This window comes from Oxyura jamaicensis, chromosome 11 (assembly GCF_011077185.1).
Source record: "Oxyura jamaicensis isolate SHBP4307 breed ruddy duck chromosome 11, BPBGC_Ojam_1.0, whole genome shotgun sequence".
Classification (NCBI taxonomy): domain Eukaryota; kingdom Metazoa; phylum Chordata; class Aves; order Anseriformes; family Anatidae; genus Oxyura; species Oxyura jamaicensis.
The window spans coordinates 349,167-488,826 of record NC_048903.1 but is presented as its reverse complement, the minus strand read 5'-3'; the positions used below and the strand labels follow the sequence as shown (position 1 = coordinate 488,826).

The following is a 139,660-nucleotide window of genomic DNA, read 5'->3' as shown; positions in this document are numbered from 1 at the left end:
AGGAAGAGAAAGAAACTCAGCATTTCTGAATTTGAGAGAGCAGCAGACAAGCGACTTCCTCAGAACCAAGGTAAGGCCACAGTATGAAATCACCTTGCTTTCTGCTGCGTTTGCCGTCAGCTCATCTGCTGCAGTGTAGCTCTTAGTAACTTCTCAGTTGAGTGGTTGGATGTTTGGAAGCAAGACTGCAGTATTACGTGCAAAGGGGTTAGCAGAGAAGGTAACACAGTTCTTTTTTTAGCTAAGTCATCGGCTCTTCTCTAGTTGTATGTGACTTCTTGATCGTTTTTCCACTTTGGTGCTCTTTGAGTTTTGAAGCATCTCCAAGGGAAGAAGTCACTGTCTTCCCCCCCTCCAGAAAATCAAAAATAGAAGATACTACACAGGTTTTGTTGCATTTTTGTCAAATAAGTTACTCAGTCTGTGTCTGACGAAAAAGTGTATTGGAATTTTATAAAAAGAAATATTTTATATTGGAAAAAGTTTTCCCTTAATACAAAGTTAGTAAATATGGTGAATATAACTTTCATTTTAGTTGCAGTTTAACAGAGACAGAAAGGCAAAACACATCACTTAAGTTTCTAGTTGCACCTGCCAACAGAATATGTAATAGAAATGAAAGGTGAGATTCGGCTCCGATTTACAGACCCCTAAATCATTGTGCCTGCATGTACACTGGGTAACTAAAGTGCTCTTAAACTTTAAGTGAGCTCTAGTCAGTGGAGTGTGGAGAGTGATTGAGCCCAGCCCAGACAGCTACGTTTGATTAATTGTGTTCGTCTATAATGGGAACACAGACAACTGTGTTTGGATGTTTTAATCCGGAGCCAATTAGAATTCTAATGAGCAATTCAGGAATGCAGACAAGAAATTGTAAAGTGAACCTATTGTCTCATTCTGTTCTCATTGAAATGTAGCTTTTGAGAATTATGTCATAACTGTTTCTAGAAAGAGGAAGATCTGTTGTATTATTTCTGTAGAGCATTGTGTAGAGAGTTTCTCAAATAATGTGTTACCAACTTTGTTTTAGCCCATTCAGCGCTGGACAGCACTTTGGCTCGGTGAGTTTAAAACAAAATGTCTTAACTTCTGGCTGTCCTAACTACAGCTGCCTTGATTCATCACCTCTGTAGCTGTGAACTACATGATAGATTACTGGCTTTGTAATAAAGAGCTTTGTTAGTAATGATGCAATCATCTCCCACGCTGGTAATGAAACTTGAAGGAAGTACATGACGTGCCCTGTGATTTTCTGAAACCGTGGCTCTGTACTGCTTGCCCAGCTTGGCCTAGCCTGTATTGCTGCTGTTGCTCCTGCCTTCCTGTGAATGTGTCGCCTTTCCTCTTTTCACTGACTAGGATCATGCCTTTTTTTTCCTTCTATTCCTCGTGTTTCTAACAGTAAGTCAGTGCATAATATACCTTAGAATGGTATCTGTACCTGTTAGTTGACTTACCGCATCAGTTGCATTGATGCGGTCTTTAGTCCAAACTCCCTGGACTTCAAAAGGCTTGTTGGCAAGCCAAGAATTTCTTCTCTGTTGCACTTGTACAGTGCTAACTATCCCAGCCATGGCTAGCAAATTTTCATGCTGCTTCTCACTGCAGCCTTTGCTTGTGGTCCCATGCAAGGTGTTTCATAAGGTGTTTTCATGCTGTACTTGCTGTCTTTTAATCCTCTCTATCCTGAACCCTCTTTTTGATTGGGCTGCCTAGGAAGAGGGACAAGAGATAGTTAAGCTGGCCAATCTGTTTAAGGTACAAAATGTGTGCATTCGGATGTGTTCTTTCCCATGCTTTTTATGCTATCTTAGTTCCCATATCAAAAGTTGATACTGTGTTATTAGTGGTAGTTTGTGAGTACTGGTACTCAGCAGCTTTTTAGACTTGCACTCAATTCTTTTACCTCCCTGCTCTTATCTTGAGGACATCTTTACTCTTAAACATGTTTGCCTTTTTAATTATTTGATCGTTAAAGATTCCTGAGCCTTTTGTCAGATATATTGTTGCGGTCCACTCTAGGTAGGAGGCTGTAAAACCAGTCTGTTTCCTGATTTCTGTAATACATATGCTGATGTTAGGTGATATGAGATTGGAATATCTGCTTAAAGTAGGCTGGCATGTAGTCTCCAGGGCTCTGGGAGGAAATTCTCCCTAGTTAAGGGGTTTGTGAAATGTCTCACTGGTAGTGGCCTTATGTCTGTGATCTGAGGGCAAAAGGGGAGCGTGCAGGTTTTGAAAATGATTTCTCCCCTCCCCTTTTTACAGATCTCTTCACATGTCGCTTGGTTCCGTGCTTGCACCAGACAGTGTTGAAAAGAAAGGCTTACTCCGGAGGCCAAAGAATCGCAAACCTATTGACATTGCAGCTTTTGAAGGTGGAGTGGAACAGAACTTGCTGCAGAGAAAAGGTTTCTATTGTGCTGTTACTTCTGTTTTGGGAGGGAGGGTATTATATATGGTGACTTCTAGAAGCGGTTACTGCAGTGTGATCTGTATTTTAGGATTTAAAGGCTGTTAACATATTCACGGAAATCCAATGTAATTTGGGAGGCAAGATATAGAACAAGGCTCTGCACCTGTAGCTTCTTCTAATATGTGCTCCGCTCAGCTTGGTAATACCACCACACAAATGGTTTCCTGTGTGGGCTGGTGTTTGTGACCGTGGGTACTGGGGAGATGGTTTGGTAGAGGAAGTTATCATCACTCGTCAGTGGCCCTATAGTTTCTGTTGAGGATGACTGAAAATCTGTTAAGTAACTGAGGTTTTGAATTATGGAAGTCCTGATGCTAAATGTGTGTCCCTAGGATCTTGAACAGTTTTTTTTTCACATTAAAACTTGTTTTAAAACTTTCTAAACAGCACAGAACTATCTTGTGGACTTGCAAACGGCATCCACCATTGAAGCAGCCACACTGACAAGCGATGCAGAAATCATGCTGAATAACACAGAGCTCTTTGTTCAACCTCAGCCTGGTGAACAGAACCAAAAGAAACCTCCTGCTCTTGAACCACAGCTGTCAGAATCAAAAACCCCAGCGCAGAGAAGCAAGATTTCTAATGCGACTCAGGAGGAAGGAAAGCTTGTGGGCCGGGTATCCAGTGTGGGCACAGATGAGGGAAGGACCCAAAGATACTCCGAGGAAGAGTTAATAAATGGTTATGATCACGTGGACAGCGTGACTCACGTATCTCAGAAAACATCTGCGAACCAGGGAGAAGATGAGCAAGGTCATTCCCGGCAGAGTGAGCCAATGGAACAGCTTTCTGATTCAGAAGAGGTGTCTGGCAGTGAGTACTATGCGTTACGACCTGGGGGTAGCAGGTATTATCTGAAATTGCAGAATCACAGCGTGGTTGAGGCTGGTGGGGACCTCTGGAGGTCATCTGGTGCCAACCCTGCTCCAGCAGGTTTGCCCAGTGACCACATTCAGGTGGCTGTTGAACCTCTCCAAGGAGGGAGACTCCACAACCTCTGGACAACACGTGCCAGTGCTTGGTTCCCTTCACAGCACAGAAGTTTGCTGATGTTTAGAAGGAATCTCCTGTACTCACACACTTTGTGCCCACTGCCTCTTGTCCTGGCACTGGGTGCCATTGAAAATTGCCTGGCTCTGTCCTCTCTGCTCCTCCCTTCAGGTATTTACAGACACCGAGATCTCCTCAGGCTGCCTCTTCTCCAGGTTGAGCAGTCCCAGCTCTCTCAGCCCCTCCTCATATGAGAGATTCAGTGTTCACTTAATTGTCTTAATTGCCCTTTGCTGAGCTGTCTTTTGACTGTGTAAATGGGAGTGCATTTTCCTCATTCTGCATAGGGCAGACCCCGAGGTGTGGTTGAAACCGTTACATTTTCTGCTCCGTGACCCTGGTACAGGTAGCGAGGACAGGGTCTGCTGTAATGAATAGCTTTGCGCAGTTCATGGAAATCAGAAGTCTTGATTTAAGTGCAGATAGCTAATGTTTCTTCTTCATTGTTTTTAAGATTCTTTGTCAAAAGGGCCACTGAAGGGATGAAAGACACGGGCTCCTGATGGCTCTTGAACAGAAGGCTTTTATTGCCATTTTTCTTGACTACATATACCTTCCCTGTAACCCCACGCACTGTCCACGTGCCCGAATTGGTCATACAATTGGTTACAGACCCTCAGACATGTGCCTTGAGCCAGCCAGCAATTGGCCACTGCCCAAAGCTCTTCTTTCACACTGTAGCCAAGTTAATTTTTCTCGACCTTACTCAAATTTTTCTTTCTATCGCTTATTTCCTCATTATCTCTAATTCAGGGACATGTGAAACAGCGCAAAGCCACCTGCGAATTCCTTTCCCACAGGCCACATGAGCAGCATTTAAAGAATGGTTGGTGTACTTGGTATTGCTTGAGCCAGGAGTGGAGGTCTTGCCATGGGAAGCTTAGGGATTAATTAGTGCCTGGTGTCCTGGTGGATTATTGCTCCATACTTTGCTTCTGGAGGGTTGCCTGTGGCAAGCTTGGTGGGAAAAGTTGTTTTGAAAGAACAAGGGAAGAAAGGAACAGAAAAAGGCTAATTGCTCTGAAGGGTCCAGTGGTAGGAACTTTTAGGACAAGTGGATAGATAACACAAAGGCAAGTGGGGAGAACATGGAACAGAGGACTCGATTAAAGGAGAGGAAAAGGAAGGAGAATGAGAGCCTGTCTCAAAGCTGCTGGAGTTGGTAAGCCATTAATGTCAAAGGTTAATGATTATGTATTTCTCTTGTTTTACCAAAGGTAGCTAATGTCATCTTGCTCCTCAGTATGACCTGAAAATATATCTGCAAGGGCTTTTCCAGCTGATTCCTAAGACACTGCAGATTCTCAAAACTGTTTTGAGGAAAGCAAGAGCAGTTTCTTGTGTGTATTCTTCCCTCTGCGTGGTTTTCTTATTTACCAAAAATGAAAGTGTAAGAAAATACTAGGGGCAGCTTTAATGCTCTCAATTTCTAGCTGTTAATAGGTGGAGCTCCTCCTTGCCATCCAGAAGTAGATGCCCAGTCATTCTAAAGCCTAGGAGATCTTTCAGCATGTCTTTGAGAGAAGTTGTGTCCCATATAATTGAAGAACTAGATGTAAGCGATAAAGAAGAAGAGCTGGCTAATGCAGTGAATGAAGTAGAACAGGAAGAGATTTCCAGAGAGGGTAAGAATTGCTTCCAGTGTTGCAAAGTAATGGAGTACTTCAGTCTGATTAGAGACAAGTGGTTTTCAGTGACTTGGCGAGTGAAATAAGACTTTATTTTGCAGTAGATCCTAGAGATAATTTAATTCAAATCATATCAGAGACACTGTGAGCATTTCCAGACAAGCTTTCTAAAAGCAGGCTGTCTCACTCATCTGCTCCTTTGTCAGCGTTTGCTTTGTTCACAGCAACTGCAAATGGAATAAATTTGTGTTCTTGTGTAGTTCCATGGTACTGCTCATCTTCCTGTAGGAAGGGAGGAAGGGTGATTAGCTCTTTCTTGGCAAGGGATATGCCCAGCTAATCACTTTTTTTGCTTGCCCACATTTTAATGTTTGCTGTATTTATTTAAGCCACGTTGGCCTTTACTTTCCTCCAGTACCTACCGACATGTTTTTCTCTTAAAGGGCTTCAAGGTTGCCCTGCCTTAAGGAACAGTGACTGTCAGAAAGATGTTGGGCCTTAAACTGACCTTTTTGTTTCTGGAAGAGAGCAAATCATGGAATGGTTTGGGTTGGAAGGGACCTTAAAGATCATTTAAGTCCAACCCCCCTGCCATGGGCTGGGATGCCACCCACTAGATCAGGTTGGCCAAGGCCCCATCCAACCCGACCTTGAGCACTTCCAGGGATGGGGCATCCACAAATCATGCAAGTTGTTTGGTTCCACAAGCACGTTCTCTGTTTTCTTTGAAATCCTTCTGCCATAGAAAAAGTCAGTAAAAACTTGGCAGCCATGCTGAGGTTCATTAAGGCAGCAGTTCCTCTGCATTTCTAAAATAATGGTTGCATGAAATTGGCAGTCTGTAGTCTTTCTTGATTCTTTTGTCCTTTTATAGTTTTACTTGGGTGCATCTCTGAAGTGTGAAGTTTCAGTGGGATGTGACTCTTGAGATTGATGAAAGTCACCTCAGCATTGTTAAAGTTCTGTGAACGGCAGCATAAAGGTTAGAATATGGTCAGAAAAGCAAATAACGTAAAAATGATGAAAGGAAGAGATGACAAAGCAGTAGGCATCACTGTGTCACTCTGGAAACAATTGTCATGCTCTCCTTTTGAACACCATGTGCAGTTCTAACCTCTACGTTTCAAAACAGATTTAACAGAACTAGAGAAGGAGCAGAGAAAAACAGTTGCCGATAACGATAATTGTATGGAGCAGTTTCTATACATTGAATGACAAAATACAAGGACTTCTCCGCCTCGAAAAAAGACAATCGCTCTGGGAGTGAAATAGAAGTTTAAAAGGAAAACCCTTGAGCAAGCGTGGAGGAGGTGATTGAACAGACAAATAGAAACAAATAGCTCCATGATCAGTCAGTGCAGAAACTAGAGAAGAGCAAAGAGCACTGACAGCTGGCAGGTTGCACCAAACTGAAGGAGGTATTGCTACTAGCCACAGCTGATCAAGTCAGTAAAAACTAGACTTGAGTATATCAATAGCAACTGGTACTCCCCCATTACAGCGCTGTATCCCTGCAGTAGTCTGGTCGTGTAGGAGTATCGCTGATGCCTATGTGCCCCAGGCAGTCTTCATGTTCAGTTGACCTTCTGCGTTTTCCCCACAAAGCTAGGTAACTTTAGGCAAGGTTTTTCCCTCCACTGCTGTAGTGAGCCTAGTGTTCTGGTGAATAAGATTGCCGTTAGTGAGTTTTGCTCCGCCTTTGGCCAAGTTTCCTTGTCCTTTTCACCAGGGCTCGGGGCTCTTGAGGTCTTGGCACTTGTACTTTTGAGCATGAAACCTCCCATTCACTAGACAGGATGGTAAAAATCCACTTTTATGGCTTCTGGCTCTACCCTTTAGCTTAGCTGAACTTTCCAAATCCTTCAGCGAGTGGCACTGCTATGAGAGTTCCTAGTAAGATTTTTCTAAGTAATGACTTGTGTGTATTTCTGCTGGAATTGAGCTACGGGGTAATAGATGTGGACGACAGTTTAAGTATGTAGGGTAAAGGAGCACTTCAGCAGCTGAGGTTTTTAAGGACATGCAAGTCATGTGTCCTTTTATTTCTCTTCACCCTGCCTTCTAGAAGATTGTCAAGGATGGTCAAAACACTAAGTGCTCTCTTCTTTGTAGTGTGATGTATCTCTCCCAACATTGTTTATTCAGAAAAACTGGGCGTGTGGTTAGCCATCTGTACCCAGGAGCTGAAAATGGGGAGGAGAATGTGGGCACAAACACTAGGTATTGCTAGACTTAATGGGGAAAAAAATCACAATCACCAAAAGTGAGAGTACACAGAGAATAGATCTTGAGGAGCTCTGGTTATGGTTAAGTAAATTTCCTTCCTCCGTCGGAATCTAGTGTGTACCCTAAATAGGTGGCAAGCTCAGGAAAAGCTGTGCATTGGGAGTTTTTGGAAGGGAACTGCATCTGCCTCCCTGTTTTATACCTTATGGCTATCGATGAGTTTACTTAGCAAGTAAATTTTGGTGATTGTTACAATCAACCACCAGCGGTCCGTTTGTTTGTTTTTTGGTTGGTGAGACTGATGATGGTATTTCCTATTTTAGCTACGGAACATCATACAGATGCTGGATATTCTGAACATTTAGAGAAGAAACTGACAAAAAAATCGGAATCACAGATAACTGTGACCCCAGAAGAAGGGGGAGTAGCAGAAGGCAGTGTTAAACACCAGGGGTCTCCCGAAGCTGGTGAGAACAATCAAATTACCTCTAAAGCTGCATTATTGGAATCAGTGTTAGGACAAAGACTTGTTAACTCTCTGCATTCTGCAGTCTGGGCTAAATGCTGGCAAAATACCCAACTAATTTTGACATTTCAGTTGAAAGACAGTCTTACTGCTCATGTGGAAGCCAAAATTTTATTGGGAAGAGTGTTTAGAAATACATAGTTACAGAAAGCTTCTTTGATTATAACTTACTTGTGGGAGTCAAGGAAAGATTGGTAAAACGTGGAGCCCCTCTGAATGTGTTGGCAAACCAAGATCTCCCGAGTTACTTTTCATATATTACAAGGGTCTTCTGTCTTCAGCATGCTGCCCAAAGACTTTGGTCCTGCTTATCCTGAGGGGAGATCCATCTTTCCTTATACTACAGCTGCTATGTTGTTCCTTTTATTAGAAGTTGACTTAGAAGGAGCTCAGATAACAACTTCACTCAAGTCTCCTGGGCTTCTCTACACTACCAAATGCTGTTTTTTACATGATCTCTGCTCACCTACATGTAGCAAAGAGAAAAGCCAAGGATTTATCAGTGCTTATCTTACCTAGCTTAATACATTGGCGTCCTAATCTTTGAAGATAGGAATATAAAAGGTGGCAACTTTGTCAGGAATGGGAAGATGGGTTTCATATCTATGAGTGCCCTGAAATTTTGGATGTGATACTTGTTACAGTGATGCATTCTTTCTGTTTTGAAAATCCAGAACAAGAGATGGCCAGAAGCGCTAGAGCCAGCAGCTTGAGCAGGCATTCTCGTGCTTTTTCCTCCTTTGAAAAATCTGGGACAAAGCCATTAAAAGAAGCTGTTGAGCAAGCAGATGAACCAGAAGACAGAGCTGTCATGGGAGAACTGGATGGTCCCGAAGAAGAATCTACTGAGGATGAAGCTGAAACAGAAGGCCAGGAGAGTAAAGGTAGGAAAACTGTTGCAGCAGTAGCAGAAGGCAACTAAGATATTTTTTTTCCTCTGATATCTGCCAACAAGTTGAAGGAATAATAACACGATCAACTGTTTAGTCCATCAGATAGTCCAGGGGAAGCTGTTGGCTGGTATTTGAGGGCCAGAGGGAAGTGCAGATTGTTACTGGCTTGTTGGGTGCTCTGTTGGAAATCATGTACTTCTGAGATAATGGTAGTGGAAATGTTCACCATGTACGAGAATGAGTGCAGAATGGTCTCGTACAGGGACAGAGAGATATCTTCCACTTTATTCTTCTTTCCTGACTCCTATCTTCGTGCTGTGCTAAAAGCTTCTTAGCATTGCACTGCTCTTTTCAGAGCCGTTTATGGTACTGTGGATTTGAAAGCTAGTTTAGAACCCCATTCTGTTGGTGTAGTTGGATATTTCCTTTCCAGTTAACCAGAAGAGTAGACTGATTTTTCCACAAAGCTGAGAGCAATTATGTTTCCTAGAAGTTCTTTAGACAGTATCAAGTCTGCTTCAGTGCCCCAGGAGTGTTTGTGCTAAGGACGTGTAGTTCAATTAAGGCCACATCTGAGAATGCTCAGAATGTGTCGGTGGCTTGGGGTTGGTTTTAGTCTTACTAAGTATAATAAACCCTGAAATGATAAATTTAACTAAGGGCATCCTAAAAGAACCTAATGAGGTTCAACAAGTCCAAGGGCAAGGTGCTGCACCTGGGCTGGGGCAATTCCAGACGTGAATACAGACTGGGACAACAACTCATTGAGAGCAGTGTGAGTATGGGAGATGCTTATAGACCCTTGTAATGTGATTTTATTGCTCTGCTCATCCTTGTGTTCAGGGGAATTTGATGCTGATTTAAGAAGATGACAGTGAGGTAATTTTCAGACTTTGAAATTTTATCTGGGAAAAAAGGCTGCAGCTTCTCGGCAGATTAAGTCGGTCTAGTCCCTGCTGCGTGTCCCTGTTGTGCTTTTTTACACCCTGCCCAGTCTACTGGTCCAGCCCAACCTGATGGGCAGGAGGTGGCGTGAGGGAAGCCACCGAAGGAGATGGAGTGGATGGAATTGCAGCGGCCAGCAGTCACACTGGTTTAGGGTACCGTGGAGCCACAGCCTGGGTGTGGGCTGTGGCACTGGAGCAGATGTGGAAAGCTGGCTAGAATTCTGTCTGCTTCAGTGGTGTTTCCTGCAGGAACACTGAAAATAGATATCAGTTCCTCAAGTAACTGGTACTTCTTTTTTCTCCTTAGAGGGTTCCATGAAGACACCCATGTTTGTTCGTGCTGCAGCCTACAGTCCACTTCCCTTGCTGTCAACTCCACGTCCTGCAAAACCTGCTGCTCCTGAGTAAGTATAAGCAACCTTCAGCAGCGGCCCAGTAGAAGTTTATCTGGGGGTGCAAGTAGCAGGAGAGAGCCCAATGATCTGCATTCCTGACAACCGTCCTACACGGAGAACCCAGCTTTGTTAGTTGTTTTGTCCCTCATCAGCTGTATCAGGGACTAAGCAGTCGCAAATTCTTTAGTTCATCCATGGCTTTAGTGATTTGGATAAAGAATTCTATCAGGTAAATGTGAGCGCTCTCCCAGAGCAGATCTCAAAGCTTTCCGATGAATGGATAATTTAATGCTTCTTTGAGCTGAGTACCAGAACCTTTTCCTAGCAGTTCTTTCACTGCTAGGCTAGCTTGGAGCACTAGGAAGTAGGAGGCGTAGGCTAGCCCCTACAATAGGGGATGCAGAAACCCTTGCAGGAGAGGGAGAATTCTAGATTACATTACAATGATCACATTAAATGACATATTTGTATTGACTTCTGAAACTTAAAGCTGTATGTACTTGCCCTGTGATAAAATGAAAGTTTGCTTTGAGGCAGAAAGTGAACCTGTTGCCTTCATTACCCTAAAATAGTTAGAACTTTGCCAGCCTTTTAACTAGAAATTTGGTGAAGCCATCTGGAGAACCAGTAACAGTAGATCCTAGGGAACAGAAGAAATTTTCTAGCCCATGTCTCTGTCAATTTATTGAAGCAATAAAAAATAAAACAAGATTCTTTTGTTTTACGCTGTTGTGAACAGAGATGAATGATGCTTGTAGAAGATGCTGAATTATTGCTCTAATCAAAAACAGTATTTTATTTATATATATATATAGATAGATAGAGAGAAAAGAAATAGGAGTCTTTGCGGATGCTCTCTGATGCAAAGCTATGTTATAACTGAATAAATGTAGATTTGCTTTGGGATTCTGCACTGAGACATGCTCTTTTTATATACAAGAAATGTCTGAATGCTAATTGTTCTGTATAGTGTGCTAGTCCTCATGTGCCAAAAAAAAGTCTGGTTTTAGATGCATATTCTTTATAGGAATTTCTGGACATTTATAGATTGACAGCTTTTCAGGCTCTCAAGCTGTGCTAACAAATGCTCGTAACTGTAGGTTCAGATGCTAGATGACAAAAAGTTGTTGCACAAAAAGTACCGAGTACCTGGGCAAGCTAGAAAAGTAGGCTGACATGAACCTAATGAGGCTCAACAAGTCCAAGTGCAAGGTGCAGCACCTGGGCCGGGGCAATCCCAGACATGAGGACAGGCTGGGAGAAGAACTCATTGAGAGCAGCCCTGCAGAGAAGGACTTGGGGCTTCTGGTGGGCAAAAAGCTTGATGTGAGGCAGCACTGTGCTCTCGCAGCCCAGAAGGCCAACTGCATCCTGGGCTGCATCACCAGAGGAGTGGTCAGCGGGGGGAGAGGGAGGTGATTGTCCCCTTCTGCTCTGCCCTTGTGAGGCCCTACCTGGAGTACTGTGTCCAGGTCTGGAGCCCCCAGCACAGGGAGGTGGGGCTGTTAGAGCAGGTCCAGAGGAGGACCATGAAGATGACCAGAGAGGGCTGGAGCAGCTCTCCTGCAAAGAAAGGCTGAGAGAGCTGGGGATGTTCAACCTGGAGAAGAGAAGGCTCTGGAGAAACCTTGTTGTGGCCTTTCAGTACTTAAAGGGAGTTTATAAAAAAAAGATGGAGAGCAGCTCTTTGCTCAGTCTCATAATGACAGGACGAGGGGGAATGGTTTTAAACTGAAAGAGGGGAGATTTAGAGTAGAGGTTAGGAGGAAATTCTTCTGGTGGTGAGCCACTGGAACAGGTTGCCCAGAGAAGCTATGGATGCCCCATCCCTGGAGGTGTTCGTGGCCAGGTTACAAAAGGCCCTGAGCAACCTGATCTAGTGGGTGGCATCCCTGCCTGTGGCATTGGGGTTGGAACTGGGTGGTCTTTAAGGTGCTTTCCAATCCAAGCTGTTCTGCAATTCTACGATACCAAATTTGTTTGCACTTTATGTACTGAAGTCTGGCTCCAGGTTGGTGTGTTTACTTCCCAGGGCATCACTACATAGGCTAAATGCCTGAGGAATACTCTAGGTTATGAAGTGAAGTGGTGACTATGTGAGAGCCTTGGTTAAGGCACTCTGCTATAAAATGATCTATTTTTACTGGTACAGTTCTACGGTGATCAGTTGTACAGATTAGGGCCATAGTACTTTCATTTAGAAGCAATAAATCTTCTACAGTCTACAATAATCAGTTTTGCCCTGTTCCTTGGAACCAAACGTTTGCACATTCCAATTCCCCACAAATGGGCAAACTGAGGCACAGGAAAGATGACTTAGATCCTGACTTCTGTTATTACTAGACGTACTTTGTCACTGGGGCTGATCTCTTCCCCGTCTCCAAGATTCTGTCAGAAAAACGTGTTAGTAGGCTGGGGAGAGAATCAAATGATGCATGCATTGTGTGGGTGGGTTTTCTATGCGTTAGTCTGAGATTCAAGGTCTTTTCAGTTGTTTCTCACTTGCCTACTGAATGAAGCTGGGATTTTACTTCCCCTTTTTTATTACAATTTTTCATTTTTAGACAGGAAAGCAGTAGTAGTTTCATTTGGGACTTGGTCAGAAAACAGTTGCATAAGGGAAAGAATACAGAAGAGGCTAAACAAAATGTTCCCATTTGTGTAAAAGTTGTGCACTTCCCATTTTATGGAAGGAAACTGTATCAAAGGAAGAGCTTGTGTTGAGTCTTGTCAACCAACAAGAATTGTTGAGTATGCCCTGCAGACCAGAATCTCCCTTCCGCATCCACAGGCCACCTCTGTATCTGCATCAAACTTTGTGTTGTCCTGGAGAGTGAAAAATTCAGGGAGCTGTAGTACTGTTGCACTTATGTATTGGAGAGAACTGTAGCTTGCTGGCTATTTGTTATGACAGCATGCTCATCTCAGGAAGACTTGAACCTGAATTGCTTCTCCCAAGGCTGTAACGTTATGTGAACTGTTTGCAAAGGCTGTGCTTTGTGAGTCTGAGGGTTTTGAGGGTTTGGGAGGGAGAAAGAATTAAGAGCTTGTGGTAGTTCTTTTAACCCCTTCAAATTCAGCATGAGGTTTGCCCAAACTCAGCTCGGAGTTCTCTGCCTGTACCCAGTGCCCTGTGTTTGTTCATCTGATGTGTGAATTTTCAATTTCCATCAAAGGTCTCCCCTGCAGCCACGGCGGGCTAAGCCTGTTCCAAAGAGCTCAGGAACGTCACAAGAGAAAAAGCGTGAGCCTGCACTAGCAAGCAGTTACATAAAGCAGATATTTAGGCATTATGCAAAAATGCCAGTGGCCAGAGATGCCTACAAAATTGTTGAAAAATGGTAAGCAGCAGCAAGCTCTTCTTCCTACTACTCTTCTTGATCCTCTTTTCCTTCCTTTTCTCTTCTTAAATAACAAACTCATCCAGAAACCTGATGGTAAGTTGTCAGCTCTTCCTCAACCCTTTGCTACTCTCCTGGTGGGAAATCCACAGGGGGTGTGATTAAAACGAGGACAGAAATGTGCTAGGTGCTTTTGGCTGCTGTGTGGGTATCAGTGAACAGTGCTGCCTTCTAGGAGCTCCCAAACTGGTACCAATGCACAATTCACTATCTTCTCTACCTAACAGCACACTAATATCATTAGCGGTCTCAGTGAGCCGGATGGCTCAGGATAATGGTCGCTGTGTCAGGCTGGGCAAGGTGAAGCTGTTCCAGCTGTGCACTATTACATTGGCATCCAGGGTTTCTCAGCTTTTCGAATCCTCGGAGCATGTTACCTTCCTGAGAAAAATCTGGGGATTGTTCCAACACTCACCGTAAGAACCTAACAGTGTCATCTTTAACTTTGAGTTGTCAGCTGTGTTTACTCCTGCTCTAGCATGTGAGAATTCTGGGCAAGGTTCCGGTTGTCAAATACGTAGCTGTTTCACAGCTACCTTGCCATCTTCAGTTACCAGTGGTCCAGAAAGCCCAGGCTGAGAAGCTGTACTTCATTCCCTGGGCTGGAGTGGTTCTTCTCCCCCATTTTTCCCCTGGCGGGCTGTGACCTGCAGTAAGTTGCTGCAGTTTAACTTGCCCTACGGAGGTGAGTGGCTGCTGTTTGTACCCTCCACAGCCTGGTTTTATTTCTGTCCTCAATTCTCTTTCAGTTGTGAGAAATACTTCAAGCATCTAAGCAATGATCTGGAAGCTTACGCCCACCACGCAGGGAGGAAGACAGTGGAGATGGCTGACCTGGAACTCCTTATGAGAAGGTAAAGGAGGAATGTCACTGACCCATGCTGGTGTTCTGTGGTGACAGCAGTAAGCCCAGTAAGGCTGGCGTTGCCTGGCTGTGCGCTAGCAGTATTTCTACAGTAAGCGCGGTGTTCTGTGGTTTGCTCTGCATGATGCAGCCTGGCTTTTTGTGCCAGAAAGGGCATTTATGGACTTGGGATGTTATACTCCAAGCTGAAGGGGGTGGGAGGGCAAGAGAAAATAGTGGTTGGAAGTGCAGGAGTCTGAGAAACAGCAAGAGGAAGGGGATGTGTGCTAGGGTCAAGCAGTTATGGCTGGGAAGTGTGTGCTATAGGTAGAAAAAGCAGGAGAATAACAACAGTTAAGTGAAAGGCTGGGCTGCACTGCACTGTTTGCATCCCTGAGGGATTGCTTTGCTAAAGCACCTGCAACTGAAATCACGAGCATTTGCACCTGCCCTGCTGTTTGACTTCCACCTCCGAACAAAATCCTACTCGTTCTGTTTCTGCAGAATCTAATAGTTAGGCTTCAAACCGATAGGTCCTCATCAGGGCAGGAAAAGGGCCCTCCGGCCTGGCTTCTAACACTGGTGTTTCCCTTCTTACTGCCACTTCAGGACCCCTGGAGGGGTGGAGTGGCCAGCAGCCTGCATGGGTTGTTCTCAGAACCTCTTCCCATGGGCTCCCTCAGCTTCCCCATCTAACAACTGGACTTACTTTGTCTTGTGACAAAAACATGAGGGATTTGTTCTGTTGGGGAGCTCTCCGTAAAACTCTCAGGCCTGAATCAGTTCACACTCCTCATTTCAAGTCATCTAAGTCGGTATTCCCAGTCTCCACTGGAAGAATTTCTTTCAGATGCTACTTTAAAGACATTTGAGGGATTTTGTAGGATGTTCCTGATTAAAGACAATGGTTTTGCCTGAGTTTGTGCAGCTGGAGCTGGTGCTGCTGCATAAGAATAATAATCTGTTGCTGTCCAAATCCAGAGATTTTATTTTCACGCTTGACAGGTGTTTGAAATCAGTATGAACAGGCTGAGAGGAGTGATGAGTTAGTTGGCCAGGTCTGAGGATTCTATTCTCTTGTTATTCTGCCTTTCTCACTTTCTTGTCTTTCTGCTGCATCATTAAGAGATCAAGGACTGTTTCCAGTTCATGAATAAGAACAGTATTTCTGTTCCTTCCAGAAAGAAAGCGTGGATAAAGGCTACTTTTTGTTCTGTGAAGCTAGGAGATACTGATTTTTTGGGGGGGCAGTCAGCTAAATGGTGTACTAGAAAACTACACAATTGGAAAACGCCAACCACCTCTGAATTGTGAATAGCCTATAAAAAATCTGCTGGATAATGGGATATTTGCTTCTGTTGCATCATTCTGTGCATGTCCTTAAATAGTAAAATTTATCACGTGCCAGGTGGATTGTGAATTTAAAAAGTAATGAACTGCTATAGATCCGTGTGCTGACTTCCACTGTGGAAAACACCTCTGGGGAGCTGCTCTGCAGTGACTCTTCTGGTCCGCTTCATATGTAAACAAGTCTGGCCTTGGCACCGCATGCAGGACCTAACATGTCACCTGAGATGGCTGTGTGCAAGTAGAAGTCTATAGCTCTTCTGTCACAAGCAGCCATAGCCTGTGTGTTTCAGAGGTTAAATGTCAAAATGTCAATGCAAGAAAACTTCAAAAACTTTATTCTGACGTTGGGTTGGGAACAATTCTCTTCTCTGCTTTTTTTTTCTTTTTGAACAAAGACAAGGGCTGGTGACAGACAAGATGCCGTTGCATGTGCTGATAGAGCGCTACCTCCCTCTGGAGTACAGGAAGCTGCTGATTCCGGTTGCTGTGAGTGGAAATAAAGTGATCCCCAGCAAATCAACGTGCCTCTCTGGCAGGTGGTGAGCCCTGTGGGTGGGAACACGACCTACTGGAAGAACATAGCTTTAGGTTGTTCCATGTAACTGCTCCATGGGATGGTTTTCCACAAGGAACTACTGGGGCAATAAACAGCTGACGTTGTCTTGAACTTACTGACATCGTGCTGTGGCTATCATGCCAGCCACTGGATGTCACCAATTACTATTACAAGTAATTTGACTATCCTTTAGTTTTATATCTTATGTTTGAGTAGTAAATAAATAAAATGTGGTATGTATTCTGCGTGATACAAATGTTACTTATTCCAGTGAAATGAAAGCTTACCTCATGTCTGCTGTGTTTTCACTACGTTCCTAATAGATGCTTACTTGTATTGGTGCTCTTCATGCTAATTGTTCAAACGAGAAGCTATGGACTGCCTTATGAAAAGATGATCCTTCTTACAGCTGTATGTGCATACATAAATATATTTACAACAGGGGCTTTCGAACTTAAGGTCTTATCCCACTTGGGAAGTCTAGCCTGTGTCAAGAATAGTTTCCACAGTTCATCTATGGAAACAGCTGTTTACTGATGAAAATTGAAATGGGAAAACATACTACATATATAAACCTCATGGGGAGTTAGCAAGCAATCATTTAAGTCCATTTGAGAGGTAACATCTTCTTGTTCACGTGTGGTAGGTGAAGAACTGGGAGAGAGTGTGGGGGAGTTGGAGTGAATCTTTAAGGTCCCTTCCAACCCAGAGGATTCGGAGATAAACCCAATATACACAACTAAGTCAAGGTTTTGGTAGTGGGGGTGCTGCAGAGGTGGCCTCTGTGTAGAGGTCAGGAGCTGCCCTGTGTTAGAGCCAGTTCTGGCCAGCTCCAGAACAGACTCATTGCTGGCCAAAACTGAGTCCATCAGCAATGCTGGTGGCATGTCTGTCTTAACATATTTAAGAAAGAATAAAAATGCTGTACAGCCTCTGTGAGAGGGAGGACTGAGAGAAGAGAGAAGCAGCCCTGCAGCTGCCAAGGTCAGCGCAGCAGGAGGGCAGGAGGTGCTCCAGGCATGGAGCAGCAGTTCCCCTGTAGCAGGACCCTGGTGGAGCAGCCTGTGGGGTATGGTGGTGGAGCAGATCTCCACGCTGCAGCACCTGGAAGAGCCCATGGTGGATGTGGCCTGTAAGAGGCCGAGGCCTGTGGAGAGCCCCCATAGGAGCAGGCTCCTGGCAGTAACTGCAGCCTGTCAGAGGAGCTGAAGCAGGAGCAGGCTTTCTAGCAGGAACTGCAGTTGGTGCGGGGCCCACGCTGGAGCAGTAAGTGCAGCTGGTGGGAAGGACGTGTGTTGGAGCAGTTCGTGAAGGTCTGTATCCTGTGGGAGGGACCCCATATCAGACAGTGTGGGGAGGAAGGAGCAGCAGAGATGAAATGTTACGGGCTGACTGCAGCCCCCATTCCTCATCCCCCTGTGCTGCTTGGAGAGGGGAGAAAGTAGAAGAGTTGGAGTGAATTTGAGCCTTGGAAGAAGGGAGTAGGGGGAAGGTGTTTGTAGTTTTGTCTATTTCTCAATGTCCTATTTTAATTAGCAATAAATTAATTTAATCTTCCCCAAACAGAGTCTGTTTTGCCCATGATGGCAATTGCTAAATGATCTCCCTGTCATTATCTTTGCCCAGGTCTTGTCCTGTTGAAGAAGTGAGCAAGCAGCTGGGTGGCTGTCAGCCAGCTATGGCTCAGCCAGCACACCATGTATTTGGGCACTTGTTTGTTTCAAACACATGCTCAGAGCTGAAGGCTGCGCTTCTGCGGGTGTTTTCCGATGCCAGCCTTGGTGCTGTCCTCAAACTTCATGTTTCTTGCAGCACGGAATTCTTCCAGCAGCCAAAAATAATCAGTCACCTCTCTTCTCTAAGAGTTAGCTCAATGTTGTAATTGCTGGAACCCTGCTGGAACGGTGGCACTCCAACCCTCAAGGTTTAAACTGAATTTATGTACGGAAATGCATCTGGGAAGTCGCTGCTCTGGTCCCAGGCATGGTGGAGGCAGGCAGCGCCAGAGCCTGGTGTGTGAAGCAAAGCCCAGCTCTCTGAGCTGCAGCTGCAGTTTGCGGTCAGCCTGTTGGTGTGCTCTCCCACGTCACCATCCAAAGCAGCAAGATCCAAGCAGTGGCTTTATTAAATAACTAACAAGTGCAAATGTATCTCCGCGTGCTTGACGCACCCATGTGGTTTGTGCTGTTTTACTCGCGGGGTGAGCCAATGCCACCTGGCTTTACCAGTGGTTTTGCAGTTTGTTGATTGCTACACAGAGCAGCTGATCAGTGCTGCTCGGTAGTGAATGTTGCCAAACATGTAGGAAGACGATAGAAATGAAATCCTTGCATATGATTTTACTGCTTACTGTGAACCTAAACCACAGCAGGAATGAGGTCAGCCACATCAGAGGATTTTTAAGGTGCAAAGAATGATGGCTTTCTAAAAACAATTCACAAGCTGGGAAAGAATGACCCTTGTTGTGCATTCAATTTTCAGAGGAATAAACATCATTTTTCGTGTTTTACATACTAATATGCCTTACGTTTATTTAGCTAGTCTGCAATTCCCAAGGTAAGATGCTTAAAGTGCTTATTTATTTTCAGAGAAAAAAAATGATAGTTTTTCCCCTTAATTATTAGCTGCTCTGTCTTGGACTTGGAAACTTGAGCTTGTAAATAGTTTAATTTGACTTAAAAACTTGAGTATTTAAATTGATTAATGTTTAGTTGTCTGTGAGGAAGGGTAATGCTTTGCAGTATCCTTAAGTTGGATGGAGTGGAGCTGAGCAGTCAGCACTGCCAGCTGGGGTCAGTCAAACATTGTCCCACTGGTCTCTCTCCAATATGCTGAGTATGTCTAGACTGAAGAAGTGGAGTGGAGTAACAGCCTTTGTGTTTTTTTTTTCCCTCTGCTTTCCTTGTGTTGTAGAAATGTTCTAGAATTACTAGGAACTGTTTTCCCTCTTATTAGATCCATGAAGAGGACTTACTTCCTGAAAAGTGCAGAGTAGCTTCCCAGGTGTCTGAAACTGGAGATCCAAACGGTACCATTAATAGGGCTCCTGGAAATCCAACCCAGCTCTTGGCAGCAGCGTTTGCAAGTTCGACAAGCTTTGCACAACACTAAAGGAAATGAAGGCCCATTATAGTTCCTGTCTTTTTTTGACAGGCAGTACTGACACAAAGGTCAGTCATTTTCAAGTTGTTTTATTTGTATAAAGTAATTCCATTAACATAGCGAAGGTGGGGATTTTTTTCACTAGTCACAAGGAAACAGCTTTGTCTTAACTGACATATTACAAAATTAGTACCTTTTAAAATTCATTTTCTGCCATTATGTGACTTTTCTAGTGTGTGCTGGGGGTTTGCATGCCAGAGTTTGAACATTTTGATCTGAAATATTAATGAAGTTTCCAGCTTCTTTTTTCTCTGTTGCTGAAACATGCAAGAACCCTGTTGTCCTAAGAGCAATTAAGGAGAGAATAGAGAGAACCTCCCAGGAAGCTGCTGGTTCCTGTGGTAAAAAGAAGAGGTAAGATTCCCTATCTGTTCTCTCTCTTCTGCTGAGAAGCGTTCTGTTGTTCTAGTTAACTAAACTCAAGACTTCTAGGGATGGATTGCCATCTTTCATGTGCTAACAACGTAACTGGAAGGACAAAAGAAAGAACTGCTGGTTACAGGACCACCTATTTAACTTTTTGGAATCTAAAGTCCTTGGGTAAAGCAAAACAAGCGATTCTTGCTCTCTGTAGCCCAGTGCTTTCTCTGCCTCCCTATTAGCTGCTTTCTTGAGGAACTTTGCAAATTTGATGTTCATCTACCAAACTTATCTTCTGTGTTTAAATTCCCTGCTCTTTTTAGATGCACTGAATTTTTTCATGTTACAGCAACTCTTTTAAGTATACTCCTAGAGACGTGCAGTTAGGGCATTTGATTTCCAGCTAGATGACGCATTTCCCTTTTCAGTACTTCTATAGTTCTGTTTTGGGTATTTTGCAGTTTGGGTTGGAAGTACATAGCACCAAATTCAGTATTCAAGGCAGAAATCCCAGGGACGTGATAGACCCAGTGGTACTTACTTTGTCATGCAGGCTGTGATACCTTTCCAGTTTACAAATGCCATCGGTATTTGCAGGAATCCCTTTGCAAATGCTCATGAAACTAGCACTTTGTTAGGAAGGCATTTTCTGAATTCAGCTTTACCCTTTCTTACTTTTCAAATTATGAGAATAATGGGCTTGAGTTTGTTTGCTCCACTTATTCAGCAATTTAGGTAGCAGAGCTCTTTCCAACGGGGTTTTAGTTTCAAGAACCTGTATTATTCCCCTCACTGGAGAGGGAGGGCACTAATGAACAGGAAAGATTAATTGATGTCAGTGGTTGGAAAGACAGTTACCAAAATTCATGTGGTATCTTCCTTGAAGGAAGCAGCAGATTTCAATGTTTCCGTACTGGGATTATTTTTTCAGCTCAGAGTTGATTAAACCTACTCTTGAGGCATCACTTGAACTTCTTTCAAAGTGACTTCATCCAGGAGAACAGCAGCTACATCAGGATAAAAATCTGCTTGGGGAAAGATATCACAGCAAACCTGGTTGGGTTGAACTTGCCTCTCACTTGCCCAGGGATTGTGTTGATGGCACCTTACTCTGCAAATGTATCTTTGAAACCCTTCTCTGAGCCAAAGAACCAACCATAAGGCCTATCTTGCAAAAACCCTGAAGCAGCCACGTTGTAGCCTTGAGTTTGATAGAAGGTCACAGGTTCAAGTAATGACTGTTGGAGCGCAGTCACTGCATCATCAACAAAAGAGCCCAACACCCAGCGGTGCCCCAGCGCCCTGAGGATGTCAGTTCTGTGTGGGGATCAGGCTGCTTCTACCCGTGAGTCTTGCTGGGCTGAAATGACTGCATAGGCTGAGAAACTGTACTGGAGGGCTTTGCTGCTTAAGCTGAAAGTGCATCTGATAGTTCAAACTATCTTATCTCTAATCTCAGCTGTCTGTTATTAGGTGTCTCTCTACATACACAGGAAGAGGTATTTAATGCAGTAACTTTGACACTCAGCTTTGTATCAAAAACTGAAGGTCAAACAGGCTATTTATTTATACTGGAAGTCTCCTTACTCTTCTACCCAGTCTGTCTTGCTTTCTTCCCTGGCTGCAGGCCCTACTCGTCTCACATCTCCAGCGAGTAGTCTCTCCAGTGCAGTGTCCACGGGCACAACTTCTTGGTCAGTCTGTTCTCTTCCAACTTGATAAGCCAGGCCAACGTAGGTATTTAGCGTCTGATCGTCAATATCGGGATCAATCGTGCAGAAGGCTGCCTTCAGATCTTCTGCATTCACCTCTCTGTTCAAAGAACAATTTGGTCATTTGCCATGCTGTGGCATGTGAAAGGAATATTTATGTATTTGTGCCACAGTGAGAATCCACTTTGCTTGAAATGCAGAGCAGAGAGACCTTTTGATATTATCTCTGCTTCCACTAGTAGTTTTTTAATATGCATGTAATAAAGTTAAGTACTAAATATCAAACTGAAAAGAAGTTAGGAAAAGTTAGATTTCTGATAACCTGGGAAGAATTTAATTCTGTTCTGTTGTGCTTTATGATGCCCTTTGTTACATAGCTACATTTTCCCTTGCTAATCCAGTGCCCACCTTTGTGAGTACCTAACTTCCTGGGCATCTGACTTGCTTTCAGTGTTATCCTCTGATTGGTGCCTGGCACAAGACTTCTCTAAGCAGAAACTACATGTTGCTTGTCTTGTTTTCAGGTGGAATTATTTATCCAATTTTCACCTTCAAGTCTGCAGCTGTCAGTCCTGCTTGTTTTTCTCATTCCTCAGAAGCAGTCTCTGAGGACATACAGGATTTTACTGCAGTTTTTGGAGAGCTGAAGAATGCCAGCAGACAGACTTCAATTACTGAAGCAATCTTCTCAGTCTGCCATATTCCTTACAGGCTGTGTCTGTCCTGCCTCTTTGCCTTGTGCTCTCCTCTTGCTGCTCCCAGTGAGCCTGGTCACTCTCACCTTGTTAGGTTTCTCACCCTTAGTCACCCTCCGCATCTTCAGGTGGAGGCAGGGAACAAGCCCTAGTAGGGGACTTACCTAGGCTGAAGCAAGCTGGGAGTGCTACTTAGTTCAGCAATGCAGTAACCTCCTGAAAAGTATTCTGGCTGAGCAGGGGTCCCAGTCTGATTCCATTGCCTACATCCGCTTACCTTGCTCACCCCATCCAATCGGGCAATGAACTGTGAGTCCTCTGGGTCACAGACTGACACTGTGCAGCATTTTCTGCAGCATGTCTTAGCCAGGTTTTCACATCTACCACAGTATTTACAACTGGGACCTTATAATAGCCCCTGGAGTAGCCACACACTTGTGTCCACTGGGGGGTTCCCTTTGCACATGCTGTCCTGATCTATTGTCCCCATCAGCCGGTTCCCTTTATACTTACATTAAATCTCCTAGGTTGTTCCTCAGCTCTCTCAGATACTCCTGCTTCTCACGGAGCTTCTCACGGACGTACTGACTCCTGATCTTTGCAACAAAAGGTTCAGGGTTCCCCTCTTCATCCTGAAGGAAGTTACAGGCATGTTAGTACTAAAAATGCGTTCTTCCCAGTCTGGGTAGGAGCCATTCCCCATCGTATGCTAAAATAACTCAGCTTTCCTAGAAATGGAATTTTCATGTGAAAAGTATAAAGAGAAAATATGGAAAAACTCCTATCACAGGAAAGGCACAAACTTGCACTGCAGATACCTGCAGTTGTCTGCAGCTGGCTTTAAGGTGTTACAGCCTGTGGTGAGCACTGCAGGCTATGGTAGTCTGATAAACCTAGTTAGCCTGACAGATCTGATTTTAAGTTCCCTGTTTAAATCTGACTCAAAAGGAAAACATAGATAACATCAGCTTACTTCTTTGAATAAGGATTTGTAGTCAATGAGTTCTTCAGTGCAGTCTAGCTTGTACCTGCTTGCATCAATGAGTTCTTGGATTGAATCTTGTCTTTTCAGGGGAAAAGCTTCCCTCATAGCCATCCTGTATGGAGACAGGCAACACCATATGCTGTTACAGTATGAGCAGTTAACGAGTGCCAGTATGGCTGGCAGTGTTTTAGGCTACAAGAGTATACTGTATTTGATGGGCCAAATCTTCAAAAATTAATTGCTTTGAAGAGGACACACATTTCCTGAAGTATATGCACCTTCAGGTAACAAAACAAGGGCATAGTTTTCATCAGAGCTTAGGCTGCAGGTGAACGTTGGATGCTCAGCCATTGGGGAAACTATGAACGCAATGGAGCGTCAGTTAGCTGGTAGCTAGCGTGTCTGTACTGGAGCTGTGTTCCCAGCTGAAGTGCTGGAAATGGCTGCTGCTGCTTTTCTGTGCCATAGCCCAAAGAAATGCTTTTGCTTAAAAATGCTATTGCCTAAAAAAGCACATGACTGATCAACCGAGAGAAGACTGACACATCCTGCACCTGTAGCAATATTCACAGAAATGCTCTGTGACCTGTCCTGGGAGCTCATGGCAGCGTGGTGTAGGGTTCTGAAACTTCTCAAACAGCTCCCCAGGGAGCCTCGCAGGGGGCAGGTGCTACCAGCCTGTCTTTCTGCATGTGTAAAGTGCCCCACATCTATTCTCAGGTATCTCCAGATTCGCTATTCCAAACCTGCGGTGTTCACGTTATTCTAAACCTACCACAGAAGTTAACAAGTACAGACTTGCTACAGCTGTCCTCACAAGAATTTTAAAGAGAAAAACTGCTTCCCTGGCTGTACTGACAGATAAACAAAGCAGACACACTCAGCATATCACAACATCCAGCGTGCACCACATATTGGGCAGAGCTCAGTGGGCAATGGTCATCCTCTTGCCTGAACTGCTCGCTGGTCAGGGATCCACTGTTTGAGCTGTCGCAGGCAGCCAGCTCCTTTTGCAGGTTTGAAATCAGCTGATTCTGGATATGGTATTGTTCTTCACCTACCTGTGAAACAGGGAAGGTTCACAGATCAGTGACTGCCTTATCTGTTGTCCCTTGGACTACTTTCAAGAGGGAAGCAAAACTGCAAAAGGACTGCACTCGCTTCTAAAAAATTCTACCTGAGGAGCGTTTAGTGATTTGTAAATAATTAAGCAAGCAACACTGTGGCTTGCAGGTCGCTGTTCGCAAGGGCTCCTTGTTGAACAACTTGCCCCAAAGCAGTTCGAATACAGTCATGTGCAGGAGCTCTGAGGGCGAAGGGTGAGAATGGTTCTGATGATGGGGGCCCAAGGCCGAGGCTTACCCCAGCACACCTCACAGCAGCTGCTAAACCTGCAGATGCACAGCCTGGTTTCCCAGAATGGCTGCTGTTTCCCTGCTTTGGTGGTTGCACATTGTCCCAGCCACTTTTCCATTTCCAAGAAAAACATAAGTAGGGCCACCATAAGATTTCCCCAGGGTGGGAGGAGCAGCTGCAGCACCTGAAGAGGACTTGGGGGAGCTACATGTCTTCATGATACAGGAGCTGGACAGTCAAGGCCTGTGTGGCTAGAGCTCTCCAGTACTGATGCAGTGCTGGGAAGCAGTAGCAATGTTGCCAGGGCTTGCGTGATGCTGCAGTTTAGTGACTGTCGTGATCTTCACAAAAGTGCATAGGGACAGATCGTGAGTTCTTTCAGAAAAGGCCTATGGAGAAAAATGTGTATGTAAGTTGCAAACAGGAGCCCCTCATCAGAGAGTAGTTATGCTGTGACTAAAGCATTTGGAAGAAATGGGGTTTTCTAGAGCTCAGTTGAGAGTAACAATAGCCTGCCACGTTTCACACAGAATTCCCATCTGTAATGTTTTAGTGTTGAGTTTTGTTGTCATGAGGAAGTGCAGCTTCCTGGGGTGTGAGTGGGTGGTGAAGCTGCTTTGCAGAGGAATACTTCCCCTGTCTGTCACAGCAGGATGTCTGGGCAGAGGTGCAGCACTGGGCTGCAGGTTGCCTACCTTCCCCGTGAGTATGTCGTAGAATGAGCTCATGACGTGGTTTGATGGACAGAGTCGCATGTTCTCATACAGGGTGTAAGACCATTCCATGGCAGAGGTGTCTCCATACTTCTTCTGGAGGTAGCTGAGAAAGAACTCGGGAAGAACAGGTCTCTTCCCTGTCTGTGGATAACAAGCAAGCAACTCCCATAAGCAACAGAGCTAAATCAAATTTGCCAGTTTGATTCCAGCTGTTTGCATGTAGTTGTGTCTTTTGTGGACCTCTGCTAACAGGGCTAGTGCTGGCTGGAGTCTTCCCCAATATTAGGTCATTCAGAACATTTCTGCTAGGTTTGTTCTCTACAGCCTGAACATAGAAGTTACAGTGAAGCTCTTCTGTTGCTGAGAATACTGATGAAGTCTCTTTTCTCCTGCCTATTGTTGTGAATTACGTAGGAACTTGCTATAGAGTTAGCTGTCAGATTTAGCTGAGCTTGGCTTGTGGGTTCAGACCTGGAGTGGTTGTTGAAGAGAAGTAAAGCCAGACAGTGATTGCAACATCCCTATTTCCCCAGGAAACCAAGCTGAAAGTAAAAAGACAGCTGCTATAGAAAACATTAAACAGAGATATTTTTAGGCTTCTGGCTCAAGAGAAGGAACCTGTTAAGTGGCTCTGCCTCTCAAGGTTGCTCTCATATAACTGAGGCACAGTAATAGGGTTTGTCCGATATCTGGGGAGAGGGTATTATACTTGTTCCTAACACAGAAAGAACTTAAACAGCTACTTTGCTTCTGTTGCTGAGTCTTGATCTCTCCAGGCAGGCAGCCAAATGTCTGTCTTGGCTGAGAACACACCTCACCTCGCTGGCCTCCACCTGCACTCCTAACCCACCCTGGCCAAAGAAGAGGGAAGTATTTGTGTGTGTGTAACAAAACCAAAGCACTTTCATAGTCATTTGTTTAATGATAAAAGTGATTTCTCAGTCCTTTCTTCCTCATTTTTTTTTCTGGCAGCGCCACTTGTTCTCTGGCATGGGCACAAAACCCTATAGATCTTAATAATGGTTTGGCATGGGTTAGAATCAACTACCTCTCCCCACCCATACAAAACAAAACAAAACAAAAAAAACCTGGCCATGCTTTGGCTGCACAGATTTTACTAATGCGTCCATTACCTAAGAACAGAACACTGCATGGTCACGGTGCTCTCTAGCCCAGGATGCTATCATCACATCCCAGAATAGCAGCAGTTGGTAGACCAACTGATAAGGTTTCAGACTCAAAAGCATGGCTGATTTAGCTCAGGGTGGCTGCAGTGCTTCCTCCCCTGGGCACCCTGCCTTGTGGCTTCTTCAGGGACACCTCAGCTGCTCTTGCAACAGCTGTTGGGCCACTGTAGTTTTCAGCCCTGTACATCAAAGCAACCGGTGCTGACTTTTGGTCTCCTGAATGTTTCTGAATTTCAGTGGTGACTAGGCATGAGCTACACCACAAGTACTCAGCTGTCCCTGGAGCAGGAACTGCAGAAGAAGCCTTTTAGGCATAGGATGGAGCTGGTCCAGCTATCCATGTGACAATGTCATAATTAATGAGTCAGATCCGTGAGGAGGCCTGTCAGGCCGCAGGGTTATTACCAGCTGAGGCTGTTCTTAAAATGCTTTATGCAGATGAAACCCTAGGCAGGACATGGGTAAGACCCTGGCTTCCCAAAATCTTCCAATTGGGCTGTCACAGCAAATGCTGTTTACAAAGAAAGAACATCTGACAAACCTGTTGTTCTAGTGCAATTTTCTCTTTCCAGATGTCTTTCAGGATGTTCACCACATCCTTCTTAGTCAGCTTTTTGTTCTTGACTTCACCTTCATGTCTGAGGTATACAGGAACCTTGTCGCCTTTGCCCTAAGTAATGGAAAAGAAACAGAGAGATAAGGCATTCCCCGCACTGGCAGCCAGAGCCATGTTCTTAGTGTCTAAAGCCATTAAAAAGAGCCATTTGTGTGGCTCTCATTCCCAGTACTATACGACAGCATCTCTGCAGCGTGTCTCAACTGCTCCAGGGTGGACCTGCTTAATGTGGGGCCTGCACTAGCCACATTGCCTGTTCCCCAGTTACACTACTTAGAACTTAGTTCACGAGTGATTTTTGATTTACACAACTGGACAGAACATTGACATGTTGTGTCCAGGCAGCTTTGAGTATACCTGATCACTACTGTAACGTATTTGCAGACGGTGAGATGTTAATTTGATTCAGCTACATAGTAGAGAATTACTAAGGGGCTCTAGCCCACTAGTAGTACCTGAATGTCTGATGATTCATGTAGCACTGCTGCAATGTGTGGCTACTTCAGCTGTCTTCAACATGCTCACTCTCAAGTTCAGCTTTTCTATTGTAAGTGAGTTTCCCCAGCTTTAAATTTTTCTATGGTTACACTAATGGGAAGGTGAGCATTGAAGGCACTAAGTCCAGCCACAAAAGCAATTCTGCCACTTTCCTAAAGGATATGTATTACTAATTAATCTCAGTGGAAACAAGCAGAGGAGAAAGCTTGCACATACCCATCCAGGGAAGACATTAATCTCTTTTAGCAGTCTTGTTCCTATTTCTTCCAGAAGCACATCCACTAGCTGATCGCTGGTCTTCCCCTCAGCCAGACAGCCCCACCGGTCAGCTCCACCAGGAATCACTTCTGCAAGAGCAAAAAGACCCTGAGCTGCTACAAGAGGAGAAAGTATGCATAGGCACAGGTCTTGTGTGAATCCATGAGGAGCATTACAATAGATACAGATCTCTAGACATCCAGTTTGTCTCCTACGATATCTAAGGCAAAATGGAATACCCTACAAGCTCCTCTCTCTCCCTCTCTCTCAGGCTGCTTCACTAAAAGCCTAGGAGAAAATGGGATGTTGCAGGTAAGAAATATACCATAGCAAAGAGGTTAAAGATGAGCTGAATACAGGTGGCACCTGAACACTTTGCCCAGCTTGGCCGGGGTGTGCAACTGCGCTGAGCTTGCTGGAGTTCAGTGAAGAAGTTGTCTCGCTCTTCTGCGGTCTCTCTCTGAATTTCCAGCAGTGTTTGATATTCCTTGTGGAGCTGACCAAAATCCTTCTTTAGAGTCTCCATCTAAAGCACACAGAAAGAAGGATTTTAACAAACTCACCACAGCAACAGGATTTTTCTGTGATCAGACAGATCAGGTGAACAGTCAGCGTAGTCCACGGATTTATGGAGAGCAATCCCTGGCTAATTGCTTCTAGATGGGATGAAAAATTATTATATTTTCTTGCTACCATTTCCAAAAACTTCTGCCACTGCAGGGTTGGAAGCAGACCCTATCCTAGTCACTGGTGTTGCCATATCCCTTTGCTGTCCAACATAGCATTGCTTATGTGGAGGTGCAAGATGTGTAAGCTAAGCAGTCAAACCTTTATTCTGAAAAGGCAGCAAACAGATGCAACATGAGGAACCTCACACACTTCTATCACAGCTGGAAATTGCATTGATCAGCTCTGTGGTGGGGTTGATGACCCTCGCATTGCAGTAGGGTAAAGAAACCATTTAATACTATTGGGAAAGGCAAAAACCCAGCTAGATAAATATTCATTCATAGGCCAGCTCAGTGGTAGTTTCACTTAGCTGTGGTTTGGACAAAACTGTGCCATGTATGTGAAATGAACCTAGTTAATTTATGTATATATATGATGATTTCAAACAGTATTTCCCAAGCTGTGATCTGCAGGCTTTTGGTGGTCTTTTGGCTGTTACTGCTTTTATGGTGTTAATTCAGTTAAAACTGGTGTTAAGTCTTTGTGACTGTGTACTGATTTTGAGTGTTCAGATAGTCTGTGGTACCAAAAGACTGTGAGCTTTAGGGGATTAGAAAACAGTGGCTTTTTATGTATTTAATGTACAAGCCACAAAGATGTGCCTATACGGGAGCTCTGGGTTTATGGAATCCCTATCCCAACCTGAATCCTTAAGCATCAATATGTTTGCGTTCGTATGGTACAGTTTGAAAATTAGGAGCTTATGCTCACCTCCTGTTGTAAATCAGAGTATTTTTTCTCCAGTGATTCAAACTCTCTCCGGGGGACAACATCTCCATAGTCTGCTATCATTGCATTCAGCTTCACCTGGGCTTTTGTGAGGTCCTGCCGAGCTATCTTTAATGCCAAAGTTAACTTCACCACATCTTCACCCTTGACATCTTTGAACAACAGCCATTGATGAAAACTCATGGCAGTAAAATTGCAGTCATAGTTTTCTATATCATCTACTGAGCCCCTAGATCACACAACCTTACAAAGTGACCACAAAAGCTGAATTAGAGAACCTTTGCACTGGGCAGCTCCTGCCTTCAGTTTACCCGTTATGCTAAGCAAGAGCATACAAGTATACAAGTAACAGCTAATTGAATCAGGTCAGACTATTAGGAGGTACATCCCTGCCTACATGTTTATGGGTACTTTGTCTATGAATCTGTCTAGCTTACTGTAAGAATCAAAGCATATCTGATGATATTGCAGAGAAACGCAACGCTGTAACCATGGGTATGCACCTGGGTCTCTGGGCAGGACAGGTTCTTATGGAGATCCACTTTCCCTACCTTGGGTTTGGTGCTGCTTCACGTTCAGCTGTTCGTTATGCATATCATTCAGTTTTGCTAGAAGCAGTTTGCGGGCACCATACTCATTGAGGTACCGAGTATATTCCTCAGCTACGCTTGTCTGCAGATGCTCCACCTGCAGGAAACAGAGGCTTGAGCTGATCAGGAGCACAGAACAGAACCGAAGGAGCAGAGAGTGGCATGAGGGATGCAAAGTGGGGAAAAAAATGGAGCAGGGGAGTGGGCAAGAGATAACACTATAGAAAAGGATGACCTGATGGAAATATGACAGAATTCAAACTCTGAAGAAGTGTGTAGAAGAGTGCTCCATCTATGTTTAGCCTTCTATAAAGTGAATTACATACGTTTCATGCTCTGGGTTACACCATTTCTCTGTTGTAAACCTTTATCTAGAAAAACCTCCCAGTAACATATTCTGTTGCTGGTCACATGGGGAAAAAAAAAGCTGCTACTCTTCCCAAAGGCAGAACTACCAGAAATCTCTAACTCTGGACTGGGATTATGTGTAAAATTATAGTTAATTCCCATGATGTGCATTTCATTACAAGATCACATCCTGCCACTGCTGATGCCTACCTTATGTGCTACATAGGGAATGAATGAATTGACATGGTCTTTTACTTTCCCCCCACCCATGGCTGGATCCTGGGGTTAACTGCCTCATCTGGAACTGTTGATGAAGACTTAGCAGCCCCCTGCTCAGGTGCTCTGAGACTGCCCTGGTGGGTCGTGGCTCTGACTACACTGAAAATCATGCTCAGCTCCTGGCTCATCCTTCCTCGTGGAGCAGTCCTGCTCGTGTTGCTCTCTAGCAGTAGTATTATTTCAACCTCTGTGCCTGAAACTGTTTGAGACCTGCGTAAACCAACAATTTAAATTGGAAAGACTTCAATAATCTTGTCAACAGATGCCAATGTAACTCACTGGTAGTAAGATGAAAGTTTAAAGATGCTAAAGGTACAATGTTGTAAGAGTACCTGTACTTTTACGTGAGAACTTAAAATGCTAGTACTATAATTTTCTTCCCCATTTTAAATGTGACTCTGTAAGAACCAGATGGGACAACAGATACAAGTGAAGACTTCTGACAGCAGCAGAACAGCCTATCCCAAGGGAACAGGATGTTCTCTGGAGCTGGCTGAGATCCAGTATCACTATCATACCAGATCCAGTATGCCAGATGCTCAGTGCCTGCTCCAGAACTACTGCTGACATGAAAGGATGAGAGGCTGGGAGACAAAAGATCAGATGTATAAAATACATCTAATTGAAGCTGGGAAATGTTTGACTAATAGTCTGATTTACCTGAGTCTGAAGAGAACTCTTCTCTTCCTTCATGTTGTCAATAAACTTTAACAAATGTTGTTTCTCTTGCTTTAACACATTTATTTCAACTTTCTCCTTTTCCTGCAGTGCCCATATTTGCTGGGAGCACTCCTCAGACACAGTTGCGACCATAGCCTTCAGGGGTTCTAGGGCACGAATTGTCTCCTTCTGATGAGCTAAAGAAAGCAGAAGTGGGTTCTCACAATGAGCAACAAAGCCTGAGTTTTACTTAGCTGGGATGGTATGTTCAACCCCAAAACAGTACGTGTTGGAAGTGGCAGAGAACATAGAGCTTTTACTACCTGTCCTGGTAAGCCCCTAAGGAATGGGAGTAGTGTAGTTTGAGATCATATTCTGTCATTTTTCTAGCTGTGCGTATGAACTTCATAAGTATTGTTATGTAAGGATTTCTGATTTCAGTTAATGTTTATCCTGGTTTGGAAAACAAAGGATGAACAGTATTCTATTTTGTTTTCTTGAGTATTTACAATTTTGATGAAATATAATAAGCACAGGTGACTTCACATTTCACTAGGTGGGATGTTGTCATTGTTTAAGCACAGGCAGCACATGGAGCTAAAGACAGCTAGTAATTAGTAGCTTACCATCTTTTGTGAAGGCACATTCTTCATAAACTTTGATCTGCTTTCTTGTCTCCAAATTCACGGTCTTGTGCAACCTTTTGTTTACAAACATATCTGCACATTCTCCTCTCTATTCAGGAATGCACTGACTTCTTTTGCATTTCTCATCAGTACATGTAGTAAAGAACTTATGGGCATACTGGCTTTCTCTGCTGTAATTTGTACTTTTCACTTGCAGCTATTTCCCCTTTGACTTGAAAATTTTCCTTAAGATACGCATCCGGTGAGACTAGTGATGGTACTTGACTTGGGTCCCAATTCCCAGTTACTGTTACACGGTAGAATTCCATCTGACACCATCTCCTTGGTGTGGAGGCTTGTTTTTATGACTAGATGGAAGTCCACCAGGAGAATAAAATGATTAAAGACAGGATATGGTGTGAGTCAAATGAGGCTGTGGCAAAGGTTCTGATTGCTGAATAAGGCACACACAGCAATACCCTCTTCTGAACAGGATGGTGGATGCGCAATAATCTGATTTGCAGATTTTTTCCTCCTTGATAAAACCCAATATTAGTATTCATGTATAAATACCATGCAACAAACCTTGTATTTTAAAACTTACAATGCATACATAAATCTAAGAACAGGAACTACTTTTCTTATTATACTTGGGTGTGAGTTTCCTTCCTGCACTATAACTGTACCAAAGGTTTTTCAAAACTCTTTCACTTGTCCTAGGACAGCTCCCCAAGAGATAGCAAAAATTAGAGCATTAGCATGGGGATTCTGCCACTGTACTATTTGGGTACTCAGCGTGAGCTAAGAACACCATGTTAAAACATCAGCAAACTTGTTTTGGGGTGTAATCTGAATGTTTCACAAGTGGCTCCTGACCACAAGCAAACCCCTTTAAGCGCAACAGTATGCTTAATTGTAGCTGCCTAGTATGTCAGAAGTTAGACTGAGCACAACCAGTTGACTGCCAAAGTGATTATTTTGTAGCGGGGATCCTGGCCAGTGCCATTTAAGAACATTAGCGCTCTGATGACCTCTCATAACTCATGCCAAGAAAGGAAAGACATTCTCCCACTTGGAAAGAATTCAGGCTGTGGTACAGCTCATTGCACGTCTAGGATTGTTGAATGTACCCGGATGTCTTACCAGCACAGAGGAGCAGATGCGAAGCCTTTGTGGACACAGCAACCTCAGTATAATTTTAATCAAGAAATGGATGCAGCTGTGGATAACGTTGTGAAGACCTACCCCATCTCTCCGTTTCCTCTTAAAGGAGCTCCCAAAACAGAATCTTTATCTCAGATTAAGCTAACAGCTGTAGGGATTTGATAGCTCTCCTTCACAGTGCTACTTCTCAAATACTGCTCAAAATCTTCACATTCGTGTGGATTTACTCCAGAAACAATGCCAATAACGCCTCAGTGCTGTCTCAGCACAACTTTAACAACCAAAAGAGCTACAGCTGCAGTCATACGTCCAGTTCTGGCAGAAGACAAATAATTGCAAGCAGCCAGTACAGGCTGCACATCCCTGTTCCCATCAGAGGCTGCTGCTTTCTCTGGTCTGTGTGCCCAGCTATGCTACTCCAGACTTTGTGCTGCCAAAATGATGCAGCTAAATATACTGTGTAAGCAGTACACTATTAGGAGAACAATTAAGTAATAAGATTTTATTTTTTATTTCTTTAAAAACAGATTATTCTGACTGAACTGGGAATGTGCAGTAATGCTAGCAGATTTACAGGGAGAACCCCACCAGCAGTGGATGAATTGTTGAGCACCTTCGATGTCATACAGTCTAAGCTAGCATGGAATATGACTGGCAGAAAAAAGAGCAAGATAAAGCTGTTAAAACACTCAGACAAAAAGATAATAGTTGGCTGAGAAAAATAATGCTGTGTTATAGAGGGGGTTTAGGTTCTGCTTGAAAAGGAGCTGAAACGCTGTAGATACAGCATGCTTGCTAGGTGGAGTGATGAGACATCTCTTTAAGCAATCTCTCATTCATCAGCTCCAAAGCTTCACCTTAAGTATGTAAGCACTGTACTGAGGTATTACATATAGAATATAAACTTCTGATGTTAGAAGCCCTCAGAAGAGACACCTTGCATAGATTTTTAGAAAGTTGTTTTTGTTAAGCAGTCATACATCACTTAAGAATAAAGATAAATAGTTAGGAGAACAGTTCTACAATTAGTCAATTTCCTTCCTTTTCTCTTTTGTGCTTTCTGCTCTTAAGACACTTGCTTTTGTCTCTTTCAAAAAATAAAGTTATCATAAAGGATACATTTTACTGCATCTCCAGAGACTTCAAAGAATAAAAGGGAGAAATATCACATCCAAGCAATATGGAGGAGTCAAAAAAATCCCACTTAAATACAAAAGATAGTTAAATATCTTAAAAAAAAAGCTTCAGAAAGCAGTGCAATATAGGCTGCAGCACAGACAAAAGTAATCTTTCTGGGATCTGAGCCAAATAAATGTTTGGTAAAGAGTTCTGGAAGGAAGCTGATAGTTAAAAAAAATGTTTTTATGTAGTGATTAATACTGACTCATTTACCTGACTGAAGTGTACTGTGCAAGGAAAGATTTTTGCCTACAATGAGTAATTAGGTAGCCCAGGTAACAGGTACTGGGATAAATAGTATATGTCCTTTAAGTGACTGTCCTGGTAGAAAACTGTTGACATTTGACAGCTGCTCAGTGCCTAATGTGAAATGAGCTCTTGGTTACAGTCTATTTCTAGCCCTCTGATTGTTTACGAAGTACTGGTATCACTGTGGCATCTTAACACCAAGAGAAGTTTAAAGCACACTAAGAATGGACAGGGAACAGCCAGTTCAGTTCTCTGCCCTGCCTTGCTTCGGGAGTAATTCAAGCTTCAAGTTACCGGTACAAGTGCATCCAAATATATTAGCATGATGCACTCCACTGTAACATGATTGTTCCAGAAAAACCTTGAGACATTGCTGTTGCCTGAGCTATCTATGTAGTGGAGATTAAAAAAGAAATAAGATAAATAAAAATCTTAAATCTACATCTAAAAATTTGATAAATTACAGAAAAAGAAACAACTATGTTATGTATGAAGGAAATAGACTCCCATGTCATATCTGGCCATGGGAAGACTCCACTAATGGGCCAGAAAGATAGTTTCACCAGTTGACATATATGTAGATCCCTTCCACTGAACTATTTTCTCTCTATATATTTTTAGATTGTTTATTCTCTCTATATATTCAACAGAACTTATCAGCTGTGTAAGACATCTCCATTAGTGTTCCCCCCCCAAGTTAAATCTCAAGAGCTTACCCAGTGTAGCTTCATATTCATTCTTTATAGCTGACAGCAAGGGCTTGTAGGTCTTGAAGTTGTCTATGAAGAATTCAAAGATCTCTCTGTAGGGCTGAGAGAAGGAAGAGAGCAAATAGTGGCACATTTTTCAGAATTCAGAATGTTGTTGTCTTACACAAACGGCGTGACAGTGAGAATAAGCATAAAAATGCTGCTACTGCATGGTATTCTGGCTCTCCATCTTTGGTCCACAGTCCCAAATTGGTCATGCAGAGGTGGAGTTACTTCCAATGCTGATAGACACCACAGCATGATAGAGAGAAGAGATTTTAGTGCCGAAGAAAAGCTTTAATCAAGTCTGTCAAGAGCTCCAAAACGAAAATGCTGCTCTTCAGATAAAACTGACTAGAACCCAAGTTACAACATGGACAATTATAAAGATACGTAACAAGATCATATTGCTGATTTGGTTGCCTATTTTGTCTACTTAAATGATAAGCTCTTCAAGGCAGAGAGTCACTCGCTGTGCATATGCCGTCCTTCTCACCAGAGTAAATCTTGTTCAGAGAGGACAGTCAGACTCTCATGTTGTGTCTGGGTCTTGGGAAGACTTCACTAGCGATAGGTAACATTCTCACTGAGTGTACCTCACTATTAAGCATAATTAAACATGTCTTGTAAGACAAGTCAAAAATATTTTCAAAGCATAAGCACATTTACGAAACCTCTGTTTTCTCTTGCCATTAGTCACTATTCCTCTCCATTCTCTTCCATATACCACCTTCTTTCCTCATAGCTACAGGATTCCCTTGGGAATGAGAATTTGAATTAATTCATGCAGAGAAAATCCAATTCAAACTTCCCACACTGCGTAAATGCTCTAATTGCAGGATATTACAGAAACAGCAGAACTCCTACTCTGTGTTTTGAATTGAAGTGGTGGTTTTCAATAGGTATGTTCTCAAACACAACAAGCCCCCAGGATCAGACACAGTAGAAACTACTAATCTGGAGGATCCTGATTATGCTTAGGCAAGAGCTGGATGAGAGAGTCCATAATTGTCACTTGCAGAAACCTAACTTCAGGAATGAGAATTTTACAATGAAAATTTCGAAACCTACACACTTTATGGGTTTGGGCAGGAGTCTTCAGGAGTTCAGTGAGTAAATTGTTTCAGACCCACTTTAGATTACTATCTTTATGACTACTTGGCCTTTGATTTGAAAATGGAACAGTTACAGAAAATGTGAAGTACGCTACTCAACAACATGTAAACCCAATATATAAACCACAACATGAGATATAAACTGTTTTCAGAGCAAGTTCTCTAATGTGAGCTGCAAACCCACTTGTTCAACGCTACTCAGAGGTGCGTACTCTTCCTGTCCATTTTCCTTTGGATGACCAGTTTAAATAACCAATCTCAGAATGTTGTTTCAAGTCAACAGAATCTTGTATCAGACCTGTAACCTCAGTTCCTGGGAGTTCCGTTTAGTCAGGTCCAGATATTGCAGTTCTTTCCTTAAGTAAGACTCCAGCTGCTCCAAGTAGCGTGGCTTTGGAATGGTAAAGGCCTGTTTATTTCTGCAGAGACACAGGAAAAGAAAGGACACGTAGTCTTGTGACATGTACATAGGATTGGACTCAATAAATCAGCTCGAGGACCTTGGTTGTCTTCCTACTGTGCAATGCTTCACAGAATAACTTCTATTTTTATTTATTTATTTTTTCCCTGTAGTACTTACTATATTCTCTCATGTAGCACTTGATCACAGGTTACCCAGCTGTGCCATATCAGGACTTGTTTTGAGCCCAGGCACCCCAATGTCTGGGACTGGACAAGAGCTTGTGGAGCCTGCTGGGTCAGTCAGGGCCCTGATGGGATCCTATGAAATGTAGGTCAGTGAATCATTAAATGATAGCATTTCTTGGTACGTTTACACTAAGCATGACTGCTATTACATAAATATTTGACTTCTATAGAGCTACCAGTCAGAACCAACAATATTTTTGTTATGCACAAGCTTTGTGGAATATCCCAACCTCACTGTTCTCACTAGTGCTGGAAGAGACCCTACTCTGTAAATTCTTGGTTTTCAAGAACTGCTTCCAGCTATCCTGTGAATTAGCTGTGCTTACCTAGACGTTTTCTCTTCTGGGGCACAGCAGGGTTTATGATTCTTTAGGACTGTCTGCCCTGATGCAAATGCAGGCCATGTGGACCAATGGCCTCTAGCAGAAAGCTGAAAAGACTGAAAAGAGAGAAAGGATTAGGCTCTAAGAGCACTACAAAGACAACAAAGAGCCAAAATGAGGTTGAAATACCCCTAATGATGCCTCACAGTCAATACAACTGCCTAAGAGTATGGTGGAACAGAAAGAAGAGGGGCATACCGAAACGCTCCTCAGCCAGGAGTGAGCACACCTGAAAACCAAGTAAACTTTTTGTTCTTTGAAGTAATCGTCTTCCCACACTAGTACAATTTTTAAACACCTCTGCACATCTCACGGTGGCTATGCTGCCTAGACTACATGATTGTGGGAAAGTGTTCATCTCTTTGGGTAAAAAATGGTTTCATGATCTGCACTAGGAAATTAAAGCATCACACAAATCAGAACCTTGCATTAATCTAGGTGAAACCAAAATAACAGGTTTGACTTAGGTCTTGTTTCCACTAGGGAGCTTTGCAGTGGAGTATGTGTCCCATAGTGAGGGCGTCTTGAGCAATGTTGACTCGTGTGGATTGTGAGTTTTAAGTGCAGGTTGGTGACCCTACACAAACAGCTGAATTTCTATCAGTGTAGAACTTAATGAAGACAAGGTCTTCAGATTCAACTCTGATGGACAGTAAAAAGTGATAAATGAAATTTCTTTCAGAAGCTAATTTCTGCCCTTAGTGGCACTAAGGGACACGATCTACTGATGGGATTCAGGACAGGTTGGTGGTCTTGAAGGTCTTTTCCAGCCCACGTGATTCTATGATTCTTCTGAAAGCAAAATCTTGTTAACCTTAGGAGTCTGTTAATTAATTTTTCTCTTTGAATTACCTCAGTATTTCTTTTTGGGAAAAAAAGACATCTATGCTGGATTGCTCTATTTTATTAGGACAACCAAATAATTAGTATCATGTTGTCCAATATAAATACTTTCCTATTCTGTCTGTAAGCTTTAAAAGAAAATTAATCATGTGCCAACAGAAGACTGAGGCCAGAGATTTCACTGTCAAAACCTAAACTTCAGACTGACTAAGCCTTGGAACAGTTAAATGTAAAGGCTCAGAAGCTTAAATGCCTGATATCCACTGCAAGAAGCATTAAGATTATATTGAAGAAACAGTAGGATTCCAATCTATTGAGATTTGATTTTTTTTTTTTGTCCAATGGGGAAAATGCTTAGAGAATGTCCCAGCTCTAGGGAAAGAGTAATGCTTAAAGTTCTTGTATTAACTGTAGCACATACAGCTTGTCACAGAAGTGGCACATTCCTGAAATACAACCAAAATGCTAATGAGAAAAACCAACAACTCCAAAATAAAAATGAGTGACTTTTACAGACCTTAACCTCTTATTGCTGTGTTGGTGTACGTGTTTCTGGGATCTACTTTTTCATAATTTGGATATACTTTTTCTCCATGCTAGTTTATTTTATTTACTAAGACTGATGCATACTATGGAACAGATGTTCCTGTTGGCTCTAAGATGCTTTTAGCCTGCAATTAAACAACCTGTGGTTTATTTCTTGCCTTAGTTTAAACTAGATGGGTCAAATTCTGGCTGCACTATTTGGCATGTACGTCCACACAAGTTGTTGCAGCCAAGAACAACATTTATATTCCTCTCCCCTCTCCTCCACCCTTAAAGATCCTGTAATTAATTCACAAGGATAACACCTGAATCTGAAATACAGGAGTTTGCATCACCACACAGCTTCTGCCCTTCCCTGCCCCCCTTCACTCTCAGTTAAACAGAATATAAAAATAATTTAAATTTGCTTGACTTCCTCATAGCTTTGGATGATCCCTGGGCTTCCAGCAAGATTCCAAAGTTCACTGTTAGGCAAGGGCTGGGTGTTTCGCTGGAATTCTTGAACTCACCGGAGTCTTCTGTTTCTTTGGCAGGATGGATTTCACGCTGTTCATATGCATTTGGCAATTTGCAATCTCACGGGAAGATTCGAGAGAGGTCCTGTGCAACAGCAGGGAAGAACACAGAACACCTTCAAAACACACAGAATTAACTAAATATACAGTTGAAGACTGAGAATCTGGCTGATGTATACCTAAAGCAAGCAGCCAATTATGCAGTGCCTGACAGATGGGAATATGCAGCAGATTTATGTACACAGAGGGATGGATGGAAAGATCTGTGGTACAGCTGAACTCCAGGACTGGCTATTTGAAAACCGCCACAACATTTGGTACTTTCCTCGCTGTCCCAGTGATAGCAGCCAAGCTGAACCCTGCAGCTGGACAAGCCTGAGTAAATTGGTTGTCTCAAGAGGTGAGATTAGAAACAGCTAGAGAAAATGATACTCATGGGTCAGGAGCTGGGACTTGGGGTCCCAAAAGTGCCTACAAAGCCGGTTCTCTGGGCTGGCAGGGGTGCTACAGAGTATCCCGAGTTGGAAGGGACCCACAAGGATCTCCGAGTCCCACTCCTGGCCCCACACAGGTCTACCCCAAAGTTCAGAGCGTGTGGCTGAGAGCACAGCCTGAATGCCTCTTCAATTCAGACAGGCTTGGTGCCGTGACCATGTCCCTGGGGAGCCTGCTGCAGTGTGCGACCACCCTCTCACCCTCTCACGGCTTTCCTGGCTTAGAAATGAGGTGCGCGCCGGCCTTGCAGGTGCACGCGCGTTTTGGGGAAAATCAGCGTCACCACAAGGCGGTGAGGCAATCCAAAGGGATCGCGGTGAGTCTGGTGGTCGCTGTGCGGGCAGAACGCGGTCAGACACCCGGCTCCATATCCAGGTATCGGCAGCGGTGTTTGGAGGGCTGTAGCACGGCCCGCGGTGCCCGGGGGCTCCCCCGCTCGGCTCCCCCCGCCACCGGCCCCGTCCCTCACCGGCCCCGGCCGCCTGTTTACAGCCGTCGCCATGGCGACGCCCGCCGCCCCCCCGCCCCTCAGGCCCCCCGCCTGCCGCTATAGGTGCCCAGGCAGCGCCTGCTGCCGCTCGCCAGCCGCAGCGGCAACGCCGCGGCCCGGCCCCGGCCCCGCGGGACGTGGGCTCTGCGGAGCGGCCGGGAGCGGGGCGAGGCCGGCGGAACGGCGCCCCCCGAGCTTCCCGCCGGGCGGCCGGAGCCGGCCCTGCGCGGAGGCAGGGGTGGGACGCCGGCAGAGGAGCGGCGGCCTCTCGGCACGGCGCCGCCGCGGGGCACGCTGGGAGAGCGAGTCCGACGCGCCGCTGCGCTCCGCAGAGCCCAGCGGAGCGGGGACACGTTTCCCAGCGTGCAGCGCGCCGGGCAGAGAGGCGGGGCCTCGAGCGCGGTGGCTTTCGGGACTCGTAGTCCCTTTGAAAGCGGGAGGCGGCGGCGCGGGAGCGAGCTGGACTCCGCTTCCCGTCGGGCGGCGCGGCCCCATTGTGGCCACGCTCGCGCCCCATTGGCTGGCGCCGGGAGCCGGGCCTCGCTCCCCGCCCGGTGACACAAAGCGGATCCAAGATGGCGGAGGCGGGCGCGGGGAGCCTGCACGGGGGGGACACGGCGGCGGCGCCGGGCCCGGCCGAGGAGCAGGAGCTGAGCCGGCGCCTCCGCCGCCTGTACCCCGCCGTCAACCAGGACGAGACGCCGCTGCCGCGCTCCTGGAGCCCCAAGGACAAGTACAACTACATCGGCCTCTCGCAGGGCAACCTCCGCGTCCACTACAAAGGTGCCGGGGCTGGGGCGGGGGCGCCGGGGTGGGCCCGGAGCGCGGCCCCCGGCAGGGCCGGGCAGGGCCGGGCAGCCCCCCTCCGGGTCCGGCAGCCCCCGGGGATTGGGCTCTCCGGCCGCGGGACGAGGCGCTGGGGCCGGGCTCCGGTCCCGGGCGGCTTCCCCGGGCTCGGGAGCCCCGTGCGGGTGCCTTATGTAACGCTGCGCAGCGCCGCGGGGCCCTGCGGGCCGCCCGTTCCCCTCAGAGCCCGGCTGGAGTCTGGGGGGGGCCTTCACGCTGCCCCACCGGGGCCGCCGGCCCTCGGCTTAACGCGAAATAGGCGCTGGTAGGGCTCGGGGCTTGCTGTTTTTTTTTCTGCTTTGTCGCTCCTGGAGGCCGTTGCGCCCACCTCCCCGCGGAGAGCCGGTCGTACCCTTTGCCGCCTGGTTGGTAAATACTGATGTCATTCCCCTCTTGCGTAACGGAGCTGCCTCCTGGCTGTGTGCGCCCGTCCCCGAGCTGCGTGCGGGGAGGTGGAGAGGTAGCACTGCGCCTCGCTCAGCGGGGAAAACAAAGGGAAAACTACAGCGCTGGCGGTGAGGGGGAAGGAGGTGGTGGCAGTGCAGGATCGCACATCCCGCCGCTCTGAAAAGTGCGCTTGGAAGGTGTGGAGAAACAGGTCCCTGCCAGGCTCAGCCAGCAGAGCTTTAGAACGCCACGCGAGAGGGTTCAAGTCCCACAGGTACTGAAATCTTTGTTCTTTCCTAGGTCATGGTAAAAACCACAAAGATGCTGCCTCAGTCAGGGCTACGCATCCCATACCCGCAGCTTGTGGCATTTATTACTTTGAGGTGAAGATCGTCAGCAAAGGTAGAGATGGGTGAGTACCTCAGTCCAGTCTGGTGGTTGGTGGCGCGTGTGTAACAGCCCTGCGGTGCTCAGACCTTCCCCTCGCGAAGGGTTAGAGGTCAGACCTGGGGTTAATAGGCGAACACGTGGCAAGAACGCTCTGGAGGCAGAGGCACTTGCACAGCTTCTTTCTTAATGCGCAGTTCGATGCGGACAGTTATGCGAATGGAAGAAATTCTGGGTGCCTGGTACAACTTGGATTATAATCCTCTCTTGTTAGCTAGGTCTGGTCACTGAGACACCTGGCAGTAAAACAAGTACTGAGGTATCACAGAGATGCCCTGGGGACCTAGGTCAGACAGGTGGAACTCACCATAGGCAGAAGAATTGCACTTTGCTACTTTTCTTCTTCAGTACGGGGGTGAACAATCTTTCTTGGAGACGTTCCTGTTGAAATGTGGATAGGCTTCAAATTTTGCGCTTGTGTTGACAGGAGGGAACAAGGGCCGCTGATCCCTGAGAACTGCCCTGCCCAAACTCCCAATCAGGTGATGGCACCCAGCTGTTTCCATTAGGCTGAGAAATGTGGAGATCAGGATCTAACTACTGAGTGCAGGGTTCGAGGTGTTTGCACGGGGAAGAGGGGTAACAGTGCTACAAGAGTGCTGGGAGGAGAACTTCTGGGGCTGTCTTTAAATGTCCTGTATACGTGATGAAGGAAAAGATCTTGGGGAGGGTGTGGGGGGGAGGCAGTGAGGTGTGTGTGCCTGTAAGCTGGAATCTGTGAAATTCACATCATTTCTGGTGTAGGTCCTGAGTTTGGACTTGAGTTGTGTTCTCAGGACAGATTGCATCGTGACAGATCACGACTGTGGAGGCTTGGGAGACTGCTGGAACCAGGATGCTAAATATAAGAATGTTTTTCCTGACCAAATATATATACACACACAGTGGTAATATTTAACACTGTAGACTGTTGTTGGGACTCTATTTGCCATATCAGTCTATACTATTTTGAGTGGAAGAACTGCAAAAGCAGCAAATCCTACATGAGAAGCAGCTGTACCTTACTAAGCCATACCTCAGTGACCTGACCTGGCAGCGAGTTCTGGATCTCATCCAGTCTTGTGGTCACTGTGTTGGGCATTATTTCCACCCAAAATGTGGCTGGATCAGGAGGGAATTCTCTTATGGAATTCCTTTAAAAGCATACTCAGGATCTTGGGAAATGTGGGAATGCACTAAGGGGGCATTTCTAACGGGGTTTGGGCTTCTGCTGGTAGCGTGGATTAGTTTTTAATCATTGTAAAGGCATCAGCGTGCTTTGTGTGCATGTTTTTGTTTTTTTCCATTGCTAAAGGCTAAATGTCACAGCTACAGCCATCCAGAAGGTAAAGCGGACCAGGAGGAGTTTTGGAGTGGGATTAATTAATCCAGTCCTGCAAGAAGAACATTTGAACTGTGGCCTGTTTACAGGTCTTAGGGAAGGGCAGCAATCACTCCCACTAGAAGCCCAATTAGTCCTAATTTCTTACTGTTGCTGTCACTGCTGAATTGAGGAGTGAGTGACCTGCTTGGAAGGGGACTTGCAAAGGATCTTCAGTGGCGTTGCATTTGTTGCAATAATTGCAGTAATTACCAACTGTAAAGGTTAGCTGAACAGCTGCGAGTGCTGGGCTGAATGCTTTACGAATGCTGGGCAAAGACCTTCTCTGTTCTTTCAGTTCACTGACTTGGTGTTGAACTGCTTGTCTTTTGAAACCGTGCACCTGATTAGTTTATGTGGCTGCTAAAATGAAAACTATGCGGTGTGCATCGCGACAGCTTTCCGAGGAAATCACCTTACGGAAGGTCACCGAGCAGCACTTACTCCTTGTTGCGTTCCAGATCAGAGTTCTGTCTTTTGTTGTTGTGGTCTGTAATCCCGGTTACTTGCAGGAACGCTTTGCACAGTGTGGAGCCGTGTGTATTAACGTTACAGCCATGTGAAGATGAAATGTTGGTAGCTATGGTCCGACGTCAGTGCAGCGGTGAGCCAGAAGCTTGACGTGTCGGCCACTCTTGTGCCTTGCTTTTATTTTGCTGGTGGCGAGTGCTCCAATTTTTATCTTAGGCGTTGGGGTTTGGGGCACTTGTAATTGTGACTCTATCGCTGCTGCCTGTCCCTTGAAGCTTACTCTGGTATGTCTCATTTTTAACAGTTTGAAGCCCACCGGGGCCCTGCATGTTCTAATGCCAAAGTGTGCCAGCAACATCTCTGCTCTTAGGAAGCTCTCCGGTGTTCATTACACCGTGGTGGCTTCAGCTTAAAGGGATAAAAGGCCAGAAATCTAAAGAAGGGATTGGAGGGAATGAAAGGAAGTTTCCAAGTGGTGTAAGTGGTAAGGCCTGTCCCTAGGAACTTCGCTGGAAGCCCCTGAGCAAGGGGAGAGCAAGAGGAATCTTTCTGAGCTCGTTTTCAGAAGGGGCGTTTCAGGCGTAAAGTCTCTGCTTGGTATCCTGTCGTTTATTTGTGCTGCTTGGAGCAGTGAGGTGAAGGTTACGTGACGTTACCCGTGGTGTCTCTGCTGCTGGAGCTTGTGAAAGCTCTTCAAGTTTCGGTTGAAAATCTGAGCAATCAGGTTGCTAAACGAGACTTAACTCAAATACTTTGGTGGAACGAGTTTCAGAAAATGTGCTTTGAGGAGTTACAATTGATTTTCCTTGAGGGCTTTTGCTCGGTAGCTCAAAGCTTTCTTTCAGTGCTAATAAATCTGTTAGTCTAGCGCTGTGTGCCCTGCTTAGGTGCTGGCAGTTGTTAATGCACAACAGAAACCGAAGTCGCAGTTAAGAAATAGGATGGAATTGACATTGACTGGCGGTGTAAGGATCCTGAAGCTCAGCAGATGATTTGTTTTCCTGACGAGATGTTGCCTCTCTAGGGTATCTTCTGGTATAGCAAGGGCTCTTGAACTGACATCAGACCTGGGGAGTTCTGCACAGGTGGTGTCGCTGAGGTACGGAGAAAACTGAGAAACTTCTCCCATCAGTTGTTTTCATGGGGCGAGGGTGATCTAAGCCAAGTGTGCTGTGGTTCCTTCCCTCGTTTCCTCCCCACCTCGTTGCATCCTTGCTGCAAAATAAAAGCCCCCCCAGCCGTGCTGTTTTTCAGGCAGATTATTTACCTGCTGGGTTTTGCAAAGCCCAGCCCCAGCACAAGGGAAGAGGGAAGGGACTGCAGCAGCACGGACACCGGTTGCTTCAGACTGCCATGGCTCTGCAGCCGTGGCTGGCAAAAAAAAGCTGCTGCTTTTGCATTCCTTCTCCCCTGCCCTGTAAGGCACCTGCTTTGTGAAGGTGCTTTCATTAATGAAGCAAATGGAAGTGTTTACGACAACTTGCCCTTTACCATCTCTAGATTTTTCTGCCTCGGCACTGCTAAAATCTAGCTTAGTTTCCTGGCTGATCTTTCGAGGCAAATTAACAGCATGCGAAAAGTCCGCTCGGTGTGCTTAAACTTTGAAGATTTATTAGCTTTTCTTAGCTTTGTGTTTTCCACTGCTCACGCTGAGCTACAGCCACCGTCTTTTGAGTTAAAGAAAGATGGTCGAGACTCACCTTTAGCTGAGCAGTGGTCACTTCTCATCCTGCTGGTTTTTAGCCTTTACCGATGAGGCATCACCTTTTTTTTCTGTTTTCTTTTCCTGGGAGAGGGGAAGCTGCCAGACTGCCACTGAAAAAATTGTCCTGTCCTTCATGTGAAAAATCAGATCTGCCAGTAGATCGGTCTGTTGTTAGTGATACTGTCTGGGGAGATGGTTCTTATCCTCGGAGAGTAGAGCTGAGTTCAGCTCACACTCCCTTCGATTAGCTGCAGCCCTCTTCTCTCCTCCTTGTCTGCAGTGAGCACGCGGGGAGTGGTTCCACCAGGCTTTACGATGATACAAGCGAAGACCCTGGGGTTCTGCCCTGCCACTTGCCTTGTTGCCATACCTTCCCTCATGCTCGCAATCTGTTACCCAGTTTTGTGGTGAGCTGGTTCAAGGAGATAACTGGCTGAAAACTGGCCGCGTCAAAATAATTAGAGTGATTTAACCTGCTGACATCAGTGCCAGAAGTTGTTGTTTTTTTTCGAGTAGTTCAGTTCAACCTCTCGCTGGACGGTTTTCTCTTAAGGCTTGCTGGGGATTGAATTCCCTGAGCCGTCGTGTTTGTTGCTCAAGTGGTGTCGACTGGATCGACAGGACAAGAGGCAGTGGTCACAAGGTGTGGCAAGCTAAACGCCAGCTGGGCACGAGAGAATTTTCCCTGTGAAAATGGTTAAGCGCTGGGATGTGGTACGTCCAGAGAGGCTGTGGCATCTCCATCTCCACGTCTGCCCGGGCAGACCCCAGGCTGCTGGGTACGCAGAGTTCCCTGTGCTGTCGGCAGGGGGATGGAGGAGGAGGGTCCCACGGTCCTTTCTGCTCCAGACCTCTCGGTGGCTCCGCCGATGGCTTGCTTCCAGCATTCCTCGGCTGAACAGACTGGCAGAAACGGACGTGACCCTTCTGTTCCTGAGCTGCCACAAATAACTCGTGCTTTTATCACGGTGGTGTTCGTAACAGTTCAACCTCAGCTATATTTGAAGTAGTGGGCTTTCACGCTCCCTCTGAGCAGCGTGTCTGCGCTGCTGGTTCGTCAGCACACCTCGCGGCCCCTTTCCCCATTAGATGATCCCCCCTTGGTAAACAGGAACGGTGTCTGTAAGACTCATCGGGGTAGGGCAGCCAGCCCGTGACTGGGAGGCTTTTGTGACTCAGAAGGACAATTCGGCTCTGTTACCCTCTGTATTCAGGGCAAGGTGAATCGTCTCCTGGGCGGCCGTGCCTGTTCCCGACTGATGTGTCCTTTTCGCGACCAGTTTTAGCTCCCTGCCGTGGGGTGGGCTCCCCAGGGGCAGGGTCTGAGTGTGCCCAGGTTCCTGGCCTCAATCGCCTGTCCTGCAGCCTTTCCTCTGGTCCTGAGCTTGCGGGTTGCCTTTGCGGTGGCGCTTTGCTACTGACAGCTGCCTTCCCTGGCCGTTGTCTGGTTTGGGACAGCAGCTTGGTTGCGGGTGCCTTGGTGTGCTGGAGTTGTGCGATGAGTCTCATCTCAATGGGGCTCTTTCGTCCGCTGGACTCTGGAAGGCTGCCGAAAGACCTGCTCTAGCTTTTCCTGTTGCCATGATTTCTTCTTTAATTTCCCCTTTTCTTCCTGCCAGCACTAAGGTCTGTGCAGCGAGTTGGATCGCGTTAACCGTCCTTTTGCTGGGTTGGTTTTCGGCTGGATCAGTTCCTTGGAGCAGTGCTTTCCTTAAACGGGGGGGAGGAGGCCCAGAAGGGGGGCAGAAGAGGGAGGGTGGGAGGCCGTGGGCAGCAGCGAGCGCTGGGATCTCTCTTCCAGCCCCACGTCGAGCTGCGTTACACAGCTGCTGTAGGCTGTCCGGAGATGCTGGCCAGTGCTGCTTCCATCTCGGGCGTTTTTCTTCAGAGAGGGAGGAAGGAGTACTTCGAGGAGAGAGGCGCAAGAGCTAATCTAGCTTAGGCCACAACAGTTTATTCAAAATCTTTCTTTAGCTTTCTTACACAAGTGTGCCATATCCCAGCCTTAAAAATAGCTTGGCTTCACCCTGACTGAGACAGAAAAATAAAGGTCACATGTTTGGGTTGTTCAGCAGTCTTTACATGAGTAACGAGTAATCCGCCCGTCTTCCTTGCTTACATTTCTCCCTGCCAACTTTCCATTTCTCTTCAGCATATGGGGAGTGCGATTGCTCTCTGAGAAGCCTTAGGCTAGTGTGCCCTAATGGTTTCCAGATGCTGATAGAGGCCTGTCCACGTCGCGCCCTGACGTCGGGGCCTCTTTGTTCATCCCTCAGCTGCCTGCGCCGCGGCCACCTCCGAACACAGCGTGGCTGCGGGTGGCTGTAACGAGGGCTGAGGAATATTCTGTAGCAACCGAGGGTTTCTGGTGTCTGCACATGCTGAGTGTTCCCTTCTTTATATCTGATAAGCTTGTAAATAATTGATTTCCTCCTCTTTTTTATTTTCCGCCCTCGTTTCCAAGAATCCAGAACTGGCACCAAGAGAGGGGGTGGTTCTGTTTGCAGGTATGTCTGCTTGTTTAAATTTACGCTGTTCTTCAGACATTCGTTTAAACAAACCAACAGATAAATACCCCCAACTAGATTCAGTTAACAGTTCTCACCTTGTTCACGTTTACAGCCTTGTCCAAGCACATCTTGCTTGCTCAGCTACTGACTGGCCGAGCAGTATTCTGCTAAAGCTTTGGTGCTCTGAAGTGTGGAGACACTTCCATTTTTGCGGGAGGTTTCGCATTGATTCATGGTATCTCAGGTCACCTCTTAGCTTATGTCGCTCTGCTAGACTCTTGTAGAAGGGAGTAATCTCGAGAGCAGCTTCTCAGATGTAAAGCGAGTTGTGAGACTGAAATACGCGATGTGCAGTTGATAGCTTTCATTGCATTAAAAAGCAACAACGATGAAGTAGAAACTGAAACGTGGTGCTTTATAGAAGTGTCATGGGCTTTACCACTGTAATGGTAAAACACCAATTCCTCATTAAAACAGCTTATGAAGTAGGGAGACAAAGTGGAAGGAGGGATGGCGAAACGTGACTTGTTCCACTTGTGATGTGCGCGTTTAGGTCTGAAGTCTTGGATCTTTTGTATATTTTATGCTGTGATAATTCCCTTCTTTCTGTTTTTTGTGTGTGTCCAGCTACAATTGTGAAATTTTGCGCAGTGAAGAAGAAGAGTTTGAGGAAAAGTTTTTTGTTTTTTATTTTTTCCTCCCCTCTCGCCCTCTGCTGTTTCTGAATGTCTGTTGTAAAACAGGTAGAGCTATGGCAAAAGCAAATTCTAACAAAATAAGCTAGATACCTTTAGGATATGTGTAAAACGTGATGCTTCAATTTTTTGGTATCTGTTTACACCTAATAAGTCAAATTATAGAATAATGGGAACTGGTTGATCAAATGCTCTAGGATTACACATCTAGGCAATTCTCTGATTAATAATTAGATTGTACAAGATGCTTAACTTTAATAGAGGGGAGCTTTTTTTTTTCCCCACCATTTATGAAGCTATCGGGTGATGAACCAGTAAAGAACTTATCATCTCCTTTGAAGCTTGACTGTTTCTTCAGCTCTGTTACTGGCTCTGTAAAGTAGGCTTGTGTTAACGACGTTATAGCGACTACGGCCAAATTAGTTTTCCTAATTGCTTTTCTTGCAGTGGGCTTTACAGTGTACTTGTGGTGTAAGACGAGATCTCAGTTTGCATGCTATAGTTGCAGTGCTAGAGATAGATCTTCCTTCTTGTTTTATGGGTTCTTAGTATTGACGCTTTCCACTTTGAGACTTTTGTTCCTTGTGGTGGAATTGTCATCAGCGTACAAAGGTCTGTGAATTCAGCGTGTGTTGCTCTTCTGGTGCTCTGCCTGACCACCTGTGTTTTTGTTTTTTCCCCCACTGTTTCAAGGAGTAAGTATTCTTATTTCATAAGTGCATATGTCAAAACTCGGTGGGTTACTTTTTACGTAATACATTTACTTAAGAACTGTATTTTAGTTCTGTGGAAAATGTTGCAGGCTTGTCATTTCTGGGGATTTTGTGAAAGCTTGTGTTAGCAAGTAAATACTCCTTTCGTAAGAATTGCTCCTGTCCCTTTTCTGGTCGAAGCCTGAGATGGATAAAATCAGTGTATGGGGATGACGGAATACCTCTAAAGAGAAGCAGCTACTTGGCAGCTGAATGTGTTCTGATTCGGGTATTGCTTTTACATTGTTCCCGCTGTCTTAGTGGGGATCACGGGAATTGAAGCTGCTGTTTGGAGCTGACTTTCTGTTATGATGGACTGAAATGCAAGATGAGTTTCCACCGTGGAAGTTGTAGCCTTTCTGTGGCTTGTCCTGTTTTGGGTGCCTTTCTGTTAGGTATTTGTGGTATCTCTAGTGCCTGTCTCTACTATTTTCTAGACTTTGTTCATGCCAGGAAGAAGTGGTGTGTTGCTTAGACTGGCAGTCAAACACTCGTAAGTCCATTTAATCACAGAAACATGTTTAACTTCTCCAATATGTTGTTAAAAATTGTCAGCAACGCAGATCAATGTGCTTGGAAGTGAGCTTTGTTAATCAGCAGGGCAAACTGAACAAAAATCTTTCTTACTCTGTTGGGTTTAACCAGAATAAATAATCGGGGAATTATTATCAGTAACGCTATGTACTGCTCCCAGACCAAATGCAGCATTTGCCATTTGATGTGGCTTGTGTGAACTTTGAGTGGCAGCTGTTTTAGGGAACAAGTCAGCTGTCAAGAGTGGAAGTCTAAAGTTGAACAACTGATTTGGTGGGACACCCTAGCTTCAGATGCAGTTGGTTTCAGCCACTTTATGTTGCAGGATTTGGAGTCCTTCTGGATGTGACAGTGCTTGTGCTGGCAAGTGGAGGTTATTCTGGGCAGATCCTAACAGTGGTTTCAGCCTGGGAAGGCTGGTATTAAGCCTCGTCCTTCTCAAATGAAGCTCAAGTCAAGTCTTCGTCTCTGATCTTTAGTTTCTGTCTTTGAGTATTCCTGCGTACACTGCTCATCTACATCATCCCCTTCCTGATGGTAACTCACAGAAAAGGGGTCAGTTTGGCCTTTCCTACAGCTGACATACCAGTTGAGCATGATACTGAAATTGGAAGGGAGCTCACAATCTGATACTTTGGTCTAGTTTTTTTTTTTTTTAAAAAAAGTTTTCGTCCTTTCTCTGTCAGTGTTTACTCATAAATGGACTGAAAAGATGATACACTATTGGATTGCTGACTCTCCTTCTGTTCACTCACCTTCTCTTCATTGTACATTGGATTTTACAGCTTCTCTGCCTTTTGAGAGGGTGATGTGCCGTGGACTCTTCCAGCCTCAGGATACTTGTGGCTGTTTTTACAAATTTTATTTTCTTGATTCTACCTACTTCTTTTCAGCCTTGCATTATTGGTGTTTACTGACCTCTGCTTGGGGAATTGGGATTCTTTCGGGAGCCAGTCAGGGCTATTTCTGAAGCACTGCCACAGAGCTGTACAATATCCACAAATAAAACAAGAGCCGCTTCCACTTTCAAGATTCATTATGGTGCAGTTCCAAAATATTTATTGTTAGACCTTGGAATCCAATATTTTTGTTTGTCATTGCCTTAGAATAACGTGCTTCTTAGCCCCATCACAACGGGGACAATGTGAAGTTTCAGATGGAAATCGGTACGGGTTATCATTTCTTTCCGCTATTCAAATCTCTTGTGAATTCAGAGCCCACCTCGGACAAAAAGAACAGCAGTTCAAAGTCTCTGAAATGCCATCAGTGTGATGAGGTGTTATTCATCTCTAATTTAGTAATCTAACTTGGTTATTTTAGGCTTAACTACATGTGTGCTGAAAGAGTGGGCTACAGGAGAGCTGGGCAGGATTCCTACTAGGTAGTTGTGGTTATTATTTATGAAAGAATAGAAGAGACGGCAGGATGCAGTAAACCCTTGAATCATACTCATCTCTGAATGAGAGGAACATCCCTTGTTTAACCCGGGGCTCAGCTGGGTTGCTCCAGGGTGATTCACGTAATAAAACACCAGTCCCAGGAATTTCTGCCACGTGACAGCAGTGTTGTTACTTCACTAACTGACTGGGAACTACCACTTTGCTAAAAGTCATGGCCTACCAAACAATTCAGGCGGGTCAAAACCAGACATTACCTGAAGTTTGGGCTTTGGTGTACCTCAGCACCTATACTAAAGCATGCTCTCAGGAGGGACTGCCGTGTCCGTGCACTGTTGGCACAGTAAGCAGGTTCTAGGCCCCTCTTTTTCCACCTTTGTCTCCCCACTTTCAGGTGGTGTAAATCTCATTTGCCTTGTAGGTAGGCTTCACAGGCACCTGGAAGAGGAGTGGCTGGGATTGTTTCACCATCCTGACTTGGTACCATTCAAGAGACTAAGAAATAAATAAAGAGGAAGCGTAGCATCTTTCTTTTCAGGGAAGAGTCAGAACTAGCATTTGAGATGAGTAGTGCTTTCATGTTTCTTGGAGAAAGTCTTGCTGCTTTCTGAGGAAAGAAACACCTCCTTCTCTGGATAAAGTATACTGCCTAGTCCAGTTGCAGCCATGCACTGATTGCTTTCTTCCTCCTTTTGACTCACCCTTACTTATTTTGCATGTAGGAATGCCTCCTAAGTGCTGCGTGCTTTCCAAGCGTTCAAGGGAGATGTTCTTTGCTCCTGGGATTCTTTAAAACTGAAAAATACCGAGTAGGGGTATGCGTGAATTCTGCTGCTGTTGCTGTGTTTCTCTTCTAACTACCTAGTGAGTTCTCCATTCCAGCACTTGAGAAGCCGAACAGATTGAAGTGCTGGAATTTCAGCATCAGTTACTTGCTGTCAAAGAACAGGTCTGTTCTTAGCTCTTTTGCTGGGCTCACAAGCATTTTTGTGGGTTGCTTGCACAAAGCAGCTTTAGACTAGCCAAAAAAACTTTTCTTATATCAGCCGTTTGGCAGGTTGTCTCAGTATCAGGCTTATTCTAGAGAAACATCTTTTGGCTCAAGGAATTGCTTGTTACAGGATCATAGGTTGGTTTGGGTTGGAAGGGACCTTAAAGACCATCCACTTCCATCCCCCCTGCCACAGGCAGGGATGCCACCCACTAGATCAGGTTGCTCAGGGCAGAGGGGCACAATCACCTCCCTCCCCTGCTGCCCACCCCTCTAGTGATGTAGCCCAGGACACAGTTGGCCTTCTGGGCTGCGAGCACACAGTGCCGGCTCACGTCGAGCTTTTCGTCCAGCAGAACCCCCAGGTCCTTCTCCGCAGGGCTGCTCTCAGTGAGTTTTTCTCCCCGCCCGTCCTCATGTCTGGGACTGCCCCAGCCCAGGTGCAGCACCTTGCACTTGGACTTGTTGAGCCTTATTAGGTTCTCGTGGGCCGAATTCTTCAGCTTGTCCAGGTCCCTCTGGATGGCCTCCCTTCCTGCTGGTGTATCAACTGCACCACTCAGCTTGGTGTCATCTGCAAATTTACTGAGGGTGCACTCGATCGCACTGTCTATGTCACTGATAAAGCTATTAAGCAGTACCAGTCCTAGGACAGACCCCTGAGGGATGCCACTCGTCACAGGCCTCCACTTGGACATGGAGCCATTGACCACCACTCTCTGGGTGTGGCCTTCAGGCCAACTCCTCGTCCACTGAATGGTCCACCCATCAAATCCATCTATTTTATTCTGCTTCTGGGGACTGTCTTCGTTTGGCTTCTTGAGAAGCCAAATATACGAGACGGAGATCTTTAAGACAGGCTTGTCTTCAAGATGGTATTCAGAATTGAGATTCTGCTCTTGCTATCTCTACCTTGGATGAGTATTTCAAAACACAGTGGTGGGAAAGGGAAAATGCATTCTTATCGATGTATGCGTACCTTAAAAATAAAGATTAAAAATATCTAATGCTTGCTCAATCCAAACTGCAACTGGTTACAAGGACCGTATCTTTTGAGGACCTCTGGCAGCAAACATCACAGCATGCAAAGTCCTTGCATCGCAGCCATATTCCAAGTGTAGCTTGGCAGGGTCTGTATTTCTCAGCTCACTCTGATTGCCTTTTATCTCGTGTCAGATGAGCAGGGTGGGTGGTGTGACTGGAAGAGGTGTGATGCCGTATGCAGCCTGGATCTGTGCTTTCTTGGGGGATGCCTCTTGAGTGCAAAGCTGTAGAAGAGGTTGTCACCTCCTTACCATCTTGAGGCCCACATGGCAGGCACCGTTGCTCACTGAATCCGTGCTTCACTTGGCTGGTATCTGGCATGTGAAATTCTGGAGCGAGGAAGAATGGTCCTGCTACAGGTAAGAGAAGTTGAAGTGGCAGATCCTGATTCTGCCTCAGCCTTCTCCATCTTCTGCCCACTGGCTGGTGTGGAATCAGGACAAGCAGAAGCAGACAGGTAGGCTGCTGGGTGTGCAGCAGGCATGGATGGGTGCAGGTTCTGTGATCGGGATGCAAATCAGGGTTACACAGTAAAGGCAGTTAACTTCTGGCCGAGGGAAATAAAGGTTTGAAGTCGGAGGTATGGAAAAGAATAGTTCTGTTGGAGGGAGCCTTTGAAGATGATCGACTCCAGCTGCCTGACCACTTCAGGGCTAACCAGAAGTCAAAGCATATTAATAAGAGCGTTATCCAGTGCCTCTTGAACACTGACAGGCATGGGGCAGGACTTAGGGTAGGGGTTATTAAACTGGGATTTAGGTCTGGGTAAATTACAGCCATTTGAATGTTTTTGCAGTCTGTCCTTAGGGATGTAGAAACTACCATCCTGTGTGTTGGAGCTTTCACAGTGTTATCATAACATGTCTGTACCTGACTAAGAGCAACCAGATAAATTGTCACCTACTGTGTAGCTATTAATGTGTGAATTGATTAGGCAGTAGTCAGAGAAGTGATGCTGAAATGCTGTTATGGTGGGTCAGTATGCTAACTTGGCTTTATATTGATGGAATAAATGAAAATTATGTTCTTGGTCTTTTGCCCCTTCGGACGTTTATCTGTATCGTACGGGTTCAGTGTGCTTATGTTGAATTGTGAGAGGTCACCCTTGTGTTATGCAGCTTGAACTTCAGTTACGGTGTTTGTGTAAGCCTTTATGTGCCTTTTCTGGTGCTGCAGGATTTGGTGTAAATCTCAGTGCATCATTTTAAGGTGCCTAGGGGTTGCAGCTGTGGGTGCTGCATCTATCAGCAGGAATCCTCCAGTGATGCCCGGCCACTGGCCATTGATCACATGTCAGATGAAGGCTTGTCAGTGTGGTGTGTTTGTGCAGGAGGACACAGATGGACAATTTGCATCCAGAGAGCGCGTACAGTTGGCTGAAAAGTTAACTTTTGGTCTGTCAGACTTAACAATGTAGAGCAAAACTCAGGGTTTAGGGAAATACTCAAGTTACTCATTATTACGATGTATCAGTCCGTGATAACCCAAAGTCTACGTGTCAGAAAGTTAAAACCTTGTCATTTAAATCATTTTAGAAAATTAATGAAAATTATATGGTATGATCACTGCTAAAATTCTTAATTGAATCAGCTGATGCCGTAACAGTGGAGTGTGTGGCTCATCCAGCCTATTTGAATTTTAAAAAGCAGCTCGTATCCACTGGGCAGGGCTGAGGTGCAGTAGAATTTGGAAAGAATTCGGTGCTATGGTAACTGCCTAGGTTGCTGATAAGGGGAAACAAAACTGTTCTTCTGATTGAATCACAGGCATGTGTCTGCGGTTATTTTTGTCTGTCTTTCTGCTCTATTTGGAATTGATCTGCTGATTAAGTATTGCAGCATTTTTGATGCTTCTGACTGGTGTGGGGGGGAGTTCCAGGTATTGAGTGCTCACCACTGAGAAGATGGTTTTAGGATCTCTCTTTTTGCCTGGCTTTTTTGCTATAGCTAAGGTAGATTTCTCATTTGGGATCAGTAACAGATTTAAATGTATCATTCCCCCCAGACTTCCCATAAAGTATTTTTTCCTGTTTGAAAGTCGGTGCTGTTGTTTCCTTACATTTCGCCTTTACCACTGTATCAGTGCTTCACTAGCTGTGCATCCCCTTCTAAGAGACTCTTTTGGACCCTCAAAAACAGATTGCAGTTGATGAATATCCCATATGGAGTCTGTCTGCACCTGAAACCTCCCAAACTGGTGGTGATGTAGAAGGGCAAGCCTCTGTGGAGATTTATATTGTTATTTATGTTATACAGAATGCTATAATACTGAATGCTACAACTTACAAAAACAAAGGACCAGCAGAGCCATGCTGTATATGATACTGAAACTAAAGAAATGACACCATCACATGGCAAAGCTGCATTAGAAGAGACACAGCGAGCAGTTTTATGCTGCTTCACCTTCAGCTCAGCCAAATAAATCAGGACGTAAGGCACGTTCTGTATACCAAGAGGCATGCCCTGCCCATTGAACAGAATTTGGAAGTCGCCCGCAAATACAAGAAATCTTGGGCTTGCTGATGTGAGCAGGTGAAGGCAGGGAGAATTGTTCTGCTGACGTAACTGAGCTGCCTGCTTCTCAACAGGTTTTTGCTAAGTGTTTCCAGGCCTGCCAGGGGCAGGGCTAAGCACTTTGTTATTAATGGTCCAGGCTTAGGTGGTGCCTTTACTATGTGTTCAAACAATTTGGGACCTTGAACTCTGAATCACAGCTCATCTGAAGCTTGAACAATTGGCAAAGGTGGCACTTCGCGCTGCGCTCTGAGGCAACGTAACGCTGGAATGTAATTTTAGCCATGGACTGTGGTCCTCACTTCGAGCACGCAGTCGAAGATATCAAAACAGCAAAACCCACTATGCAGCAAGGAAAATGTGGTAGTAGCAGAGGTTTCCAGACTCAGCAGGAGCAAGAAAATTGAAATGCTAACAAACATGCTGTCTTATCTGCCAATGCTCTAAGAAGGTGGGCGAGGAAAAGCTAGAGAGCACCTTGCAGATATAAGGAGAAATCTTCCATATTGTGCCTGGCAGGCTGTAAACACATCTTTAAAATTTATTTATTTTTCTCTGTATAGATCATGTGTATGTCACGTAGGGGTGTGAGACTAAATTTTTAGATGCTATAAATGACTGATTCAGAGAGGTTAGTCAGGGAACTCATGGGAGAGGATGTAACTTCTGACTCATGCTCTAAGCAGTGCAGAATTTTTTATTTTTTTAAACTGTTTATAAATTCCTCTGCAGCATTGACCATAAATACTCATGGTTAGTGTCCTTTGAGAAGTACTGTAAAAAGGCCCCCGAACCCTAACACTTCAGAGTTCCTCCAAAAAAAAAAAAAAACACAGCCAAAAAATGCTATATAAATTAAGGAAGCTTGTTTAAGAAAAGGCAATCAAAAGATGGAATCAGAAAAGTAAAATGCTTTCAGATGGTAGAGAGACTGTTTAATTAGACGTCATACTGGAGGATGGGTAGGGACTGTTGGAGAGATTCAAAATGACGTGACCACTGACATAATCAGACACAAGGGTGAGAGAGGGTAGGGATACACCCTCCAAAATTTGAAGTTCTATTAGATGAGAAAAATGGAAAGAACAAACTTTAAGTGTAAAAACACAGTAAGGCTCGATGGATGTCTGACTCAAGGTCTGGAATATTAAATAATGTTTTTCCCTCCCCAAACATCCGATACAGGAAGCAATCAGAGACCCTGTAAGACCAACAGATGATTCAGGAGAATTTTTTATGAAGGGTTCTGAGAAGGTAGGGTCATGACAGAAAACCAAATTGTTTTGCAGATGTGTTCATTGTGGAGGAATGTTTAGAGGCTTCCAAATGCCATTCTTTGCTTTTAAAGGATTATCTGGCCCGGTCAAAGAGTTAATATAACTGCAGTGTTATTTGTCAATAAAAGACAGGAAGAAGTCAGTAGCAGGTATCTGGTCTTCATTTGAGGGTTCTAAAGAATGAAATAGCTAAGCCATTAGCCGCGGAGCCTGATGTTTAAAAAGTCTTGATGCCAGAGGAGCAAGAAATCTGTACTTTTTAATAGGGCTCCTGAGGAATGACATCGCATAGTGCTTTCTTTTAAAGTCTCTTCTATCCTTGAGATCAGAGCAGAACCTTCCTTGTTGCTTTTCTTCAAGTGAGCACTAGTTTCAGTCAGCCAAAGAGCTAAAGGGCCTGTGGCAATGTGCCAGGCAGGAATCATTGTGGTATTTTTTGTTTGTGAGTTTGGGGTTGTTTCTTAGATTCTTCAGGAACCAGTTTTTCCTGGGTGATCCATTCCCTTTGATGACTAGGGAGGAAGCTGGGGTCAGTTGGTGTAATCAGACCAGGACTTGGCTTGTGGTGTACATGTGTGCCACAGAAAGTTCTGTCGTGTCTCAGCTTACTTGATATCGTGCATTATGCTCTTCTAGCCAGCAGTTTGCTGCCTGTCAGCAAAGCTGTCTTGAAGTCAAAGTATTATTGAGTAATTTAGTTGGAAGGGGTCTCTGTAGGTCTTTTAGGTCAGCTCCCTACTCAAAGCAGAGCCAGCTTTGATGGAAGATCAGGTTCTTCAGGACAATATGCCGTGGAGCTTTTGATCCTCTCTGAGGGTGGACATTCAGTAGCTTTTATTGGCCCTTCTTCCAGTGTCTGATCACACTCATGGTTAAAATCGTTGTAGTAATATCTAATGGGAGTTTTCTTTATGACTCGTGTCTGTTGTTCTCATAATTTTGGGGTGTGTTTGGGAGAAGTCTGGTTCCACCTTCCTTGTGACTTGCCATTAGGTAGCTGTAGACAGCAGTAAGATCTTGCCTTCGTCTTTTGTTCTTAAGACTGAACAAACACATTTGTAAGTTGTGTGGCTTGAGCCCCATGTCTTGGTCATCTCTACTGCGCTCCCTCCAGTTTGTCACCGTCTTTCTTGTACTGGGGAGCCCAAAGCCGAACATGATACTGACAGGTACTAAGGGGAGCAGATCCCTCCCAGTGACTCACAGGCTGCACTCACAGTGATGCAGCCTGGGATGTGGTCGGCTGGAGTACTTCTTTATCATACAATTCAATCACGTTGGTCCTCTGCCACTTCCTGTCCCTCACCACTCGTTCTTGGCTTCCCTGACTCTCTCTGTCAGGTCACAGGGATTTGCTCAGAGCCTGTAATATGACATCTTTACCTCATGGCTATGTTCCTGCAAGCATTTTTCTTACCCTCAGTCTTTGATCTGTTAGGTTAGTTGCCTGTGAGGTGATTTTCTTTTTATACCAAATTAATTTCTTTAAGATCTTCTGGTGAAGGACCTGATCAAAACATCTCTGGGTTCCAGCAGTGTTTTTTTTGCCTACAGTGCTACAAAGTTTTTCCATGTCCTTTCCATGGTAGTGCTTGGCACGCCAGGGTCCCCTTCACACCTTGTGTAGGGGTGTTTTGCAGGTCATATTTTCTATCAAAACAGGGGAATGGACACCAGCAGCTGATCTTAATACATAAAAAGCTGAACGCTTTTGCTGGTACATGAGATCAGGACAGTAACTAACTGCTGCTGTCTGAGGTGATAATTGCCCCAGTGCTGTCCTTCACATCTCTGTGCAAGTGCCTTTCAAAGGGCCTGCCCAGAGGTCATAGGCCAGAGTCCAAACAGTGTCTTCCCATTTGGACTCTGTGCACAAAGGTGCAAGCAGTTGTGGCATCCCTCTTCAGGTGAAACTTTTTTTTTTTTTCTTTCTCTGTTTATACTGAGTTGCTGAGGAGTAGATAGTCTAGAGAATAGGTTCTTCCATCCTTATGGTTCTTTGCAAATTTAGCTTTTGGGATGAATGCCCAAAGGTCTTGCCTTGTCGCTGCCCAGTTCACGTGTGTTTTGAAGCAGTGATGATATTTACCATTGAGCTTTCTACTTCAGGACATTTTCAGACTGTGCAGGACTTAATTTTTGTATAAATCCTTCCCACTTCACTCTTCCGTGGTATCTTGTCTTGCCTCTCTGGAGTGTGGCAGTGTAAACCTTTGGGAAGTCTTTTTTGCTAGGCTGTATCTTGGCACCCCGTAATCCTTTCTTGGAGGTAGTGCATGCCCAGGCAGACGCCAGCTGACCTTTGGATGCCGTTTCCCTTAGCGCAGGTGAAATATTTCCTGTTTGAGCTGGCAGAGCTTGTTAGTCTGTGGTACGGAAACGGATGCCCTTGAGCTCCTTCCATCGTGACCAAGCACGATGAGGATTATCTTGGGGGTGCAGCTACTCAGATCTAAAAGCTCAGGGCTGCTCTCTAGCTGTTCTACCTGTACAGAGACTTGGAGCAGTGCAAAATACACATACAGCCTTTGTCTGTTTCTACAGGCACTGTGTCCAAGCTGTATTGCATTAGTGATCAGTGTTCTGTCTCAATGAGCAGAGTGCTTTGAGCTCTTCTTTTTGTAGACAGGCTCAAGGCTTTTAGCACTTCTGCAGAGAATATCAGATTTGCTACGTGATTATGTATACCCTAGATATTTTGGAAACCCGCACAAATCTCTTTTTATCCCTATAAATGAGAAATACAAGATTCAGCCAAATGTCCTGGATTCTGTCCTCTGTGACTGGAGAGTTTCCAAGATAAACTTGTTTGCCCTAAATGCTGTCAGGAGGTTCACATTTTTGCTCCCGAATTGGCTGCTGCCAAAGCCCTTTTGGGAATGTTTCTAGCCTCAGGGGTCTTCTTACTGTTTCTTTTATCGAAAACTAACACTTTCCTGTTGGTTGTATAACCACAAAACTTACATGTGGTGAGAGATGAAGGACCTGGGCTGGCATTTTTTGGTTGCAGGTGGCTGTTAGATTGGCATAGCCCTATTTGTCAGCACTCCCTGGGAGAGCTTTGAACTTGAGGAATCCTAGACTTGTGCAGGAAAACATTGAGCCGGGTGATGGGAAGATGCGATTCCACCAGTAGGCTTTCCTTATCAGAAGGTGACCGTGTATCTTTCTGCTCTGAAGATAACCCAAACAGTCCAGGGGACAGCTGAAAGAAAAGACGGACCGTATAGTAGTTAGCTATTCAGTGATCAGGGGTCGCAGCCAGAGGGAGAAGGGCATAATGACATGCCTGGAAGGCACCAAGTTCACAGCTCTCCCAGAGCATTTGAATATTGTATGAATTGCTGAGCTTGAGGTCCCTGAGGTAGCAAAGGCATGGGGAAGAACAGAAAAAGTTCTCTTTGCAAAACTTGAACTATTACACAGAAAATTTGAAAACCAGGACCTCTGCTGTAGCAGTCCACCAAATGCTTTCCCCTGCCCTTCGCACAGGACTGTGCTTTGCATCATGCCAGAAAGAGATGAGGAGAAACAGTTCCAGTTTCTGTCTGAGGAGGGATTCAGATCCTCTGGAAGCTGGGACACCGCTGAAACTGTGTTTAAAGAAGAGACTGACTTCATTTAAAGCTTTGTAAAACTAGTGTTCAGGTATTGAACAGTCTGGAAGGTCCTGACACTGAGATGTGAAGTGTACAAGACAAAGTTGTCCATGTTTGTGAAAATGTGCAGTTTATTGAAGAGATCGTGGGCTCAAGTCTGATAAACATGTAGATCTCTATGGATTAAAATCTCAGTGTAAACAGGAAAACATCATTTATTCATTCCTATCCTGTTTGACTGGGGTGGTGACAATGTGTATTAGGTTTATGCAGTGTTCTTGTTTCTTTTCTTTCACACTATCCTACTCTGTTTTTTATTGGCAATAAATTATATTAAATCTTCCCCAAGTCAAATCTGTTTAGCCCATGATGGCGATTGGTGAGTGATCTCCCTGTCGTCAATTCAATCCATTTTATTTTCTCCCCATGTCCTGTTGAGAAGGGGGAGTAAGGAAGTGGCTGTGTGGGTGTCTGGGGCTGACCACGGCTCCGTGACTGAGACACAGAGAAGTCAAGGATGGGAAACGCTTGTGGCAGGGGACTTAACTCACGTGGCTTGTAGAAATGTAACTTTTGGGTCCAATTCTGAAATACTATTTTTAGGCACAGTTAATATTTTATGAAGCAGGTAGTCAGGGAAGCCACAGAAGGAAAGCTGATCCTGCAGAAGAAGAGTAGAATGCTGGCCGCAGCCTGTTTGGATTTATAACTTAACATCAGCAAGAGCCCCACAGTCAACTGTTAATTTCAGGTGCAGTAACCTAAAAATGCGGAAGCTTGTTAAAAATAAGCTGAGCAGGGCAGCTGTTTCTGTAGCTCCAGGGGATATTAAGGGAATTACAGACCATGCAAATTAACAGAAATAGAACAAACAAAGTGGGTGCGTGCATAAATGCTGCATAGTGGGGAAGGAGAGCCTTTTCAGAGAGTGGCTGTGCTTCACAATCCTGTTGAATGCACATCTAGAGAAAGATTAGTCTGCTTGTATTTGCAAAAGCCAGATCCATCCTGCAAAATTCTTAAGGAAGATAAAGGAAACGTAGAGTAGAGTGAAAGTGCTTGTGTGGCTGAATAGGTGGAGGATTAGCTAGCAGGTAGGAAACAGGGCAGAGAAATGAATGGCCCTTGCATCCTCTCCTCCCTCCGGTTGAGGATGCTCACTGATGGATTTCTGCAGGGACGGCATCTGTCTCTGATGTTTACTACATTAATAAATGACGTGGAAGTGAAATTAATAGTGAGGTGATGTTTTTTGCTGATGATACAAAGCTAATGATAGTTGTATAAACAAGGGCTGACTGTTAAGAACTGTAGAACAATCTGACAGTGCTGGATAACTGGATGATAAAACGAAAGATGCTGTTCCTGTACAGGTATAAAATGATTCTCGTGGGGGAAGAGTAACAATCTGAGCTTCACACAAAATACGGTCTCTGAGCTCCGTCTTGGAATGCAGGGACCAGTCCTTTGTGTTGAGGTTGATAGTTCCATGGAAAAATCAGTTCGCATCTGCAGGCAAAGCATAGATGGAGTAATAGAGACCAGGATGGGAGGAATAGAAAGCGAAATGGAGAACATCATTGTGTTGTTGTCTGCAGTAATCACTGTGTGTTTGTGGTGTGAATGATGCTCACAGTTCTAGTTTCCCTCTGCTTCTCAAAGAAGGTATGGAGCTGGAAGAGTAACGAGGTATAGATCAGCTTCTGTATGAGGGACAGCTGAACAGACTGGGAGTATTCAACCTTGAGAAGAGACCACAGGGGAGCAGGGTATGGACAAGGACATTAAAGAGGCTATGAGAAGGCTAACAGATGTTGTTCCTCTCATTTCCAATTCTGAAAAAGTACCAAGTAAAGCTAGCGAGCAGAGCTCTGTGCTGCAGGACAGGGCCTCTTCACAGAGCTTACAAAAAGGTTCAAAAGGCTGTCAAATGTGTGGAGGAAAATCTTTTGCGTTGTAAAATCTAGAAGGACCACCTTTTGCTTAGGAACTTCTGTAAAATACATGTTGGAGAATGAAAGAATGTTCTTGGAAAGTATAAGTTTTTGCTCAGTCCTGTGCATCCACTACCAGCAGTTCCTGGAGACACTAAATTAGGCTATACAGACGTTTGTTGTTATATGCTGTATCTACCCTCACATATTTTGTTTATTCTCTTGTTAGTCACCTATGTAAATTAATACATTTTTCTGATATGTGGAAAAAAAAAACAAAACACAAAACAAATGCTAATTATTTTCCAGTTCTTTTCTTCCCAATTAGGAGCTACAGAGTAGCTGTAGTTGCAGATCAGAGAGCTGGTAGTGGCTAAAGCAAATTTGTATTTTACCTTTGATTCAAGACTAGACTAAAAGTAGTGGAATATCTGTACTGATTTCAATGTTCTTACCTTAGATCATTTATTGATGTGGTCCCCAGCCAGCTGTATTTCTTCTGTGGGAAGTCTTGCGGCTTTACCATTCCGAGCTTGACTGATGCTTTTTTTTTTTTTTTTTTTTTTTTAAGGTATATGGGAATAGGACTTTCTGCTCAAGGGGTCAACATGAACAGGCTTCCTGGTAAGTCACTGTAAAGATCTGTTTTGGCTTACAGTCTGTGTTAAATGTTTATTTAAAATACATATATTTATGAATTAGTGAGTGTGTTTCTATTAATAAAATGTCATGACTATAAGTGTCTTAAGTCTTGGAGTTTCAACCTGTTGAGTGTTATCCTGAACAGAGTTACCAGTATTGTTCATGTAGCCATGATGATTTTAGCAGATGATAGAAAGACAGAAATTAATATTAAACTAATGAGTAACAGGTAAGAAGATAATGAGCTTTCAGACATGCCAGCTATTCTTTGCGTCTGAAAGATAAGTACCAAAATAATTTGACATTTAATTTATGCACCACACCTGACAAATTTATATGAAAGAATCAAAAAATGTCAAGAAAATTGTCTTGTTATATTCACTCTTCTCTTCTTTCCCCCTTCCAACCAAAACCAGAAATATTTGATTAGAGTCATATACCCAGTTTATGTTGTTGCTGACTTTTGAAATGTTTGTTTTTAGTTTAGCCTTCAAGATGGCTACTTAACCAAATTCTTTTATTTAAAAGCCAGCTTGCCAGCTTCTTTTTTTTTTTTTTATAACTGAAAATTATGAAGAAAGATTGCTAATAATGTAGTGACTTCTGTAGCAGGAATTCTTTCAGCTGGGTTCAAAGCTGAAAGTTTCCTGTATTTGTTAGAAAGTCAATGTTCTTCAAGTGCCAGAATGAAAGGCAGATGGTTGCCATTGCTTTTTTGTCTTCGAAGTGAGTTACTCAAATGCTAAAGCTGAAATGTGTATTCAACCCACGCTATGCATCTTGGTATCTCCAAAGGAGAATGCTTTATGAATGCCCTAAGAAAAGGAAGAACTTCTGTAGGAGTTTGGACAAGACCCTCATGAATTCATTTCTCAGTCAGGATTTTCACTGGTCATTTGTGTATTCAGAGACTGGAACCTACTTATTAGAAAGCTTTTTTTCTTCCTTAAATCCTCCAATTGAAAATAGAACTGTGGTGCAGCAAAATCCCTGACTATTCTGTAAGCAAAATATATGATTCCATAGCTCAGTTATAAATTTCTGAAAAGTTTCTATGGTTATGTTTCTGAAATTCTGCTGAGACTGGAGAAAAAGAAAACAAGACAAAGACAGCCAGGATCTGGGGATGATTTCAGAGACAAGTCAGTTTTCTGATGCACGTTACTTTAATTGTAAATCTACTGCTGAATTGTGTAATGGAACATCTACGTTGTCTTCTTACTGAAGAGGATCATGGGGATCTTGGGGTGCACAAAGGAGCATTTGGGACCATTTGCATTGATAAATAAATTTGAAATTGTTGAGACTAATGGCATTATTGTATTAGTTCAATTAAAAATTTCAGCAGTGAAATAATATGCATTGTAACCACTCGTGATCATAGAAACATAGAATATCCTGAGTTGGGAGGGACTGACAGGGATCATCAAGTCCAACTCCTGGGTCCACACAAGACGACCAAACAATCAGACCCTCCGTTGGAAAGCAGCATCCAAACGTTCTGGAACTCTGGCAGCTCAGAGCTGTGACCACTGCCATGCGGAGCCTGTTCCAGTGCCTCACCACCTCTTGGTGAAGAACCTTTTCCTAACACCCAGCCTGAACCTCCCCTGATGCAGCTCCACGCCACTGATGTTTGAGTAACAAATGTCAGTGTAGCATGTGGGCTGTTCATAAATCACAGCCATGTCTGATAGCTACAGTCAGCCTTCCCTTTGCCTGGTACCACTTTGATCATGTTTGATCTACCTTGGGAGTTTGCTTTTGGCCACAGCCAGCAGTTGTTGGTCTGACTTGGGCACAGACTTGACCTGCTTTTTTTTTCCTCTGGTAACTTCTGACCTGCCCACAGAGGTGGATTAGTCTCCAACTTTAGAGATATTTAGGCCTCTGCTGGACATGGCCTTCCTTGATCAACATGATCTAATGAGACCCGCTTTGAACAGCAATTGGACTGGATGTCTTTTGAAGGTCCCTTCCCTCTTTAGTTATTCCATGCTTTCATGATAACTCTCAGGAATTCTCATTTGGGAAATGTTCTCATTTTGGGAGAACAGTTTCAATGAGAACCATTATTAAAGGCTTAAAGAATTTGTACCTTACTGCAAACTGTACTTGTTAATAGTTTTTATCGGATCTAGTGTCTGTACCAGTGGAGGGAAAATTATGGTGACAAGTCTTTATCCCTCAGAACTAGACCAGGGAAGGAGGAAGGCAGGACACTTCCAGTTTTTTCAAGTGATCGTTGGCTGCAGATAGGTGGGGAATGCCTAGATCAAGTTGTTTCTTGATCAAGTTTGTTTCTTTTCCTTTTTTTTTTTTTCCCTTCAGGGACTGAAAATTAACCGAGCCACTTCTGTTAAATGTCTCTAAAGCCTAAGAGCTACAAGAGCTGTTTTTTTATGGGTGATTTGAATCAAAGTGCCTGTATACTTCTATTATTTCTAGGGTGTATGTGGTGAATGTGGAATTCTTTTGTCTGAGCTTAAAAAAAAAAATCAAGTTGAGACTTCAGATGGTGCTTATTTAGCTTAGCAGTGAACTGTACACATCTGATCCTATGACCCTGGTGGGTTTTTCTGATCACATGCAGATTATGCTTCCAAGAGGGATTCTGCACACGTAGTTAGGTCAATCTCCTGTCATCTGCGTGAAATGCAGTGCATGGTTCTGTGTTAGATCTCAGTAATTGTCTTCCTGGCTTTTGGAGAATGAGTCCAATGATTTCATTTTTACAGTGTGCTGCTCAAATAAATGAAGTTAGAAACATGTATCAGGCTTAGCTGTTATCAAGTCCCTCTGCAGAGTAAGTGAGAGCTCACAAAGAAGTGATAGGCTTGAAGTCTTGACTTGGCTTCACATCAAAATGTAATTTGAACTTTTTGTGACTTGAAATCCTGCCAAGTTTGTCTCCTTAGACCCTTTCTTAAGTCACTTCTGTTTTAACAGATTAATTTTTGCTAGGCATACTGGCAGGGCAGTGTGTGACTGCTACAAGTTCAGGAGACCAAAACCTGGTATGGAAGTTGGTCCTGGGTTCTGTCTCAAACTCTTTCCCCCTGAGAACAAACACTTCAGTTCCAGTTCCAAGTCAGGACATTTGTGCTTTATGCCAAGTTTATTTTGGCTTCAGCACAGCTTGGTGCTGATGGGGGTAGTGTTGAGCGTTCTCTGAAAGTTGGAAGTGTGGCTGGGGCAACCTGAGCATTCCCTTAAGCTACCCGTCTGTGCATTGGAAACGGAGACTGCTTTCAAAAGGAGACTGTCTGCCCCTGCTCTGCTCAAAGGCTGCTGTAGGCTGTGCTCTGAAATTCAATTATCAGCCCTGAAATTAGTGTTGTTTTTTTTAATTCAAGTGGCATTTTTCTGACCCTGATGTGTCTTGATGATTTAAAAAAATAAAATAAAATTAAAGACATTTAGAACATTCAGTAAGTGTTCTGCTGTAAAACAGTGGCTTTCATTGGAATGTCTGCTCACTTCTTTTCCCCAGATTCATTTTTTTTCTCATGCGCATTCAGCATTTTGGTATCTGAGGATGAAATTATATGTTACAGCTGAACTGATCTAACTCATTGCCTCCAAAGGAGAGAAGCTCAACACTCCCTTTTCCCTACGCCCAGCTGCACAGCCCACCTTCTTCCCTTGTGCAAGCTCTTCGCTCTGGCACTTGTCACATCCTTTGCCAAGCCAATCTAGCTTTCAGGCCTGGCAGAACCTTGCTTGCTTGTCTGCTGTGCTGAGGTTCTGGCAGGCTGCTCTCTTCAGAATTCATGGAGCATCCTAAATGTCACATAAGAAATGTCCTTTTTTTCCCCCCTCCGTTTAGGAAATTTTTCTGAATCCAGGTGAAAATGTGTCTGTGGTTTGCTGCAGACGTAACCTAACCTTCATACAATGGAGAAAATAGGTGTTCCCATCTTTAACATGGATGAGACATGCACGTTGGAGGTCAGTGTCCCGTGCACGGGGTGTTCTCTGTTGGTTCAAGACCTTCATACTGTGGAGGGACAGCAGTTCATTTGTTCCTGCTCTTTGAGGGTAACCCAGCAGGAACACGGGGTCAGCAGGAGAGGGAAGGAGGGGTGATTCTCTAGGGTAGCTGTAAGGTCTTAATTCAGCCTAAGATGTTGTGAAACCATACCCTTAGGCATGCCCTGCTCCACTTTGTTAAACAGTACAGATAGGATCTGACCAATCACTTTTAGAGACTTTAAACACCCTCTGGTTAATAACTGACTTGCCCTCCTATGCAGCATTGCACACGTAGAACGGAGTGCCAGCTTTTTCTCACTATTGGTTTGGTTTATGGAGCTTTGATTATTTTTCTCCTCACTTATAAATTCAAAAACATTGCTTGGCTTATTCACTGCTGGTCTCCTTCAAACTCCTTATTAGAAGAACAAGCTTTCAATTTCAAGAATGCTTTACAGGCTTGAGTGGTGTGCAGTCAGGTAAAGCAGCATAATTTGGTGTACAAAAACCTGCTGCATGCTGGGTTTGGTTTGTGGGACTGTAATGCCCTAAGCCACATCAGCAACAACAGAAGTAATATGTCCAGCTGTCCTGTGCCTCTTTCAGCAAACGGTCCTTATGAACGGCCTGTTCCTACAGACACGTAAATAAAATAAAAATGAGCACTGGGAATTAAATCTTCCCCATGCTCCCTTCCTCTGCAGAAGCCCTCAGTTCACCTCCATAAACCACAAACCTGATGAACGGCTTTCCATTTTAACTTTGTTTGGAGATCCCTTGGTTTGCTTTACCTTCATCATTTGCTAAGAGGTTTATGTTGACATTTGTAGATAGGACTTTATTTCTTTGCAGACTGTCTTGCGTGTTATCAGAAGAGATGTAGTAGGAGCAAAGCTATTGAGGAGCCTGTTGTCTGCCTGTTCCTTTCTCTGGGATGAAAGAGGTATTGGCTTCTCCCCTAGGGATGTTTGCAAGGATTTTTCGGGCACCTGTGCTGCCTTCAGAGGGGCGCTGACGAAGGGGAGGCTGGACAGATGTTTTGTTGCAGGAACTGGTGAGAAACTAATGGACCTGAGCTTGTTGAGCCTGAAGAAGAGGCTTAGAACAGACCTAGGAGCAGCCTTTCACTGCTGAAAGCAGCCTTTCACCCTTGAGCCCTGAAGGGACCTTAAAGAACACAGACCCAGACTGTTCTCAGAGGTGCATAGTGAAGGGACAAGAAGCAACGGGCACCAGTTGCAGGAAAGGAAATTCTCATGGGAAGTTTTTTTTTTTTTTTTTTTTTTTAAATAATAATAATAATAAAATTCCGTGTCAGAGTTCGGTGTGGACTACCAGAGAGGCTCCATCTTCGGAGACTTTCAAACCTCAGTTGTACAGTGCTGTGAGAAACCTGATATAACTTAAAAATTGTGCCTGCTATGAGCAGGGTGTTTGGCTAGAGAGCTCCCGAGGTTCCTTCTAGCTATTTTTTCCTCTGATGGCCGTGGCATCCATATACTCCAAATGTGTCTTAAGAACTTTCTTCTTTCTATCGGCTTTGCTTTCGGTCATCGCTTTCTGCAACTCCAATGACAAATCTGTACAAAGAAAACTTAGTTCCAGGTAGATGTAATTTACGTTAGGTAAATGTAAGAATTACAGAAGATGAGACTTCAGCAGGTCTTCTGATCTGAAACCAGTTCAGTTATGCATCAGTTCTGCCTGACAGGTGTATGTTTAAACCAGTCATTCAGTATCGTCATGGCCACTTCTTCCAACACCATCCTTGTGCTGGAAAGCTTTTCCCGGTGACTGAGCTAAATATCCCGTGTAGTGTAAGTCCATTACTTGTAGATCACGTGGAGGTGGAGAATAATTAATTCCTTGCCTATTAGCAGCTGTATTTGTGAATATTTCTGTCACTGCTTTCTGGCCTCTCTAAGCCCTAATCCCTGGCTCTTCACTCTGTTCCTGTTTATCATTTTTTTTTTTTTTGATTTATGACAACTTTTTGACCTTCTATGAATTTTATCTGCTGGATGGATCACAATCACCAGTTTCTTTGTCCCTGTAGTAAAATAAAACATTAAAATTCAGAGCAATTCAGCAAGCATCTCTTAACCCACACAGCAAAGATGAAGAAAAATCCCTGCCAAGCTTCCAAGATCTCTTAAGGCTTGGACAGAAAAAGGGGAAGGGGACAGGAGAAAGCTAGTTGGTTAACTGGGAACAGAAGAACCCTGTGCATTGGCTTCTGGAGCAACCAGAAAAGCCTTGAAGAATGGGTTTAAATATATGAACAGTATATGGCAAACAAATAGTGATTCAGCGTGCTTTCAAATCCTCCAGGCTAAACCAGCGTTTTGGATACCCAGCTTGATTTTTCTATCTTTAGAAGTAATTTCTGTTAAATTTATTTAAAGATTTATGCAGCTGATCAAGCTCTGTCTTAAAATATATTATGGTATATGTTTTGCTGCAAAGCTCTTCTAGAATCTATCCTTAAAAATAGTTGACCAAAATGGTACATGGGGTTTTCATATGATATCTTAGCAAAGTCTTACACAATGGTACTCACACTTTGCTGTCTCTTTGGTAAATTTATACCTTCCATAGCACGTCCTGGGACTGCACTGCATTTCTTACCCTGTTGGTTTATGAGCCTCCTCCAGTCCAGAGATGTGTTCCTCTTCCTCCACTGTTTCCAATACAGGAAGAGTTGTTATTCTCTAACAAGTTAAATGCTATTACAGTTGTATTAGGTATTCAGTATTAGGGTATTACCACGGAGTTTATGGGATAAAAGCCTGCACTACTGAACTTGTAGTTTCTTATAATGCTTCTCTGACATTGTCAAAAGTAAATATTGTTCTACTCTATTTGCTGTGTTGAACAATCTTTTGCTTTTTAGATATAATTTTAATTATGTTGCAGTTTGTAGATGTATTTGAGGGCAGACGTGTGGGGAAAAAGATGAGAAACCAGCGGCAAAGCAGGCGGCTGACAGTCTAGAGTCCATGTGTCAAGGCTGAGCACGCAGGTTGCTTTTCCTTCAGTGCACATCTGTTTGAGGGAAAGGTATGCATGCTCTGCCTCTGGAGTGTGTAGGGACTTTGGAGCACCATGGGGAAACGTGAATTTTGTTCCTCTCCTCTATTATTATCCATAAGGAAGGCTTAATCCTGTAAAGAAGCATGGAAATACTCAATTTACCTCTGCCTTGACCCCTGTTTGGTTCTTAGCTGCCATCGTGGCTCTTCATGGAGAGCTTACACCATCGAGGTCTCTAGTTAAACCACTCAAATTATTCAAGAATGGATGAAGGAGGCCTTGTGAATTCTTAAAAGGGGTCTGAGTATTTACTTTCACCAGATCATTGCTTATAGTTCCATTTTCTTGCCTGTTTTCCTTGTATTTTCTGCTTTTTATTGAGTACTCTTCAGGACTGAGCACCATAGAAACCTTGGAGTAGTTTGATAGAGTGTTAGGGTAGAAGTGGGTACTTAAGTAATTCAATCGAAGTGGTGACAAATTCTATACGTTGTTCAATATTCAATGTGTTTTGTGGCAACGTGAATCTGTTATTTCTGATAGATGGATAGCTGCGATACCATCTATGCTGTGTCCTGCCGGAGGTATTTAGTGCGGATTTAGAGCAGCGTGTAGCCCAGCTCTGCTTGCCACTCTGTTTAAACTTTTCCTCTTGCTAGCTGTGAGGAGATCGGACTTCTCAGGAAATCTAGCCTGTTTGTTTGAGACCAGGTTGAACAGTGCCCAGTTCTTCATTTTGCCATGTGATTTGCATTTAGGTAACTACCACACGTAAGGAATTTCATAAAGCCACCGCTTATTTAGTACCTGCATTAAATTAGAGGATGGGGACTCGTCTTTGTATGTCAAGTTAAGGAACGTGTAGGGTTGGAGTAAACAACAGACAGATGTGCATTCCCCCAAAACTGCTCAAGGAAGCACCCCCGGGACCTCGTTACATCCGCACTCCTTTGGCTGACTGTGCCAGTTCCTAACCACAAACATGCTTACGCTTCTGGCACCCTCTCATTTGTGCTAGCAAACCAGTTGGCAGGGTACAAGAGAACTGGATCGTGTAATTGGGTTAACAATAACGTATGGGGGGCACTGCTTGGTTTTAGGGTTAGCATTAGCTTGGATCTGTCCTGTGACGCAGTTGATCATGGAGGCAGTGCAAGTTGAAACAGCTCTGTGAAACTTTCTTCTAAAGAAATGTGTCGGTAGCAGTGCTGACTGGCTGCATCTCTTTAATTTTTCATCTGCCTCTGCCTTTTTTCAAGGTGTTTGAAGATTGTGGCTGGGTAATTCAGTAATTAGGAAGATAGTTGAACTTGGCTGGATATTTTTTTGCACTGAACTTTGTCTTGTTCAGTCATGTAGCAAAGAAGTGAAAACAAACAGCGATGAACTCATATGCTTGTCGTGCTGTAACTTATCAGCTTCTTTCAGGTCCAGAGGATGAGGGGACTGAAGGTTTGGGAAGATGCTGAGCTCTGGTGACACACCAAAGCAGGCAGTGATGTGCGTGGACTTGTCGTGGTTATCAATGTCTTAGTGGAGTGCAGTGGGACGAGAAGATCTGCGCTGATTGCCGTGGCGGTAGTGGAGGAGGGTGCCTGCAATCAAAGGACAGTGACTTCTTCCGCGGCAGTCCTGATGTGGAGGAGTGCAACGGCAGTCTGAAGTAGAGGCCAACAGAAGCTCATTTGCAATTAATCAGGGAGGAAGCTGTGAAGGGCTCCAAACTGGGGGGATGTGAGAGAGGGAAGCCGAGAGAGCCTCTGACCCGAGGTGGCTGTAGGAGGGACGGCAGCCTGAGCGCCCCTGTCCTGCTCCCCCGGCAGATGTAGATGTAGATGTATTTTGAGCAAGATGCACTCCCTGGAGCATCTAGGGGTAAAACCCCTCTAAATGCAGGTTACCTGGGAGCAATTAGAAATGCCAATCATCTGATACTGAGTAGGAGCTGAGGGGAAAAAGCATCCTGAGAACTGCTCTGGAAACTTTGCCCTGGTAGCCTTGTTGCTGGTAGCTTAATTGGGTTTTGACCTGAAAAAGTAATTTTGTCTTCGACATCTGAAGAGGTGACTGGTATGTTTAGAAATTGCAGTTATTTGTAATGCATAATTGAAGAAACAAGAGTGAAGTGGGTCAGTGTGTCAGTCCAACAGTTAGCGATCCTTTGGTATAGGGTGAACTTTTGGAAGGATCTCATCTGGACAAGTGCAAATTACTGTACAGCTTAGAAGAGTGGTGGATGTTAAACACACGCTGCCAAGAAAAAGAAACACATTACAGTAGGTTTGAGATGTTTGACCTTTGTAAGTGGAGCCTTCTTGAATTTGTCTACATGAATATTATTTTGGAGCTGGGGTCTATTTTTGAAGTGAATTTCTTGGTTCTCAATACCTGCTGTGCTTTGATTTACATCTTCAGTTGTGCTACCCTGGTTTCTAATAAACAGAACTGAGAGGTGCACTCCAGGATCACAGCTCGTGCACTCCAGCCACTAATAACCATTCAAGGCTAAGTAATATGAGGTAGCCATCCTTTTTTTTTTTTTTTTTTTAAAAAAAAAAAAAGGCTCAGAGTGGGGATATAGTGTCCTAAGAGTGGTTGAAGCCGATTCCTTCTTTCTCCAGATCTTCTCTTCTTGGGCCGTACCGTGTGCTATTTTCAAGGTAGCTTTTCATTTTTAAGTCCACTGAGGAAACAGATGAGAAATTTGTACTTCTTAGAATAAAACAAAAGGATTTCATTTGAACTTCAGTTTTTAGACATTTTTAGTGTGAGAATACTTCTCATATGGAATCAATTCCATGCGTTCAGTGTATGTGAAATTTCATCATTGAAAAGTAATCTGAGAAATGCCCATTTTCTGTTTATTTATAGTGCTTCCTTTATAGCCTTCACTCTCAATTCTGTGTGTGAGTGGTGCCTGACCAAATTTTAAATGCGCCTTGAGTGCCCTGGTGCACATGTTGAAGAATCCTGAAATGATCTCCCAGTTTCTCTGTCACTGCTTAACTCATCTTCACCTTGTTTTCTCTTCCTGGTGCTACTCTCTGCAGTAAACGCTCTTTAAAAAGGTTATTCTTTCTCAAGAGAGTGTTCTTTATTTAATAAATAAAAAGACTCTGCATATCTTTGAGAATATTGTGTTTAGTGATTCATGTATCCACTACCCATGGAGGTCTGCCAAGCCCCACCTCATGCTCAGTCATATTCTTTTCATCCCACATAAGCTTTCTCGCTTTGCAGTCGGTTTTCTCAGATCTTAGTCTGTGTGTTGAGGTCATCTGAACTTTTACGAAATTATAGCTTGAATATTGAAATGGATTTGATGAGTGAACACACAGCAAATGCATGTCCCATCCTCAGCTCCCCTGTTCTTCTAGAAGAACTGGAATTTCGGTTCTCCGCACCCATCAATTATACTCTTCCCATAGCAGTGGTGGGCTTTCTGACTGTTTGGATTTGCAAGATCTAAATTTTGGAGGTATTCAACATTAAGACTTCCTGAGATGTAATTAAAACGATTAACTGGGTGTACGGTGTGGGGTCACGCTGTGGTACGGGAGGGGAACGTTGTGGACTGAATTTGTGTATGAGGGTGGCTGTGGTGGTTTCATTGTAAAATGCACAATGAGTTGTGAGGATCGGTATTTTAGATTAGTGTGGTGTTAGTGCATTTAAATAACCTGAGCTCAGATTAGCCGTTCCTTCAAAGTGTCGATAGTTCCTTGAAATCAGTAATTGCAGGGAAAGATTTCCAATCTTTAGGAGCGTTGTAGCATTTATTTTTCCTGACACTGAATTGTCTGGGTGCAGTGTCCTGCAAGTGCCTGGCCTCTTTGGGGAAGTAGCTTTCATGGAGCCTCACAGAGGCTGTAGCTCATGTCTTGTTTACCCATAAACAGCACTGGAAAAAGACCTTGATGTATATGACACGTGATGGGGGGAGATTTGCAGGGGCATAGCAGAGTTTTTGTCTGTGGGTCAGGTTCTATATATTTCAGTTGTGGATAGGATAGGATAGTTTCTTTTCCAGTGCCCAGCAGTGTAGGAAGTTTGAGCTATCCTTTTGGGCAGATCCTTAACCAAATTTCCTAGCAAATGCGCAGGGACTGCAGGAAATACACAAATTAATGTGTTAGTTTGTGTACCATTCCCTTTTTCTTTCCAACAGGTTTGAGTTTTTGGAATTGTGCTACTGGAGTGTGTAGGATCTTTATAATGGATAGACTCACGTAATTCTTATAATCTTGTTGAGAACCAGCAAAATAAGAAAACCTGTTTTCCCTTGAATTCAAGATTAGACTTCTGCTTTCCATGTAGTTCAGATGAAGCATTTCTTCCACAGTTAATTTCCAGAAGTGCAGGTTCGCAGTTGCTAGCCACGATGCTGAACAAGCAGTTATATTTGTGTGCGTACCTGGAAACCTGCAATTTCTTTCTCTTTCCCCACGGCTGCCCCTATATAGCAGCACCCTAAGCCTCTGTCCCCATGCCCTCCCGTGCTCTGCTTGTTAGGTGTGCCCCACATAAGCAGGTTATCTTGCACATAGCTGGATGCAGCTTTTTTAGGTGGGACTTGTTTTAAAACATGAACCTTCTGCAAGGAGCTGATACTGGGCAAGTCAGCACAGCATGGAGGAGGTGGACAGATATCACAGTACTGCACAGTACTTGCTGCAGGGTGACACCGTGGCGGCAATGATCATGTCCTCAAATGGAGTCAGACCTGGTGCCTTCCTATCAGCTGTGTTCAGAGCTGGAGGTAACAAAAACACCACCCAAACCACAGAGTCAAGGTCAATAACCTTCTGAATTTAGGTTAAATTTAATCTCATGCTTTATTTATGGCTATTTACCTGAAAATTAGGATTGTGTAAAATAAAAGTTACTGCCTTTTGCCCCTTCAGACTGACTTTAGTTCACTTCTACTTGTATTGATTGCCCCATATGTGGCCAGAGTAACTTCTGACAGGTCATCAGTAGGGTGATGTCCTACTTTTCTTTCTTTACTGCCCCTCCTTTTTTTCTTTGGTCTTTTAGTTTAGACTAACTTCTGGGCACATGGACTTCAGGTTTGGATGTGAGGGGGTAGACCAAAATCCAGGCTTCCAGTAACCATGCTTCACCCTTAAATATTTGGAAATATTAACCCCTGAAGTGGTCAGGCAGTTGAACTAGATGGTCTTCGAAGGTCCCTTCCAACTGAACTATTCTACTTCTGTTCTATTCTGACATTATTCCAGCTGAACAGAAACATGAATCTGTGTTTCAAGGTGGGAGCACTGGACTCAGAAGATGAATCAAAGAAAGTGTTTCCACTGGCTAATAAGTGCTGAGGAATTAGTGTGGATGAGTTACAAGGGACGTTTTTTCACATGCCTTTACCTGATTCTTAATGGGTGGCATACTTGCATATCCTGAAAAATTGAAAGGTGTGGGTAATATAAGGAAGAAATCCCTCACTATGAGGGTGGTGAGGCACTGGCACAGGCTGCCCAGAGAAGCTGTGGACGCCCCATCCCTGAAAGTTCTCCATGCCAGGTTGGATGGGGCTTGGAGCAACCTGGTTTGATGGGAGGTGTCCCTGCCCATGGACTAGATGATCATTAAGGTCCTTCCCAACCCAAACCATGCTGTGATTCTATGATAATATGGGACCCGCAGGGTACTCTGAGAAAGATTGTGCTGTGGCACTGTGGTCTCTGTAAGTATCCAGCTTGGATCCAGCTGGTGTTGTCGTACTCATTTCAGCAGGAATGAATACGGTCCTCTTGTCCAGGGCAGGGGGTTGTGGGTGTCCTGCACTTCACACACAGAATCACGCAGAGAATGGCTGAGGTTGGAAGGGACCTCTGGAGATCATCTGGTCCAACCCCCCTGCCAAGCAGGATCACCTAGAGCAAGCACAGGATGGCATCCAGGTGGGTTTTGAGTATATCCAGAGAAGGCAACTCCACAACCTCTCCGGGCAACCTGTGCCAGTGCTCTGTTGCCCTCATAATAAAAAAGTGTTTTTTCATATTCATCTGGAACTTCCTCTGCTTCAGTTTGTGCCTGTTGCCTCTCATCCTGTCACTGGGAACCACTGAAAGAGTCTGGCCCCATCCCCTTGACACCCTGCCTTCAGATATTTACACACATTGGTAAGACCCCCTCTACAACTTCTCCAAGCTGAACAGGCCCAGCTCACTCAGCCTCTCCTCATATGAGAGACTCTCCAGTCCCCTCAGCATCTCAGTAAGTCCTTTGCTGGACTCGCTCTCCACTAGTTCAATCCGTTTCTCCATGCTCCGATTGCTGGAAGGGCCTGTTAGCTCCGGTGCAGCGTCAATGCCAAGGCCCAGCGCAAGTTTAGTGCTGCACCCTTCCTTGCCTAATTAGTCCTCTCGACTTTAGACCTGGGAGGGATGTGTTCTAAAACCTTCGAAGATGCCTGGCCTTCAGCTTTGCTAGCTCGTATCGTAATTCTTGGGCATGGGCTGGCCCCCTGTAGAGGCTCTGCGCTCTTTCCTCATGTGACCTCTTCCCCAGAAATGCTCGAGTATACCCGACCGGTATGCCTGAGCCTGCCTCTGCGCGGAGCTTTCTTTCCTGCCGCACCTTGTGTTTTGTGCTGTGTGAAACCAGACTTGCTGAAGCTGAGCTGATCTGGCATCGCGTAGAGGGGCTTTTGATGCCAATAACCCGGACTGCGTCTCCGGCTGTAGCACAGAGTATGGACAGTCCAGATACCCTAGCCACAGGTAACAGCTGACTAGCAACGTAGAAACAGCAAATGTAGCGTAATCGTAATCAGGAATTAATTAACTGCACTTTCTTTTGCTGTAGTTAATTTAAAGACAGGACATCTATAGGCCCTTTTTAAACAGTACTGCTTTTTTTTTCAGACAACAAAAATCTTTATTGTGGCTGTGCTTATTATTATGGCCTTTTAGATAAAAGATAACATCAGCATAAACCTACATTTCACTACAACCTTAAACTAATAGATAAATATGGTCCTCCTCAGAAAACCTTGTTGCTTTACGTTAATTATGTGGAAAGTATTTAAGGAACCTCTGCTTATAATCTAGAAGAACTTGTTCCAACCCCTTACGGTCATGAAACATGCTTCTGATGGGAGTTCTCAACAAAGTTTTGTGTTTATAGAAGTATTTTTGTTCATCATTTTCTTACCTCGCTAAATACCTTTTTAGGGAATGTTTTTATAGTAACTGGGTTCTAGCCCCCTGCATTCCGTAATGAGCTCTAACGTTGCTTTTGGCTGAATCATGTAACTGCCCTGCCTCTGTGTCTCTGTAGAATGGCTTTTGCCCATTAGCATTCAAGCTTTTTCTGAAGGTGTCTTAATATTTCATAAAGGTGCTCTTGCCCATCAGCTAAAAGTTGGCATATGAATGTAAATGTGAATTATTTAGTACACTGAGATTTGAAGCCTGTGTATGTGATAAAAGCTTTTGCATCCAACTTGTTCTTTGCCCCTGCCACTTAATAAATCAACGGCAAAACTCAACGTTTTTCCTCTCTGTCCTACATTGTTTTGCACCCCTGGCCTGTGCACTTCCCCCCCACCTCCCAGCATGGGGTGTCAGGGAAAATATAGATGTAAAAGTACAGTGGTGACCTGGTTGTGTTAGAGAGCTTTTTGAGCCTCGCCTGTGTAGATAAACCAGCTTGTCCTGTAGTTGTGCTTTAATTATCTTGTCTTCTTTACAAGGCAATAAATGGCTTGTAATATGCCTTGACCTCTTGAAGACTAGATTGTATTCTGATTCTGGCAGAAGATGTTCAGTCTCTTGCAGTTCTCTGATCCATCAACTTGTAGCATCAGGAAGGCTTATTCACTTAATGAAGCAGGATTTAATCTTGATCACCATGTTCTGTGGTGAGCGGCGTGCTAAGTAATAGTAAAATGTGTTCGTTAACGAGTCTGTGGGGGCAGGTGGAACAGACTTTTCTTGTTGACTAGGTATTGCCCATGTTGCAGCCATCCAGAGGCTTCTGGTTTTGTTTTTTCTCTTTGTGAGTCAATGGGTAGTGTCATTTTATATAATTAAGCATAGACTGTGTTTTGATGCTTTTTGAAGCCTAGTTAATATCTAGTGGCTGTTGGATGGTAGGAGTTGACGATCTGGTCTACAAATTGCCATGCCACATCAATGTTGTTAAAAAAAGAAAGTTTATGTTGTAACTTTGTGCCTGTGTACGCTGTGATGGACTGGGCAGTTTATCATCCACATTTGTAACCCCCAAAGTCATTTGCAGGCCTTTTTACCTGTCCATCTTAGACTCTTTTTGAGCTTTGGGTCACTTGGTTCTTTCCTTGCTCTCTGTTCAAGTGAGATAGATCTCGTCCTCTTCTCGTCCTCTTGTCGTCCTCTTCTCTTCCCCCTCCCTTCTTTTTTCCTTTGGATACTTGCCACAGTTAGGCCTTCTGCCATTAAGATTTGGTTTTATCTTTGTCTCTCGTGTAGTTGCAAGTGAAAATACTTCATTCAAAACCACAGAATAGTCTCTGAGCCAAACGTACAGCCAGCCCTGCCAAAAACCTTACGCTCGTTGATTAACATCATCTGGTGTTGCCCTGCAGAGGCCAAACTCGGCTTGGATGAATCTGCTGGGCGCTGGGGTGAGCAGGAGGCCACTGCTCAGCAGGCCCTCGTTGGGAGCACGTGCAGCAGTGTGTCGCGCTGCACCACTACCTGTACATAATTCAGTGTGAAACTGAGAAAACCATGAGACCTGACCACATCCAGTCCCTGTCTTGAGAGGTTTGTCCTCAACGGGGTGAAGTGGTTTCACTGTCCATGTATGCGTTGATCCCACAGTTGGGGCATCTCCTTCATTTGAAGCCCTTTTGCCACCTTGCAGAAGGGGAAGCTGTTACACAAAGGGAGGTGTACGGGTAAAAAGTTGGGCTGTTACTAGCTAGGACTATTCTATTTCCTAGGTGCCCCTAGGTAAGTGGGTTTGGGGAACATCTTTTTTTCCCCTGACATTTTCTGGGCAGATGTCCAGGCCCTTGAAGTTCTGCCAGGCGGGTGCTTTACTACGCTGAGCACGCTGCTCCCTGGGCCTGTTCCTGTCCTGCAGCTGGTGTTGGGACTGTGCCTCCCTTCACATGCGCCAGCTGGACAGTTCCATGCCAGCACCATGCCTCCCATGTTTCCAGCATCCCAAATCTATAACGTGAGTTGCTGTGGCCACTGATCACCCATTTTTGTAGTCCAGATATTGAAACACAAGGATGTGTTGCAACAGTAGTAGGTGTTTTGATTCTGAAGGGTGGTTAAATGAAGTGCTGATGAGGGTGTTCAGAAATGGCGTGGAAGACGTGGTGGAGCAGTGAGGAGACAGTTTGTTGAGGATACTGAGGTACTGCGGGCAGTAATGTGAAAGGTGTTGGAGAGGAGCCGAAGGTACAACCTGCCGAGGCTGAGCGTGCAGGTGGTGAGGTGGCAGGTGAGAACCAGCACAGAGAACATCATCACTTCACAGACAAGAGTGATGATGCGTTTTGGACTCATCGCGACCCTTTAGCTTACAATAGCTTCATTGAAACATCAGTGGTAAAAACGATTATAAAGGGGAAAATGCTAGGATTAACTCGCAGAGGACTGGGGAACATTACAGAAAACCAGTATTGCCCACTTCCCTTGTCTGTGCTGCACCTTCATCTCCGTTCTGAAAGCAGCCCAATCAGTCTGGAAAAGGTTCAGGTGATGATGGTCAGAAATGCAGGGAATAGCTAAATAAGCAAGGACTCAGCAGTCTGGAAAAAGGGATGATGATGGGGGATTTTGTAGAAGCCTAAATAATTATGTAAGTTCTGGAGCTATTGAATATCTGTGTTCCTATGTTCTCCAGAACTGAGCAAGAACTACAGGGTATGAAATCCAAATAGTGGGAGGCAGGTTTTCCCACTGCTTCCAGCTACACTTGGAAACTCCTTGTTGCAGACTTCTGTGGATGATGTGAATATTTATGTGTAGTTACAGAAGGACTGGAGAGTTTCAGGGAAAGAAAATCTTTTGAGGAACACTAGATAAGCAGAATCTCCTACTGGCTCAGTACATGTCTGTGCTGCAGGTGGTCAGAAAGCAGCAACGCTTTTCAGTAAGAGCATGATAGCTGCGTGCCCTGTGTTTAGGCTGTCTTATAGGCAACAAAGTCGTGAGCAGGATACTTACCTAGATGGACCCAATATCCCGTATGGCCATTCTTTTTAAGAACATGCAGATAAAATCTCATCTCTGCCTGCTGGTCACAACGGTAGTTTCTGGAGATACTTCAGCGAAGCGGTACAAAGGTTAAGCTGTCCAGAGGATTTGCAGACTTAAATGTGGGAAGGGCACCTGGGAAGTCTGATTCAGCCCTTACAAAAGTATTAGATGTGTAAAAAAAAGAAGTTCTCGAGTAACTCTAGGCGTGAGCAGTGTAGTAGGAGCCCAAGAAAAGACTGTCATATCATAGACCTATTACTAGGTGGCGATAGTAAATTGTTAATGATGCAGAAGAGCCCCAAGTTTTCAGCAAGTATTCTGGAGAGAAGTTGGAGGGTGTATTTGTAAAATGCATGCGATGAGTTATTTCTCACTCTGCTGGTAATCAGAGATAATGCCAAATGTCTTGTTCAGGAGATGCTATTTTAACCAACAGGCCCAGATAACTTTGGCCTAGAAGTGTTAGAAGTGCTGATTGTTATTTTTAGTTTAGAGTACAAGGAGATTCCAGGAGAGTGGCTGAAGTTTGCCAGTGCTGGAGTGACCTGTGTGCTGTTACCCTGACGTTGATTCTAGAAAGCATTTTAGAAATACTGTCACGTTATTTGCTTAATAAATAACTAAAGGTTAGGTGTGTAATTAATGCCACTTAAGTTCATGGCAAGTACAGTAAGTTCTTTCAGGTAAGTCTGACTTTTTCTTTTTGGGATGGCCATGGAGATTTGGTAAGGCTGACAGCCTACATTAAATGCACTTAGTATTGTGTTAGGTCCAGAATCAGCGCTACACAGCATCTGAGTTGAAGAAGTTAATCCTCTATATCGTTACCAAAGTGATGAATGGATGAGATTTTCTTAACTGATAGTATTATTATTGATTATCAGTAGAGAGTCTTCTTCAAAACAAGCTTTTTCCCATGTGCTGTTGTGATACATAGCAATTTTGACGCTGCCCTCAAAGCCTTTGTTCAGTGACTTCTCAGTGCAGTTCATCTACCCTCGGTGGTGCAGCAAATACTGATTTTACCCAGCACAAGTTCTGTAGGAGCAGATTTTTTCTTCCAGTAGTGGTCATCCATAGGTATTGGAGCACCAAGATCTGTGTTATTAAACGAAATCTCTAGTGTTTGCATTAGCACACGTCTTCTGCAGCATGGTTCTCACAGCTGGGCGCGCTGTTGCATGTCTCATGTTAGCCTTACCTACTGCCTAGCATGGGTGTGTAATCGTCTGACTACTTAAATGTAGCTGGTGCAAAGCTGTACGCGGGAGGGTTCTGCTTGTATTTGGCTTGTATTAGTAAGTAGCTGAGGAGATAAAGTGGTCAGTTATCAGCTGAAGTTCCCAAACAGTTTCATTAAAGAGGTTGGGAATTTACACACAAGTAACAGGTCCGTGTCTCAGGAGACTAAAGTAACGGATCAGCCATGGCAGCCTGTCACAGGCCAGCAGCAGAGGGAATAAAGGGGACAGTGGAAAGGAGCCACGTTAATATTTCAGTGATATTTTTGCTGGAAGGAGTCTTGCCGGTGGAATGTCGACAACAAACTCTGGAGCCTCTATCACACCCTCCTTTGTTTTTGGCAAACCATTTTGGCATCACTGCTGAGCTTGCCGAGGGTGCTGTGTGTGCTGCTGTCCCTGCCCTTTATGCAGACACGAGGCAGGACGGGTGCTGGTGTCAGCAGCGTGGTTGGAGCCGGGCCGAGGGCAGCCAGAGCCTACTGTTGGGACACCTCAGTCTGTTTCTACAGATGTGTGGGATTTAAGAGAAGGAATTACTCACCCTTTCTATGAATTGCTGGGAGTCCTTCACAACTTTCACTCCCAAACTTTGCCCTGAGGTCCATGTTTCAGTCTTGCTCCATTCCCTGACTTTGGCAGTCCTGTGGTGTGGTGCAATAAGCAGGGGGCCTTGGGAACGCACTTAATGTTTCACATTTTTCTGAGAAACCATGAGCATGTGGATCCTCTGGGGGTAAGACCCCTGAGTGCAAGTAGCTGAGCACTGTTTTACGGGATTTAATTTCCAGTGCACTCATGCTGTTGTCAGGTTTGCATGAAAGTCACGGCTGGCATGAGTGCTCCAGCCCACCTTCACAGGTAGCTGCTCCTCTCTGCGGTACTAAAGCTTTCCTCGCCTTACTGCAGGATGTGTGCTTTTTGCTTTTCACCCCATGGAGATGGTCATGGTCATTCCAATTCTCCTGCAGTCCGTTTGCCCACAACATTGCTCCATATTTAACAGATTCTGCACTTGTTATCAACCCACTCACAGGTTGTGTAGGGGCAGTAGATGGTCAAAGCTCCTTCTTTCACTTCTGCTTCAGTTTGGCACAGTCTGCCTAAGGATCCAACTGTATCCACTTAAACCATGGGTGGTGGTTATCATGGTGTGTCTATCTCAGATCTTTTCATACAAGTACATCTCTCTGCCAGCTACAGCTTTGATTGTGGAGGCCATAGGAACGCTCTAAAGAGCTGCAGAAGATCCTGATTCCTCTTGAAGTCATACGATAAAACAGAGTATGCCACACTTTCTTTACACTGTAAGAGAACTGTTCCTCATGACTCAATGCCTGCCTTAGCTGGTCTCCTAAGAGAGGAGCTACCAGCCATCTCGGGCAGTGGTGGCAGCTGAGCTTGGCACGCCTGGCTCAGCAGGTCGAGGTGGCACCTGCAGGGTTGCTCTGTGGCCACGGCGGTGGGAGACACATCGCCCCTCTTCTGCAGGAGGGAAACGAGCGGCTGTAAAAGAGAAGACCTGTGTGTTGCCTGAAGAACACTACAGCGTTTAAAGGACGGCTTAATCGCTCTTCTTCGCAGTAGTTAGCAGTTATAGCGGGCATTTCCAAATGTAAGAATTTACAGCAGAATTGGAATAGAACAGAACAAAGTAGGGAATGCAGAATGATGGAATTACTGCTAGGTGTAGATGAGAGCAAGTGCTGCAATCACCAAACCCAGCTTTAACGCTTCACACAGTATTACTGGCAGGAGAAATAAAAGATAATGTTAGAATTGACCATTTTGAAAATTGCCAATTGACATTTAAGGGATATGTTTAAGCTGTCCCACAGAATGGGACCTGTTACTGCTAAGGGGAGCACAGAAATCAGTTTAAACTATTAGAAGTGAAACATAAATGTGCGTATGCAAATGTGGCCTCCAGCCTATCACCTGTGAGCAGAACTTACAAAGCTGCAGTTGGCTGAGAATGATTTTATTAAATCCTTTGGCTGGCAGATTCTGTTACTGGAAACACAGATGTTTTACAAAGAGGAGTTCGTTTCACAACTTGCAAGACAAAACAGAAACAAGCTTTTAATATTTTTTAAATGAAAAAAATCTCTGTCCTATGAAAATGACTTTGTGAATCTATTTTCGTTATTTCTCATAGATAACAAATGAGGTTAAAGTACAGATGACGTGTTGTATTGACAAACATTTATTTGTTTTTGGTTACTGGTGTGTGAAAATGAGCATTGGAATGAATCAGGAGTGGCAATCAACATTTCAAATTTCCCACCAACAAAGCTGTTTCATGAAAGATGACGATGTTCTTCTAATCTGGCTTCATTGTTGACCTGCTCTCTTGTCTTTCTGCAGGATGGGATAAACATTCTTATGGGTACCATGGTGACGATGGGCACTCCTTCTGTTCCTCGGGCACAGGACAGCCCTATGGCCCTACGTTCACAACTGGAGATGTGATTGGTTGCTGTGTCAACCTGATCAACAATACCTGCTTCTACACAAAAAATGGCCACAGTTTAGGTGAGTAAAGAAAGTCCTTCTCAGGAGAAGGATGCTTCTGCCCGGCTCTCACTGTTTACTCTAATACTTTGCATGTGTTGCAACTTTTGTTCCATGTTTGTGGGTAAGGTTTAAAAAACTGGAGAGAAAAAGAGCCCTCTGCAGCAGTCAGGAGTTGTAAGTTGGCTCAAAGGCATAAATACTTCCAGCATGCAAAACGGTTTCTGTGCTGCTCAACTTAAGTAGGTTAGGATTGTATCCCCAGCTTCTGCTCCTTTCTTCTGCTACTGCACAGCTTGTGGGAGGTTGGATAAGACAGCTGATGGCAGAGCAACAGGGAAATAAAGAAGTGGGAACTCTGGTACGTTATTCAACTAACTGCAAAGCCACAGTTATCAGTGGCTTGTGCATCTGTAAGCCTTAATACTTTGCTCTAAGTATTCCCAAAGCTAGACATGAATTCTGCACAAGTACTCTTATTTAAGCACCGACAATAATTTGGTTCATTTCACCATCATCCCAGTAGTTCTTCTAAAGTTAAGGACTTCAGGATTTTGCCTAAAGGAATTTCACAGATGTTTTCCAGGCATCCAGTGTATCTGATTTTTCTAAAATAGAAAGTTGTGGCCATTTTTGCCTAAAATATCTTTACTTTGGATGACATATTCTCCACCCTGGAAAAATTCTTGTAAATTCTTTTGTTGCATAAGACATGCAGTAAATTTTGATAACTTCATCTCACTTTCTGCACTGAAATTCATTTGGTTTGGCAGGGGGCAAGCAGTCCTTTCCTTTGCTTCTCCTTGCTGTATCAAGTATACTTTGTTGAATTCATGGTGAAGAAGCTGGTAGAAAAACACCCCCGTGAGAACAGCTATCAGAACAGAAGTTGTTTGAGTGACTGGCTGAGCTGAGGAAAAGAGTGGGACTGGAGCACGGTGTGTGCCTAGAGAGTGCATAATTTCTGGTGGTGAGCTCTTGGTGAGAAAAGTACTGGGCTCCCTGCTGCAAGAGAGAGATTGAGCTACTGGATAGGGTCCAGCCAAAAGCCACAAAGATGCTGAAAGGACCGGAGCATCTCTGCTATGAGGAGGGGCTGAGAAAGCTGGGACTGCTCAGCCTGGAGAAGATGAAGCTTGGGGAGATCTCATCAACATCTGTCAATACCTGAAGGGAGGACAAAGTCAGGCTATGTATTGCCAGTGGTGCCCAGTGCCAGGGCAAGAAGCAATGGGCACAACCTGGAGCACAGAACTCTCCCTCTGAACATCAGGAAGCACTTCTGTGCTGTGCAGGCAATGGAGCACTGGCACAGGCTGCCCAGAAGTTGTTGAGTTCTCATCCTTGGAGATCTTCAGAAGCTGTCTGGACTTGGTCCTGGGCACAGGCTCTGGGTGGCCCTGCTGGAGCAGAGGGATTGGACCAGATGGATCCAGAGGTCCCTGCTGACCATAACCAGTCTGTGATTCTGTGGAAGCAGCAGGCGATCTCAGAGTTACATCAGAGATACGGATCTGAGGTGTGGGGCTGTTCCCCCTCAATCTCCAGAAGAACCCTTCCTGTGAGGCAGACTGAGAAAGGCTCACGCAGACATACCTTCTTTCAGAAAATTGTTTTCAATTTTCCTCTGATTTCATACCAACCGTTTGTTGATTTTTAGGGGATGATTGCCTAGAAATGAGGCATGTTGCTTCCCAGAAGCATTCTGGGTCGAGTCTGTAGCATTGCATTCAGGAGCTAGTCCCGATGCCTTGCTACAGGTCGAGGTCTCCATCCCTGAATGGAAAAAAAATCTCTGAGCATCCTTTGTGACTTGTTTTTAACATTCTGAGACTAGGAATGGAGTACCTGATCAGAAGCCTGCTGGGCAGTTGCTCAGAGTTAAGAATGTTTCTTTAGGAATATGATTTAGCTTCTCTTTTGAATTAATAGCTGTTTATTGGCCAGGCTGTGGTACTGCTGGGGTGACTTCTAGTGAAGGCTTCAGGCTTACTACCCAGTGAGACCAGTCACTAGTGTGGTGAGGAGCCGTTTGTAGTCTGTAAGTATTAATTCATTGCCTGGATTTCTAAGAGCTGGGTTATTCTAAATTTAACTCATAATCTGTGGATATTGCCCTCATCAGCCCTCCACTGTGAAGACAAGTAGAGGTGTGAAAGCAACAGCTGGTGGTGTAGGACAGGGGCTGTTGCTTAGGAATGAGATGAGTTCACCATGCAACAGTGATTAAGGTGCTGAAATCATTAAAAAGATTTCACAGAATCTCTCCCTTTGGTTGCTGCTCTTGATTTTTAGTGTGCATTTGCTCAGGGATAGCATGGTGGCTAGTGCTGTGCCTCTCTGGCTGTCACCTTTACGTGAGTGGATGGTTTTCCAGCTTCACCATTTTTCAGTTTGACAAGCGGTGTGACTTTCCTCTGGAACGAAACTGTAACTGTCAGGAAGGGGGCACGTCTTCTATTTATTTAACGAAGCCAAATTTATTCACTGGAAAATTAATTCCTTTTACTTAGCAGGAATCTGCGGGGTCGAAAGGGAGGCGGCTGAAATGTCGCTGCTTGCCCTGTCCTCCATTCTCTTCACATGGTCATGTCCTGTCTTGGTGTCTGGGCAGATGAAGTCAAATGAAGAGAACAGTTCAATAACTTTTGTATCCCATTTCCTTGCTACAGCCTCTTTGCCTCGTGTCCTGCTCATAGATCTGTTCTGTTTGGGGTGTTTTCAGGTCTTGACAGCAGTGAAATTGCCTGGTCTTCCTTTCTTGATTTTTAGTGCTCCTTTTCATTCAGATTTTTTTTTCTTGCGTGGAAAGCTTTTATTTTCTAATCTGATGTTCAGTGATGCCTTGGAGACCAGCCTCCCCCAGCTGTGAATGATGCCACTGGGAAGAAACAGGAAAGGAAGGGAATTAAATTACACCGTGCCTGGAGAACTTCGGTACCTTATAGACACTGCTGTTTCCTGGGTCTCCTCCTCTTGGGCTTTTCGGATGTACCGGTACGAGACCTGATACATAGGAGAAAATTATAAGAAGGAGAATCTCCTGAGCTTTCACAACTGGCTCGTGCATCTACCAGCTCCTCTTCCAGCTGTGGCGGCATAATGGTTGTGTTAGAGACGAGAGGTGATGTGGTCAGCAGTGATTGAAGCGCTAGGGAGTAGTGGACCATCAGTCCTTGTCCTGACCCCTGCAAAGGCTGCTGGAACATTTTACTGTCTTTTACAAAATTGGAATGAAAGCCTCAGCCAGGAAGACTAAAGTCCACTGGTTTTGCTACTGACACAGAAACAAGGCATTCAAGAGAAGTGCTTCCTGTTGAATGCTGAGAAGTGTCTGAGCCCTGCAAGGCCACAGAGACCAGTCCATGGGCACTGAGCAGAGAGATGTGAGAGAGGGGGTGAGGTGGGTGTCAGCAGGGGAACCAGGACCAGAAGGAGACAGGAACAATGATTTATTTGAAAGTCAGTACCATTTTGCTCTAGCCTGAGTGTCTCCATGAAGATCGTGAACATTTAATGATACTTAATGCTAACCTGAGAAATCTCATCTGAGTGTTGTGCAAACCCAAGAATTATCACGAAGGAGATGAAAGTGCTTTTTGCTGATGTTCCCTGACTCAACGTCTTCAGCTGCTGAAGCTGTATCTCTCTTCTCCTAGGAAATTAGGTCATTGTGTAATGCTGTTTGTGTAATGCTGCTGCAGATATCAAATATATTCATGAGACTAATCAGCCCCTTTTTGATGACAGCTAGCTTGACAGCAGGTTTCAGGGCATTTTACGCCTTCGGGGGTTTTAATTTTTCTATTTTTCACCTTTTCACTTTGTTTTCCTTGCAGTTTTCTCCCGTTGCTTAACTGTAATCTTCTATTATCTCCATACTTTTCCATTTAATCAGGTCTACCAAGAGCACTGTGTAGGAACACATTCTAAATTGGCCATTCCAAATTCTGGATGTTTTGGTTGGAGTTAAGTCTTGAAATTTCTTTGGAGACATCACATGAAAGCTGTTTGACGTTGGATATACTCTTAATTCTCTGGTCTGGAAAACGATTAGAATGTCTTCTGGCTGATGATTAAATGCTTTTGACAAATTCTGAGCAGAGTCCTGGCAATAAGAAAGATGATGTGATATGGCTAGAAGGGTGAATTAGGAGAGAAAGAGGGAGAAATGTGGGGCTCCAGACCTTAAGGAGAGAGTCTCGGATGCAGGAAATAATAAAGGAATGATGTAGTGACTGCTAAAGGTCTCTGGTTAAGTGGAGGAGTTTGCTCAGGGACTAAGGTATGAGTGTTTCAGATCTCAGACTTTGACAGCAGACAGAGGAAAATGGACCAGCAAGGCTATAAAAAGAGTATGCAACCCTCTGAAGTCCTGGCATAGAAAACGTCCTGTGGTCTGTCTGAGTTTGAGTGCAGGTGCTTGGAAAGACCAAGTTACCCATTTTGTCATCAGTCTGGAGATTAACAGGAGCATCGGGGAAAAAGAAGGAATCTGTCAGAGACCCACAAACGCCCTTCCCAGCTTTCCCAGTTTAGCAGGTTTGTCCTGAACCCTCAAATCAAGTTTACATAGAGCAGGAGCATTGGGAGGTTTAAAACAAGACTCCATAGATGATCCAAATTTGAACTGAAAGGACAATACCAAATGCAGTTACAGCCTGGTTTCTGTGTAAGAACGGTTTTTCTCCCAAAGGTGAAAGTCTCTGATGAGATGGCTGGTGAAAGTGTTGATCAGACTAGCCCTCAGCACTGAACCATCACTTAAAGGACATGCCTTTTAATCACTGTCTTGATGATAAGGTTAACATTGTGGATTTACAGGAGAGGCTCTTCACACATGTGCTCCTGACTTCTTTAACTGTCCAGTTCTTATGTCTCTGAATTTCTGATGTTATTTTAAGTTGGATCCAGGCTCTGGAGGTGTTGCAGAGAGGGCAGTTTCAAATCCAGCTGCCTGGTTAGATCTGTGATTCTTCTTTCTGCTGTTGACTTTGTTGGATGCAAGTACGTAGCAGTGTAGGTTCAGGATGAACTGTCTAAGCAGACATAATTGTGCAACAGATCTAGATCCGTACACCTAAAGCATTTTATTGGTCTTAGTTTCATAACAGGGCACTAAACGTATAAATGCCTTAATTTAAAGGCAGTGCATTACCTTTATTTATAGAATCATAGAGCAGTTTACATTGGGAGGGATCTCTGGAAGCCGAGCATTCAGCTCCCTGCTGACAGCAGGGCCTACTAGGTCAGGTTACTCAGAACCTTGTCAAGTTCTGGAGATCCCCAGGGAGCTTCTCTGGTCCTGTGATTCAGCGTTTGACCGCCTTCATGCTGATTCCCCCCAGCCCAGCTAATATTTAATCAGAATTGGCCGTGTTGCAACATGTCTTTGTTTCCTCCTGTCTCCTGTCACCATGCATCCTTGAGAAGAGTCTGGCTCTGTCTGTTCAGTACCCTCCCATTAGGCAGCTGCAAGTTTCTTCCCTGATGCTTTTAAGCCTGAGCACTTCTTCCTTTTGCCTCTCGTCAACCTCCTGGCTTCTGCTGGACTCACTCTTGTGGTGGAAGGGCTCTTCGGATGCTTTTGCTGAGCTTCGTGAGGTTTGTGCTGGATCTTTTCTCCAGCCTGTTGAGGTCCTTCTGAACAGCAGTATGCCCTCCATCCAGCGTGTTGCCCATGCTCCTGTTTGGTAATGTCCGTGAGCCTGCTGAGAGTGCACACCCTGCCATCGTCCAGGTCGGCAGAGTAGATACTAAACTGTGTCGGCCCTAGCATCGATCCCTGCAGGGCAACGCTTGGACTTGGTGTGATCACAACCCTTCAATCCTGATGGTCCAGCTGGTTTTCTGCCCATGTTACACTCCGTTCACAAGTCGTAGGTTTGCCCATGCACTGGATGCAGCTGCACGAGTTTTCTTGGCAAGGCTGGGCCACCCTTAGCTCTGAGTGATGCCGAAGAGCAGAGGAGGGGACTTCCACGGAGGAGGTTAGCCTCGTTCTTTTTAAAGGGTAGAAATAAACTTTGATCTAGCTAAGCAAAACAAGTGTGAAGCTTGTGCCTGGGGTGGTGAGCATGTCGAAAACAGGTTTAGGGCAGGACGTGCACAATGTGCAGAACAGGAAGTGGACAGACAGAGTGACGGGATGTGACGAGTAGTTGCTACATGGATTTCTCAGCCAGGTGTTCAACATCACTTGTACACCGATCCATAATTTTGGTGTGGTTTGCAGAGATGGTACTCAGCAGACAGAATCCAAGCTGCCGTGATGTTAATTTAACATTATTGGTTATTTATTTAGTCAAAATCTTTTTTTTTTTTTTTTTTTTTTTTTTTTTTTTTTTTCCTGAGCATTCAACTTCAGATCTGTGCTGTTTCAAGTGGTATTTGTTTTGCACATTGACTCCTAAACTTGTTTTAAATTTCCGTTTCAGGCTCATCTGGTAACATTACCTTGCAGCTTTTGGTTTTCTGGTTGAACACATGATATGTCCATGTAAAACAGCTGTAACATTACAAACTGAATGGTGCCCTATTGCTTCTGTGCAGGCTATAGTGCATTTCCGTGCAGTGCAGAAGGGACTGGGGCAGGGCTGAGAGGAGGAACGTGTGTTAGAGTTGGACGTGCTGGTGTCGAGACTGAAGGCTGGTCTTCCCCCTCTGACTGGGGATGGAAAGCAGGGAGCACGTGTGGGGAGGGACTGAGGATTCTAGATTGACTCCTGAAATGTTACCATAAAACATTAATCAAGCTCAGCCTGGTAAGGTGAGCAGTGCATTGCAAGTGTCCCTTTCTTTCTTGACTGTTGGGCCTCTCTGTCCTCTCTGCAATTGATATTTAGTCCATCAGAAACAGATCCTGCTGCGAGCAGCTATGATTTCTAGTAGGTTTTGCTTGATATCTCTTTTCTCATATGCCAAATTAAATAAAAAGGGAAGCCATACCCTTCTTTCCATCACCTGTACTTGGAACAGTAACAGCATCGTGGAGGATGAAGCTGCTCTTTGCACAGTATTTCTCAGGTGCTGGGGGCTGCAACTTGCTCCTGTTGCAAGGGCGTTCCCCAACTGTAATGCAATGTGTTGAATATTCATTCCTGTCTGGCTGGTGGGAAGCAGCAGCTATAGCCTAAACCAAGGCAAAGTGACAGTAAAGCTCTGTTTCTAAACCCAAAGTAAGTCTGGGAAACTAACTCCTTCAGAGTAACAGAGGGAGAAGCAAAGAAAAGAGGAGCTGCTTTTTGGAAAATCAAATTGTAAGAAGAGATGTCTGAAAAATTAGGCTTTTCCATGATCGTTTCTCCAGAGTCAAAACCTTGCAGAGGAGTGGGTTGGGGAGGGAAGTTATTTCTGAATATGACAGGTGGTGAAACGCAAGGTCCGAGCTGGGATTTATTGAGATGCAGTAATTTTTTGTAGCATGTTATGGATGTAGTCAAGCAGGGAAAAAATCCTTTGTCTTTTTAATTCTAATATTTTTCCCCCCACAGGTATAGCCTTTACAGACCTCCCTGTAAGTACACCTATTTTCAGTATTTTAACTAAGGATGCAAACAGAAGGGAGGGGGAAGAGTGTGGGGGTGTGAATTTTTTTTGTTTGTTTTGTTTTGATACCCTGTTTAAAAAAAAATGGTAACACGCTACTGAATGATGTGGATGCTCCCTTTTCTGAAACTTCATAATTCTGTGGCTTGGATGTGGGCCACTCACACGCGTCCTCTGATCCCTCACCAGCTCTAAGAATACGTTGCTCCTTCTCCTGGAATTAAAGCCTGGATTCAGACTCTGTTACAGGTCACTGTCTTCCAAACACAGCATTGAGCGTGGGGAGTATATGTGTAAAGTCACTGGGTAGCCTCTCGTGTCCTGCCCTCAGAGGGCACAGAAATGCTTAATGATGTTGTTATTCCCAGCCTCTCCCTCTCTCATCCAAATCTTGCAGCTGTGGAGTCGTACCAAAGGTGGTGGTCAGGGAAGGCTATTGCTAGGCTCATCGCACAAGTTTTTGACAAGCCTCCTCCCAGGATCAGTACCCGGCATGTGGAATTGCTGGAAGGACATATTTGGCATGCATTCGGGGTTGATTCGGGGTTATTCTTCTGATTCACCAGCACCAATGCTGAGTTCCCCTTGAGTGCGGTGACGCCAGCTGAGTTCATCTAGGCGATAACGTGCAGTCAGCTCCTCCCAAAGCACAGCCTTCTCTGTGGCTAGTGGGTCAGGAACAAAAAGAGTGGTTCATTTGGCTAGACTGCTTCTCTTCCTGAAATGAGAGCGGTCTTCATGCTGGAATAGACAGATAATTACTATTTAGCCTCTCATCAGCCAAAAATAGCTATCAAACCGAAACACACGCGGTTGTTTTGTCCTATACAGCTGAAGTGTTGCTGTAGCCCTTCACAGTACCGAGGTGGCAGGCTGATATTACCTGTCCTGCTTACTGTAAGCTGCTTCTTTTTAGTCCAGGAGCGCACAGCAGGCTGATTTATAAATTTAATGTGCACTTGCGCGTAGCATTGAGTCTCTTTTACAGCCGGGGAGTAGACAGCTGGGGAAGATGCACGGGAGCAGAACAGGCAGCAGGGCTCCTGCAGCAGCGAGGTCTGACGGTGCTGCTGAGGCTGAACCCAAAACGCTCCTGAGCCCAGGGCATCCCTCCATCCTGCTGTTCCTTCAAGCTTGTTTGTCTATGTCCTGTGCCAAGATGGTTTTGTTTTAATGTTAAATTGGAGGAAGATCTGGTCAGGTTAGTTTGGGGATCAGCTATTTGAATAGCTTATGGCAGTTTCCAGTGGCAAAATGGTATCTCTGTGCCTTTTACTAGCCAGAGTTTGCTGGGTTGTTTTCTGTGGCTTCTGTTTTTTACAGCAGCAGCTAATCTGTGACACTGTTTCTGGGCCAGAAAGGAGAACAGTGAATGCTCTATAGGCCTCCTACTATTGGGAATTATCCTCCACAAGATAATTTCTCTTTAAAAAGAGATACAGAAGCTTGACTGGGTTATTTCACCCCTTGACTGTGGATGTAAGCAATGGCAGGAGACTTTGGCATGTTTCTCTCCGTATTCTAAATGGCTCAACTGCTGTGTTGTCAAGTTCACCTTAAGGATGCCTGCACCTGACTTGCATCATTCCCACCCTCCTTCTCTAGCATCCTTCCCTTGAATCACTTCCTTCTTCCCTCGCTCTTTTAGATGCCTGGGTATTCCGTGTCCTATTCTGGCCTTTTTGGCTCTCTCAGTCCGTTGTTTCTTGGCATCTTTTCCAGACAGTTAAGGTTACTGCCCTTTCCTAAAGAAGGGAACCCCAGACCCAAGAGGGACTTTTGATTTAAATATACCGACTACTGCCAGAGAAGCCTTGCAGTAGGAGGGAATGTGAAGTTGATAAAACTTGCAAGTGATATTTTGTAATTTATTACAGCATTATGTTCCAGGCAGAAACACAATATGCATTCATTTTAACATAAAGAACACACACATCACGTGAAAGATACAATTTTTTCTTCACCTGCTAAAACTGCAGTCAGAAAATTTAGCTGCACATGGGAATGGAGACAGCAGTCTTCCCTGAGCCACCCTTTAAGATCTCTGATTTGAGCAGCTGACATCCAGTCTGGTTCTGCCTCAGTTACATACCCAGTTACGGAAATCCCGCTGGTGGGGGCTGTAGTTTGAAAGCTTTTTCTTCCATTATTGCCCATGTAATGTTGAAGCTCACTGGTGGCACATATCAATGAGAAGGTTGGCCGGGTAAGCCCTCTTGCTTTTCCAAACCTTTTGAGCTTAAATAATTTCTAGAGTGATTCTGTTGATGTGGCAGTGAGGCTACACAAGGGATTAATGTGAGCCTTCGAAGCATTACCAGCCTAGTAATTGTATCCTTGAAGTGCAAGTTGCAAAATTTCCCTTTCAAGACAACGTTTTGCAGTATTTGCAGTAGTAGGAGGTTGAAATGGATACTTGTAATGGAAAACCACAATTTCTTGTGATAATTCGCACACACAGTGAAGCGTGATTGCTTCAGGTGGTTCTGTGTTTCAGTTCCCCCTGCAGACTGTTCACGTTTGTACAAATGTACACAGGTGGAAAAAGAAACCTCAGGGCTGAAGATAACACAAAAATAACTGCTTGCGAATAGAAGCGAAGATCCCGCAGAGGGAGTTTCCCCATCTTTCACCAACTCAAATCAACGCTTAGGCCTGAGCCTGCCCTTTATGCAAGCCCAGGTTTATCCTGCCCGGCAGTTTGCTGAAACTGCTATGTGACGAGAGCAGGAAATGTGAAAAAGCAGAATGTGGAAATGCGGAGAGCAGGGTTGCAGGGCCACGAAGTGAGGAGGAGGTTAAAAACAAACAAACAAACAAAAAAAAACAAGTAAAGACAGACTGGGGGGTGGGAGCAAAAATGGAGTTTTAACTGAGAGGATTTGAGACTCGTTGGGGGTAGGCACCTTCCCCTCAAAGATGAGCATACCCCAAAGTAGCTGAAAAATAGGTGATATGTTCTAGTTTGGGGGTTTTGTCTTTTAACTTCTCAGTACTCTGGGGTCTGATTCCTGGCTTTGGAAGTCCTTGGGTTCATAACACCAAAATTCTAGTAAGTCTAAAGTATGGACTGTGGAGAAGATCTGATCCCTCATTAGAGATATTTCCTTGTTACCTAGGTTTGAAAGAGAGGAGAGACTGACTTTAAAAAGGACATTTTCCTCTGGTAGCTCCTCCTTTATCGTGCTGGCTTTTTCCTTGCACACCTGTAGCATAGCAATTTCCTTGGTGTGAGAATGCGAAAGGAAGGGGTGTGCTGAGTCAGCAGTGATGCAGTCATCCTGATTTCTGATGGCAGTTCCCAGCCTGCATTTACAGATTCATTTTTTTCCTTTGAGAGTCCAGAAAGGTGCAGCAGCAGCCACACCCCTCTGAGTAGATCCTCATTATTACTGGAGCTGCCATCACGCCTTTGCTCCTCCATGGTGTGGTAATACTGAGAGTTCACGTGGGCTAATATGCATGGCTACTTCTTCACGATCTTATTACTGCAACCCACAAAAGAATGGAATCGTAGAAGAATTTAGACTGGAAGGAACTTCCGGAGATAATTTAGGCTAACTTCCTGCTCTGTGACGGGCAGCTTTCAAAGCTAGAGCAGGTTGCTCAGAACCTTATTCAGTTAAGTTTTGAAAATCTCCGAGGGTAGAGATGCTGCAGTCTCTCTGGGAACCTGCTCTAGTCCTTGGTCATCCTCAAAAGAAGAATTTCTTCCATATGTCCCATCAAAACTTCCCTGGTTGCAGCTAGTACCTATTGCCTCTTGTCTTACCACTCAGCAACTCGAGAAGAATCTGTTTTCATCTTTTTTATCACCTCCCTTTTGGGATTGGAAGACTTCCAGTTAGATTTTCCTTTTTGCCTTCTCTTCTCCAAGCTAAATGAATCCAATTCCCTCAGCCTCTCATTGTGTGCCATGCACCCCAGCCCTCTCACCATGTTAGCAGAACTCTGCTAGACCCAAACCCATTTGTGAGTCTCTTCTTGTTCTGGGGACATGGATGTGGAGGGGGGAACTGGGTACAATATTCACACCAGTGAAAGAGAGAGGTAATCACTTCCCACAGCACGCTGGCTCCATTGTTGCTAATGTGATCAGGATTCTGCTGATTTACACCTCATAACAACCTTAATATCTGTAGCAAAAAGTAAAATCCACAACTTCAGTAGGTCTCAAGGGGAGACCAATTACATTACCAATGTATCAGGTCTCTGTAATAGAATTTGCTGAATACATTTTCCAGATAATTGTAGGAAAGCCCATGGCACTTGATGTAGAGGAGAGAACCATCCTAGCACTCTTCAGAATGGTGGTCCAGCCACTGGCAGTAGTACTTGCTCATTTGTCCTGACATCAGATGTAGGTTCAGTCATGAGCCAGACACCATGAACGGGCACCTTCCAGACTTCAGTTTCGCTACATGCTTCAGTGCATCTCTGTGCCTTGCCCATTGTCCGGTTTCTAGCTGTAGCGGTGTGTTAGAGCAAAGTGGAAAAAAAAACACCAAATAGTTCATGGGTGCCATGAGATTTCTTCTTAAACGCTGCAGGCCATCTGCAGATGCTCTGAAGTAGAGGATTAATGAAGCTTACTTGTGTTGCAAACAGAAAAGTAATTTGTGCTGCAGAAAAGTAACATTGCTATGAACGGAACATGCTCTTAAAAATGTGATATAGAGTGAGAACCAGGCAACCCTGTACGTTTTTTTGATGCCCTTTCTCTTTTCTCCACATTTAAGTGGGCTCAGGGATTCGATTTGTATCCATATGCTTGTTGTTAAAACGACCTGCATTCTGTACAAAGACTTTGACCATCTGTTTCTAATTAGATCATCTTTTCTGGAAGTTGCATTATTAGCTAAATTTTAGAGGTATTTTCACATTGGTAACTTTTTTTTTTAATTTTCGCCACATTTCAGTGGGGAGCAGTGCATCCAGACGGAGCGACATGCTTGTTCTTAACATGAAAATAAAATTCATCTATCAGTAGTGGAGTTTCTTGTGTGGATGGCATGCTGCCTTGGGAAGATCAGAGATCTGACCTCAGAGCTTCACTACCATCCATTCACTTTTGATCAGATGCAAAATACCGATAGCAGCTTCTTGTCAAGGGAGAAGACAGTTCGGTGGAAATAATGGCAAACACTTAGATCTGCTGATTGAGAGGATGCTCCTTTAACTTTATTATTATTTACTTACACAACTATTGACCTTCTTGTGGAAATTGCAGAACGCTAGGCCAGAAAGTGGACTTGCCATAGCAGGCAGCATTTGTGGCACTGGTCGCAGATTACTGGGAGATCGAACCTGTTGCTCTGGTTTTATGCAGTGAGTTTTGGTAACCGCATGATAAGTCATGAGGCGCCTTGTAAAGGGGGCCTCTTGCCCCTTCCCACTGTGTTACACATTTTAAATTTAAAGAGCAGCTCTTTTGTCTCACCAAGCCATATAACTGGCACTACTAAGAGAAAACTGAGTTTAATACGGGTTTCTTCTTCTTCCTTCACAGTCAAATCTCTACCCTACAGTGGGTCTCCAGACTCCAGGAGAGATAGTGGATGCCAACTTTGGGCAGCAGCCCTTCGTGTTCGACATCGAGGACTACATGAGGGAGTGGCGAGCGAAGATTCAGAGCACCATTAAGCGGTTTCCCATAGGAGACAGACTAGGCGAGTGGCAAGCCATGCTGCAGAAGTAAGTTGTTGTTCTGGTGGTCAGCTTCTTTTATTCTGTTAGGCTTTAAATACTTTTAATGCTAATTTATGCTTTCTTATGGCAAAAATCTGCACTTGGTGCATTTTTCTCACATCTAAAATATGCCGTTTTACTTTCTGTTTTGTTGTTTATTAGTCTTTCCTGAGTAGATTGCTGCTGCTTAAAACTTAAAAGATATGAGAGAAATTTTCAGCCAGTGACTGCGAGAAAGCTTGTAATAATGGAAGAACAACATCCACATTGAGATGATGCACTGGGGGAAGGGGAGTGGAGAGGAGACCATAGGAACTCTATCATAGGAGAAAGGCCAAGGACGTAAGCCAGCTGAATTTAGAAATGTAAGAGCAAGAAATAGCCCAAGCTTCCAAACACAACCAAACTGAAAACGCAATTATGGCACTTTATAAATTTCTGAATACTGAATGCATTTCTGGTCATCCTGTTACAAAAAGGATCAAGTGCAACTCGAGAACAGTTGACAAGAGTTGTCAGAGGTCAGGAGTATCTTCTGTTTGAAGAAAGACAAAGTTTACTAAGGCACCACAGCTGGGAAAAAGGTAATTAAGGGAAGCAGACAGGAGTTGTTTGTCAGTCATGAGGTGCATCAAGCACGGCATCGCTAGTCAGTTGAGGGAAGGGATCGTCCCGCTCTGCTCCGCACTGGTGCGGCCTCACCTCGAGCAATGTGTGCAGTTCTGGGCACCACAGTACAAAAAGGACTCAAAACTGTTGGAGAGTGACCAGAGGAGGGCTACAAAGATGGTGAAGGGCCCAGAGGGGAAGACCAGAGGGTAGGGACCAGAGGGTATGAGGAGTGGCTGAGGTCACTGGGCCTGTTCAGCCTGGACAAGAGAAGGCTGAGGGGAGACCTCATCACGGCCTACAGCCTCCTCACGAGGGGTAGTGGAGGGGCAGGTGCTGAGCTATTCTCTTTAGTGACCAGCGACAGAACCCAAGGGAATGGAGTCAAGCTGTGACAGGGGAGGTTCAGGCTGGACATCAGGAAGAGGAAGGCTGGAGCAAGAAATACGTCCCTAGAGAAAGAGGATCAGGTCAGGGAATACTTAATCAGACTGGACAATTATAAGTCCATGGGCCGTAATAGGATGCACCCGCGAGTGCTGTAGGTGCTGGCAGATGTCATTGTGAGGCCACTCTCAATAACTTTGAATGTGGTGACTGGGAGAAGTGTTCAAAGATTGTGGGAAAGCAAATGTCACCCTTATCTTCAAGAAGGGCAAGAAGGAGAACCCAGGGAACTACAGACCAGTCAGCCTCCTGTGGAAAGGTGGTGGAGGAGCTAATCCCAGAAACCATTTCCAGGTACATGAAGGACAAGAAAATAATCAGATGCAGTCAGCATCACTTAACCCTAAGGCATGCTTGGCCAACTTCAGAAGCTTCTGTGATGGAATGACTGCCCTAGTAGATGAGGGGAGAACAGTGGATATTCTCAGCCTGGACCTCAGTAAGGTCTTTGACACTGTCTCCCATCAGATCCTCATTAGACAAGCTGCTGCTGTCTTCCTGCATGATGTTGGGCAGACAGCAAGGTGGGTTGAAAACTGGCTGAATAGCTTGGCCCAGAAGGTGGTGATCAGTGACGCAAATTCTAGCTGGAAGGCAGTACCTAGGGGTCAATACTGGGTCCAGTCCTGTTCAACATCTTCCTTAATGCTCTGGATAATGGGCAGAGCGTACCCTCAGCAGTCTGCTCTGTGTAAATCAGGAGATAAAAGTGTGTGAATGTGTAGAATTCATAAGGGGATTCAGCTACCAATTATATAATTGCTGACTGGATAGGAAATAACAGAAATTCAGGACCAAAAGGTTTTTTTTGAGGTCTACTTGTAAGCTATCAAGCCTCTCTGAAGCTGGGATTTTCTGGTCTGTATCTTATGTCACTAGGAGACATCACTGTCAGTTTACACAGTACAGAGCTCTTACAAATGACCCTTAGGCAGCAGTAAATAAATAAATAAATACTGTGTATGCATTGGGAGTATTTTTTTTTTTAAGTGAACGTAGAGTCTCCATAGTGTTTGCTGAGGACCAGCTGCCTATCTTGTAAATTTAGTATCTGGACCCAGAAATAGGACCGTGGTTATATCGTAACTGAGCTAAGTTTGATCACTGAAATTGCAATTTGTGCTGTAATTTGTCTGATTTGTCTGTAAAATTGTCTGATTTTTTTTTTCTGCACTGTGATTACTGTGTGTTACCAGTGCCTTTTCATCTGTTTGTATTTTCTTATTTTCTAGTATGGTTTCTTCGTATTTGGTTCATCATGGGTACTGTTCAACAGCAACTGCCTTTGCCAGAGTCACAGACACCACAATCCAGGAAGAACAGACCTCAATAAAGAACAGACAAAGTAAGTCTTTTGGGTAGTTGTTCCCAAAACACGGCATACTGGCTATCATATCCTCCAGACTGCAGTGCTAGTATCGCAGGACATTTAAAAGTGAAAGCTATTGCTCACAGAGGAATGAAATACTGTTGAAAATTATTCCACGATAGTACAAAGCTGCCCACAGCAGACTGTTGGCTTGGTGTTGCTGCCTGCGGGTCAGCAGAACTCAGGCACCACTGCTCTGAGCACTTTTCCCATCATCACTGTGTCACTTCACCTTCTGCTGTTTTTGCCTGAAGAACTGGTGCTGTTGTTTGCTTTGCCCGTCTGCTCTGAAAAATGGCCTACGTGCCTGTCAGCGTTAGACTGGGTTGTCCGGTGAACTTGGTTAGTTTTCCTCAATACTGTTGAAAATGAATACCTGAATATACCCTGTCCTGATTAGAAGAGGTGAGGTGAGGTGACTCTCAGCTTTGAGTCCAGCAGTTCCACACATCGAGGACAGAAGGTGCTTTCTTGGAGGTAGGGCCAAACTGGTGGAGAGTAGATCTTGTTACCTAAGGCCTTAACTGAGCAGAAGTCACTGTGCATTGGAGTTTCCTTTGGATTTGGGTTCTTCAATACAATCTGTTGCAGCCTGGGCAGTTTTATTAGCATGGTTATAGGGACCAGGCGTATCAATCTATTTTGACTGTAACTCCCAGAGTTACAGAGTCTTCCAGTCGCTTTGAGCATTTTGTATTCAGGTAAATTCAAAACACTGGGACAGGCTTCCTAGAGGGGTGGTTGATGCCCAATGCCTGTCAGTGGGTGGTTCATCCCTCAGTTTGTAAGGCTGTAAGCACTCTTGGTTTCTGCAGAATAAGGCTTGCAGCTTTGTCTTGCTGTACTTTTATTTTTTAGCCATTCTATTCACAGGCTCAGACCGCAGTGTCACAGAATATTGGTGTGTGTTCTGCATTCTCCTGCCTGTTGAATGCAAGCTAAGCCCTGACCTATGCATTTCCTTTCCCTTTGTGAACCGTTTCTCATGTGACAGTTACGTATCAGGTGCATCGTGCCCCTTTGTAGTCCTCCCTCCATACATTACGTGTGCTTAGCCAGCATTCAGGCTGGTTTGGGTACTCAGCTTCATACCCAGAATCAATGGTAGCTGCTGCTGCTGCTCATCAGTTCCTTTGCATGGATAGTGCTGATGGGCTGTATGTTTTCCAGGTCATGCATCATGCAGCCCTCACCCCAGCCGGGTTCATGCTGGTGTGCATTTATACGGTCAGGTCTCACAGGAGATGCGTGAGACAGCGCAGTCTGGTTTGTCTGAGGGCAGGTGGCAAGGCAGCCAGGAGGGAAGGAATACAGAGCTCTGCAGTTGGGGCTGAAATAAAAGGTGTGAGGAAAGCACAGACTGGAAAACAAAAAGAGGAGAAAATAAAAAAGGCAGAGACATCAGTGAAAGCTGCCAAACAAGGCAACAGGAGCAACAAAAAGTAGCAAGACGTAAAAAATGGCGTGTAAATAAGTAGAAGAAACAGAATGAAGTGAAGGAGACTGTGCAACACATGTTGATGTGAGAACCACATCTTTGGTTTTAGCTTTCAGCTAGGATAAGAAGCAAATAGATGTTGAAAATTGGGAGCCGAGACAACTTATTTCAAATTGTTATTGGGGATTAGTAATGAGTGTTGCTGGATTATGCTTTCAGCTGCTCATGATCTGCAAAAATCTCAGTCTGTTGCTGTTAGTGCCTCTGCTTGCAAAACACCTCACAGGCATTGATAACCTCCCCTCTTGTTTGTAAGGAGACCTGAAAAAGCAGAGGGAAGTACAATGTGTTTTTAGTTTTAAGTACATTTAGAAAAAAATAAAATACAAACCTCAGTAAGTTAGTAGGTTCCCTGAGTATCCTGGGATGCGATCAGCGAGCATCTTATGTCTTGTATTTGTGTTTTCTGACCCACTGAAGGAACATATGTGGGATATGAACACACAGGGATAATACAAGGCTTCTGCCTTGTGTCTTTGCACCTCTTAGAAGTGTACAGCTTGCTGAGCTGTGTCTAGTTTAGCCAAAACCTGATTGCTGGATCTAGCTTACGGGTGCCATGTCCTCACTGCAGGCTCAGGTCAGTTGCAGGAAGCCAATTTTGGTGGTATTGTTACTTGTACTTGGAGGCAGGGATAGTAAGGAAGCAGTACTATGCTGTGGCTTAAGCCTTCAAACCCACTAAGAATAGTTTGCTTGCCTGGAGGTCAGCCATACAGCAGTTTTCCAAGTGTGAGCCAGACAGAGGTTGTAATGTGGGGGTGACCTAGGGGGTTCCCCTCAGAAGCTGTTATTTCCCCAGCAGCTTCCTTGCTCCCATCCAGCTGTTGTGTCCTGCTGTCTTTTGTGTTGCTGCTGACTAAAGGACTCCATAGCTCCATGACTGAAGGACTCAAGTCACAGAGCACCCCACCCCAGCACACCCACTTCATCTTTCAGATGCTCCAGGTGTTGCTGAGCTACTAACAGATATTCTCCCTCATTTTCACAGACTTCTCCTCATCCTAATCCATAATGAATAAAATGTGGTCCCCAGTCCTAGCCCTTGTGCAAGGTGGTAGCGGGGAGCTGTGCGGCATATGTGAGACTTCACTCTGAAACTCTTCTGGCCATTCTTCTTGGCCTGTCCTGTGTGTCAATAGGTCTCCTTTTGCTTTCAGGAATACAGAAGCTAGTATTAGCAGGCAGAGTGGGAGAGGCTATAGAAGCCACCCAGCAGCTCTATCCTGGCCTCCTAGAACATAACCCCAACCTGCTCTTCATGTTAAAGTAAGTATGAATAGCTTTATACTCCCTGATTCTGAAATGTGAAGCTGAAGGAGATAAGAAAGAGGCTGCCCAGCCATCCAGTCAGGCACAGCTTGGTCTGAACTCTGTTTGAGGTCCCTTTGGGAGCAGGTGGGAGAGGACTTAGCACATAGCCCCTTTGTTGCTCCTCAGATCCAGTATGGCTTTGCCTCATGAGGTCAGGCAGAGGTGGGTAAAATTTTAGTCCTGCTGACTGCTAGAAACTCCTTCACAGATGGCCTTTACTTGTGGAGATCTTGCAACACTGCAGCACATGGTGGTCACTGCAAAGATTCCTAGAAAGATGCATGCATGGAAGAGGCTATCGGGGGTAGAGACCAAAAGGAAAAAGTGCTTATGTGTTCCAGTTCTCCCAGCTGTACATGATTGCTCTTCCCAGCCTCCTGAGATGTGTAAGGACAGAGTTTCCAGTAAAGTTAACTTAGGAGCTGTCCTCACTGTGGATACTGCATTTTTTACCCTTTGCTGTCTATTTCCCATTGGACACCGTAATTTCTAAATTGATGGAGCAGTGGGGGGGGACTATCACTGGCAGTTTTAGTATCTGCCCTGAATTTAAAAAAAAACAGTCTAATTTTGGAGTACCTGCAGAGGTGGTGGAGCTGAAACCACGCTGTAAAGGAATAATTTCTTAGCGCAGTAGAAGTAAACTTGCTTTTTGGAACAAAGAAAACTCTCTTTATCCCACCATGTGTCCTAACAGCAGGCTTACCATCACATGAATTTTCTTGGGTCCAGAGCAGGAGGGATGTGGGAACATTTGGAATATTATCTAAGGCCTGGGGTTATCCTGCCAAGCAAGAAATGTGCTGTGTTTTGAATCTGTGAAGTGTTTCACTTCTGATACTATGGCAACTCATACTTGCATCACTGGCCCCACTGATGCTGAAATGCTTTTTCTTTTCCTACCTCTGCCTTTGCTGATGCCAGCCAAGGTGGAGCATGTTGTCAACGACACAAGTGCTCCCCTACTTACTATTAAGTGTGGGGCTGAAAAGAGGCTGACTGTTGGTATATTGCTCGTCTGTCCCTATATGGCTCTCAACGTTCGTTAGCATCTGAGTGGCAGCGTCTGAACTCCTTCCTGCTGTAGCTTATCAGAGCACTCGCAATACAAAGGTAGCAAGGGTCTAAAACGTCTCTTTCAAAGCCAAGACATATAACTCCTGTCCAATTTCTAGGGCTTCTGCAGACAGTAACTAAGGAAACATCAATGCAGAACATCCTGGCTGTCACACACCCTTTTCTTCTTCTTCCTTCCTATGAAATCAGGTGTCGGCAGTTTGTGGAGATGGTGAACGGGACAGACAGCGAAGTACGTTGTTTCAGTGCACGCAGCCCCAGATCCCAGGACAGTTATCCAGGGTCCCCCAGCTTAAGTCCTAGACATGGATCAAACAACTCACATGTTCATAGTACCGGTAAGTGGTGAGAAGAACAAATGTTAAAGGTGAACTGCTGTATACTACCTTACCTACTACTTTCTGTTCCATGAAATGCTCCTTTTCTTTCTGAGAACCAGCTGAGATGACATACCGATTTGGTAGGTGTCTCTGTACTGTTAAGAAACTGGTTTTGCATGAGTTGTTTTCCACAGATTATTGTGTGCAGAGTCTTTTTTTCTTTTTCTTTTTCTTTTTTTTTTTTTTTTTAGAACAAAGAAGCTTTTAAAGGTGGCCTTCTAGTGGAGCCATCGTGTGGCTCAGTTTTACAGACCAAGCTGTAAGAGGAGATTCTGGAAAATAAAGCCCATTTCCTGTACATTGAAGTATGCAAAAGAATTGCTTTCCAGCAGGGGCCCTTCAGACTGCAGAAAATCTCCACAGACTGGGCATAAGATACACGGTTCTAGCCAATTTAGCAAAAGGCTAGGGGGATGCCTTGCATGAGTGCTTCTCCTCCCATGGTCTGTACCTTGGGAGCTCTAAACATGTAAGAAGGGAACAGTTCTGTACCTGCAAAAATTGATCTCAGAAGCATCAACTTTTTGCAGTTTGGGAAATTAGGCTTTAGGATTTGAAGAAAAAACAAGGTAAACCAGGACACCCTGATATATATTTTCTAGGTAATTATTGGCTATAGCTTTGAAGATGAGTGGGCCAGGGAGCAGAGCCCATGAAAACCAGTTTGAGCTGCTTCACTGGGTCTTGAGCTGCTCACAGCCATCTATACTTCTTGTATATGTTTTGTTATATGGTTTGGTTTGATATTCCCACTGCTTCTCTTACTAATTGTTAACTTCACCAGAGAGTGTCAGTGTCAGCCTGGTCTCATTTCTCCCTTCCTTCTTAACTTTCAGGAGCAGATAGTCCAACCTGTAGCAATGGAGTCATGTCCACAAAGAGCAAACAGAGCCACAGTAAATACCCAACACTGAGTTCGTCATCTTCATCTTCTTCCTCCTCCTCCCCCTCGTCTGTGAACTACTCTGAGTCCAATTCTACAGATTCTACCAAATCTCAGCAGCACAGTAGTACAAGTAACCAAGAAACCAGGTATATTTTTTTTCTTTGTAGATCCCTGTGGAGGGTGAGATGGTGGGAGAGGGCTCAGTGTTCTTTCTGAAGAGCCAGAAGAGCATCTGTGCTTCTGAAAAGCAGAGGAACTCTTCTTATCTACAAGGTCATTACTGTTCCCAGCAGACATAATGCTGTCCCAGTTCCCTGTTCCGGCTCAGGCTTGGAGGCTTATCTCAGGAATATAAGAATGGTCTTGTTTGAAACATCGTTCTGTCCCATTAAACTGATGCCGTCAGAGCCCAATGTGATAGTTTGCATAGAAGCTCTCCCATTGTGCCTTTCTTTGGTTCAGCTGCCACAGCCAATGAATTACCCTTGATAAGTAGCTTGCCTGCCCTTTTGTAGGTGAGGCAGCAGCCCAAGTGATCACTGGGTTGGTATGCTGCCCTCGAGTACTTTTCCTGGGCTACCTCTACCTGTTGCCCAATTTGTTGTCCTTTAAGAAAAGCCCTGAATCAAAAGCAATTTGTTTCACACTTGTGACAGCAGGCCAGACTTATAAAACCTCACTTCTCTGAGAAGCCGTAGGCAGTCCAGGAGAGCAGGGAATAGCTACTGCTGGATTTGCTGGAATGTGGAGTATATTGAGCAGTGGTGGGAACTGAGCTTCCTTTGGGCTCACTTTGCAGGTTGATGTTACAGAGCTGTCTGTGGCCCTTCTGGAGCAGAAGAATATCATTGTGATTAATAGAATCCCTTGCTAATTGCAGCTGGCATTTGTCTTGAGTACTGTGCCGAGCACAGGTTTCAGAAAAAAAAAAAAAAAAAAAAGCCCAGCATGATTTCCTCATCATTTCATTTTTCTGAGTTAATCAACAATCTTATTCAGTCTGCTGTCTTGAACATTTAAACCTAAAGCCCTTGTGTTTTCTGTATTGCACTTGTCAGAAGGGAAGATGGCTTACCACAGCTAAGATTTTCCTCCTGTTCAGTATGTTCTCTGTTGTCTGGCTGCTGTTCAGTGTCCAGAGGTGACTGCTTCTTGCAGTGAAAGTGATGAGCGCTCTGTACCTGTAATTATGACAAGCACATTCAGAACAGAAGCCCGTTTCTTAAGTTGTCTTCAGAAGCTAGAAACAATTTGTGCTACACTGAATTAAACCATCTTGCTTCCTGTGGTTTAACTGACACCTATCCTGGTTTACTGGCCATTGCTGGGCATCATTTGTCATCTGAGCTCTTCGTTTCTTCCCTAATTTAGACATCTGGTCTTTCTTTCCTCCTTTCACCTCAGTGACAGCGAGATGGAAATGGAGGCTGAGCACTACCCCAATGGAGTCCTGGAAAATTCATCCACCAGGATAATGAATGGCACCTACAAACATGAAGAGATCCTGCAGACAGATGAATCCAGCATGGGTAGGGCCTCAGGCAGGAGGGGTAATGGGAAATAGAAAGATCTGGTATCAAGAGTTAAAGTTGTGACTGGATTGTGGGGGAAAAATGTGTACTTTCGGGTTGACCACCTGCTATTTGTAGTGCAGGGCTCAGAAAAAGCTGCCACCTGGATAAACTTTGAGCAGGGAGCACCTATCTGCTCCGGAAGGGGAAGGAGTTCGTGGCTAAGAAAGGGTTGCGTGACACACAGTGAGCAATGGTGTGGAATGAGTGACAATTGTTCCTTCTCCCCTGCCTTTCCTCTAGAAGACAGCTGCTCCCAGAGGCAGCTCTGTGGAGGGAACCATGCTGCTACGGAGCGAATGATCCAGTTTGGGCGGGAGCTGCAGATGCTGAGCGAGCAGCTTTGCAGAGAATATGGGAAGAACACAATGCACAAAAAGATGCTTCAGGTAAGCCTGGCTTTATGCTGCCTAACTGCAGTTTTCTGGGCCAGGACTGGAGTTGTGGGTTTTTTTGCAGAGCTCTGGGTGGCCACCACATCTGCACCTGGTGAGGAAGAGGGGGCCTGCATGGGGATCAGAGGATGAAACTCAGTGAACATAGAGCATCTAGATCCAGTTCTCAGCACAGGAGAGAAGAAATAAAGCTCCTGCCTGCCTTCTAGGGGCAACTGCATGCTCTTCTTCTCTCTAGGTGGCACTCTACCTGCCTTCCTGTGCTGGCTCTCCTGCCAGGTGGAGACAGCACCCTCTTTAGTCCACTATCTTGATGGCCCAGTGTGGTCCCTTGTTACCAAGAAGAAAAGGGACTTTTTTTTCAGGAGGTAGGCACCTGTCACATTGGCGATGGCAGGAGGTGCCCTGGCTGACAGACTTGGTGGTATTCCTGTGCATTTGCAGCCATACATGAACTTACTGTGCCTTTCTGTTCTCTCACGCAGGACGCATTTAGCTTGTTAGCTTACTCAGACCCTTGGAACTGCCCTGTTGGTCAACAGCTGGACCCAATCCAGAGGGAACCTGTTTGTGCTGCTCTTAATAGTGCTATATTGGGTAAGGCCTGGTTCCTTTGTGAGCGCTACCCACTGGACATACCTGTTCTCAGGCACTGTCCTGTGGCAGGCAGCCTGTGAGTGTTAGACTAAGTTTGGAAGTACTTATCTTTAGCCTTTGCCTCTCTTTCTATTGCTGAAAGGGAAGGGTTACAGGAAGGGAGGTAGGAGTGAAGCCTGCATAAAATGGATGCCTCTGATCTGATCTTTGTTTGGCTCCATTGGATCTTCCTCAATGTTGCTTTCGAGGATTCTCTTAAGGATTTTCCTCACCAACTTTCTGAGGAAGCCAATATCTCTTTGATGTGTTTCCCTGCCCCTCTTTCTTCTTGTTCTGAACCCACCTGAGTCAGTTTGCTGACATTAGCAAGGCTGTTTTCCATGCTGTCTGGGAGAACATTCTGTTCAGAGAATATTCTGTTCACCAGAATTCTGATCTGGCATCGACCTGCTTTCTGGTAGGGAATGCAGTTACTCTGTTGCCGCAGCTTGTAAGCGAAGCAGGTTCCCATAGTGTTGGCTCTAAAGCACAGAGGGCCATAAATTCCTCTTAGCTTTGAGGCCATGTTGAATACTCACAATTAAATGCAGTCAGGGTTTGTCTTCCCTACAAGCATATTCCTCTGCATGTTGCCATCATGTGGTGTGCTTGGTGGAGCCCAGAGAGCCTGGCGTCCAGTGCTGGAATCAGGGCTGTGCTACTGGTGAGGACCCGCTGTATGCGGGGTGGAGGACTGGTATGCGGGGTCTAGTCTGGTTATAGGTTGGTTTTCTACAGCTATCAAGACAGCTCCCCTTTTTCTGATGAGCTTTGCTCCCCTGGTGGAGTAATGAGTATAGGGATAGTAAGGTTATAACCTGCCACCAGTCTGCAAGAAAGGGATTGTTTCGCTCTAGGCAGGCCCCTTGATCCTGTCACTGAATCCTGCGCGTGCTGTGCCATTGCTCAGATAACTTCACAGGATGCTCTTATGTCTTGGTTACATCAGTCCATCCACAGCTGACCAAATGCAGTCCACTGGACAGCCTCTCTGAGACAGAGAGGAGACTGACTCCTGTGCAGAGTCCAGATCACTGTGCCCAGGCATCTTTCCTATTGGAAATTTCCTATTCCTGACATTTAGTGTGCCAGAAGGAGATTTAGAAATTATCTTCTGGGGGAAGGAACAGTTTGATGAGCAAACTCCTGTTTTGTCTGAGTAAAGGAACAGAAATGCTACAATTCAGAAGAGTCCCTTTCCCTGACAGTCAGCGTGGCCAGGTGTCCAGCAGAACGGCTGAGTTCCAGCCCCTGTTTGACCAGTGCTTGAGAAGCCTACACAAGTTGCTGAGGGATGTCACCAGTGAGAAATGAAAGGTGGTGCCTGGAAGTGCTTCGTCACACAGCTCACAAGACACGTACCTTGACTAGAGCAGCTCTGGGTTCCCTGACACAGACCTAGCGAACGTGATGTTGAAAAGAGGTGGTGACCAGTGGCTGAGTGTGTATAGACTTTAGATTACTGCGTAGACTTGCACAAGTGGGAGAGGGAGCAGTTGTGTCTCCCTTAGTGCTAACTTCTCCTGCCTTCCCTTATTTTTCTGTGCTCTGATCTCTTACGCTTTGAGGGTTTTTTGGCAGGCACTGAGGCAGCAAGAGCTACACTGCCTTTTTCTTGCTGTGGTCACCTTTTTAGAAAGCAGCACTTTCTGAAAAGGAGCACTTTCTAAAAGGCCTTTTTGAGCTGTTTCCCCAAGGTGGGACATGTGGGCAGGCCTGTGGGGTATGCACAGGAGCAGTGGTGCAGAGACAGCATTACTCAGCTGCAGCCTCTTTCTAGAGCTACCATCCTCTGCAATGTTTGCTCATCTTGGTGTTCAGCGGGGACATAGGGGGACCCGAGTGCAGGTGAGCCAGCATGCAGCTAGGATGCCTCTTCTAAACAGATTTCTCTTTTTGCCCCCACAGAATCTCAGAACCTGCCAAAGCAGCCCCCACTGATGCTTGCCCTGGGTCAGGCCTCGGAGTGTTTGCGGCTCATGGCTCGCGTGGGCTTGGGCTCCTGTTCCTTTGCCAGAGTAGACGACTATTTGCACTAGCCACCAGAGCAAGATGGAGCTGACATCGTTGAGTGCTGCCCTTCACCCTCCGTTGCTGCCACTACAGCACCACCTCGTCTATAGCCTGACGTCCCTGCCACCAACACCCCCTCTAGCACACACACACTGCCTGTGAAAGGATTGAGTTAGTCCCTCACGACGTGGCCATTCCTGACCCCAGGAGTGACTGGCAGATCTTACTTGTCTCCCTGCCACGGCTGCGGCTCCGGCGGCGCTCAGTATTTTGCTGGTTATTCTCATGTAGCGCCTTCCAATGTAGGGATTTCTCTATATTTTGATTTGATTGTTTCTCATGGATCCACCAGTATTTTATCTGGAGAGTTTTGCTGAGCTGGTTTCTGCTGATTTACTGAGGAAGCTCATGAAGTTGGTGACAGCTTGTTCTTTTCTTCCCTCCTCCCTCCATCTGTGCACATGCAGCATCATCTTCTGTGCTAGTTACCTGAACTCTTCTCACAGTGGCAGTTCAGAGGGATTTTTCTTTTTTAATTTTATTTGAATCCTGTTTATTAAAAAGGTCTCTTCCACCTCCACAAAGTCATTGATGTATTTATTGCTCAGAGACTTGGGCCCAGCCGTACACATCATACATCCCCACAGGAGACCTGGTGAGGTATGTCCCGTCAAGTGTTAATGATGGGAATTGGAGGAGCTTGGTCTTTACTGGTACATGCCTCTCTAAGAGCACGGGGCTCTCAGGCGCTTGTCTTTGTGAGTGCGAAGAGTAGAAGACTTGACATTGTCTGTGTTGGTTGCTGCAGTGTAGAAGCATCTCTCGTCCCCAGGAAGTGGGTAAATCTCTCTCTCACAGTGCCTAGGGGGACAGGACTGACTAATACAGAATCATCTACCAGTGTACTGCTAGAAGTAAATCATGGTAGGAAAAAGTTGTGGTTGCTGCTCAGTTGGGCTGTTGGCTTGTGTGTTAGCTCACAAATCCCCATTTTTCTCCATCTAGGAGGGCTCTGTCACTAAGACTCAATAAAATAGTATTTACTGATCCCCCATGTAACACTGATCTAAACAGGAATCGCTACATTTCAAAGAGTCTTGAGAACACTAATTTGGACTGTGCTCATCCTGCAGGCTTCGAATGCCCGGATCAGGTTGTGGGTTAGCGCCGGTGCTAGGTTTGTATGGTCTGAGACATTAAGAAGGGAGCAGCAATTTTCTTTTGAGGATTGTTAAGAAAATGATTTTAGTTTCACGTCCAAAAGTGACCAGCAAGGATCTGTGGGTGAGTAACCTCCGGGTAGGATGGATATGGAAATGACTGCTGTGGTCCAGGGACTCAAGTCCTAAGCTTTTGGAATTCAAACCATCAGCCTGTAAGTGTTTCTGAGCGTGTAGTTTGAGTTGGTGAGGCTGTGTAGCAGGATGCATGCTTTGCATCCTCATATAGTGTACACCATTAGGAGGCTTCTGTTTCACTCTGGCTGCACAGGAGGAATTTATGGTCTGTAGCTGTGACAAGGGCTCAGGGGAGCTCGTACCGAACGTATTTTACTGCTGTTCTTGATATATATATATTTTTTTCTGGAAGGCTCAAAGTAAAATGAGTAGGTTGTGTTGAGGTTTGCCCTTAAAATGGAAGTTAGCCTGTGCCAGGGCATCAAGCAGCAAGAGAGCATCTAAGAAAGAAAGATTGTGTGTGAACTCAATGCTGTAGCCTGGAGCTTTAATACTTTGCTGCATTTGCAGGCTTGATTTACAGCTGGAACACAAAGTTTGAAATCAAGGCAGAGCAGCAGGACAAGCATGCAGAGTAAGATTGTTTGTGGCAGTGCTGAAGGCAAATGGCTGTGGCTGTGTATGTGCAGGTGGTGTTGGAGGTGGCTGGAAATGCCTATCACTACCTTTTGGTGAAGGTCTGCTGCGTAGAGGCAGTGCTAGTGCCATGATGGTCTAAGAAAACAGGTAACGTGACATTTGTAGATGGAGGAAATCGTTTTATTAGATTAACTCATTGAAAAAAGCTTGAGGGAACTCTGAGAACTGAAGCCATACTTTTAAATAAGTAGAAGTAGATGACTGGAGTAAGCAAAAGAATTTAACGTGGAAATCTGGGGTTACTGTTTAAATTCAGGAGAAGAGCGCATGTGCCTGAAAACTTACCAATTTATTTTCACCTTTCCTAGTTGGCTTGTGATGGATATCATGCCAGCCTACAGTCCTTACATTGCTACAATTGCTCAGACACTTTAACTCAGTGGGCAGGCTTCCTTCCTGGAGTGTTGGATGCTCGACCTGCGAGTGGTGCCTAACCCAGCCCGTCGTGCCCCAGAGCTGTTGCTGAAACTGAAGCAGTGTGTGAACTTGTCCCGGTGAGAGATTATTCTGCAGGCTTTCCATTTCTCAGACCCAAGCTTAGGGCACACTGGCAGGCTGATTGTAGGCACTGAGGCTGCATATACTACACTTAAGTGGCTTTGCCTTTCACATTTGGCTACTTCCTGTGCTGTTGGTTATCATCTAACTTGTTGCTGTCTGGCTGTAGTCAGACTTCCTTTAATTTGTGTTAATGAGGTCATCTTTATCTCTTCCTGAGGTTTCCGTTCCTTCTTTTTGTTGTAGGTTCCTTTAAGCAAAGTCTCTGTTATGTATCACGTTAATGTCCCCCTTGTGAGCTGTGCTCACTAGAGCGTTTTTACATTTTCTTTCCCCTTTCACTACGAAGAACCAAGAGATGCTCCTAAATTCCTGGTTATTCTGGTGCCAAGAGAAATGTGATGAAGTGGTCTTTGTCTTTTCATGGAGACTGTTCCAGCGATAGAAACCATCCTACTGTTGTGTCAAGGTTAGTGCTGAGAGGCCACGTTCTTAATTGTATTAATTGCATGTGGCAGGGCTGAGTCACTCTTTCTGCCACTGATGCTGTGCATCATATAGTGGCAGTAGATCCCTGTCATCTAGAGAGCAGTGATGCTTTTCACTGCTTGTACTCAAAGCAGTAGTGAGAGGTTGAGTTGTTTTACCCCTTTCTACTCGATCCAGTTTCTAACTGGCCTCACAACTGTAACCAACACACGTTGCTGCGGCCAGCTTCGTGCGAGCTCTTGCATTTTGGGAAGTTGGGAGGCTTTTCTGCTATGACGTGTTTGTTATTTGTTTTTTTTTTTTTTTATTTATTATTATTATTTCAGGTTTTCTTGCGGCTTCACTAGTGGATTCTGCTTGTTGTGCTTAGGTTCTGAGTACTGTGATTATGAATCACCGTGGGCAAGATGAATGTGTGTGCAGTGCTGGGGAGCATGTAGGTGTAGGCTCGAACCTACCATTGTTTCCTAGGTGAGATTTCTGATTTGGTTTTCCCAGGTTATTTTTAAAAGCCTCCTGGCCTTTGAGTTTTCCTGGCTATTCCTTGATGATTTGTATTTTGGAACCTTCCTATGATATCAGTGAGATTGATTTGAGTTGTTGCAGTCATTTTAAAAAAGGAACAGAACTAAAGTGAATTAAGGTCTTTAATTTTGAGCACAGATACAGTATAACCAGAGGCGTTACGCAGTTTAAAAGTTAATTTTATGAAAGGAGTTTGGGATTTATTTCAAGTACCTCCATGTTTTGCTCAGAAACAGATGAATAAGTGAGAGAGGCCTTAAGAGCAGCCCAGCTGAGGCTCTGCTTTATTTGGGCAGTCCCTCACAGTGTCACTTCTCCCAAGAGGCCTTCAGTAAGGACATGCAAATGGTTGTGTAGCCGCTAGGAAACTGCTGGTTTCCCATTTCTTGGTGAGGCTGACAAGGTCTCAGCTATGCCCTTGTATTATGACGCTGATGGCATCGGATGCAGGACCTTCATCACATGAGGTTGTCATGTAGCTTGCTCTACTGAGCTGACTTGAGATCCTAGAAGAGTTTTTCCAGACAACAGCCACAGACTACTCACAGGTCAGGGAACATTTCTATCCAGGCAGCCACAAAAGAGGCTTTCTAGCTGTGGTTTCCTTCCCAGGGCACGTGAAATGCTGCAGCTGGGGCAACTTTTCCAACTCTTCCATCTCTGCACGCTCAGAGTCTCAACTCATGTCTCAACTGCAGTCACCACCACAGAGCTTTAACCTGTGGGCTGGCAGACACCGTCCCCCTGTATGCAGGAAGCAGCCCCTCTACCTGCCTTCCCCAGAATCGGCATGGCAGCAAGGGCCTTTCAGAAGAATAACTTCATGGTGACCAGGTGAAAATCTGCTTTCCAAGGGTGCTGAACTGCAGCCCTGCACATCACAAGCTTTGTTTTCGAGGCCAAAGTCTTGCCTGTGAAGTAGCCCTTTGAGAACAACGTCCTGGGAACTCAATGCTTACGGGGTTCGGTGAGCTCTCCTATGGGCAGGGAGGGCAGCGGTCTGTTTCCTGCGTATCCTGAGATGTGCTCGGAGAGCCAGCTTGTCTTGGGAAAACTTGTTACTGCTACCAGATCTCCCTTCTTGCCCCTTTGCCTCTCACAATCACGGCATTCTCCCACCTGTGTTAACATCAGTGTGATACCTGCAGTGTTCGGTGCTCCCTTCAGCCTGGAGCTGGGCTGGCTGGAGCACTTCTGCCGTTCTTCTGGAGTCTGGTTAGAAACTGAGCCATCGCACGTGGCCAGCAGAATGGAGAGGGACTTCCAAAACGAACCGCTGGGTAAGCAGCATCCAGCTGGGGGGCGGCTGACCCGGGGCTGCTCTCCCTCCCCTCCAGCCCCTCTGTGTGTGCCAGCACTCCAGCTCATTGCTTTGGGATACCTGGTGCTATTTCCAACCTCCTGGCTGTGCTCACTGTGCTGCTGCTGATCTGATGGGGACACCAGGAGATGCAGTCTCTGGCATGGAAAATGGGCCTGGCAGTATTGCATCTTGTGGTTGTGTACACTTAGGTTTTTCCCATCTGCCCAGTTATTCCTTCTGGGATTTTTTTATTTTTGTTTTAACAGTGACATCTCTGCCTGACCTCAGGCTGTGTCCTGATTTGTCACAGTCTTATTAAGACATCCTTATCATTCTTGAAATAGCTTTGTTCTTGAAGACTCCCTTGAACAACTGGAACAACCAGAGTTGGGTTAACTAACTCTGGGGATTGAACTGATCGTTTTCCTCCTTAGGCATCAGGCACAACGAATTATCTCCTTGTCCAGCAGAGCAAACCTTGTTGGGTTGCTGTGATGCTGCTGTGCTTCGTTACCTGTCTTAATACCCGTGTAACACGTTGCTTAAACACAAGTTTCAGAGTTCCCTCCGCCATCGTGGGGTTGATTTGGAAGGCTGGCTGTGGTGACCAGGCTGTGTAACCACACGTGAATGCCATGAAGCTATGCAGTGCACAAGACACTATTGGGAGGTTCTTTCCTTGAAGCAGCAGTGTGCAGTCCCTGCGGGGCAGCAGGCAGAGAGGTCCCTCACGATTCAATGCTGCACACCATGAAGCCTCACAGAGCTGGTCACAGCTGTCCTGAGAGGCTTCTTGGGTCCAGCCAAGGCCAGTTTCAGACCAGCAGTTCCCTCCTGAGAGGCAGAGTTGACCTGTAGCACCTTTGTTATCCAGTGTAGTTGTGTATACACGGGGCTGGGCCAGTCTCACCTGGGAGAGACTGCCCAGCGTTGTTGGTTCCCTGCATGGGAGAAGGAACGTGTTCCTGAAAAGGTGGTCGTGGTGTGCCCTGGCGTCCCATGTGCAGGAGGAGCAATTTCCTTAAAGCCGTGCCCAAGTTAAGAGCAGCTTCAGTGGTGGATCCTGAGGGGAGTAGGTCTCCTAGAGAAAGCTGGTGTTGGGACTCCAGCTGCACATCTCTATCCCGAGATGCTTCTGCAGAAGGGTGTGAGGGCAGGGAGTGGACACGTGCTATGTGCTGCTGAGACCCTCCTGCTGCTCCAGAAGAATGAGTGACGGTCTGCAGTCCTGCAGCTCTGAGAGCCAACACTAGCCGTGAGCAATGTCCCATCAGCTGCAGAGGTCACAGAGCTGGAGGAAGGGTTGGTGGAGGGGATGTGTGGGGGGAAGTGGGGAGTTACAGCACATTCGGGGAAAAGGGAGCAGCTGAGAGCCTGGAGGCCTCCTCCAGAGGAAGCACCGACTGCTCGCCACTATCCTTCCCTGCAAAAAGAGGTGATGGGTGAGCGAATACTGCGTGTCTGTCGCTGTCCCTGTATCCCACACACGGCACTCGGAGCCTGCAGCCTTGAGCTGTAGCAATGCCCAACAAGCCGAGAGCTCATCCAGGCTTGAAGAGCGCATGACCCTTAACTTCCTGACAACCATTTTATTTCCAGGAGGGAGGCATCACTTTCCTACTCACAAGAAGAAGGGTCCTGTGTGGACCCTCACTCACAGTCCTGCAGAAACATTCCTGGAGGTCATGCTCCTCGTTGAACTTACCCTGACTAGGCAGACACCTTTCCTCTGGTCACTCCACTTGTGTCCAGGAACGTGCTCTGATATCCAGACCCCTCTGCTCAGGAGGGCTTTAGCTGCTTCCTTCCTCCACGAAGCACAGGAGCTTCTGCATGCTGGGCTTCTCGGAGGTTCAGGCATTGAGGAGGAGAAGCAACAGCGGCTCTGGGGATAATCAGGATTTTTAAGAAAATTTTAAACATAGAAGTGTGGTGACTTTTTCAGACGAAGTACTCTGCACAGGCGTTCGATTGGGATTTTCTCTCTCGGTCCCACCTGTGCACACTCTTTGTGGCTCTCCAGCCAGGGGGGCAGGAGGAGGCTGCCGGCACCTGAAGCTCCTGCACACGATCCAGTCCATTCAGCGGTGCAAGCCCAAGGACCTGCCCATGACACAGATAACTCTTCTGCTGGTTGCTCAAAACTCAGGTATGAAATGCTCAGCTGGAGCGTGGGGAATGAGGTCTTTGCAGGCTTCCCATCAGCCCTGGACGAAAAGCCACGATTGGGCTGCGACAGAGCAGATCTCCCTCTGCCGCTCCAGACTTTTCATCGCCTTTTGAGGGGGTTTCCTCCTCTTTGGTACACCATCAGCTAAATGGACATTACACAAATTGTGCACATTGGTTCAGTCTAAGCTTAGTATTTGTGAATTAGGTTATCTGATGCTTCGCATGAAAACTTCAAAGGGGAGGGGGGGATTTTAACTGAGAAAAGCCTATGAAAATATACTGGAAATATGGTAAAGAAATCAACGTTCTGCTGTATATTGACAGAATTATTTTTATTAAAATACACATCCATGTGCAAGAGCTAGCGTGGAGCCCTGTGCTTTGTGAGTCTCTGCTTGCTGTGGACGCCTGGCGTTGTGCTGGTGAAGACAAGCGGCCGAGCCAGCTCGGGTGCAGCAACCTGTGAGCGCCGAGACGTGGGCTGGGGTCCGGCCCTGCCTGAGGGGGGCTGTCCTGCCCTTGGCAGCCCCTGGGCAGCACGGTGGGGTGGTTGGCGCAGGGACACCCCGCGGCGTGGGGGACACCAGCCCTGGCACCAGGTGGCTGAGCTCTGCGCATAAGGCAGCGGGGTCCTGCTTCCTTTCTTTCCTTTTCTCACCTGTCAGAGGTGAGCAGACAGCAGCAGAAGGGTGTGCTTGTTGTTACACAGCTCCCTTGCAGTACTGCAGGCTCCTAGCTCAGGCATGGCTGCTCCTCACGTGCGTTAGAGGGCAATAATCAGTTGCCACCAGGACTTTCAGGTAAGTCCTACCCAGGTTTGACACCAGGATATGTACAGGGCAGTTCAGGTACAGCAGCTGCTGACATAAGTAACGTGCCACCATTTTCTCAGTATAGCAGAAGGCACACGGTGGTCGTTCTGCAGAACCTTTTACAGTGTAACTTCTGCCACAGTTGCTAGACCCTGCCAGAATAGTGGCAGTATTTGTGCCCTTCTGTTACAGACCATCTTCAGGCAGGGCCTGGGTTGTTGCCCTCTTCTTCCTGAGGAGGGACCACCACTGCCCCATCTCCTTACAGGCATCACCATCTGACTGCACGCTGCAGCCTCGATGCCCTGCAGCACCTCAGAATGGCGCTCTCCTCCTCTGACTGCATTTAGAGCAATATTTTTAACTTTTAAACAGCCAGGCCCCCACCCAGACTGCAGGAACGCCTCACGTAAGTAGTCCCCAAGCTGGGAGCCCTGGGGCCTGGAAGAGCTGGGAATGCCACGGGGGTCTCCTGTGGCGTCTGGATGGTTGGCTTGCTGACAAGACCTACCGCAGAGAATTTAGGAGGTCTGGCAATTTGGGTGTGGAGTTTTCCTCAGTGGGCTGACAGACTGTAAAGATGTCATCTCTCTAGTGGGTGGCATCCCTGCCGGTGGCAAGGGGGGTTGGAACCATAAGATCTTTGAGGCCCCTTCCGACCCACGCCGTCCTATGACTCTGCCGGTGACCTGGCAGCTGCAGGCTGGGCTGCGGGTGTCGGTGCCGCAGGGTTTCTGCAGGGAGCTGAGGAGAAGCCGCGCTCGAGGTGGCTCCGCTGTGACTTTGTCAGGGTGACTTCGCTTGTGCACACGTACATCTGACGTGAAACCCCAATCTTCAGATGGTCCCTCATGTGCTGCGTTCTCTAACCTGAGCACCCGGAGGCTGTCCCAGCCAAGGAGGGCATTTTTTTTTCACATTTCAAAACCAGCTGGTCCTCCCGCTGCCAATGGTCGCAGTCATCCAAGAAGCATGCACCCACCTGATGTTCCACACCTTGCAACACATTTTATATATATTTTTAATACATTTATTATAAATATTTAAATATTTTCCTTTTGGACCATGTGCATGAGCTGTTTGGGGGGGGGGGGGGGAGGTTGAATACCTGTTTCCTCGTGATAGCCAAGCAGAGGGAGGAGTGCCAGGGCATCAGGATATAAGGAACCTGAGCCAGTACATGGCCAGGTAAGGAAAGGCCAGCACAGTTACGGAAAGGGGTCTAGAGGTCCCACACATGCATTGGGCTGAAAAACTGAAAAACTCAAACAGCAGCTTGTGGAAATGAGTCTTTATTATTACTGCTTCCTCCCCTGGGCACGTCCTGGCAGGGCAGTAACAGTGTGAGGTGTGCGGTGTCCAGCCGGGCCATGCCGCTGCGAAGCCCGGCCTCCCTTGGGGCGCAGGCTGGCTCCATGCGCAGTGCCTGCGCCCGCTGCCGTGCAGCCTTCCGGAGAACTGCACTGAGCGCTCTCTGCTCCATTTGGAGACGGGAGGGCTGGAGGTGCGAGTCAGACTGTGGGTGGCAAAACGTGGATTTCATTTTTTTCTTGGAAGCTTATTTATCGCTTTCTTCACCCAGGGCTTCTGAGGGTCAGTACAGACCTTGAAACCAGAAGCAGTCACAATCCTGCAGCAAGAAGGGAGGAAAAGATGGTGATAAAACAAACTGTGAGCACTTCCCTTTCTATGTACAACTTCCCCTCCATTCCCCCAACCTCGATGTGCTCCCAGGAATGTAACCCCAGCTGGACCCATCTGTCAGCTGTCCCTGGGGCAGGACAGGATGGGGGAGAGCAGTTCTAGTTCCCAGGCACAATTCTGTGACAAGGCAGGAGACAACCCCAAGCAGTGAGAGTGCTGGATACTTACACTACTGCAGGTAGGGCGCAGTCTTTGGGTGTCTCATAGAAACTCCACATATTTGAAAGCCGAACGGTTTTCTGTGCATAATGGAAGCAGCATTCGGTAGGTGTGGGGAGTGCTGTGAATGGAAAGGAGAGGATTTTGTGAAAACTGTTAGCAGCACTGGGCAAATTCCTTGGTCAGACAGCTACACCATACGATATGTAAGACAGAGGTGGTGGAGTTTCTTAGCAGCTTCCTGCTCCCTTGCACTGCACTGGGGAAATGGAAGCCCACACGGGGGCTGAAGCTTTCAGGCCAGAGAAAGCTCAGGGCACCCACGGCAGGGATTTGCTTCCCTTCATGGCGATACGCACAGAACTCAGAAATGCTGACAAAGGTGGGGAGGAATGGCAGTGGACCCCACACCCTACAGTCCACATCATAAAGCGTGCAGCAGCTGCCAAATTGCACCATGGCATTGGGCTGCTAGGTCTGGGGTGTGAGGTTTTGTGTGTCTCCAAGGTGGGGGTACAACTTGCGAGGTATTTTGGGAATCTGCAAACTGCCGCACGTGCTCCCCAGTGCAGGACCCCTCAACCCACTTGATTATCGTGCTGAGCCCTGGGAAAGAGCTTCCAAGAAGATGATTATCTTCTCCCAGTTACTGCAGCATTTCCCTAAGTCAGCCTGAGAGGTCTCCTCCACAGAGAAACCCAGCCATCCAGCAAGAACGCGGCTCACCCCATGCTGCCGAGGCAGCACTGTACCACCCAGCACATGCCAGCCCTGGGGCCAGCTTTACCGAGGCCACCCAGCTCAGGGTGCCGTCCCCGTCCTTCCCTGCACCCCTGGGATGTGCAGCCCTGCCCCAGCCAGGAGCCCTCGGGGTTGCTCCTCCTGCCAACAGCACCGTCCCCGCTGGGCTTTCTTCCCTGACCTCCCCAGGGCAACATCCCCAGCCCGGTCCCCAGCCCTGACACCAGCGGTGGCTGGCGAGAGCAGGGTGCTGGCAGCCCGCGAGGTGCCTCACCTGTGGCGCAGTGCTGGGAGAAGGTGAGGAGCAGCAGGAGCAGCAGGACTGGTCTTGTGCTGAGCATGGTGGCTGTGCGAGGGCTCTTCCTCTGTGCTGCTTTGTGCTGTCCTGCACAGCGTCTGTGGCCTGGGGTCTCCCTGCGCTGCAATTTATCCTGTGCATGCCACCTACTTGAACCACTTTTCCAAACATTTTGGGTTTTCTAAGAAGCCACTTCTCAGGATTGAGGGGATTTTCTTAAGATGTGGTTTATTACAGGGACACGTCCAGTGACGCGTAGAAGAAGCAGTGGACAAAAACAGCCACTTCCACTTTCTGTGGAAGAGTTGCATGACTGAAGGGAGGTGTCAAGAGCCTTTGGGGGAACTATACTTTACCCAGGAAAGCAAATAAGAACAACTTTCTGTGCACTTGCTGAGAAAAGCAAGCCATGGGGTCTAATGATTTCACATTCAAATGATTTTCTAATAGGAGAGACAAACAACAATCAGGAGGAACAAGCAACAATCAGCAGGAACAGATCGCTTACTGATTTGCCTGGATTCAGAGTGTAACTCTTAAACAAAACATTGATTAATGAATCTGCTCCAAACCTGCCTCCCCAACCATCCAGGCCATGTGCTTTCTGCTGTGCTGTTACAGAGGGCACTGCATTCAGCACGGCATGGGGTGAGAGTTTGTCAGGAACAGCCACATAGGACAGAGAAGGGGCCCAGAAGCAGGGGGTGTCTGTGTGGGGGTGGGTGGAGATGCTTTTAGTGGGTTTGGGAGACTTGCAGAGAAAGGGAAGAAATGGGGCAATGGCACCAGGGGGCCTGAGGAGAGTCTAGGTCTGGTCCCAAACGGAAAGCACGTGTTGCCTCTGGCCCCTACGCCGGTGATTTGATTGAGATGAGGTCAGAGGGATGGAGGACTTCTGGTCATCAGTGCACAGAGAGGTCATTTCTGTGAGGCGGGCAGGGAGATGGGACAAACCCTGCCACAACCCCCAAAGAGCTGACCCAGACCCCAGAGAGGACCCTGAGGGCAGCACCACATGGATTCTATGCAGAGAGCTGTGCACGGGGGAGAAGATACAGCTGTGGTCTGTGAGAGCTGGGGGGTGAGGACCTGCTGGGCACCCATGCGGTATGGCGGTGAGCGGGAGCGTGGGAGGCCAGGACTTCTCAGAGAAGAAAAGTGTAAATAAAGTTCCTTGAAGGTCATCTCATGTTTGTACAGCTTCTCTGGAAGGAGAAAGGAGAAGAAAACAAATGTGCTGATGACTTCATTTCCTAAGATATAGTCAGCAGTCCACTGGGTCTGGCAGCCTGGTGGCTGTGCAGAGATCTGGGAATGGCAGTGCTGGGGGCAGATGGCAGCAGAGCAAGGTTGCAAGACCCATCCGTCTGATCAAGGAGCCCCTTAGGGATGGGGCAGAGGTGGGAACAGCCCTGGGCAGTGCTGTCTACCCCGGGGTGATGGTGCTGTATCCAACAGTCCTTGCTGCATTAGCCAGCCCTGTGCTGGGAGTGCAGAGAACCAAGCAGGATATAATCTCCCAGCCTGCCTTACAGGTCTGAGTTATTTCTAACCCCTTTTAAATCTTTCCACAGATTCTAATGCAATTTAGCTTCTGTAAAAAGGTTTTGCAAGATGAAAACACCTAATTCACAGCCTCTGAGCCCCTTTCTACAGCCCCTCCACCTCCCCTGCCCCTCAGGCTCTTCCCCCTTCCCCTTTCTAGCTCCCACCACATCTGTAATGCACAGACTCTCGAGCTGAACAAGCCACCAGCGTCATACCACCTCCTAGACATGATTTAAAAACAAAGGGCTGTAATTAAGGCCTCTCCAGGGGAGAAAACTGAGCTAATGGATTTTTTTTCAGCCATCTCCTCGCTCAGAAAACCTTATGTGCCAAGATCTGATCTCCCTGTCAAGGTTTTTTTGAGGGACATGTTCACTTCTCCTTTTCCCTAGCTAATTAATTCTGTCCCCAGTCCAATCAGAATTGTTAGTAGATACCCCAAGTAGTTGCTTTAAAGCAAATGAGTGCATGTGGATTATTTGAAGGCCAGAAGAGCCCCATGAGGTTCATTGCAGGAATGGGCTTTCTTCTATGTCTCCGACGCAGGAGTGGGCCTCTGAGCCTGGGTTTAATTTTCTCCAGCTCCTTCCAAACAGATGTACTGAACTTCCTGTGCTTCAGCCAGGGTTGTTAGGATTCAATAGGAAGAAGAATTTAATAGGAGTTGGAAGAAACAGTGATGGGGAGGTTTCGATGGTCCCTCACAGCTTATGCTGCTCAGTGCAGGATGGGAACTCTCTCAATTATTTTTCAATGGTCTTGGGAATCTGGAGAGGTCCCTGTTGACTGGAAGCCAGCAAATGTTGTACCAATTTTCAAGAAGGGAAGAAAGAAGACCCTGGTAACTATAGGCCTGTCAGTCTCATGTCAGTGTCTGGTAAAATTAGGGAGAAGATTATTCTGGGATTTATTGAAACACACCTGGGGGACAATGCAGTCATAGGTCACAGCCACCGTGGGTTCATGAGGGGTATGTCCTGCTTAACAAACTTAATTTCATTTTATAAGATTACCCATCCAGTTGACCAAGGGAAGACAGTTGATACAATCTTTTTGGATTTCAGTAAAGCTTTCGATACTGTTTCTCACAGGATCCTACTGGACAAGATGTCCAGCATACTGCTAGATAAAAATACGATGGGTGAGCAATTGGCTGATGGGTAGGCCTCAAAGGGTTGTGGTAAATGGGGTTATAGTTAGCTGGTGGCGAGTCACCAGTGAGGTTCCTTGAGCTCCTTTTATGGCCAATTCTTTTCAATGTTTTCATAAATGATTTGGCTGTAGGACTAGAAGGTGTTTTGAATAAGTATCTCCAATACTAAACTAGGAAGAGCTGTTGACTCCATTGAGGGTGGGAAGGCGTTGCAGAGAGATCTGGACAAATTGGAGAGCTGGGCAATCACCAACCATATGAGGTTTAACAAGAGCAAGTGCCAGGTCCTGCACCTGGGTAGGGGCAACCCTGGCCATACGTACAGGTTGGGCAACGAGATGCTGGACAGTAGCCACACAGAGAGGAATCTGGGTGGGGATTTTGGTTGCTAGCAAGCTGAATATGAGCCAGCAGTGTGTCCTGGCAGCCAGGAGGGCTAGCCGTACCCTGGGGTGCATCAAGCACGGCATTGCTAGTCGTTTGAGGGAAGGGATTGTCCTGCTCTGCTTTGCACTGTGCAGCCTCACCTCAAGTACTGTGTGCAGTTCTGGGCACCGCAGTGCAAAAAGGTTGTAAAGCTCTTGGACAGTGTCCAGAGGAAGGTGACGAAGATGCTGAAGGGCCCAGAGGGGAAGACATACAAGGAGCAGCTGAGGTCACTTGGCCTGGAAAAGAGGAGGCTGAGGGGAGACATCATTGTGGTCTACAGCTTCCTCATGAAGGGGAGTGGAGGGGCAGGACGTGGGGTCGGTTTGGGAAGGACAGCTTCCTGTGAGAGGGACCCCATGTGGAGCAGGGGCATAGAGTGACCACGAAGGAGAGGGCATAGAGTGACCACGAAGGAGAGATGGAAACGAAGCGTTACAGACTGCAGCTCTTTTTTCCATGTTCCCCTGCGCCCCTGCAGATGTCTCCCTTGCATTTTCAAAGTCGCCTTTGTGCACACCCGCATCTCTGCAAAACCATTGCTGTGACTCGGATTCGAACCGAGGTTGCTGCGGCCACAACGCAGAGTACTGACCACTATACGATCACAGCTGTGTGGTGGGAGGCCTCGCACACACTGGGAGCAGAGGCAGGAGAGCCTGCTGGCTGTGACGGACCGCACCGTCCCCTCTCCTGTTGTGGGGCACCCGGCATGGCCCAGGCCATGAAAGCCGGCTATTTTGATGAGGGCAGCTTCAAATGGGCTTGGCTGCTGCTGCTCAGAGCCTCAGCAATGTGGAACAGGGCCCTAAAGCTGCTGTCTAAAACTCTGGAGATGCCCGATGGCAGCCAGAGACAGAGGCTGCTGCAAAGGATGGTGCTGTCTGATGTGCTGCAGCAACGTAGCAGGGAATATCATGCTGTAGGGCAGGATGTGGTAGGGTATGACGCCCTCATATGGCAAAAGTACAGTTAAAATAGTTCCAGCTAGGGCTAAGTTGCACCGTAGGTGTGTAATTAGTAACACGCTGTGGGGAGCCTCAGAACCCTCCCAGATGTCTCTGCTTCCAGGAGGAACTTCAGTTTGACCAGCAGGTCCTTGCTCAGCCATCCTGGTTTTCTGCCCTCCCTGCCCGCTTTTTTACACAGGGGAATGGAGAGTTCTTGTGCTCTAAGGAACACATCCTTCAAGAGCTGCCAGCTCTGCTCAGCTCCTTTGTCCCTAAGGCCCTTGAGGACTGAATGGGCTTTGCAGCCACATACGCATCCAAAGCAGCAGGTGGACCCCAGCTCCACAGGGGTTCCTCCATCAGGGGTCAGGGAGACATCTCCACTCTAAGAGAAAAGCATAGAGGAGGACTGCTGAACCCATGGCCGTGCTTCACAGTAGCTTTTGTGTTTTGAGGGACACGCTTTTACTACTTTGGCTTTTAATGTATTTGTGGCCCTTTTTCAGCACGCTCGTCTTCCTTGCACACAGGACAATGAAGCTGGTGAACGGTCTAGAGAACAAGTATTATGAGGAGAAGCTGAGGGAGCTGGGGTTGTTTAGCCTGGAGAATAGAAGGTCTGGGGGAGACTTTACTGAGCGGTTGTGGTGGAGCCCAGCTAAGTAAAACCTCCACAAACTCTGAGGAGCAGGGAGTACCACAGGGCCGCCACGTCCCCCTTGGGCCACAGCATCTTTGCTGACACACCTGCTGGAGCTTCCCTGCAGATGTCTCCCTTGCATTTTCAGTTGCCTTTGCGCGCACCCGCATCTCTGCAAAACCATTGCTGTGACTCGGATTCGAACCGAGGTTGCTGCGGCCACAACGCAGAGTACTGACCACTATACGATCACAGCTGTGCGGTGGGAGCACCTCCTCCCCGCCTTCCACTGGACCCCTGGTGGGTACAGAGCTGTTTGGCACACTTGCACTCCGTACACCGTATTCTCTGGGCAGCACTTGCCCCTTTCTTCCATGTTTTTCCACAGAGGAACCACCAGCTGTGTTGATGGGCTCAGCTGTTGGAGGCATTGGTGCTACTGTGTTGTTGGCTGGGACCAGGTGCAACTGGCTGAAACTGGCTGAGTCTGGCCCAGGACATCCCTGGCCTCTCCTCAGAGAGTCCACACAGCTGCCCGGCAGGAGCTGCTGCCCATGGGGGACCCACGTTAGAGCACTTTGCTCCTGATGGATGGGCCCTGTGGTACGGATCCATATTTGGAGCAGTTCTTGAAGAGCTGCTGACTGTGGGCAGCCCACGTGGGGTCGGTTTGGGAAGGATGGCATCCTGTGAGAGGGACCCCATGTGGAGCAGGGCCAGAGAGTGACTGTGAAGGAGCGCCAGAGATGAAGCATTACGGACTGACTGCAGCCCTTGTTTCCCTATACCCCTGTTCAGTTGTGGGGGAGGAAGTAGAAGATGGTGGGTGGATAACAGAAAGGTGTTTTGATTTTATTTTTTTAAAATATTTTTTGCTAGAGCTTGCTGCTCTAGCTTGTTAGTAGTAGGTCATAAATTACATTAATCTTCCTGTGGTGTCTGTTTTGCTCATGATGATAATTTTTGAGTGATTTCCCTGTCCTTATCTCTACCTTTGAGCCTTTTTCATTGTATTTTTTCCACCCTTTCCTTTGAGGAGGAGGAGAGAGAGACTGTGGTGGAGTTCGTCTGCCGGCTAAGTAAAACCTCCACAAACTCTGAAGAGCAGGGAGTACCACAGGGCCGCCACGTCCCCCTTGGGCCACAGCATCTTTGCTGACACACCTGCTGGAGCTTCCCTGCAGATGTCTCCCTTGCATTTTCAAAGTCGCCTTTGTGCGCACCCGCATCTCTGCAAAACCATTGCTGTGACTCGGATTCGAACCGAGGTTGCTGCGGCCACAACGCAGAGTACTGACCACTATACGATCACAGCTGTGCGGTGGGAGGCCTCGCACACACCGGGAGCAGAGGCAGGAGAGCCTGCTGGCTGTGACGGACCGCACCGTCCCCTCTCCTGTTGTGGGGCACCCGGCATGGCCCAGGCCATGAAAGCCGGCTATTTTGATGAGGGCAGCTTCAAATGGGCTTGGCTGCTGCTGCTCAGAGCCTCAGCAATGTGGAACAGGGCCCTAAAGCTGCTGTGTAAAACTCTGGAGATGCCCGATGGCAGCCAGAGACAGAAGATGGTGCCATCTGATGTGCTGCAGCAATGCAGCAGAGAATATCATGCTGTAGGGCAGGATGTGGTAGGGTATGACGCCCTAATACGGCAAAAGTACAGTTCAAGTAGTTGTACAGTAGTTGTACAGTAGGCGTGTAATTAGTAACACGCTGTGGTGAGCCTCAGAACCCTCCCAGATGTCTCTGCTCATATCAGTACAGCTGCCCAGAAGAGGTGGAGTTTTAACTGGAAAAGGTTTAATGGATTTAAAGGGAAAGAGTCAGTGATGGGGAGGACTTTGCATTACCTTGCAGCTTCTGTCCTTCACAGCACAGGCAGCAGTTTTTATTTGTTTATTTGTTTTGTTTTGTTTTTTGTTTTTTTTTTCCATCGGATACCCGTTTTCCTGGTGCCCAACCCTGCGTCTTGAGGGCTGCGCTGAATGTGCTGCTCTTAGGGGACCGATGGCAGTGCCTAGGTTCTGCAAGGGACCCTACAGGCAGCCCTATTGGTGGTGTAGCTTCTTCTCATGGATGTGCATCTCCAGGGCCTCCCGCACGTCCTCATGCAGGAACAGCGCCTAGGGGTGTGCTGCCCATCCAGAGCAAGCTGCTCCTGCAGCCGTGTGCACTCGCCTCAGCATCTGCAAGAGATGGGGGACGTGGAGCGCTGTGAGCAAGAGTCTGCTGGGACGGGCCCTGTGCCTGGGCCAGGTGGCCAACTGGCCTCTTGAAGATGGGGCCCGACTGTCCCTGGCTAGGATATGGCCCAGCCCCGGGCTGAAGAGGGGCTCTAGGGGACCCCAGCACTTGCAGGAATCAGTTTCATGCAAGCCACTGGCAAAGGTGCTGCTGCCAAATTCCTGTTCCCAAGGAGATGGGAGTTCCAGCACCAAGGCTGTCAGCTTCTCAACACTGTGTCTTCTTGCCCTGCCAAGGGGTTGAAGCCTGGTTGGTCTGTGGGGTTAGGGTACCGCTGCCCCCTCATTCTCCTCCTTAGAGGCAATGAAGCTTCAAAGCCACGTTGCAAAGTACACAGCTGTGCACATGGATCAACAATGGGTCAGTAGTTTGTATAATAAAAACACGGAGAAGTTTTCCTGGGTGGCTATTGCCTGGGGACTGCCAATCAGCCAGCTGATGCTGAGAGGTTGGTTTTGTATCACTTGGTATTATGATCCTGTGTTTTGTTCTTGCTTTATATTTTTCCCCCTTACTTATGAAACCTTGTCAGGAAAAAGAGAAGGAAGTGGGGCGATGTTTGGAGCCTGGCCAAAGTCTTCCCATGTGCCCACTACACATGATGAAGTTCTGCTTGCCTAGTTTGCCATCTGCATGCTGTTGCAAAGCTGTAAATAAATCCCTTAATTTGCTTGGCTTGGACATGCAGCTTTTACTTTACCTATTAAACCACCTTCATCTCACCCCACAAGGTTTTGCACTCTTATTGCCATCCTGCCAGGGGTGTGAGCAAGCTGTGTGGGTCTTAGCTGCCTACCGGGGTTCAACCACGACAGCGGGGGTGCAGACTACAGGATCCAGGGGCTTCTGAAGCAGTACTTGCTGTACATGTCTGCAGCCAAAGACCCCTCTGGTAGTCTCTGTTTCCGGAGTGGCTGCCAAACCTTCCCGTCCCCCAGCTCTCCTGCAATCCCTGAATCAGCAGGGTCCTTCCTGCAGGATCCTGCAATGCAGCAGGAGATTGTGGTGTGCAGTCCTGGTGGGCTCAGCTCTGGCCAGTGACAGTTCCCTTTGGAGTTGGCTGTTCTCTAACATGGGGCAGCTGCTGGGCTGTTCTCTTAGAAAGCCCTTGTCTTCATCTCCCTCCCTCCCCCCCCAAACCTTGCCACATAAGCCCAGTACACCCCCTCCCTGTCCAGCCCCAGTGAGACTCACAAGGCTTCAGAAGGCAGTGGAAGAGCCCTCATCCCACCCCAGCCCCTTGGCCCCCAACATGAGTGGCTCCATGCCCTGACCAGTCAGCAGCAGCACTCTGCTGGGACTGGGAGACAGAAGGACGCCATTCCTTGATAGTGTGTGAACTAAACCTTTATTTGAGGTTGATTTATTTGCTCCATGGGTAGAAGCTGGCAGGGCTGCAGCATCCCAGGATCTGGTGCCTGGCTGGTCAGTGCAGCACAGGGCTCTGGGGAGGCTGTGCCATCCAACAGCATCAGGGACCTCTGCAGGATGCTGTGTAGAAATATTCCCATCAGAAAGTTCGGTAGCCTGAACTGGGGTGTCTGCTCTGCATCAGGAGGCATCAGACGACTTCCTTTTGAGAAGTTTCTCAATTGCTTTCTCCACCCAACGTGCCTTTGGGTTTGCACAGATCTTGGTCCCGTTCCTGGTCTCAAACCTGATGAGATGAAAGGCAAAGGTTGGTGGGAAACAGCTACAGTCCCAGACCCATGTCCTCCCTCTGCCCTTCCCTGCAATCCTTTTCCCTTCCCTGTGGCCCTAGATGCTCTGAAGAGCCTTCAGGAGCCTCAATGGACTTGCGTCCTTAACCATGCTCTGTAGAAGTGGCCAGAGAGCTGTGTCCTCCCCGCTTTGTGCTGCCAGTCAGCCACCCTGCTGCAGCCCCTCCTGTGGACAGAGGCCATGTAGACCCATCCTGGTCCCCTGCAGGGGGCTGGGTCCTGTCACCAGATGGAGTGCCCAGGAGACAGCACAGTGGTAGGGAAATTACAAGGACTTACACAATTCCTGGGTAAAAACACTCTTTGGGAGTCTTGTAGAAAGACATCAGCACATCAGACCGGACACGTAGCTTTATGTAATCAAAGCAGCATTCTGAAGGTGTGTACAGAACTGGAGAAGGGAGAGAAAGTGAGATTGTGAATGCTGGTTTGGAAAGCAGTCTTTAGGTCATTTCCCCGTAAGAAAGCTGACACACAAAATCCCTCAATTTCTGCAGCTGCTGCTGCAAGGAGACCCAGGTGACTTCCTTCCTGCAACAGGAGGAGGCACCACCAGCCCCATGCCAAGGCCACCCAGCTCAGGGTGCCGTCCCCGTCCTTCCCTGCACCCCTGGGATGTGCAGCCCTGTCCCAGCCAGGAGCCCTCAGGGTTGCTCCTCCTGCCAACAGCACCGTCCCTGCTGGGCTTTCTTCCCTGACCTCCCCAGGGCAACATCCCCAGCCAGGTCCCCAGCCCTGACACCAGCGGTGGCTGGCGAGAGCAGGGTGCTGGCAGCCCGCAAGGTGCCTCACCTGTGGCGCAGTGCTGGGAGAAGGTGAGGAGCAGTAGGAGCAGCAGGACTGGTCTTGTGCTGAGCATGGTGGCTGTGCGAGGGCTCTTCCTCAGTACAGTGCTGCTCTGCCTCTTCTAAGAGCTGCAATGTTAGCTCAGGCAGGGAGGTGCTGCAATTTATCCTCTCCACCCCCTCCCCATTTTATCTCTTTTCCAAAGAATTTCTACCAAATTCAAGTGAAAGCTCTGTGTGTTTTCTTAGGGCAAGGGGATTTCCATGTCACGTGGCACCTCTAGGGTTACAAACAGAGGTAATCCCTAGAAAGAAGGGACAAGCAGACCTCAATAACTTCGCTTGTGGGAAAGCCACAAAGCTGAAGAGGGAAGTGAAATCCTCCTCCATGGAAGCAGAGACTGAAGGGCTCCAAAACCCACAGAGAATAGATTTGCGTTGACAAAAAAGGCAGTACCATGCTTAAAAAAAAAAAAAAAAAAAAAAAAAAAAAAAAAGTTCTGGAGAAAGTGTGGCTTGATTGAACTCCCAGGGGAGCATTAAGCAGGAGTGCAGTGACCACTGCTCCCACCAGCCATTTGTGGCTCAGAAGCTGTAGGCTGTCAAATACTGTCAAACATTGTGTCACAATTGCAGCTGTTCCTACGGAGAGGAACACAAGATTTTCCAACAAAATTCCTCTTCTATAATTGAGGAGTGTTGGGTGAAAGGACAGTTGGGTGCAGCTGAGCCTTCCCTTGCAGATGAGCAGCTTTAGCCTTCTGGCTGTGGCGCAGAGCAGGAGGCTGAATCAGGCTGAAAGACATAGAAGGAAAAAATTGTGTTTAGAGTTCCTGAGTATTTTTCCTACATCTTCCTTCTCTTTGCAGCCTTGCAGCCTCCCAGATGCTGCAAGGACATGCAGAAAGGCATCGCTGATGGCGGCCACCTCTTGGAGTTCACCTGGGGAATGCTTCGCCCCGCTCTGCCCAGCTCGCCCTTCCTCACGCAGACACTCAGACCAGCAGGCCCTCCAGCTCTTTGCCAGTCATGCACAGCCTCTGCCCTGGTGCTTGTTCTTTTCCTGTTCCCTCTTTTCTTCCAGGCTGTGAGCGAGTGCGTGGAGCAGCAGAGTCCCACGCAGGTCCCTGGGGCACCATGGTTCCCCCTCAACCACTGTATGCTGCCCAAGGGGTCACCACAAGCCCTTGTTCACGTTGGCACCCCCCAGCTATCCTTTGTCGCTTTGGAGCAGGGCTCGAGCGGGATATTGTGCTGGGCATTGTGTCTTCCCTGGCTGCCTTTTAAAAAACCTGGGGGAAAACTGCAGAATCCTAAGGCCTGCTCTTGTCATGCCCAGGTCTCCTTGACCCCAGCGGCAGTAGGAGGCACATCTCCCACTCAAGAAGGAGCCCAAGTGGCGTATGCCAAAAACTGGGCAGCAGAAGAAAATATTAAAATAAATACTCAGAGCACCGTAGCTGTTGTGCTTTGTCTCAGCTTTGGGCAGAGACAGAGTTCCTACATCCCAAAGATGTGACTTCTCCCAGAGGAGCTGGCATGAGGTCACCGATGCTGGATGGCTCCCAGTCAGGGGGCTGGAGCAGCTCAGCACCAAGTGAGTATGCCCACAGCGGGTGTAAATCAGAGGAGCTCCCTTTCCCTGGGTCATGCTGTGCTCCCTCCACTTGTCCAGTCCCAAAGAAAGCTCGTGGTAAGAGGAGCCATCAGCTCCCATGTCGTTGTGACCTAGCGGATGAACCTGCCACTCTTTCAGTATAGGGATTTGTGGCTGATTTCTGACTCTAGGCTATGTTTTAGGGTCAGAGCAAGCCCCCTTGTGCCTCGAGTGCACAGCCATCAATATAAGGACACATCCTCTTCAACAGTCATCCTCCGAGCTGGAGACAGAGCCACAGCCAGGGGCACTGCGCCATTGCCTGCACTCGTGTCCTGGTGTGGGTGTGCACGTGTATGTGTACATCTGTCTCCCTTTGCAGAAGTCAGATGGAAAGAGAAGATGCTGGACAATGGTTAAGTGAACCAGCTTACAGCGATCTCCAGCTGGCCAGAGCATTGATGTGACTCCTTGTGCTTCTTTCCTCATTAACAAACTGCAAATTCACCAAAAGGGCTTGAACTCCCAAAGCACTGTTTTGCCAGACCATAAATGAGAAAGGTTCCCAGTAGGGAACCTTTTAAAACCCAATAACCCTAGAAGCACAAAGTAGTCCAGAATAAAATAATGCACTTGTAAATAGATCACGTAACCCCCAAAGTCAGTGTCATTCCTCCTGGCATGCCTTCAACCCAGTGACTCAACAGCTCCCAGGGCTACAATAAATGCCTCATGCTACTGATCCGTGAAAGCATCTTTCCTTCCTCCCACAGGCTCTGTGGGTGCTCCCTTACCTTCTCAGCCATTTCCCCATTTCTGCTGTGCTGCAGGCTCCCTTCGTGCAAACTGCTAACACCGAGCTGGGCACATGGACCGAGTCACAGCTCCTGATGCCGCTTGATCTGGCTGCATTTTTATATTGCTTGTGATATGTGCAGGACCAGGGCCTCTGAGCAGGTGGCCTGCTGCTGTCATCTCCACGGCAGATGTCCCCAGAGTGGGGGAACACAGGCTCCCCTGCAGCCAGGGCACCCACACCACTGCCCAGGGAAGTGCACAGCCTTAACTACACCTAGGGCAAAACCACTTGGGCTGGACCCCAGGCAACACAGAAGCGTTTTGGAAACCTGTTTGGGAATGATCTTGCTGCGTGCCTCCCCCTGGCCTGGGGCTTCACCCAACCGGCTGTGTACTGGAGAACTGCAAGCACAGGAATACCCAGCACAGGGATATCCAGAGGCTGCTCTGGATGGAAAGAACCTGGAGAAGTACGTAAAATGCTAGTGTGGCCCACTTCTGCAGAGCTGTGCTTGTTTTTCAGGCAGAAGAGCTGGCCTGGGCTCCTCTGCTTCCCCTTTCTCATGTTTTCAAGTGATCCCTATCACAGCTAGACAATTCACAACTCCCTGGAGATCCCTTGATGTCTATTCTTTTACTTTTTTTTGGGAAGGGAAAGGCTGATGTAGTGTCATTAACTGAGGGATGCTGGAAAGCCCCACAGCTGGCCAAAGTTCCCTTCTCATTTGAGCAGGCTCTGGAGAATTTGCTTGTTTACATGAAAAATAAACATCGTTATCTTGATTCTGCAAAAGGAGGAAGAGGAGAGCTTGGGGTACAGTGTTTGCCAGCACCTGTGCTGTGGGAAAGAAGCATCTTGGCAGAACAAGCCACACGCCTGGAAATGGAGTCTCAGCAGATAACTGAGCGTTCCCATCTCTACTGGAAATACGCAGCTGGGAGCAGCCGTATTGTCTTTACACTGCTTTGGAAGGTGCAGGCTTTGCTCTGCAGGTGGTCCTAGATCTGTTTTGAAGCCCTGGCTGACTCAAGACATGATCACAAAACAAATGTGATGCTCTCATTCCTTCCCAGAGCCAGAGCTCATGCTGGGACTCCAGGTACAACTGTGCCAGCTCCTAGATGGTGGAAAGAGACTTCAAAAGGATGAAAACAAGAGTCTCTTCCAAAGCCTGCTTCCTACAGCTGGACACTGGGGACCACCAAGCACTGGAAACTGGTGATTGACCAAGGCGTATCCTGTGCGGTAAGTCCTGCCCAGAGTCACAAGTTTCAAAGGCTGCAGGAAGGATATGTCCAGGAGCCTTTCTCCAGAGGATTATCTGTACTGAGTCACTGAGCAAGCTTGCCCATCGGCTCCGGGAATTAAGAAGCTCTTCCCTGTACCCCAGAGACTAGAAACTCACTCCAGCCAAGCAGGGAATCCCCCCCAACACGGCAAGGGCTGGAGGCACCTGGACCAGAAACTGAAAGTAGCCACTTTGCTAAGAAAAAGGGGGGAAAAAATATGTGATGCCAGTTTTTTTTCCTCAGATTTAGGCACGTAGGCAGGGGGAGAAGGATGGAACTGGAGGAAGGATATGTCCATACAGGCAAGAGCCCTGACCTTGGAGGCTAATGCAGGACCCTGCCTGATAAAGATGAAGATATAGCTAAGATAAAGCTTCTGCCTGATAAAGCAGAAGCCACCTGATAAAGCTCTTTTCAGTGCATGTCCTCCAGACCTGTGGACAGTGAACTAAAATGTATATACCTGGAACATGCACTGAAAAGGAGACATTTTTTCCATTTTTCTCCAGTGAGGTTGATCAACACCCACCAGGTTAAATGAAGGACAGACCTGTGGTGTCAGGAGGAGTTGCTGCTTCCAAGGGAGAATCTGTGCTGGGGAAGCTTCTGTGAAATGTAGAATCTGGGGGAGATGGGAAGGATAATGTTTGGTGAGGACTTTTTCCAACCCTGTTCTTTCTTGATCTCTTAGAGCTAAAGACAGAAATGGAGAACTACTTTCAGCCAGCTTTTATAGCAAAGCTACGATAACAGAATAAAACTAATTTCAGCTGGAGCTGGGAATCCTTTAATGATTTAGTCCTGATAACTCTAAGAAGGCAAGTTATGAACTTGTTCTTTAGTTTTTCAATAGGATAAAACCCAACACTCTCAAGAAAAATAATTGACAGTTGAAAGAATGCAATGAGAAAAATACTTTTAGGTTCCTAGATATTATAATAGAAGTATTTGTGCTGAATATGGCCTGAGCTGTCAAGTTGACATCCCATGCTTTCTTAGAGGACTTCTCACTTCTTTCTGTTATTACTTTAAAAAAATTATTTACTTTGTGGCCTTGCAGCTCATCTGGCAGAATTCAAGGGTGCTTCAGAAATGAAGCTTTCTCCATTATCTGAGATGGTCACTGAGCAGGTCTGACCGTGGCGAGGCCTGACAAGCTCTGTATTTACAAGTGCAGCCCTTGCAGTAAAGCAGACACAGACACAATCTTCATAAAAGATTAGGCAAACACAAAGCATGGGAGAGCTGTCTTGGAAGAACAAAAGCCACACAACAAAACTGCAGTTGTGCAGTTCCTTAAGGGCCCTTACATGGCTGTGGACTTTTTTTGACATGCCCTTGGTGTCTTCTTTACCATAAGGCTACCCGTAAACAAGGGCATCACTGGCTTCACTGTGCCTGCGGCGTTCAGAAGAAAGAGGCTCCCGTGACTGCAGCTGCAGGGTGGTGGGGCTCCAAGACATAGCTCAGCTCACCCAGGGCAACAGTTCCAGCTGAACATAAAAAAGGATCTCTCGCAGAGACTTAAACAGAGGAAAGGTGAGAGACCTCTTTGTAAACCCAAGGGGTCATGCTACATTATATTAAGCCAGTATTGAGGAAGGGCTGGTAAGCTAGCTTGAGCAGAGGCTGCCCTAAGCATGTGCACAGTTGTGTAACATTTCATAGGAAAACCACAAAACTGAGCAGGGACAGAGCTGACATTTCTTAAATCACAGTCCAAGTCTCAGCCCTGGGAGTGTGGAGACTGCAGGAGCCCTGCTTCACAGGAGTAACTGTGCTCCTCACACATCACCCTGGAGAAGAGTAAGGGCTTGGAGAAGACAATGCCAGAGGTGTCTCACTGCCAGGCCCAGCCTGCAGGGAGCAGCAAGAGCAGGATGAGCCAGGAGACAAGGGGGACCCCAGCACAGGCAGTGCCCTCACAGGTCAGGTGAGGTCCTGCAGGGTCTGAGCACAGCAGAGAGCTGGGTGCCCATAACAGGGTCTATTAACAGTCACAGCAAAATGAGGAACTGGGTCCAGGATTCATTTGGGGAGGATCCAGTCTGGAGCACAAGGAGATGGGGCCAGAGGCGCAGCTACAACACCCAAAGGTCTGTCCATCTGTCCATGAGACAAGCTACCTACAGTAGAGGTCCAAGGTCCACCCAGGAAACATGGATGGAGTGAGGCTATTAGAGCAGCACTCCTACAACACACCCACAGCAAGGGCTGAAGGCCCAACCCTGAGCTTAAATGGGTCTCCTGGGCCTTGGGCAGAGGGCTTGGAGTGGGAGACCATCCACAAATGAGGCTGCTCAGGGTGAGTAAGGCTAATTAGTACAGTCAATGCCTACAACTGCATCATCTGATGGATACTGCGGGGATGTGAAGGAATGGAAGAGAGCCTGCGTGGACTTCCATTGACTCCTTGGTCTCATAAAGTCAATCAAAACAGAGCTAATGAAGTGCTGCAGGAAGTATGGAGCTGGAGACCAAAGATATAGGTCAGCAATGGACCAGAAGTGGCATGCTCTTTGGCCATGGGCTTTGCTGGCTCCTGTGTGCTGCGTGGCTGGGGGGGGAAACTCAAGGCAGAAGTTTGTGTCTTTCAGGCTAGCTGCAGAAGGCAAGCCATGTTCCATTTAAGCATGACAGATGTGGCATTAGTTAACCCCTGGGGCCAATTCTTTAGTCTGTTACACCTGAAGGCAGCCCATGGTTCTCCAGGAGGAGCAAGAGAAGGGGAGTGCTTAGCCATCCTTTGCACAAGGTCTTTATTTGATCAGTCGCACAACAGAGAAGCCAGGGAGCAGCAGGTAAGCTGGTGTGTGCATGCCACCAGCTGGCTGAAGGCACCTGGCCATGCCAGTGCTGTCTCAGTGCTCTGGGGGTGCAGTCCCCAGACTGCATCTGGCCCAGTGACAGGTGCCTGTGCTCACCACGTGGGAAATTATCTATTTCTGGCAGGCTATGAACTCATTTGTGAACCCTGTCCCTTCTCTGATAACAGAGGAGAAAAAATGTACTTCCCTTTCTGCAGAGCTTCTTACTCTCAGAACGACCTTTCTGGCCTGCTGACTCATCTGGGGGAAGTTTTTATGAACTTTGCCAGCCTCCCTGCACGCTCTCCGGCCAGCGGTGCAACAGTGTGAAGGACTGCGCAAGAGCAAGGGCCTGGCTGGGGTGGGGAGAGGTCCCAGCTCAGCCTCTTGCCCCCTTACAGACCTGGCTCAGACCAGAATATTTTCCTGTGGGCTGATTGTAGGTTTGCTAGGTTTGTTGTCTGACTGTAGGTTTGCTTAAACAAAGCAACCCCCCCCATTGGTTTTCAGTATTGCCTTAGCACAATCAGAAACGTAAGCAAATTCATTCCCTGAAAATTGTTTTGGCAAGTCTAAAACCCATAAACAGTGAAGAGGCAGAGCAGCAGGCTGGCGACATCAGCTGTGCTGGCTTTGCCATCTCTCAGTGATGCTGCGGTTCCCCCCACCTTGCTTTATCCCATGTGGTCATCTCCGTAGGGACCCAGCTTGGTCATCCAGCCCTGGTCTGAACCTTCTGAGGACAACAGTTTTTAACAGAAAAACTTTATTATCTTTACTTCTAAAAAAACACAGTATAAATCCTACTCACGCACGCTCATACAGACGCAATACACAAACCAGTGCTTCTGGCACTCCAGAACAAATGACATTTTAAACTCCTGTCACCTGCAACAGATACATCCCCCTTGTGCCTTCCCAAACCATCAGCACACAGCATAAAGCGATGACAAATGGTGGTCCCCAGTCTGTCCTGCCTGCACTGGGAGAATTCCTGGTCAGGAATTCTCCCAGTGAAAGCCACTGCTGTGTCACAGCCCCAGCAGCAGCCACAACCCATGGCTGAAGCCCTGATGCCCTCCTGAGCATGCCTGGAGACCCAAGGACAGGGTGCCTCTGCCCACGCCATCTGCTGTAGTGCCTTGGAGAGCGACCCCACTCCCATGGAGCCGGCTCTACAAGCCATCCAGGACCAGCAAGAAAACAGACCAAGTACTGCATTTTCCAGTGTTCCCAGAATAGTCTAGACTGAGCGATGCTCCACTAGCAAGGACAGGAGGTTACACGCATGTTCACATCACTACAAAAACAGCTTTTTCAACAACTTTACAAAAACAGCTATTTCTAATATTTCCTATAAAAATAATGCTATTGTATATCACTCCACGAAATGCAAGGCCATGAACCCCAGCTGTGCACGAGCGGGACAGATGGGAGGCACTGCTGATGGCTCCTGCAGTTCAGCTAAAACAGCCCCAGATAGTTACAGGATTTGGGCTGCACAAAGATGGGTTTCACCCAAAATTCCTAATCACAATTAATCTAATTGCATTCTCTGCCTCTTGTACCTGCAGAGCCCTAGATGAATCTCAGTCTACCCTGTCTCAAATCAAGGACATGAAGAAGTAAGGGGCTGAGTAATATCAAAAAACAAAACACCACTGCAGTCAATCCACCTCCAGGACTGCGAGGATGCCCCAGATGTGGTATCTGATGGGTCTAACAAGCCTGTCTGTACAGCTGGCTCATCATTTTTGCTTTGTTTATCCTGCTTATTATGTTTTTCTACATGTGTATCTATAGTTTGAAATCTGATCCACTGAGGTCGGTTAGAGGAGGATCTTTGAAATGTAACCTTGATATAAACCTTTGATACTTTACCTACAAAGCATGCTATTATAAAGACCTTTACTTACTGAAGCAAAATTCAAAATGTAGTAAATGTTAAATAAGGGCTTTCATGAGCTGATCTCAGATAAAAGGCTTACATACAGCAGTGTCTGGATGTGTGAAAATCAGAGACAATTTGTGTTAAAAAAACACCTTTGGTACTGCTACAGTGCTTTAATAGTCTGGTAATCAGTACTATATAAAAAGCACTAGCATGGGGCTGAAGTGTAGGATCATGAATGGGGATTTCATGCTTTTTTTCTGGATCACCAAATGTGCTTATTTCTAGAGAGAATAAGGAATGGGAAGGAAGGTAATTTTGCTGTGCTGTACTAATTGCTACAATTACTGAATCCAGAATTGCATTTAGGTATTCTAGGAGTGTATTTTCTGGTTTTTGTGCTTGCTGAACAGCAGAGTACAGCAAAAACATTACAACACAATAACAGTAAAATTATTGAGGGCCTCTGGCAACTTCCAGATTTCCTCTCATTTACAAAGGCTCATCCACATTAATCTGCCTTTGCTTTGGATGCATATGGACACAGGGTACATTATCTGGAAGGGTTTTACTGCAGTTGATTTGTCAAGAATCAGGTCTCAGACTCAATCTGTGAGAAGAAATGCCCCCATGGAGAGAAAAGTGGCCTGACTTTGAGGAGGAGATGGACTGTGAGTGCCAGCACCTCTGAAAAGTAACATCTGTAGCACTGACCTTCAGTCCCCTAGGTACAGAGAAAAATCAGATTCTGTTTTAGCCACCTCTGTCTGAAAGCTAGGCTGCCGCTGCTGCTCTAGCCATTGGATACCCAATTAAATGGGATGTTTAATCAGCTGAAGGAGAGCCAGCTCCCACTGACTGCCAACATCGGGCAAGGTCTGACAGAGCAGTGACCTGAAGTGCAAAGAAAGAAGCAGCAGAGAGTTTGTAAGTGCAAAATCAGTGTTTTGGTGTTAAGATTGCTCAGAGTGGCAGAGCCTGAGTCCAGTAGTGTGGGTAAGTGAGTGGGTGGCTTCTCAGCTAGGCTATGATGAAATGCAGAAAAATTCCCAAGAGCAGCTCAGATATTACTTTCTGCCCACCACCTGGCAAACAGCCACCAAGCAGCTCTAGTAGAGCAATATCCTTTTCATGTAACACTGCCAGAGAAAAAAGCTTCTCACATATTTCTAAAATACCATCATTGGTCAGTGACAGCTTAGATGCATTTTTGGATATTCTGCTCCTACAAAATCAGTTTTCTTAGGTATTTTTATTTCCTGTAGTGCTTCGTACTGGTCACTAGTTCTGCACAAGCTTAGCTTTCCAGCAGCAACACACATATGTTCTAGGCCAAAAATGTCAATTCCATAAAGCACTCAGATTATTTCCATTGGATAGACATTGTTTTGATGTCCCTCCTTCTGGTAGAGCAAGCCTTGTACCATCTCTCTTGACATTGTTTCTGTTCTGACTCCAAATTTTGTATATAGCCATACAGCAGCAACGCTGCAAGCAATCAGTCCACCTACCAGGGAGACTGGGATGATAAAGTGTG

At 46.0% G+C, this 139,660-nt stretch overlaps 5 protein-coding genes, 1 long non-coding RNA gene and 3 other non-coding genes across 12 annotated transcripts in view; 2 read left to right on the top strand and 7 right to left on the bottom strand.

Annotated features, from left to right (window-relative positions):
- Window positions 1-16,545, top strand: part of CENPT (centromere protein T) — a 20,056-nt gene extending 3,511 nt beyond the window's left edge. Inside the window, exons 4-13 of one of the 2 annotated variants that reach the window (XM_035337015.1) lie at window positions 1-70; window positions 1,031-1,061; window positions 2,269-2,411; window positions 2,864-3,292; window positions 7,707-7,850; window positions 8,584-8,793; window positions 10,057-10,152; window positions 13,308-13,485; window positions 14,295-14,399; window positions 16,135-16,545. The exon at window positions 1-70 is cut by the window's left edge and continues 64 nt beyond it. In XM_035337015.1, coding sequence (XP_035192906.1) covers window positions 1-70; window positions 1,031-1,061; window positions 2,269-2,411; window positions 2,864-3,292; window positions 7,707-7,850; window positions 8,584-8,793; window positions 10,057-10,152; window positions 13,308-13,485; window positions 14,295-14,399; window positions 16,135-16,282 — 1,554 coding nt within the window. In that variant the 3' untranslated portion in view covers window positions 16,283-16,545. Of the gene's footprint in view, window positions 71-1,030; window positions 1,062-2,268; window positions 2,412-2,863; window positions 3,293-7,706; window positions 7,851-8,583; window positions 8,794-10,056; window positions 10,154-13,307; window positions 13,486-14,294; window positions 14,400-16,134 lie in introns of both variants that reach the window. The other variant, XM_035337014.1, reaches the window with a different exon arrangement.
- A 2,925-nt stretch (window positions 16,546-19,470) lies between these two features.
- Window positions 19,471-36,598, bottom strand: TSNAXIP1 (translin associated factor X interacting protein 1). Its single transcript, XM_035337028.1, has 12 exons — window positions 36,556-36,598; window positions 35,110-35,203; window positions 29,850-29,985; window positions 29,281-29,450; window positions 28,207-28,366; window positions 27,799-27,929; window positions 27,010-27,138; window positions 25,261-25,422; window positions 24,161-24,270; window positions 23,198-23,321; window positions 22,738-22,856; window positions 19,471-21,629 (listed from the first exon to the last, which is right to left on the bottom strand). The coding sequence occupies exons 2-12, from the start codon at window positions 35,128-35,130 to the stop codon at window positions 21,401-21,403; spliced, it is 1,491 nt and encodes a 496-aa protein (XP_035192919.1). The 5' UTR covers window positions 35,131-35,203; window positions 36,556-36,598; the 3' UTR covers window positions 19,471-21,400.
- A 4,112-nt stretch (window positions 36,599-40,710) lies between these two features.
- Window positions 40,711-110,279, top strand: RANBP10 (RAN binding protein 10). 3 transcript variants are annotated; one of them, XM_035337017.1, is made up of 14 exons: window positions 40,711-40,960; window positions 41,711-41,822; window positions 63,211-63,263; window positions 84,118-84,285; window positions 91,758-91,780; window positions 97,322-97,506; window positions 99,789-99,901; window positions 102,584-102,692; window positions 104,004-104,152; window positions 105,031-105,226; window positions 106,485-106,609; window positions 106,898-107,040; window positions 107,532-107,643; window positions 109,591-110,279. In XM_035337017.1, the coding sequence occupies exons 1-14, from the start codon at window positions 40,753-40,755 to the stop codon at window positions 109,719-109,721; spliced, it is 1,827 nt and encodes a 608-aa protein (XP_035192908.1). In that variant the 5' UTR covers window positions 40,711-40,752; the 3' UTR covers window positions 109,722-110,279. The 3 variants fall into 3 exon arrangements, with proteins under 3 accessions (XP_035192908.1, XP_035192907.1, XP_035192909.1); XM_035337016.1 differs by having other exon boundaries at window positions 40,713-40,960; window positions 106,895-107,040; XM_035337018.1 differs by lacking the exons at window positions 40,711-40,960; window positions 41,711-41,822 and adding an exon at window positions 53,655-53,675 and having other exon boundaries at window positions 106,895-107,040.
- An 8,376-nt stretch (window positions 110,280-118,655) lies between these two features.
- On the bottom strand, window positions 118,656-121,314 carry LOC118172854. Its single transcript, XR_004753882.1, has 3 exons — window positions 120,250-121,314; window positions 119,244-119,355; window positions 118,656-119,001 (listed from the first exon to the last, which is right to left on the bottom strand). It is a non-coding gene; the product is annotated as an uncharacterized LOC118172854 (long non-coding RNA).
- A 2,626-nt stretch (window positions 121,315-123,940) lies between these two features.
- Window positions 123,941-124,012, bottom strand: TRNAH-GUG. The gene has a single exon. It is a non-coding gene; the product is annotated as a tRNA-His (tRNA).
- A 1,162-nt stretch (window positions 124,013-125,174) lies between these two features.
- TRNAH-GUG lies at window positions 125,175-125,246 on the bottom strand. The gene has a single exon. It is a non-coding gene; the product is annotated as a tRNA-His (tRNA).
- Window positions 125,247-126,233: 987 nt separating this feature from the next.
- TRNAH-GUG lies at window positions 126,234-126,305 on the bottom strand. Its single transcript has one exon. It is a non-coding gene; the product is annotated as a tRNA-His (tRNA).
- A 2,258-nt stretch (window positions 126,306-128,563) lies between these two features.
- LOC118172852 (C-C motif chemokine 14-like) lies at window positions 128,564-129,945 on the bottom strand. Its single transcript, XM_035337042.1, has 3 exons — window positions 129,748-129,945; window positions 129,235-129,346; window positions 128,564-128,891 (listed from the first exon to the last, which is right to left on the bottom strand). The coding sequence occupies exons 1-3, from the start codon at window positions 129,812-129,814 to the stop codon at window positions 128,786-128,788; spliced, it is 285 nt and encodes a 94-aa protein (XP_035192933.1). The 5' UTR covers window positions 129,815-129,945; the 3' UTR covers window positions 128,564-128,785.
- A 7,036-nt stretch (window positions 129,946-136,981) lies between these two features.
- CX3CL1 (C-X3-C motif chemokine ligand 1) overlaps window positions 136,982-139,660 on the bottom strand; it is an 8,051-nt gene continuing 5,372 nt past the window's right edge. The window contains exon 3 of the mRNA XM_035337027.1: window positions 136,982-139,660. This exon is cut by the window's right edge and continues 1,016 nt beyond it. Within this exon, the coding sequence (XP_035192918.1) occupies window positions 139,482-139,660 (179 nt within the window). The 3' untranslated portion in view covers window positions 136,982-139,481.

Bases quoted from the DNA above. Each gene is read 5' to 3' on its own strand.
- TSNAXIP1 (XM_035337028.1), bottom strand. From the start codon at position 35,130: ATGAATATGAAGCTACACTGG. The intron at 29,986-35,109 runs GTAAGCTCTTGA...TGTTTCCTGCAG, and splicing joins TGAATATGAAGCTACACTGG to GTGGAGCATCTGCAGACAAG. The intron at 27,139-27,798 runs GTATGTGCAAGC...TCCATTACTTAG, and splicing joins TTAATGTCTTCCCTGGATGG to GGCAAAGGCGACAAGGTTCC.
- RANBP10 (XM_035337016.1), top strand. From the start codon at position 40,753: ATGGCGGAGGCGGGCGCGGGGAGCCTGCACGGGGGGGACACGGCGGCG. The intron at 91,781-97,321 runs GTAAGTACACCT...CTTCCTTCACAG, and splicing joins TAGCCTTTACAGACCTCCCT to TCAAATCTCTACCCTACAGT. The intron at 99,902-102,583 runs GTAAGTCTTTTG...TTTTGCTTTCAG, and splicing joins CTCAATAAAGAACAGACAAA to GAATACAGAAGCTAGTATTA.
- LOC118172852 (XM_035337042.1), bottom strand. From the start codon at position 129,814: ATGCTCAGCACAAGACCAGTCCTGCTGCTCCTACTGCTCCTCACCTTC. The intron at 129,347-129,747 runs GTGAGGCACCTT...TCCCTTCTCCAG, and splicing joins CTCCCAGCACTGCGCCACAG to TTCTGTACACACCTTCAGAA. The intron at 128,892-129,234 runs GTAAGTCCTTGT...TCATCTCATCAG, and splicing joins TGTTTTTACCCAGGAATTGT to GTTTGAGACCAGGAACGGGA.